Raw genomic sequence first — 121896 nt, forward strand, 5'->3', positions numbered from 1 at the left:
CTCTGGCCTAAGGTAAGCTTATCTGCCTCTTTGATGAGAATTACCGTGGCTGCTAGGGCCCGCAGGCATGGTGGCCAACCCGCTGCTAACGGGTCTAGTTTCTTTGAGAGGTAGGCGATGGGATGGAGCCATGGTCCAACTGTTTGGGCCAGCAGTCCTAAGGCTATTTTATCTTTGTCATGGACAAATAAGTGGAATGGCCTCTCAGCATCAGGTAACCCGAGGGCTGGGGCCTGTCCACGAGAGCTCTTGAGCTGCTGGAAGGCGTGTTCTTGATCTTCTGTCCATAGCATGGGGGACTTTTCTTGACCAGTTAGAGTCTCATATAAGGGCCGGACTATTGCCGAAAAGCCAGGAATCCAGATCCGGCAGAAGCTGGCAGCCCCGAGGAACTCACAGAGTGCTCTCCGGTTGGTGGGCCGAGGGAGGGAAGTGATGACTTTCTTCCGCTCGGTGCTGAGGGCCCGCTGTCCTTTGGAGATGACAAAGTCCAAGTATTGTACTTGTTTTCTGCAGAGCTGGGCTTTCTTCCAGGAGACTCTATACCCCATCTTGGCTAAGTGGGACAGGAGTGCCTGCGTCGCAGTTTGACACTTGGTTTCAGTGGCACAGGCTAAGATCCACATAATGTAATACAGTGTAGCGGTATTCTTCTCGAGGGAAGATGGCTAAATCTGAGGCTAGCACTTCTCCAAAGAGGGTTGGGGAGTTTTTGAAGCCCTGTGGGAGCCGAGTCCATGTCAGCTGGAGCTGCCGGCCGGTATCAGGTTCAGTCCATTCGAAGGTGAACAGTGATTGGCTCTGGGGCACCAACCGAATGCAGAAGAATGTATCTTTCAGGTCCAGGCAGGTGAACCATCCGGCCCCTGGGGGCAGCCGACTGAGGAGAGTATACGGATTTGGGACTACAGAGTGTAGGAAGACTGTGGCTTGGTTTACCACTCTCAAATCTTGTACTGACCAGAATTCTCCATTAGGCTTCCTTACCGGCAGGAGGGGCGTATTCCATGGCGACTGGCACTCTACGAGTATCCCTGCTGCTCTGAGATGGGCGAGGTGTTTTTGAATCCCTGCCCAAGCTTCCCTGGAGATGGTGTATTGGCGTAGCCATTGGGGTTGAGCTCCAGGTTTCAGTTCAACCAAAACTGGGGTCTTATGTTTTGCTAGCCCAGGCGGGTTATCTTCAGCCCAAACTTCTGGGAAATCGGCCCTGTAGGCTTCTGGGTTCTGTTCTACACTGCCGGTCCCATACAGCCTCCATTCTTCTTCCCTCGGGGTGGTGATAGACAGAATAACTCCCTCTGACGGGGCCTGCAGGGACATGGTGGCTTGGCCTGATGGTTCAAAGGAGATTTCTGCCCCTAACTTGGTAAGGAGGTCGCATCCCAGGAGCGGGATTGGGCAGTCTGGTAAGTAGAGGAACTCGTGCGACACAGTGTGTCCTCATTTACAAGTCCAAGCCTGGCAGAATGGTTGGCTCTTAGCTTAATCCCCGGTGGCTCCCATTATGGTGACTCTGCAGTGCCACTGGCATGGTGACTACCAAGTGTTCTGCTCCGGTATCTACCATAAAAGTCACTGTTTGGCCCCCTACATCTAAGTTAACTGTGGGCTTATGGGGGCCAAGTTCGAATGAGCCTGGTCCTCTTCGGTCCAACTTGATTCCCGCTAATCCGACGAAGTCGGGCTTTGGGCTGGTTGGGTTGGGACCACGGGGAGGCCGAGGCTGGAAGTGGAGTGTCTGGAAGTGGCAGGGCCGCGCCAGCCATTGGCCGTGGTGCGTAGGGAGGTGGTGGCAGCTCTTCGTCAGGGTCTCCCTGGTAAACAGTCTTCATCACGTCTTTCTGGGTGTGGCCTCGTGGGTTCCGTGCAACGAGGACCCTGGACTGTCCCTTACTATTGGAGCAGAACCGTACCCAAGGAGGAAGGGTTTGGGCTATTTCCAACCACAAGTCAATGTAAGGGAACTGGTCTGGATGTCCTGGGGTCTCGGTGACAACTATGTAGACTCGGCAAATAGTGGGGAGGTCGAGTGCCTTCTGAGGGCCATCCCACGACAAAACTTGGCCACTCCAGTTCACATAAAGTGCGGAGACATCCTGGGGTCATTTTGACCCTGTAGTTGCCTCCGAAACCCTTCCTGAAATTCTTTAACATGCAGTCTAGAACCGTGGGCTTCCCGTGACTCCCTCCCATGATGTTTGGTGTCATGTAGACAAGGGAAGGGTCTCAATCAGGCCCTGTGTCTGTGTCCCTCGCAGGAACTTTGGGCACGTCTTGGCTAGGGTGTGCCTGTATAAGCTCCGGGCCTGGTCGCACTCCGAGAGTGTGAATCACCGTTATGCCATACGATGCTACCACTGATCGCAGGTCGGGGCTCACTCGGGCTCCATAGCTGACAGGCCATGGATCCACACAGAATCCCTTTCGGGACCAAGCACACACACATTCATTCAGGGAGGAAAGACGCCCTCCCCCGGAACAGCCCTAACTAGCGTCTGAAGTGGGACTCAGCGGGAGGTGATCAGGCTTCCCTTTTGCCTTTAGGCAGGCCTAACTGTGTCCAGGCCCCGGGGTCTTACCATGTCCGATGTCCTGGTTCACTGTCCATCCAGTCTCTCTACTGGGGGTCCAGCTGGGAGTTGTGGGCCGGAGCCGGCGGGAGATCACTGGTCCCGGGCCTGCCGAAATCAGCAGGGCGCGCCTAGCGCCATCTCGGCTCTCCCTCCACCCTACGGCCCGCTCTTGCCCAAACCAGTGGCTCAAGGGGCCAGCGCGGTCGGGTTTCCCAGTAAGGGAACCAAGAATGTTACGGATACCAGGACCAGAAAGAACCCAAGCGGCACTCAGAGAGTTAGGACAGTCAGCTTTATTACGCCACTGGGGTCTCTCCCAAATACTGAGCCCCTAGCAAGGTTTTGAGCAGGTTTTTATGGGTTGGGGACTTCCTTGAGTCAGGGAAGGAGTAGGTGTCATCTGGTGATTGGCTGGGGGTGTGGCTTGGAGGGGCTTATGCGGAAGTGGGCTGGGGCTTAGGGACTTCTCGCTTCGCTCAGGCCACCATTTTAGGTTAGTTTCTCCATCACTGGAGTTCGTGGGCCCCAGGCAGATAGCAACTGTACTGGGTGTGCTCTGAGACTTTTTGTTGAGTAGCTCCAGGCTCAGCACTGGCACCACACCAGAATTTACATTAACCTGGTGACCACAACTGGTCCCACTCTGACTTCCTGAGACCCTGCTTCACCCAATTTGCACGACTGAACCTTAAAGGAGCCAGCAGGTGGCAGCAAGCCTCAGGGTGTCCCGGCTTTTTATGGAGCTACCCCAGGCCTGGTACTGGTGGCAGACATCCTCAGTTTGCAGTGTGGCCTCTTCCATACACCTCCAGGTTTAGAATAGACAGCAAACAACTGTGGATCATGTTGTAGTTCCTACCAGACAGTCCCCAGCTGGTCACAGGCAGTGAGTGACCTGGGCCTGTACCAGAGCCCGTCACAAGAGGCAGCAGAACTAACATACTTGGAAGTTGGCTTCAGACCACAGCAGAGCACCACCCAATTAGCCCTGTAAGCGGCACACACAAAGTGTGGTCTCAATAAACACCATAGCCCGCTGGGGCAAATCCCACTCAGTAAGCCCCCTCACAGCAGCCCATAATCTGTGGATGTGGCCAAACCCCACAGGCAATCAGCCTGAGGGCCAAGGCCACCCACTGATGTGCCAATAGCAATCAAGGCTCAACTATAGGGGGGGGCACACAGAACCCACACGAGTGACACTCCTGGAGCACCTGGAGCAGGTGACCAGGGGGACTGTGCCAGGGCCCCACAGGTCACCTAGTATATACAAGGCCACCCAGCCAAGACTGGGAGACAGAGCAAATCTACCTAATACATAGAAACAAACAGAGAGGCAACCAAAATGAGGAAACAAAGAAATATGTCCCAAATTAAAGAACAGAAGAAACCTCCAGGAAAAGAACTAAACAAGCCTAAAGTTAGTAGCAGGAACTACCAAGATCACAGTAGAAATAAATGAAATAGAGACCAGACACAAAATTTAAAAGATCAACAAACTGAAGGGGAGATGGATTTTGGACAGGAGTCCACCATCCTTACAGAATGCTGGCACTTTGAATAAACCTGCTCTTTTCACACAAACACACACACACACACACACACACACACACACACACACACACACCAACAAACTGAAGAGCCTTTTTTTTTTTAAACAAACACAAAATCGGCAAACCTTTAGCTAGACTAAGTAAAAAAGAAGACTCAAGTAAATAAAATCAGAAATGAAAAACAGAGATATTACAACTGACACCACAGAAAAACAAAGGATCATAGGAGACTACCATGAACAATTATACACTAACAAATTAGATAACTTAGAAGAAATTGATAAAGTCCTAGAAACATAGAACCTACCAAGACTGAATCATGAAGAAACAAAAAATCTAAACAGACTAATAATGAGTAAGGTGATTGAAACAGTAATCAAAAATCTCCCAACAAAGAAAAGCCCAGGCCAGATGGTCTCTCTGATGAATTCTACCAAACACTAAAGAAGAATTAAAGCCTATCCTTTCAAACTCTTCCAAAAAACTGAAGAGGAGGAAACACTCCCAACCTCATTTTACAAGGCCACTACATTTTACAAGGACACTACATAAAGGAAACTATAGGCAAATACCCCTAATGAATATAGATGCAAAAGTTCTCAACAAAATACTGGCAAACTGAATTCAACAGCACATTAAAAGGATCATACACCATAATCAAATAGGACATCCCTGTAATAGGAAAAAGGGAAATTAAGTAACAACTAGCACTCTCTCACACACACCTTCCCTAATTATTTTTTTAACTTATGATAGTCAGAGATGGTTGCTATTTCTTCCAACAAAGAATCATGTTTGATTCAATGAGGAAACCTTGATGAAATAACTTGAGGCAGCATAATGTAGCAGGCTCTGGCATCAACATGCACCCCAAGGTGTAAAGCAGAAACCTGGGAGTCACCTGTATCTTTTTTCTCCATCCATATTTAATCAACCACCTAATACTCTTTATCCTACTCCTTTCATATTCTCAATTCCACCCCTTCCCTTCATTCCCCTATCATTGCCTTTGATCAAGCTTTTGCCATTTTTCCATCTGATCCCGCCAATTCCGCTGCTCTCATGTGGAGCGCTCTTTCTAAAATCTAAATCTGCATAATACTTCTTCAATATCCCTGCAAAATGCTTCAATTAATTCTTCTTAAGAATAAAATCCAAACTCTCTTGTGTGGCATACAAGGCTGTTCACTATGTGGCACTTTCGGTCTCGTCGCTAGACATTCCCTATTGCACATAACCTATGTGCTCGGTACCTTGGATATTTCCTCATCTCTCAGGCCTGCTTTGATGAGAACCCATCTATGCTTACATGTAATATTCAGGAAATCTAGAACTACAAGTGGTTCGATGTGACAAGGAAGGAGATTGCAGGACACCATGCTCTCCAGACAGATAAGAGACTAGTATTGTCTTTTTTTTAAGGGACATTTTGTGAATGGAAGATGTGTCATAGTGACTAGATTATTATTCATTCTCATTTCTACCCCCAGTCCTAAATACTGTGCCAGACACTGATAACAACTAAACACTAGTCAAATGACAGGTTACTAGAAATCATGGAGATGACAGTGAATGATCGTATTCTCTGATCTACATACATTTCAACATTCTTCAATAATTTAAGTCAAAGTAAGTCATCTGTATGAGCTCAAATTACTAGTATAGTCATAAATTACAGACATATACATGAAGGTTATTTCTCGTTTTGCCAAAAGCAAAAAAATGTACCATATTTTTTAAAGCACCATATACAGATATCAACTAAATAGGCAATGTAATAGCAAATCCTTACACTCTAATAAAAAAATGAAAATGAAGTTAATATATGCAAATAATATTAATGATGAATATGAAATGAAACAATATTTTCTCATCAGGATGATATTGGGTAAAATGAAAGACATTTTATGGTATGAAGACATTTATTGCATAAGTTTTAACATCAGGATGAAGTCCAATATGTAATATAAAATCAGATGAAGTGTGATTAAACTAAAAGGCAAATACTTGAATTAGACATCATAAAGAAACTTCCATGCGGATGTAAGCTACAGCACTGGGAATATAGTCAATAAGATTGTAATAACTATGTATGGTGTCTGATGGGTACTAGACTTATTGGAGTGATCACTCCATAAGGTACATAAATGTCTAATCACTATGTTGTAGACCTGAAACTAATATAATAATTGTATGTCAACTGACACTGGAAGATAATTTTTTAAAAGAACCTTCTCATGAAAGATCATTACAGGAATGGATTACTGAGTATGTTATAGATTCTCACTGGATGGACAATTACCTGTCTAAGATGACTTAATTATGGTTCTGCCTAAAGGCATGAGGCTAAGTTGATGACTTCTACACTGGGATTTATCATTCTATTGAATAAAATATAAAACCTGCATAGTTTTAAATTTAAATTTATTATGAAACATATAATGGAATGCATCCATGTAAAGATCAGATTGTTGATTTACAGATGGGAAATCTATACCCTGGATTTTGTGGAATCCAGGTTCAATGCACTTTTTATAGAATATTTCTCTATAAAATGTCTGATATTAAAAGAATAATAAATTTGATAGTTCTTATCAATCTAGTACTTATTTCACTTAAGCTATACTACATTGTATTAACATACTCGTAGTATCACACAAATTATTTATGTTAGTCTTTTACACCCAAATATAAAATTATTAATTTAGAAATCTACCCTTTCCAATAAGGCGATGAGGGTACGTGGGATAAAATCAGAATTACCCATTACTCATTCCACTTATATAATTGTTTGATGCTGGCAAGTGTGTAATTATTTGCAAGTCAGTTTCAGAAGAAAAAAATTATTCATTAATCACTACATTGAAAATAAAGAGTCAAAGATGTACGTTTAAAAATTTGTTTTATGGGCACCTATTTACAGGCATTAAAATGCTAGCACAAATGGGTCTGTTTAACAATCATAAAAATGATTTATACACAGTTCATAGAAAGAGAGACTATACTACAAATCATTCAAAATCTTTCAACTAAGAAATAGTATTGTGGTATATTTTTTCCCAGTCATAATATGTGTTTTTACTTAATATGTAGTTTATTTTATATATGAATATAATATGTATATTTATATTCATAATATGTATTTTTAAACAAACATCACACAGGACATTTTCTTCACTTTGATATAATTTCAGATTTTGGTATAATTTCAGACTTACAGGAAAGTTGCAAAAATAATACAAAGAACTCCCATCTACCCTTCTCCCAGATTTCCTGAATGTTAACATTTGACTACACTTGCTTTATCCTTCCCTCTTCCTTTCTCTCATTCACTTTCTGTCTGAACCTTTTGAGAGTAACTTAGAGATATGATGCCCCTTTACACCTCAATAGTTCATTGTGTATTTCCTAAAAACAAGGAATTCTCTTGCAATAACCATAGTACAATGATCCAATCAGGAAATTAATATTGATACAATATACCATATCTAATCTTGTTCATGTTTTGCCAATTCTCTCAACAACATCCTTTATAACAAAAATAAGTCCTCGGTCATGCTTTGCTTTTAGTTATGTCTTTTCAATTTTCAGTCTTTCTTAGTGTTTCATGACATTGACATTTCTGAAGAATAAAGACCAGTTATTTTGTATAATGTCCCTTAATTTGGAGTTGCCTGATCTTTCCTCGTGATTAGGTTCAAGTTACGCTCTCTTGGCAAAAACAACATACGAGTGATAGATGATGTTATGTTTTCAGTATATCCTGTTAGGAGGCACACAATGTCAATCTGTCCGATTATTGGTGTTGACCATGAACAGAGTTTTGCATCCTATGTTTGCATTCACAATATAAAATTCCTCATGTCTTTCAAAATTCATGGAAACATCATTTCAGTGTCTATACAAATATTTCAATTATGGATATGTCATAATTTGTTAACTGATCATATTTCTGTTTCATGTATCATTGTATTGGTAACTAGAATTATACGACAATGGAGTTTAGTAGATGCCTCATGTTAATCGAAATACTTCTAGTGTTTTGCCATTAAGTATTTAATTGGCTGTTGATTTGCAATAAAGTTTTTCAAATTGTTAGAGAAATACTCTTTTTAGGTGTGATTAAAATCAAAAGAACCAAGAAATATCTGCTTCTGCTTATTCAATTAATTCATTCATTCATGACCATATACCTATAATGGCCTGCCCCCTATACATACATAGCACAGTGTGTGTGTGTGTGCGTGAGCTATATTTGTTGATGACGCTTTATTCTCTTACCCTCTGGAAATTGTCTCTTATTTATTCCTTTGAAACCTGCCATTCATAAACTGACCCCTCAGCTTCTCCTCAGAACAAATATATTTCATCAGCAATTTCAAGTTCTACCCTCTCCACGCTGGGCTCTGTCTAGCTGCTCACCTTGACAGAGAGGTGAAAGAAAAGGACTTGGTAACTATCTCTTTTTCTGCAGCAGACAACAATGCGTAGAAACTTGTACCTGAGGTTAAAGGTTCAGCAATTTCAAGAAAGTGCAGAGCAAAAGGACAAAACTCTTTTATTAAGTACAAAGCTCTTTTATCTTCTTTTGGACAGCTCTAAGAGTTTTGGGGAGTATAAGAGAGTTTTTGACACCCTCAGACCTACATAAATGATGTTCCACTAGAGTGCCTTCGAGAGCAGGGTTCCCTAGAAAACACCAAGCTGTTGTTGCATTATAGTAATTGCTACTAATCACAATTAAACTATGGAAGTGTTTGAAAGATTTATTTACATATGCTTATGTATGTAACCAGTGTACTGAAGAGTTTCAACTCGGGGTATAAATGTAAATCTTTTTTTTTTTTTTTTTTCTCATGGGCCCAACTGTGCTGTGTTGAATCTCTTCCTTTAACATACTGGACAAATTCTGTAACTTTCTGATTCCTTGTGAATGTTAAACATCTAGCCCTTTAAAAATTCCTGTTATACCCTTCAAACTTAAGTGTTTCATTTAGAAACACGCAATATTTGGGACACACTTACACTAAAAAATTACTCATTGTTTATCTGAAATTCAAATTTAATTGGGTATCCTGTATTTTATTTGTTAAATCTGGCAACCCTAATTTTAACTTCATTTCTTCTTCACCCGTGTCACTTCAGAGCAGGCCTGACCCAAAGCTGGAAGGACGTGGAGTGAGGAAGAGGTGTGGTCTGCTTGCTACTCTTCCCTTCTCACCTTTCTGGTCCTGCTCCCCTGCTGTGGGTGGTGGCAGGAAGGGTGAACAAGGAAAACCTCTCTTTCTCAAACTGGGTAAGGAAGTAGGTTGTCATTATCTCTCTGGTAAATGCTAACTGGTCAAGAATACTGTGCCAGTACACTTCCTCCAAGAAGTAGACGAGACAGAGTTAGATAATAACTCAATAAATAAGAGGTTTATTGAGGAGTAATACCTGTAAAAGATAAAGGATAGGGCGAGGGAAACAGAATCTGGCAGGGAGAACCTCAGACTGTCATGCAGATCTGAGGAAGTCTCAGCTAAGCAATAGGGAGCTCTGGAGCAAAGACTGCACATTAGAGGAGTCTTGTACTGGGCAGAAGTGCCCAGGTCTTAGTACACCTTCTGTGCTCTGTCAGTGAGGAAGGGGTGGGGTATCCAGGAAAGGCACAGACCCCAGCTCAAGTGCTGCAGTTCATCCTGAAGATGATGCAGCTGGAGGCTGCAGCTAACTGCACACCCTGCAGTGAAAAGCAGTTCTTTCTTGAATGCAGATCTGGACAGCTCACCATGATGCCGGCCACAGCATCTTCTGTGTGGCAGGTGTCCAGCTACCCTCCTGAGGCTACTGTATAGGTGGGGTGGTGGGGCCTTATCACAACTCAGCTACTGGTCTTGAGAGGTCTGCTCCCATCTCCCTCAGCCTCTTACTGTGGGGATACCTTCATCCAGAGGGTAGCTCTTTTAGACGAGTAGCTGCCTTCTGCAGCTCCCCATCCCTTGGGAAATGCTCACATCCTTGTCCTGATATCGGAAAGTGCAGGCTGCTCCATTGGTCCCTGTCTCTGTCTTTCCATTTGCTCAGATGGGCACAGGTGATATTTCAGGTGTGCTGTCTAAGCAGATGTGGCTATCTGGGATACCAAAATTCCAATCACCCCTTCTTGTAGGAACCCCCGTCAAAACAGTTTACAAGAGACCCACTATGCATCTCCCATTTTATTTGGCTTGCTATGAGTTAGGGAGGGACTCATGCTTTACCACAAACATTGCACTCCTCACCCGGCCCACAGCTCTCTTCTTCTATGGTGCTCAAGAGATCGCAGGTGTGCTTTCTTGAGTGAGTGACAAAGGAGTGGAGTTTGAGAACATGCTTCAGGATTGTATGTAACCGAGGTATAAAAACTGATATGAAAGTCCTTCTTTGTGCATATTGTAGCAGGAAAAAAAAAGAATTGAAAACCACTGCTATAGAGACAGGATATATAAATAGGCCAGAGAAAGAGATAAGATTCAGGATCTTAAGTACCCTCTTAAGCTTTGGGGGAACAAATAAATAAGCAACTAGAGTTAATCAGAATAGTGGTCATTTGTAATTTGCCTCCCAGCATTTATTATTCCTTTTCCAAGTCACACTAGGGTTACTGAGACAGCTTCATAGGTTATGTACTGCAGTACTCCAGGACGGGCACCAACCACATTGCAGACTGTGTGAACAGTGACCCTTGGAGTCGTGCAGGGTGCAGCCTGCACAGCACTCACAGTAGATCTGGCCACAGCCCTAATTTCACCCCGTCATAGTCAACATGACCTAATAGGATACTACCCTTGACCCTTGAGTTAGAGCACATGACCAGGCCTAAGGCCTCCATCCCCTGACTCCTGGGTAGTGGTGGGCACAGGAACTAAACTTGAACTAGTCCAATCAGAGTGCATCTCAGGACTCTTGATAGGAATATACATCCTTATGACATAATTTTCCAAATGAAAACCCTTTTTTTTTCACACTACCAGTACCTAAAGAAGACAGCAACTGTAAATTAAATGTGTCAGAATGAAGGACGTATGTTTTTCTTGAAGCAATGATGATGGTATCATTGTTAACTTAGTGAATCCCTTGTTTGGTCTCTCTCATGCCTACTGGATACCACTGAGATTGGGTCTGGTAAACATGGTCTTAGAAAAAACGTTTTCTCTAACCAAAATGGAGACTGAACTGTCATTGCCACAGTCCCTAAGTAACAAGTCAAGGCTAGAACAAATAGATCATAATGTGTCAGAGACAGTGAGTTCCCATCACTGCACATGATCAAACCCAGGCTGGGTGATTGCTTATAAAGTACGTAGTAGAGGGGACTCAAACATCCACAGGGAACATAGACTATTACGTTACCCAAGTGATGTCCTCAATGTGGTCTTTTCGTAGTAAAGATATTCAAACATATGCACACAAGCAGAAACACAATATTCTAAAAATGAAATAGATTGTGCTATCAATCTACTCCAAAATTTTTTTGGAAGCACAAGAATGTGAAGATTCTTTCCTTTGCAGGGAATCATTCAACTGAATTGTGATGCCAGTATGTCAAGATTATGAACCAGGTTCTTGGGTGGTTGTCTTTAATTTTGTTGAGATGGTCTACTTCTTTGTTGTGCATTATGTTATTTGTCTGTTACTAATTTTAAGTTTTATGACGCCTCCTCCCATATATTTTCCTCATGCAGCTATCTAAAAAGTACATACACAAGAGTGACTAACTTTTCTTCTCATTTATATCTTTTGATTCACCATTTACAGATTTATGGTTCATTGATTTTCACAGTTTGAAAATTAATGTTAAATCAATACTTTGTATAAATGTATTATTATTTTACTGTAAATTATTTGCAATAGATTGTTTGACTGATGTGGTGTAAAACTCTACTATATATAAATGAAAACATTAAGCAAGTTGAAGGCATAAAATCAGCTAGCACCCTAATATACAAGCTCATGAGTGAGAAACTATACAGCATTTTTATGTAGCATTTGGGAAAATGTGCAGCATGGAGATTTTGAGTATTAATTCTACAGCTATACTAAATCTAACATGTCAGCCTCTATCTACAACCCAGCCAGATTTAAAGTGCTAAGTTTTTGCTGCTGCACTGATTGCTGAATTATCCAAGATGGTGGTGTTCCAGGAAGCTTATCTTCATAAAGCAAGTACAGATCACAGCATTATACATGAAACATGTATATTTCCCATGTAGCAACAATATTTATTCAAATGTCTGTTTAAAATGAACTCAAAATGAATCATAGACCTAAATGTAAGAATTAAAACTATAAAATTCACAGAAGAAAATTGCTATAGACTGAATGTTTGTGTCCCCTCAAAATTCATGTTAAATCCCAACACCCAAAGTGATGGTATTGGAGGGGGAAACTTTGGGAAGTGACTAGGTCATGAAGGTGGGACCCTCATGAATGGGATTGGTGCCCTTATACAAGAAACCCCAGACAGCTTCCTTGCCCCTTCTGCCACATGAGGATACAGTGAGAGACAGCAGTATATGAACCAGAAAACAAGTCCTTACCAGACACTGCATCTGCCAGCGCCTTGATCTTGGACTTCCCAATCTCCAGAACGTGGAAAATTAATGTCTGTTGTTGATTACCCACCCATAAATATCTATTGTTGTCTATAGTATTTTGTTATAACAGCCCAAACAGATGAATTAAAAAATATAGCAGCAAATCTTTGTGCTCTTGGCTTAGGCAAAGTCTTCTTAGATATGACACCAAAATACAAGTGATAAAAGAAAAAATACATAAATCGGGCTTTATTGAAATTCAAAACTTTTATGCTTCAAAGAATACTATCAAGAAAGTAAAAGACAACTCAGAAAATGGGAAAAAATATTTGCAAATCATATACCTACAATGGATTTGTACCTAGAATATATAAAGAACACTAAAAACTCAATTAAAAAAAAAAGAAAGAATCCAATCCAATTTAAAATTAGGTAAAAGATCTGAATAGACACATCTCCCAAGAAGACATACAAATGAGCAATAAGCACATGAAAAAATGCTCAACATCACTGGCCATCAGGAAAATACAAATCAAAACCATAATAAGATACCATATCACATTCACTAGGGTGGCTATAATTAAAAAGACAGATATGTTGAAGACAATGTGGGGAAACTGGAGCCTTCATGCATTGCTGGTTTGGAAAACATTTAACAGTTCCTCAAAAGGTTAAACATATAGTTACCACATGACCCAGCTATTCTACTTCTAGACCTATTTCCAAGAGAAATGAAAATGTATGTCCATACACATGTTCATAGCAGCATTATTCATAATGGCCAAAAAGCAGAAACTATTCAAATGCCCATGAACTGATAACTGAATAAATAAAATGTGGTCTATTCATACATGGAATATGAGGTGTGATAAAAAAATACAGTGACTGTTTAAATTTTTTAAAAATGATTATAGTAGGGGCTGGCCCGGTGGCTCAGGCGGTTAGAGTTCCATGCTCCTAACTCCAAAGGCTCCTGGTTCGATTCCCACATGGGCCAGTGGGCCCTCAACCACAAGGTGTGCCAGTTCAATTCCTCGAGTCCCGCAAGGGATGGTGGGCTCTGCCCCCTGCAACTAAAATTGAACATGGCACCTTGAGCTGAGCTGCCGCTGAGCTCCGGGATGGCTCAGTTGGTTGGAGCATGGGCTCTCAACCACAAAGTTGCCAGTTCAATTCCTCAAGTCCTGCAAAGGATGGTGGACAACACCCCCTGCAACTAAAATTGAACATGGCACCTTGAGCTGAGCTGCCGCTGAGCTCCGGGATGGCTCAGTTGGTTGGAGCGCATCCTCTCAACTACAAGGTTGCTGGTTTCGACTCCCCCAAGGGATGGTGGGCTGTGCCCCCTGCAACTAGCAACTAGGCAACTGGACCTGGAGCTGAGCTGTGCCCTCCACAACTAAGATTGAAAGGACAACAACTTGACTTGGAAAAAAGTCCTGGAAGTACACACTGTTCCCCAATAAAAGTCCTGTTCCCCTTCCCCAATAAAATCTTTTTTTAAAAAATTATTATAGTAAAAGACACATTGCCATTAATTCCCCTCAAAATACTCCCCCTCGCTTCAAACACACTTATCCCATCGTTCTTGTCACTTTCTGAAGCAGTTCTGGAAGTCTTCTTTTGTGAGTGTCTTTAGTGGCGCTGTCATGGCTGTCTCGATGTTCTGAATCAATTCAAAATGTTTTCCTTTTATGGTCGTTTTGACTTTGGGGAAAAGCCAGAAGTTGCACAGTGCCAGATCCGATGTAAAAGGTGGTTGAGGACACACCATAATGTTTTTATTTGACAGAAATTGCCATACCAGAAGCGATGTGTGACATGGAGCATTGTCATGATGGAGGATGAAGTAAAGACACTCATGAAAGAGGACTTCCAGAACAGCTTCAGAAAGTGGCAAGAACGATGGGGTGTGTTCAAAGTGAGGGGCGCTATTTTGAGGGGGATTAATGGCAATTTGTCTTTAGTGTAATACATTTTTTTTATTTAAACATTCACTGTATATTTTGATCACCCTCGTATTATTAAACAATAAAAAAGAATGAAGTACTGACACATGCTACAACACAGATGAATGTTGAAAACATGCTAAGGAAAAGAAGCCAGTCACAAAAGATAACATTTTATGATGCCATTTCAGTCCATAGAGACAGAAAGATTACTGATTGCCTAAAGCTGGGGGATGGATGAAATTGGAGTGACTACTAATCGGTACGGGGTTTCTTTTGGGGGCGTTGATAATATGTTCTAAAATTGACTATGACAATGGTTGCACACCTCTGGGAACATACTAAAACTCACTAAATTATACACTCTAAATGGGTGAATTGTATGGTATATGATTTATACCTCAAAAAAACTGTTATATTCGAAAAACTGTTATGTGCCTGGCAATGTTCTAGGTGCTGCAAATGCAGTAGATGACATATGTCTTCCATTTTCGCCTCCCTAGAGGCTGACCTAACACTCTACATCAAAAGCGTGCTCATGCCTTGGTTGAGTTTGGCCAACAGGGAGCCCCGGCAGGAGAGCAAAGTGGGATCAGGATATTTATTCTTTTGGGTCCCTCACTGAGAGGGCAGCTTGGGCCTGCTGTATCTCTCCAGTGAAGGTCACTTACCTTCCAAGGCAGCCAATTTGCATACTATCTCTTTCAGGTTCTACCAACTACTACTATAACTATTCCTCTAGCCATTTTGGGTCGAAAGATGGTAACATCACAGCTGCTACCAGGTCCAGGATATTTCAGTAGTCTTTGTGGTTTCCTTATACTTGCATCTTTGTAAAAACCTCTTAATAAATAAATAACCATTTTGCAAATAGTTATTTACAAATAACCATTTCTGAAAATAACCTTTCTGGAATTATTTTGAGTGTGCCATCTGTTTTCTATTGAGATCTTTACTAAACCAGACAGACAAAACCCCTGTTATCTTAGAGCTTTCATTCCAATAGTCAAAGAAAATAAATAAATAAATAAATAAATAAATAAGAACATTCCAGGCAGAGGGAACAGAAATTGCAATGGTGCTGTTTCAGGCTGATGCATGGCATGTCTGCTGTGCACATAGAAAATTGTGACCTACATGGAATGACGCAATGGGGAGTAATAAGAAATGAAGCAGCAGAGTGGTGGACAGGGCCAGATCATATAAAGTCATGCATACTATTAATTTTTTATTTGCCTGATATACTTAACTAAATATAGACAAAACACAAATAAAAACACAACTTTTAGTATCTGTAATGTAATTTGTTGTTTGTATCCTTGATTTAAAAATCCCACGCTTTGTATTATAGGATTGTCAAGTACTTTCAAGGAATGGAAAAGGCTTAATTTCCAATTCATAAAAGACAAATAAATTCAGATAATCAAATATATAGCCATGTCTTTAACTGAACATAATTTTATATATATATATATGTATATATATATATATATATATATATATATATATATATGTCATTAAAATAGACAAATCAGAAAATGAGATTCATGATATACTTTCTTTCCCACCACCTAGCCCATTAAAGGAGAGATCTTTTTCATTCAGAGCCATGGGTTTTGTTTCATTTTTCACTTTGTTGTTGTTGTTTTTTAAGAGTTTATTATTTAAGGAAAAGAAACTCCTTTGAAAAAGTAGAAATGTGGAACTGGCCAAATTGTATGGGATGCCCTAATGAAGCAACTCTTCCTGTGACAATGGTAGTACTTACATTGAAGAAAATTTGCCTTTAAATTTTGCCATATTCCTACTAATATGGGGTGCTGCATCTACTTTTTTTAAACATTCTTTTATTATTATTATTATTATTATTATTATTAAACTTTTATTTATTTTTAGTGTGTTTTTCCAGGACCCATCAACTCCAAGTCAAGCAGTTGTTTCAATCTAGTTGTAGAGGGCACAGCTCACAGTGGCCCATGTGGGGATCGAACCGGCAACCTTGCTGTTAAGAGCACCACGCTCTAACCAACTGAGCTAACCGGCTGCTCCGGGTATCTACATTCTATATTCTCATCATAGCATCTCGCTAATACAATTTTTGTGGATGTTTATAGGCCTTCTCTCTGGAAAATCTGCAGGCTTCCTAGTAACTCTATGTTTATATGAAAGCCAAAGAACTAGGAACATAACAGAGATGGGGAAAAGACAGGATCGTATCCAAAGAAATCAGTTAAAAATCAGCTTTAAGTATAAATAAAGCACAATTAACATTTTGTGTAGCAAAAATTTATAAAAGTAAATATTCTAACTGTTTGTTCCTACATCTTATAAATAAATTATATCACGCCACGGCTAAAGATTTTAAATAGAGTTAACAGGATGAGTCAAAATTCTCCAGGATAAATTCACTGACAAGGAACTGCTGTACAATCTTTTTAAAAATCGTAATACCCAATGTATTTACTTTAAAGAATAGGTCATATAGAGTCACAACCGCTTCGGGCCTTAATTTTTCCAGCTGTAAAAATATAGTACTGGTTTTTGACTTCTTAAGTCTAATTCCTAGCCAACAAATGTTTATGCACTTGCAGTTTCTGACTGATTAGAGCGCCCTCATGTGTGTCTTTGTTGCAATGTTTTAGATATATGAAAATAATCTCAGCAGCCATACAATGATGTCTTTATTTTCCCATTTATAATACCTTTAAGTATCACTCAGTAAATTCTAAGGAGTGTGATAATCCTACTACAGTTCACTGTCAAACATTGCATATGCCAAATTTTATTCTAAAGTTATGAAGTTACTGTGCTGGTTTAAATTTTAATGAATTAAAGGTTTTTTCCCTTAAAATTCGTAAGTTTTTCATTATAATATTATTTTATTATTATTCCTGAAAGAAAACATGTAGCCAATTAAGTCGTTAATTATATGTGATAGCTTGTCAGTACCTTTTTAGGGGTGGATAACAGCTCAAGGGGCCAATTCTAACACAGTATTTCCAAATAAAAATTGACTTGTCTAAGTCATTGCAAAGAAATTTCTTCCCACTCAAAAAGGCTAGATTGGAAGGAACCAAAAAGAATCTCATTTTTTTGAAAATGACATAAAATAAAAATTCTCAAATGCAATCATATTTTAAACAGCATTTATCCAACAAATATTTATTGAGGACCCACACTATGTTTGCCAGGAATGAGATGTCAAACTGAAGGAAACCAAAACTACTAAAGTAAAGCAAAAAAGTACTGGGTTTTTTTCCTTCTATAAAATGACTTAGTAATAACTGCCTTACCCAAGAGAGTTGCTGTCAAGATCTAATAACATGACATATGTAACCACGTTTTCCAAAGAGAGAAATGTTATTAAAATGTTTACAAGAGAAACCTTGGTGATTTCAAAGACATAGTTTAGGGGTTGCTGTGTAAAATCCTTGAATGTGAGACTCTGCTCTAATTTTTTTTTTTTTAGTTAAAAATTTTCTTCAAATTGTCATGACAGGAGAGAAAACAGGAAGAAAGAATTATGTCTCCTAAGAAAAGAAGACTGAACAATTCTTCATTGCCTCTTACCCTCTTTTTCTTAGCAAGGTAAGGCATGGATTGGTTGGTGATGACACCAGTTAAGTCAAGAAGTCAGACTGGCTATACTAGACTAACCAGAATGGAGCAATGTTGCTACCCTGGCAGAAGCCAGAGTTTTCACCTTCCAAAAATCCCTGAAACCAAACACTAGCAATTCACGATATTCAAATGAAGGTAGCAAATGAGATGATTCTTAGTGACTCTGATTCTAGGCCCTGTGAAAAACTGAATATACTGTTTTGGTGTCCTCCCACCAATATCAACAGCCTCCCTTCCTACTGTCCTCTACCCATTCAGAATCTTCCACTGCACGCCCCCACAGTTCTCCAGGCCCCACAATTCTGTCTTCTCCATGCCCCAATTTAAATTCCCATGTTTTCATATACCCTATTGTTCAACTGTTTCCAACCTTTTAAAGTTTGATGACATACTCCCTCTGGTTTTTAAACTTATTATGTAAATTATTTAACATATCAAAAGTAGATAGTGTATAATTACTCCCCCACACACCCATTACCCAGCTTTAACTACTATCAACATATGGGGAACCGCAAGCAGTGTGACTTAGTTAAAACATAGCGCTAGAGTGGGCAGTGATTAGAGAATCAAACAAAATTTCTGAAATGAAAAATATTTGAAAGTACAAAATCAATGGAAAAATTAAGCAGCTGAATAATTCAGCTGAATAATTTGTGACCTAGAAGACAGCCCCAAAGAAATTACCTAGAATATAGCACAGAGACAAAGAAATGGAAAGGAGGAAAGACTATGGGTCATAGATGATAAAGTGCAAAGGTCCAATGTACATCTAAGGTTCCAGAAGGAGAAAGTGGAGGAGAGGCCATATTTGAAATATTATGACCGAGAATTTTCCGGAATAAATGAAACTCAAATTCTTAGTTTGAAGAAACTAAATAAAAATAAATCTACTTTGAGACACATCATAATGAAACTACAGAAAACCAAAGACAAGAAAAAGATCCTAAAACAGCTAGAGAGAAATACAGCTTACCTACCAAAGGAACAAATGAAAATGATAGGACATTTCTCAACAGCAACAGTGGGAGCCAAAAGATAGTGGAATAATATCTTTAAAGTCTGAGAGGAAAATAATTATCAACCTAGAATTATTTCCTTGCAAAACTACCTAAGGAAAGATCTTGAAATAATGATATTTTCAGAGAGAATATGGAAAATACCAGCAGCTAGGAAGTATCAAATACCCTAAAATTTCTAATGAGAAATTCTGAGGAACTGAAGTTTGTAAAAGTTGTGATAATTCATAGTCTGAGAACACAAAAGGCTACGGGGACAATGGCTCTAACCACAATTACCACCAACACCTCCTCAACCTTTACTCTCTGGAACATTCTGGTTACACTGGAGGTACATGGATCACTTTAGCAGATTTCAGGGAGGGGAACACTTCTGCTCCATCTCCTTGTGTTGCCAACCCAAAAGGCTTTCCTGGACTGCTCAACTCTTAGGAAGAGTGGTTAACACAATTGGTCAGAGTCAAGGCATTCATTGGGCCATATTTGCTTCTTATGCCTCACTCAGGTCTCTCTTCTTTTCTGCCTCTCACTGAGGCCTCCTCTGCAGGCTGTGCCATGTTAGTTCATGGAGAAGGGAGAAAAAGTTCAACATAACAGAATTCCACAGTGGGAGTCACTGGATTCTCATTCCTTGTATATAGCTCCCTCAATCTCTAACATCAAAGGGAGGAGGGGATGCAGCCTATAGATTAATACCATAAAAATACCTCAGAACTCATCTGTGTTCTCTAACATCAAAGTTCATCCTTACCCTAAGGTGAAGATTAGTTGCTGTCCATGGGAAAAGAACAAAAGGCTTCCCTGCCATAGCCAGACACATAAGAAATAACCTATCTTCTCTAGGTTCATTTCCCTTACCTCAAAATGGAAGAAAAACACTGAAGTCACAGGGACTTGAAGGTTAAACATCTTGGTGAAATCACCTAGCACTCTGAAGAGGCTAAATGTTTACTGTATTAGTATAGAAACAAGACAAATAGCAAAAACCAAATCTGGACACAGGCACACACTGAATTTAATATATGATAAAACCAGCATTCCAGATCAGTGGGAGAAAGATGGATTGTTCAATAAATGTAATGAGACAACTGGTTAGACTTTTTTTTAAAGCTGAATCATTACTTTCATTACTTTATGTCAAAATAAAGTTCACATGTATCAAAATTTAAAGACAAAATATGAAACCATAAAAGTACTAAGGGGAAAATGGATGAAAATTTTTATAATCTTGGAGTGGAAAAGGCCTTTTCAAGCATATGTTACTAAATTCAGAAGCTATAAAGGAAAATTTTTTCTAAATTTTGGCTACATAAAAATCAAACTTAGACCTTTTAAAAAAAACATAAATACTTTTAAAAGAGATACATACCATCATCTTGAATAGGAAGAATTAAAATTGTCGGATGCTAGTTCTTCCCAAATTCACATATAAATGCAATTCCAATCAGAATACATTGATTTTATATCAATAATGTATTGATTGAGACATTGTTTTACTGGACAATAATTTTAACATTCTATAGAAGAATAAATGAGAATACTCAAGAATATTTGGAAAAGGAAGACCAACAAAGGGAGATTTATCTTACCTTAATTAAACTTAAAATGAAGCTACAGTAAACAAAACAGTATGATATTGGCACAGGAATAGACAAATAGATCAGTAGAAAAAATAGAGTTCAGAAATTGATTAAACTATGTATTGGAATCTAACAAAGGACGACGATGGTTTTGTTTATTATACAGAGCTAGCATAGCTGGGTACAGTAGTCCACCCTTATCGTAATTTCATTTTCCCAGGTTTCAGTTATCTGAGGTCAACCGTGGTCTAACATATTAAATGGAAAATTCCAGAAATAAACAATTCATAAGTTTTAAATTGAACACCGTTCTGAGTAGCATGATGAAATCTCATGCCACCTCTCTCTGCCCACCAGGGATGTGAATTATCCCTTTAGCTAGCGTACCATGCTGCATACACCACCTGCCCATTAGTCACTTAGTAGCTGTCTTGGCTATCAGCAGATCAACTGTCTTGGTATCACAGTGGTTGTGTTCAAGTAACCATTATTTTACTTAATAATAGCCCCAAAGTACAGGAGTAGTGATGCTGGCTATTTGTGTATGCCAAAGAGAAGCCATAAAGTGCTTCCTTTAAGTGAAAAGGTATGTATGTATAGGAAAAAACATAGTGTGTGTGTATGTGTGTGTATACATACGTATGTAGGGTTTCGTATGTTCGATGGGTCTAGCATCCACTTAGGGTGTTGGAAAATATCCCCAGTGGATAACCTAGTTCTTATGGCAGATACTGCTAGTTGTCTTCCCAATTTCCATTCAGAACCCTGATCTTGTTTAGGACAGCAATGTGCCCAGTCAAAACTATTCACCTCCCTAGACTCTGTGAGCTCAATCAGACATAATTGAGCTAATGGGTAGAGCTTCCAGGAAAGCTATTGTTTTCTTGATAAAAAGGAATCTGCCTCTTGCCCTTCACCCTGACACCTTCTTCTTGACTGTAACATAAATGTGATACTTAAAGAATACAGAAATTATCTTGCATGAGAAACAAAATCATAATCTAAAGATTGTGAAACAGAATGGGAGGAGTCTGGATCCTTGATGGCTTGGTGGAGCCACCACACCAGTCCTGATCTTTTACTTCTATTCCTCATGCTACAGTAAAAAACAAAAACAAAAAAACCTATCTGTTTAAGGCATTATAGTAGGGATTCTATTATGTATAGCTGATTACAAATTGTGATCGATTCAGATTCTAACTCATATCATGTACAAAAATGGATTCCAAATGAATTACATATCTAAATATAAAATAATAAAAATATGGAGGTATAGAGAGGCCTTAATTAAAAGGAATCATAAAGGAAAGTGTTTGACTATATGAAAGCTAAATTTTTCTCTATGGTGAAAGCAAAAATAAAATCAAAAGAAACAGCAGACTAGAAAAATATTTATAACAAGTTACAGTCTCTAACATAAAAAGTTTTTACAGATTAATTAGAAACAAATGACCAATAGAAAAATAGAAAAGGGGATACAAATAGACAAGTTGCAGATGAGGAAATTCAAATGGTCAATAAAAATACGAAAAGATGCTGAGCCTCACTAGTCAAAAAAATGCAAATAAAAACAAGAGTAAAATAACATTTGTCACTAATTGGTAAAAATTATAAAGAGTGTTAATATCTGCTATTGGAAAGGACGAGTAAAGGAAATTCATATGTGCTGGTGTGAAAATAAGTTGCATCAACCAATTTGGAAAATATTTGAGCTAACAGTCTGTTTGGGGGAATCTACTCGTATTCTACAGAAATAAAAGCATCAACATGCAGATAAACACTCTGAGGACAATCCGTATTACTGTGGCTATCATAGACTGTTGTAATGACGGCCTTTGTTCACACCTCATGGTACGCTTTTCCCATTTGCAATGTGATTTGCTGTTGTTCCTCCTATGGAAATGTCAAGTCTATTTTTCTACCTCTTGAATCTTGGACTTGGCCATGTGACTTTCTTTGGCTAATGGGATGACACAAACATGACTTAAGCAGAAGCTTAAAAGAACAGCACTCTGGAGCTGGTTCGCTCTTGCTGCTAGAAACCCTTCCACCACATGTGAACACAAGCCCAGACCAGCCTCCTGGAGGATGAGAGATCATGTAGAGAAGGCCCTAGTTATCCCAGCAATCCTAGCCGAGGCCCCAGATACATAAGTGAGGCCATCCTAAACCATCCAGTCCCAGGTGAACTGGCACACACTAAAACTGACCAACTAGACCTCAGAATTGTGAGAAATAATGAATGTTTGTTCTTTTAAGCCCCTGCTTAGATGACCTGTTTCACAGCAAAATATAATTGATAAAGTAGTGAAACATACAAATAAAACAAGCTACGAAAAAAATGAATGTACCCCACCTGTGTCAGTACAATCTTTGCTCTGCACAATCGGACTCTTGACACAATAAACCATCCTCTCAAAAAAAAAAAAGAATGTAATCAATGGGGAACGGTGAATAAATTGTTTCACATTCCTACTGCAGACTGTTATGCAACTATTAAAGTGTTAGGATCTTCATCTGTTAGTTCAGGGCAGCATTGTCCAATAGAAATGTAACATGAGCCACATGTGTAACTTTAAGTTTTTAGTAGCTACATTAAAAACAGTACAAGGAAACAGATGAAATTAATTTTAATTATATATTTTGTTTAACCCAATATATCTAAAATACTATCATTGCAACATGTAATCAATAACAAATTATTTGTGAGATATTTTATATTCTCTTTTTTTGCACTAAGTCTTAGAAATCTGATGCGTATTTTACACTTACAGAACAATTAAGTTCAGACTAGCTACATTTCAAGTGCTCATTTAGCTACATGTGGCTAGTGACTACCATACTGGATGGCAAAGCTCTAGGGGACAGTCTACAATACAGATTCAAATGTATGATCCCCCCATGCACAACCCTTTCTTCTTTTTCAAGAAAAGCCATGTAAGTGTACATAAGCATGTAGAATGGGGTAGAAGGATGTAACCCAAGTTGTTAAAATTGTTTTGCCTGCTAGGCACTTGAGGTTAGGAAGAAAAGGAGATTATAGTTTTCTTTATATATTTTTGTATCAGTTAGCTTCATATAAAGGTATATTAATTTTTTAATTATTTTTGAAAGCTAATGTAAAAGCTAAAATAAAATAAATAAAATTAAAATAATAAGATAAAAAGGAGGACACATGAAAAGTTACTAACTGTGGTTACTTCTGGAGTCAGTATAAAGGAAGAATTTTACTTCTTCAAAACAGGTCTTTTTGGACTATTGCATTTCTTAAATTCTAACCACCAGTTACTTTTTTGCAATTTTAAAAAGTTACATTTTTATGTAAAATATTCATTTTAAATATGTAAGTCCACATATATTTATTAAGTGTCAACTCTGCTAGGCCCAGATTCATTAAGCCACAACGATATTTAACCAACAGAATGTGTGAAAAATATTTTTGAACATGGAAACTTTTTGGTATTCCTTCTTTTATTCTAAATAAGGCCAGTCTCCTGCTCCCAATTATTATTCCATCAGGGAATGAAATACAGCGGATCAGCTTGGCACTTAGAAACCTTATGTTGCTTAACAACCAAATATGCAATCTCTTAATCCCTTTCCCCCACTTCTGTACTGTCATTTTTTTGTGGGGGATAGAACATGAATATGCCAAACATCCTAAATCTTCTATCACCAGTTTATAGGACCCCTTTGGTATTATTTGCCTAGCAAATCTCCACTCCCATCCATATTGTTATTGTGAGAGCAACCATTACGCAAAATTAACCCTGCATCCCTGGCCACAATTCTGGAGGTAGGCATTTGACTCAAGCTGGGTGTGTCAGAGCACATCCAGGAATATGTGGACTTTGGACCCAAGAGTTGAGCCAGTCTCTCTCCAGTGGCTGCTGAGCTAGAAGTAAAAAATTCTGAAGCTATTGGCAGTCTTGTTCCCTTTGGGTAGAATAGGGAGGCAGAGACAGTCAATCTGCAGAGAAAGAAAGAAAAGAAAGTTGCCCAGAAAGGAAGAGAGATGGAAAAGGAGCTCTGATGACTTTTATACCTTTGGTGTCTATTTTTCCAGAAGTTGACCTATGTCTGGAGATATTTGCTACTTCATAGACCAGCATCATTGGCATCACCTGGGAGCTTGTTAGACATGCAGAATCTTGGGCTCCATCCCAAACTTACCTAAATCAGAATCTGCATTTTAACAAGATCCCCTGGTGATTGGGGTTATTCACATGCACATAAAAGTTTGAGAAGTCCTGCTGTAAAGGAAAAGAAAGTGATAAAGTTGGAGAGATCAGTAAGACTAGTTTGCTGTTTTAGTTTTCAATTCTAGTCCTTTGTAGTAAATGAACACAACTAGTGTGCATAATTTCTAGTATACAAGGTGTGACAATTAAGTTCGCAAACATGCCACCATGCGCTTATACTGGCAGCACTGTACATACAGCTCGGTAAGGTTTCATAACCTTGGTATGTCAGTGTCTCACAACTGTGTTCATGTCGACGTGTGGCGGTGTCTTGCTGAGTGGCGTTCATTATTGTTGTTGCATGTTTTTGTGTGCTGTTGCAAGAATGTCTGAGCTTGAATTACAGCAACAAACAAACATGAAATTTCGTGTTAAACTTAGCAAGAGTGGAAGTGAAATCAGGGACATGTTAGTCCAAGTTTATGGGGATAATGCCATGAAGAAAATGGCAGAGTACAAATGGATTAAACGTTTTTCTAAGTGGAGAGAATGTGTCACTGAAGAAGAGATGTCAGGGCAGCCAGTAACAAGCAGAATTGACAAAAACATTGCAAAAAATTCATCGAATTGTGTGTCAAAATCATCGGCTGACTTTGAGAAGCATAGCAGACCAAGTAAACATCAATAAAGAAACAGTTATGAAAATCTTAACTGAAAATCTTAGCATGAGAGAGATGTGTGCAAAAATGGTCCTGAAGGAGCACACCAATGAACAAAAGCAAAGGAGAGTCAAAGTTTGCCAAGATCTTTTGGAGAGGCAAGACAATGTTTTGGGCCGTGTTATCACTGGTGATGAAATATGGGTATACCAAGATGACCCTGAAACAATACATCAAAGTACACAATGGAAGTCAGCCAATTCTCCATGACCAAAAAAGTTCCATCAGTCCAAATCAAGAGTCAAAACAATGCTGCTAACCATTTTTGCTATCAGAGGGATTATTCATTATGAATTTGTACTAACTGGACAGAGTTAATCAAGTTTACTATTTGGAAGTGCTGAAAGGGCTGTGTGAAAAAGTTAGACGTAAACGACCTGAACTTTTTGCCAACAATTCATGGCTCTTGCATCACAACAATGTACCAGCTCACAAGGCACTGCCTGTAAAGGAGTTTTTAGCCAGTAAACAAATAACTGCATTGGAACACCCTCCCTACTCACCTGATCTGGCCCCCAATGACTTCTTTCTTTACCCAAGGATAAAGGAAATATTGAAAGGAAGACATTTTGATGACATTCAACCTATCAAGGGCAATATGGGGAGAGCTCTGATGGCCATTCCAGAAAGAGTTCCAAATTTGTTTTGAAGTGTGGACTAGGTGCTGGCGTCGGTGCACAGCTTCCCAAGGGGAGCACTTCATATTCAGCAATGAGGTATGTAGCAGTTTTTATAGGATGAGTTTGCGAACTTAATTGCCAGACTTCGTATGCTACTTAAAGACTCTGATAAAAGTATTTATTCAATCCAGGGAGCACTTCTACATTTATAAAGCTTCCAGATTATTACTATGACAATCATAACTTTAAGGTACACAAAATCCAATTATCTGAACTTTGTGGTGGTATAGCTAAATGGAAATTTATTTGTCAGCATGAGAATGGATAAATAAACTGTGGGGCATCCATACAATGGCTACTACTCAGCAATAAAAAGAAACTATTGATACACAATAGTATGAATGAATCACAAACAGTATGAAGGACTGAACAGTATTAATGAATATCAAAAACATTATGCTGAGGAAAAGAAGCCTTCATAAGAATACAAAGTTCTATAACAACTAAATCTATGGTGAAAAAATCAGAACAGTAATGGTTTGGGGCAAGGGTTAGGGACAGGAATTGACTGAGAAGGAACATACAGAACTTTCTGTGGTGATGAAAATATCGTTCTATATTGTGATAAGGGTTAGGGTTACACAGGTGAATGTATTTTTCAAAACTCACCAAATGTATATTCAAGATTTGTGCATTTCACTTTGTATTAAAAAGTTGTAAAAGTTGAGCCCTAGTTAACAACACATATGGTGAAGTGTTTAAATGTGAAGTGTACTGATATATGCAGTTTGCTTTGAAATGCACAATAAGATGGTTTGATGGATCGATGGACTAACTGGTTATGGTTAGGCATGGCTAGTTATATGATATAGCCAATATACCAAACGTTACCTGTAGCATATAGACCAGGTGGGGAGGAGTACATGGGTGTTTACTGCACAATTCTTTCAACTTATCTCTATATTTGAAATTTTTCATAATAAAATGCTGGGGGAGGAAAGAAAGTTGCAGAAAAACATAACATCATTGTAATTTCTTTTAAAAAACATAAAATGTTGTAGAGAACCTATTTGTATATGCACAGATAAAGATATGAAAGCTACACACAATGGCAGAAATTGTCAAGCTGATCCTAAAATTCATCTAAAAATGCAAGAGACCCAAAATAGTCAAGGCAGTTGGAGAACTGACATTTCCTGATTTCAAAACATACCACAAAGCTACAGCAATCAGGACAGTGTAGTGCTGGTATAAAAACAGACATGCAGATCAATAGAACAGAATTAGAACCCAGAAGTAAATCCTTACACTTATGGTCAACTGATTTTCAACAAAGATGTGAAGAAAATTCAATGGGAAAGAGATACACTTTCAATAAATTGGATTTCCACATGCAAAACAATTAATCTGGACTCCGATTTCACACTATATACAAAAGTTAACTCAAAATGGATCATCTTAGTAAGAGCTGAAATTATGAAACTCTTGGAAAACAAAAAGAAATTTTGTGACCTTGGGGTAAGGAATGGGTTCTTATATATGTAATTAAAAGCACAAGCAACGAAAGGAAAAAAATAGATAAATTGGACCTCATAAAAATAAAAAAAAATTTAGGTAGAAGAGGGTAAAGGGGGTCAAATATATGGTGATGGAAGGAGAACTGACTCTGGGTGGTGAGCACACAATGTGATATATAGATGATGTTATTATAGAAATGTACACTTGAAACCTATGTAATTTTACTATCTATTGTCACCCCCAATAAGTTTAATTAAAAAAAATAAATTTAAAATAAATTTTAATAAATAAAATATTTAGTGCTCCAAAAATACCATCAACAAAAACAATCTGCAGACTGAGAGAAAATATTTGCAAATTATAGACCTAATATGGAACCTGTATCCAGAATAGATAAAGAAGTCTTAAAGTCTTAAAGTCAATAAGAAGTCCAAAAAAAGCAACTGAAAAGACATTTCTCCAAAGACATACAAATGGCCAATAAGCACATGAAAAAATGCTCAACATAATTAGCCATCAGGGAAATGCAAATCCAAACCACAATGAGATACCACTTCACACTCACAAGGATGGCTACAATAAAAAAAAGACAGATAATAACAAGTGTTGGAGAGGATGTAAAGAAATTAGAACCCTCACACACGGCTGGTGGGAATGTAAAATGGTACAGCCACTTTGGATAATATTCTGACTGTTCCTCAAAAGATTAAAATAGAGTTACAATATGACCTAGCAATTCTACTCTACGTATACATTCAAGAAAAATGAAAACATACGTCTACATTAAAACTTAAACTTGAATGTTAATAGCATCATTGTTCCTAATTGTCAACAAATGCGAAACAACTCAAATGTCTATGAGCTGGTGAATCAATAAATAAATGTAGCACATCCATATAATGGAATATTATTGAGCAATAAAAAGAAATGAAGTACTGAAAAATGCTTCAACATGGATAAACCTTGAAAACATTATGCTAAGTGAAAGAAGCCAGTCACAAAAGGCCATATATTGTATGATTCCATATATACGAAATGTCCAGAATACGCAAATCCACAGAGACAGAAAGAAAGTTGATTAGTGGTTGTTACTGGGTAGGAGGATGGGGAAATGAAGAGTGACTATCAATGGGCACTGAGTTTCTTTTTGGAGTGAAGAAAATGTTGTAAATTTATAATGATGATGGTAACACAACTCTGAGAATACACTAAAACCCACTGAACTGTATCCTTTAAAAGGGTGACTTTTATGTTACGTGAATAACATCTCAATAAAGCTGTTATTAAAAACACATAGCGTTTGTTGTCTGCTACACAGAGGTGACTTTCAGACTTGTTCTGGTAGCAAAGCACAGGGTTGAGGACTGCAAGTGCAGTAACTGTGGCTAAAGAAACACCAGCAGTTTCTAATTTTATGCTGTCCTATATTTTGCTATGACTTTCATAGTTTTTGATAATGGTATATGAAAGGCCAAAACAGAAATGCCTTTTATATTTTATTACAAGAGCTAAACTGGGAAATAAACTCACCAATTGCTTTTTTAAAAAGGAAATGAGCTAAAAACAACATAGATGTAAGTGGAGCTTAAATAAACCGTTGCTCAGTAAGATGAATGTGTTCACAGGGGAGGGAAGAGTTTGATAGTAAAAACAGTTTAAAGTGTTACATTATTTTAAAAAGCATTTTGTTTCATTTACTGTCCATGGTCAAATATTTTAAAACAGATGGTGAATCTGTTGGATAGTAAAAAGAAATGAAATCTTGTTTCTAGTTTCCTATTCCTTCCAGTTTATCTCTTTATTGTAAATCATTTTCCATTGTGGGAGGATATTAAATTTAAATAAAATTGAAATGAAAAAAAGCACGTTGCTATGTTCATAAATTCATGTTTCTTAGCACTGCTACCACTTACAGCCATCTTGTGAAAAATATTTCAAATTAATCTATTCTTTCTGGATCTGAATAAATTGAGTTTCTTTTCTTGAGCAAACAGTTCTTTCTAGAAACCTATTTATAAAAAGAAATTTTAAAATTATATAATTATGATATAAGTGTAAATATTTAAAATAAATTTTAATACTCTTTAATGAGAAAAGACCTAGAAATGGTAAGCTTTTGAGGAATGGTATTAAATTTAATTTGTAAAGATAAATAACAACTAAGATATACAGTACTTAGCATGTTCATAGACTGTTCTAAATGCTATGTGTATATATGTATGTGTATATATATATATGCATACATGCATATGTGTAAGAATGTTTATGTGTGTGCATGTTGCGCACAATTATGTAAATAAAATAAAAATTCCTCACAACCACCCCATTAAGATCAGACAACCGAGGGGGGTGGGGGGTGGGAGATGAGGGTAAGGGGGATCGAATATATGGTGATGGAAGGAGAACTGACTCTGGGTGATGAACACACAATGGGATTTACAGATGATGTAACACAGAATTGTACACCTGAAATCTATGTAATTTTACTAACAATTGTCACCCCAATAAAATTAATAAAATAAAATAAATAAAAAAAAAAAAAAAAAAAAAGATCAGACAACCGAGACACAGCAAGGTTATACAATTCTTCCAAGCTGAATCCAGGGAGTTGGGCACCACAGCTCATGTTTTTCATAATTACTCTATGCACATACCAAGATATCTGAGGAAAACATTAAACAGCCATAGATCCTTCCTATCTGTTGTTCTGAACTGCCCTCCACAAAACACCAAGTGCTTCCTTTGGACATATGACACATCTAAAGTTCTTTGTAAAGTTCTTCTGTAAGAAAGGAGGGAAATAATTTCTGTTTTAGGACCCTCTTTGATCTATGACAAAACTGTCTAAATCTAATGAATCCAAACAAATTTTCAGTTTAAAGCACATTACAATCAAATGTAAATACATTTTTAAAAATGCATTGGGGATGCTACTGGGGGGTGACTAGGGCTGAAAGTGGAACCAGGAAGCCACCAAGGACCAGGAAGCAGAAAGACCAGCACCCAGGATCAGAGTGGCTGTCCGGGATGGAAGGGGAGGGGTCCCCTCTCACATGTGATGCCACCACAGTCCCCCATCCGCCTCCTGAACACGGTTCTGAGAATGTGCCAAGAGTCTTCCCAGCCTTGCCCAGATGGGCCTGTATATAGGGCCCATGTGTTATTAATAGTAAATAGAGATGTCTTCTACTTTTTGCTACTCCCTCCACACCCACTGTCCAGGCAGAGGGAGAAGTCCAAACAAAGCCCAAGCACCACAAATGGAAGTTGTAAAGTTGCCAAAAAATTCTTGTAAGGTTAATAAATCCATATATTTATTTTCAAGATGGCTAATATATGATAGAAATAAATTTTTATGTTAGAAATGTTATCCACTTTGATAATTTGGGAGTTTAGCTAAAATAGCAAAGGAAAACATATTTTAAGCTTATAAAGGTATTTGAACTTCATACATCTAATTATCTTGGAATAATTCCCAAAAGACATCTTTATTTGGGGGAAGAGATAAAAATTGCCTCCCTGTACACTGACTGTAGAACCAAACTGTTTCATGACATTTTTCCTAAAAGCATTCTTTTAAAAACACGTCCACCTGTGCCAACTTCAACTGATTGATAGTGAATGCTTGGAATTCTTTGTTAAGAAAGACTCTGAAGTTGAGTCCAGGCTGAAAAACAATAAGTTTGATATCAATTGTCAGTATCTGCCATACGTGTGGGCTGGTAGAGTGGTAGTACAAGTGCTATGTATTTACATTCCCTGAATTAATGGATACTATTTCTGTAAAAAAAATAAAAAATCTATTGTTGTGTATACCCACAGCTGAATGTGAAACTTAGAATATACATATGTCAACCCAATAAAGACCACTTTTAATAAAAATAATACCATCTCATTATGCCCCCAAATGAAAAACTAACACTTCAAATGTTTAGAGAATGAACTGCGGATCAACCACACCACATAATGGTGAAAGAAGGAAAAAACAAAAATTTGTGTTCAAAGGAAGCAACTTGAGGCCAAGATTTAAAGAAAGAGATATAACCAGGCAAGAGGAGAGGAATAAACATTCTATGAGGGAAAGAGGACAGGTACAGAGGAAAAGAAAAAGCAGTTTTTTTGTCTAGGGTAAAGAGTATTAAGAAAAATATCTGAAACTTGAAAATACTGGGGTCCTTTCAATTGAATGCTGGATATAATTTAGCAGACCCTCTGGGAATTATCTGATTATGAAGATGTGTGCATCTTAATTTGACTTTCTCTTGACTAGGCTATTTTACAACTTTACAGGGGTAGTCGTTAACTTGTAGATAACGGATAACAAAGCAACTGCTCTTCCTGTCAAAGAGCAATGCAAATGATTCCTGTCCATAGCAATACAAATACAAATCTCCTGGTAGAAATTTAATTGTTTCACATCTGGTAAAAAATACAACCCCAAATATTATGTCTCTTGCCTTGTAAGAATTTGCACCTACTAACAAATTTATTTCACCACTCCTTTCACTATATAAATTCTCTGTTCCTCAACTTCTTCTATGAACCAATCTTAGTATCTTATATTTTCTCTCATTAATGAATGAGAATTAAGTCTTTGAAATATTTTCCTTTTATATTTGAAGAGTCATGTTTTTAACTTTTTTTGATACGTATTTCTTTTTATTATTATTATTTTATTAATTTCAAGTGTACAAAGCAACATAATAGTTGGACATTTCCTTTCACAAAGTAATAACCCTCCTCCCCCAAGCTACTACCCCTCTGACATCTTATATAGCTGTTACAATACCATTGACTATATTCCTTATGCTATACACCACCTCCCATGACTGTGTGTGTGTATATATATATATATATATATATATATATATATATATATATACATATATATGTATATATATGTATATATATGTATATATATATATATATTTAATTATAGTTGACATGCAATATTATTCTACTTCAGCTTCAGGTGTACAGCGCATTGGTCAGGCATCTACACAATCTATGAAGGTGAAGGGATTTGAAAGTGCAAATTAGTAGACACAATATAGTCATGGGAATATGAAATACGGTATGGGAAATATAATCAATAATGTTTAAAGATTATGTACAGTGCCAGATGGGCACTGGACTTATCAAGGGGATCACTTCATAAACTTTGTTTTTAACTTTTGAAAATTACATTCTAGCAAGAGCTTGTGTAGGAAAGTAAAAATAAGGTAGATAAGCAGGAATACAAAGAGTTGTGTAACAGGAGGACAACAAAGGAGTACCACCATACAGTTAACAAATACCTACTCTGTTCTAGGATGACGAAATGGTGACTGAGGTTTTTACTAATTACTAAGGTTGGACTTGTGCCTATGTGGCTGACTGTGTAGGTGGGCCCTTTTCAAAAGCAATTTCTGTAAGGTTCATGAAGAGGTAGGAACTTGCTTATAAAGGAAAGCTAAAGAAGTGGGAAACCAGTAGAATAACAGTAATATGGAAGCCTAGGGAAGAAAGACTCCAGATGAGAACAAGCCATAGTATAGAATGCTGTAAAATGTCAAGTAAGATGAGGTCTGAAAAGTATCCATTCATTCATTTATTCAATAAATATTTACTGGCTACTTAGTATACGCCAAGAACTGTATTAGGCATGGGGATACAGTAATAAACAAAACCAAAATAGTCGTTGCTGACATTGAGTAGAGTGGAAGAGACAGACATTAAATAGCTAATTTAAGAAATAAGTGTTTAGAGATTCCAGTGCCAGCCAAGGAACAGTCCACTAAAGACTGTCTTTACTGCTGATTATAACTAAACACTTTGGATGAAAAGCAAAATGCAATTATCTGAGCACTTGGAAAAGTAAACAAAGGCAATATTAGAGAGAAAAGTCTAACTTGGAGAAGGGGTCCATACAGGAGTCAATTTGTGTGTGTGTGTGTGTGTGTGTGTGTGTGTGTGTGTGTGTGTGCGTGCGTGCATGTGTGTTACTTGAGGGTGGGTGCCCAGTGAAGCTGTGGCAGTGTTAGCACTGGCAGCTAAATCTCCTAGAGAAACCCCACTTTTGTAGACAGAGGAACTAAGAAAACGGGTCCCCGGGATTCAAAGAGTTGTGGAGGAGAAATCCCCACTTTTTTCTTCTCTCTTTCTCTCTTGCTATGACACAGGCAACTAAAACTCCTAGAGAAACTCCACCATCCTAGCTATAGGATAAAGGCAGGAAGTTAAGCAAAACCCCAGAGGAGAGAGCTGGAGAACTAGTTTTCCTAGTTTCATATACAAACCAGAATACCGCCAGAGCTCATTTCTGAGCTATACATACACAGAACACCCCAAAGCAGCACAGCAAAATCCTTGACAACTGAACAACAATATAAAGCAATGCACAAGTCTGAGACTAACCCCTAAGTAGCATGGATGTAGGACAGACCTAAAGCAACACAGCACAGGCTTTGAAAACTGTCCTGACATTGAAACCCATAGGGGAAAAAAGGCAAGAAGACCTTTCAGTCTCAATCCAATCAGGAAGATTGACTGCTGAAAACAACAATAAAAATCAATCTTCAAAGAATTTTAATAGGCCCCAAAGTATCACAAAATAATATTCAAAATATCTAGGAAAGGAAAGGGGTTCTTCCAATGGATATCAACATGTCCTACCTTAAGGTACCCCTCAAATTTCCAAAGTCATTTCCACAGAGCTGTGTCTCATATGGGCATCTCTGTAATAGGCCAGGTTTCCATTGTTCTTCATTGTCCATCATCCATGAGTTAGTAAAACACAAAATATAAAGGCTTTCATCATTATTCAATTCTTCCATCACTGCTAAGAAAATAGCATGTAATTCAGCCCACCTCACTGATTTATTTTTACCTTCTTTGATCAGTGTGGTGGCCTTTTACACAGGATGTCATCCAATTACCTTACAACCACCATCAATAAATCAAGCAGCTCTTTGTTGGTCAGTTGAGAGCAGTTTACAGGGCACTGTTCAAGTAATGACAGAATCTGGCAGGTCCTCACACAGCTTCAAAGTCAGTCCTAGGGGAAAAGAGGCTCCCTGCTTGTATGTACATCATATTTTCATTCCACAGGTAGCATGACCCTGTATAAACCTTTTCCATTTTATTACTCTTCTAGGCACTGCCCTCCCCAACAGTGCTTTCCCGATGTCATCCAAGACAGCATTTCAGGTGTCAAGATTATGTTATGTCCTTGAGTAATACGGACAGTTTTTTGTTTTTAATTTCTTTTTTCCCCCATTAGTTTCAGGTGAATAGGGGCAGTTTTAATTAATGCCTGAACAGCAAGCTAGTAATTGCCCCTCAAGTGGGAATTCTCTAGACCAAAGTACCAGTCGTCCATGCTAGGAGATGCTCACAGGCTTTTGAGATAAGCCCCAGTCTGTGCTCCACATACAGCTACTGCACAAGGAATTTGTCCACATAAGCACTCCAGCTTCTACTCTATACTGTTTGGACTCAGGCAAACTTATTGGTTCCCATTTAGCATGTCCAATTAATATTGCTTGAAGGGCAGATTTACATGCCTTGTGTTTTACAATACTACATAAGTGAAATGTTCCCCAGTCAGATCTAATGTTCATCGCCATAATACAATCAGGTAAAAGAGATGCAACCACATGACATAAAGCCTGTTCACACATACCAATTTGCCTCTAAATTTTCACGTTAATACCTATCAATCCTTACATTCCTAGCTATAGCCTCCGTTAGGACTTTATCAATAGGTTCCGGTTTTACAATACTAGCTAAGGGAAGCATTCCCCAGTCAGACAAATATTCATTCCCATAAAACTTTAAGATAAAGGAGACACAATTTCTTTACATCAAGTCTATGTAAACATTCCAATTTCTATAATCTTCAACTCTTACATTTCTATATTTCCTCAATCTGATTATAGTCCAAGTTACGGCTTCATAAATGGGTTTCCATACCATAGTGCATGGGGCTCTGTTGTAAAGGAGTCCCAGAATTTTTTCTGCCCTGGACCATTTTACCCACACAAGGGCATATAGCCTCGGGGGCTGGGCCAGATAAACCTGGCACCTTGGTAAATCTTTACCTTGATTAATCTACCTAACCATCACCCGAGGCAATTCTAGTTGGGTTTCTCATCATAATCTATGCCTTTTGGCTTTTTAAATTACCCCAAACTGGGGTAAATGGAGCAGACTTGTTTGGGGCCTTTTAACGTTGGGAGACTACCAAAGGGTCCCATTGGTCCACTCAACTTTGATAGTTCTGTATAAACATCTTTGTTTCAACACCATCAATGTCCACCACATTCATCCCATTTCTCAATAACCACCTAAAGACTTCCACTCTGCTGAGACAAGTCCCTTCCTTGACTCTTCCCTCTGTCTCTCCCCCATTTTCTTATCAATTACTTTAACTATCTTGGTTTGAGTAAGACCCATATTGGGAAGCTGAGACAGCAAACAGCTTCTCAGACTGTTGTTTGATTTTGCAGCTCTAAGTTGCATTTCCTCACGTATCTAGTAAGCCAATTCCTCAGGAGTAGGGTCTACCACGATTTCTAAATTCCATTAAAAATTGTTACCTTTAGTAACTGATTGAAGTGCAACTGCAGTTTCATTCCACGGGTGACTAAGGAGCCATCCAGGGATCAGACTTTCCTCATCCACCACCCTTTCATCTTTTCACAAACCACGTGTTTCCTTGAGCCAAGAACCATTTTAGCAAATCCCATTTCTCTGACATCAACTAAAGGAAAATTGTCTTTTGACACCAAGTGTGTGGGGTTTTTCCATCACACCAACTAATTTTCCAACTCTCTAGACACTAATTGGGTGACCTATAATTTAATTCAACTCCAGGTAGTTAGTGTCAACAGACTTGAGGGCTCAGTCCCACAAGATTGTCCTCAATCAAGTATCTGTCACAAGTAACAGGTCCCCAGAGTATGCACACTTTTTTGTCTGAGTTGGCTACAAAGTCAGAGATTCCCATAACCACCCCTTGAAGTTTGATAATTTGCTAGAATGGGTCATCAAACTCAGTGAAACATTTACTTACGTTAACTGGTTTCTTATAAAGGATATTGTAAAAGATACAGGTGAACGGCCAAAAGAAGAGGTACACAGGGTGAAATTTAAAAGGGTCCCATGTACAGCAGCATCTGCCCCCATGAAGCAAAGACTGAGAGAACTGAAAAGCTTAATAGACAAATTTATAATTATACTTGGAGACTTCAATACTTCTCTCAGCAATGGATAGAACAAGTAGAGAGAAAATCAGCAAAGACTGGGAAGACCGGAACAACACTATTAACCAACTTGACCTAGTAAAACATTTCTAGAACACTCTACCCAAACAGCAAACACTCTTTTCAAGTGCACCTAGAACATTTATCAAAACATATGATATTCTAAGTCATAATACAAATTTTAAATAATTGAAGTCATAAAAATTATGTTTTCTGAATACATCACAATCAAGTGAGAAACCAATAATAGATATCTGAAAAAGTCACAAATATTTGGAAGTTAAACAACCCATCTAAATAATCTATGGGTCTAAGAAGTCACAGGGAATTGTAAAATATTTTGAACTGAGTTAAAATAAAAATACAACATATCAAAATTTGTGAGAATCAATCAAAGCAGTGCTTAGAGGGAAATGTATAAAATCATATGCTTACGTTAGAAAAAAATAAAGATCTCAAATCAATGATCTAAACTTTCACCTTTAAAAACCAGATAAAGAAGAGCAAATTAAATCCAAAACAAACACAAAAAGGAAATAATAAAGAGGAGAAATCAATAAGATTAAACACAGAAAAATAATAGAGTAAAAGAAATAAAACCAAGGTAAGTAAAACCAAATTTTATTGAAAAATATCAATAAAACCTATAAACTTATAGCCATCCTGACCAAGGGAAAAAAGGACAAAAATTACCAAAATCAGGAATGAAAGAGGTAACATCGTCACAGACATTATAGATATTTAAAAGATAATAAAGGAGTATTACAAACAACTTTATGCCAATTCATTCATAGGCACAAACTATTCAAAGCTCACTCAAAAAGAAATATATCATCGGAATAATCTATTTAAAAATTAAAATTGCAGTTTAAAACCTTTCCCCAAAGAAAATTCTAGGCCAGATGGCTTCACCAAAACATTCTACCAAATCATAGAGTAAAAAGAAATATTAATTCCATACAATCTTTTCTGAAAATAGAAAAGAAGGAAACATCTCTGATTCAGGCTAGCATGACCCTGTTACCAAAGCCAGATAAAGACAGGAGAAGAAAAGCAATATCTTCCATAAACGTAAGTGAAAAAATCTACCACAAAATATTAGTAAATCAAAAGCAGCATATAAAAAAGATTATACGTTACAACTCAGCGGGGTTTATCCTGGAAATACAAGGCAGGTTCAACATTTAAAAATTAATTGACATAATTCACCATATTAACAGATAAAACTGCATGATTTCTCAATAAAGGCAGAAAAGCATTTTTAAAAATTCAATATCTATTAATGATAAGAAAAAAGAAACCTCAGTATAAAGCTAGGAAAAGAAGAGAACTTACCAAACCTGAAAAATGACATCTACAAACGAAAAAACTATAGCTTAATAGTGAAAGACAATGCTTTGTCCCTACAATAAGGAACAAGGTAAAGATGTCTACTCTCATCATGCCTAGTCAACATGCTACTGGCAGTTCTAGCCAACACAATATAGAAAGAAATAAAAGGCATACATATTTGAAAGGAAGAGACTGTCTCTATTTGGAGACAACATTATCTAAGTATAAAATACCAAGGAATCTACAACACAGCTCCAAAAACTGGTAAGAGAGAAATGGGTAATGTCATTCAAAGCCACAGCTTTTACTCCAAATTTTCTATCTCCAGATCTTTAGATCAAACTCTCAATTGGGTGTCTTCATCTCTATGTGCCAAGAACTCCTAAGACTTAGTAGTTCCAAAACTTAACTTGTTATCTCACCAAACTGGTCTTTAAAAAATATATTCCCCAGAGAGATCTCAACCAAGATGTCAAACCATCAACCGATGTCAGCTGTTACATGGGGACATGTTACATGTTAGCTGTTACATGTTGGAAGGAAGGAAGGAAGGAAGGAAGGAAGGAAGGAAGGAAGGAAGGAAGGAAGGAAGGAAGGGAAAGAAAGAAAGAAAGAAAGAAAGAAAGAAAGAAAGAAAGAAAGAAAGAAAGAAAGAAAGAAAGAAAGAAAGAAAGAAAGAAAGAAAGAAAGACAGCCATCAGTCAAGATGGCTGTGCTTGAGGCCAGCCTGGTGGCTCAGGCGGTTGGAGCTCCATGCTCCTAACTCCGAAGGCTGCCGGTTCGATTCCCACATGGGCCAGTGGGCTCTCAACCACAAGGTTGCCAGTTCGATTCCTCGACTTCCGCAAGGGATGATGGGCAGCACCCCCTGCAACTAAGATTGAACACTGCACCTTGAGCGATGCTGCCTCCTGGATGGCTCAGTTGGTTGGAGCGCGGACTCTCAACCACAAGGTTGCCAGTTCTAGTCCTCGAGTCCTACAAGGGATGGTGGGCAGCACCCCCTGCAACTAAGATTGAACATGGCACTGTGAGCTGAGCTGCCGCTGAGCTCCCAGATGGCTCAGTTGGTTGGAGTGTGTCCTCTCAACCACAAGGTTGCCGGTTTGATTCCCGTAAGGGATGGTGGGTTGCGCCTCCTGCAACTAGAAATGGCAACTGGACCTGGCGCTGACCTGTGCCCTCCACAACTAAGACTGAAAGGACAACTTGAAGCTGAACAGCACCCTCCACAACTAAAATTGAAAAGACAGCAACTTGACTTGGAAAAAAGTCCTGGAAGTACACACTGTTCCCCAATAAAGTCCTGTTCCCCTTCCCCAATAAAATCTTTAAAAAAAAAAAAAAAAGATCTTTGTGCTTACCTCCTGTCATGACCACATCAAAATTACAACTAAACTACAGAACAACCATCAATTGAGAATCACCTGAAGTCTAGCTATACCAAAATCCTACAACTAAGGACATACGGAAGAAGACACCTCAAGACTGGTAGAAGGAATGGAGATGCAGAACAAGCCAGTCCCACATCTGCATGTGACCATTAAAAATCAGAAGGGATATTTCGACTGCAGTGGTCCTCTCCAGAGAAGCAAGGGGTCATAGCCCCACACTAAGCTCCCCAGCCCAGTACAGTGGAGAGAAGTTCTCATAATTTCTGGCTGTGAAAACGAGCGGAGATTGTGGCTGAAAGAGAGGGCAACTGCAGTTCCAGGAGATTCTCTTACAGGGCCCGTGCAAAGACTTACTCACTGATGGACCCATATTCTGAGCTCCAGTGCTGGAGCAGCAGCTCAAAAGGAACATATAGAGAGGAACTGACTTGTCTGGCTTCAGGGCAAGACCTGGAGGGGCAGCTTTCTCCTAGATGGAGGAGCTGGCAGACGCCATTGTTTCTTTGTTGAGCCCTCCCCTATCCCAGGGTGCAGATGCAGGCAGCTGCCATATCTGATTCCCCATCAACCTGACTAATACTATTCATTTGGCCTGAGACCCCACCCCACCCAACTTATGGGCCCATTCATGCCACTTCCAGTGGCTTTTCCACATAAACAGTTCATGTTAGCTCATGCTCATGTTAGAGACTTTCCTAAAATCTCTCAAAGGTTCACAAAACTCAAACAAGCAGCATCTGGCTTTGGCATGTCCCGTACCTCTGGCTGAGCAGTCCTAAGCCAAGCACTAGTAACAGCTGACATCGGTTGATGGCTTGGCCTCTCAAGGCACCTCCAAGCCCGACACAAGTGGCAACAATCTGTGGATTGCTTTGTGGCTCATGCCAGGTAGCCCTGGGCAGGGCACAGGCTGCGGCTGAACTTGGCTGCAGTGAGGACCCTCCTAGGAGGCTCTGGGACTGGCATGCCCGGTGGCCAGCTTTGGACCCAGCCAGAGCATAACCCAGCTGCCTCTGGGGACGAACCACACAAATAGCACACTGAACAGGCACTAGAGCCCTGCTAAAGTGAATCACGCTCTGTAGAGTCAGCCCCTACAAAATAACTCCTCCACTGTAGTCACGGACAGTCCTCAGAATCAATCAGCTCATGGATTAATCCCTCTCACTGATGTGCAAATAGCAACCAAGGCTCAACTACAACAGGACAGCACACACACACACACCCACAAGGGATACACCTAGAGTACTTGATTCAAGTGACCAGGAAGACTGTGGCACTGAGCCCCACAGCACGCCTACTACATAAGGTCACTCTACTAAGATCGGGAGACAAAATAGCCTTACCTAATATATAGAAACAAACACAAGGAGGCAGCCAAAATGGGGAGACAAAGAAACGTGTTCCAAAAAAGTAGCAGTACAAAGGTCCAGAAACAGAACTAAACCAAATGGAGAAAAGCAATCTACCAGACGCAGAGTTTAAAACACTGGTTATAAGGATGCTCAATGAACTCAGAAAGAATTCAAGAAAGAGACAGGAAACATAAAAATGGCGATAGAAAACATAACAAAGAACCAGTCAGAAACACATAATACAATAACTGAACTGAAGAATACTTTAGAGGGAATCAACAGTAGATTAGATGAAGCAGAGGCTCAATAAGCCATTTAGAAACTAAGGTCGCTGAAAACACCCAAACAGAACAGCAAATAGAAAAAAGAATCTCCCAAAATGAGGATAGTTTAAGGAGCCTCTGGGATATTAAGCATACCAACACCCACATAATAGGGGTACCAGAAGAAAAAGAGAAAGAGAGCAAAAAACTGAAAATCTATTTGAAGACATAATGACAGCAAACTTCCTTAACCCGGTGAAGGACATAAATATATAAGCCCAGACAGCACAGAGAGTCCCAAACAAGATGAACCCAAAGAAGCCCACACCAAGACACATCATAATTAAAACGTCAAAGTTTAAAGACAAAGAAAGAGGGGAGGGGGTTCACACAGTGTGAGGGATATAAATGATAAACGTCTAAGTATTACTTTGTCTTGTGTACCTGAAACTAATAAAAAACAAACAAAAAAAAAAAAACAAAAAAGAAATCACAGCATCCACCCAGCCCAAGGTTGGACAATAGTATCCATAACTGGAAGTGATTGCCTGGCATGACGTGGCATGGAAGTTGGAGTCCCATCTAGGCTCTGCAGGAAGGACTGCTGTGATCCATTAGCAATGTCTGCCCTGAACAGCTGCAGGAACTCCAGGTCTTTAGGGCAGCTGCTGGGAAATGCCAATCCAAAAGGAATACTAAAACATCCCGGGGATAAACTGGTTAAATATAATTTGTCCTACTCCCACCAAAGCAGACAGCATCCTGAAATGAAAAATTTAAAGCCCATCTCTGCTGAGGCCCTTTGTAACTTTTTCATGCAGTCTCAGTGAGCTAAAATGCTCAATGTAAATATCTCATGATGTAGTGCCTTTTTCTCAGCAGAGTAAATTAATTTTGTTATATACATTTTTAGAGTGGACTAAAGAAACCTGAAGAGAGAACAAGAACACATGAGAAAAAAAAGGGGGGTGGGGAGTATTTCAGAGATTTTTTTCAGTGATTCTGCTTTGCCTTGTTGAAGTGAATTAACAAATACATTTTTTATTAATAATGAAAAAAAATAAAGACAAAGAAAGAATCTTAAAAGCAGAAAGAGAAAAGCATTTAGTTATCTACAAAGGAGCTCCCCTAAGACTGACAGCTGATTTCTCAACAGAAACTTTGCAAACCAGAAGGGATTGGCACAAAAATATTCAAAGTAATGAAAAGCAAGGATCTACAACCAAGAGTAGTACTCTACCCAGCAAAGCTATCATTTAAAATTGAAGGACAGACAAGAAAAAGCTAAAGGATTTCTCCAACATCAAACCAGTATTACAAGGAAGTTTAGAGTGACTTCTTTAAGATGAAATAAAAAATCAAAAATATGAATAATACAATGGTAATAATTACATGTCTATCAATAATTACTTTAAATGTAAATAGATTAAATGCTCCAATCAAAAACATAGGTGGCTAGGAGATACAAGATGGCGGAGTAAACACTAAGCCTGCTTTCTCCTATGAACAAATCAAAATCACAACTGAACTATAGAACAATCAGCCTGGAGAACCATCTGAAGTCTGGTTGAACAGAGGTTTTATAACTAATGATATAAAGAAGATGCCACATCGAGACTGGTAGGAGGGGTGGACACATGGAACTGGCTAACCCCAAACTTCCATGTAGTAGTTGAGAACCGGGAGGTATGTCTCGGCCACAGAGTATCCCCCCAAGAGGAGCGAGGGACCACAACCCTATACTGGCCCCACCAGCCCAGAGTACTGGTGCTGGGAAGAGGAGCCCCCATAACATCTGGCTGTGAAAAACAGTGAAGATTCTGACGATCCAAGTAGAACAGAAGGTGGTGAGAAACCCAGGCATCCTCTCATAGGGCCTACACACAGACTTTCTCACTCCCATGCTTTCACCTTGGGCTCCGGCACAGGGATGGTAACTTGGGGTGTGTTGGAGACATATGGGGGGCAGACTGAGATGTGTGGGTTCGGAATGGGGGCTGGAGGACAGCTGACATTTTCCCAGTGAGGGGTCTTACTCCAGTGCAGCTGTCAGGCAAGCACCGTCTTTCCTGTGTTGAATGCTCCCCCTACTCTTATGGCCAAATCTGAATCTGATTTGTCTGGTGAGCTCCTCAACTCTGCCCTGCAGACTTACTGAGACCCTATCCCACCCAAATCCCCTAACGCCAGAGGCACTTTCTCCAAGAGTGACCAGGCCCATCTGCATTGCACTCTTTCTTGAAAAACTATCAGAGTCCAACAGACCCCAGGTGGGCAGCAACTGGACTCAATGTGCTCTAAGACTTTTGCTGAGTCACTTCAGGGTCAGACTGACACCAAACCAGAATCTACATTAACCTGGTATCACAATTCTTCCCATTCTAGTGACTCCCTGAGACCCTGCCTCACCCAACTTGCATACTGCACGAGGCTTTATCAGTGACTGAACCTTAAGGGAGCTGACAGGGGGCAGCAGGTCTTGGGGTGTCCTGGCATTTTGTGGAGCTACCCCAGGCCTGGTACTGGTGGCAGACATCCTTGGTTCACAGTGTGGCCTCTTCCATGCACCTCCAGGGTTAGCACAGGCAGCAAAAAACTACAGATCACTTTGTAGCTCTTATCAGGTAGTCCCCGGCGGGTCACAGGCAGTGAGTGACCTGGGCTTGCACCAGAGCCCCTCACAAGAGGCCCCAGAACTAACATACTTGGAGTCTGGCTTCAGACCACAGCAGAGCACCACCCAATTAGTCCTACAAGCGGCACACACAAAGGGTGGTTTCAACAGGCACCAGAGTCTGATGGAGCATATCCCACTCAGTGGGGTAAGGCCCCTGACAGCAGCCCATAAGCTGTGGATGTGGAAAAACCCCACAGCCAATCAGCCTGAGGGTCGTCAGTCCCACCTATTGATGTGCCAATAGCAACCAAGGCTCATCTATAACAGGAAGGCACACAAAACCCACAGAATGGAAACTCCTGGAGCACCCGGTGCAGGTCACCAGGGAGACTGTGCCACTGGGCCCCACAGGTCACCTAATACATAAGGCCATCTGGCCAAGACTGAGGGATGTAGCAGATCTACCTGATGCATAGAAAGAAATAGAGAGGCATCCAAAATTAGGAAATAAAGAAATACATCCCAAATAAAAAATTAGGAGAAATCCCCTGAAAAAGAACTAAGCAAATCGAGGCTAGCAACCTACCAGGGTTCAAAATAATGGTTATAAGAATGCTCAAGGGGCCGGCCCGGTGGCTCAGGTGGTTAGAGCTCCATTCTCCTAACTCCGAAGGCTGCCAGTTCGATTCCCACATGGGCCAGTGGGCTCTCAACCACAAGGTTGTCGGTTCAACTCCTCGAGTCCCACAAGGGATGGCGGGCTCCGCCCCCAGCAACTAAGGTTGAACATGGCACCTTGAACTGAGCTGCTGCTGAGCTCCCGGATGGCTCAGTTGGTTGGAACGTGTCCTCTCAACCACAAGGTTGCCGGTTCAACTCCCACAGGGGATGGTGGGTTGAGCCCCCTGCAACTAGCAACTGGCAACTGGACCTGGAGCTGAGCTGCGACCTCCACAACTAAGACTGAAAGGACAACAACTTGACTTGGAAAAAAATCCTGGAAGTACACACTCTTCACCAATAAAGTCCTGTTCCCCTTCCCCAATAAAATCTTTTTAAAAAAAAAAGGAGAAACAAACTCATAGATACAGAGAACATTTTGATGGTTGCCAGACAGGAGGAGGGTCACACGGCGGTGAAAAAGGGGAAGGAATTAAGAAGTATAAATTGGTTGTTACAAATTAGTCATGGGATTTAGGGTACAGCATAAGGAATATAGTCAATAATATTATGATAACTATGTATGGTGTTACTAGATGGGCACTACATTTATTGGGGTGATGGACGGGAGGGGATTTGGAGGGCAGGGTGAAAAAGGTGAAGGGATTAAGAAGTACAAATTGGTAGTTACAAAATAGTCATGGGGATGTAAAGTACAGCATAGGGATTATAGTCAATAACAAGATAACAACTATGTATAGTGCCACATGGGTACTAGACTAGTCAGGGGGATCACTACTTAAATTATATAAATGTCTAACCACTATGCTGTACATTTAAATTAATATAATATTGAATGTCAGATGTAATTGAAGAAGGGGAGGGGAAGGTGAGGGGGAATAAGAGGTTCAAATTTCCATATATAAAACAAGTCAAGGCAATGTAATGTACAGCATAAGAAATATAGTAAATAATATTGTGATAGTGTAGTACAGTGTCAGATGGTTGCTGGACTTATCACGGTGATCATTCTTTAGGTATATAAATATTGAATAACTATTGCGCATACCTAAACTAATATAATATTGTGTATTTTAGTAAAAATATTTTTTAAATTGTATATATATATTAATATTCCCTATTGTCTTTGGTAATGCCACCAATTTACTTGTAGTAATATTTATAGTTTTCCAATATTGATTTATCCATCCCAAGGTATAAAATGGAGATTCATCTTAGACTTCCTCTTACCCACTCCACATCTGCTTGGTCATTTAGAGTTAACTTTTGTTATGAAACAAACTGCTCCAAATCTGGAGACTTAAAAACAAAATATTATTTCCTGTGATTCTGTGGGTTTAGTTGATTCTCCTGGTCTGAAACACCTCAGCTGAAACTGGATGGTCTAGGATGGCCTCACACATATGTTTGGGGCCTCAATTGGAACGCTGAGATGGTTGGGACAGCTGGGGCCTCTCTCCAAGTAGCTCCTCATCTTCTAGGAGGCCAGTCCTGATTTGATTACATGGTGCCAGAAGGGTTACCAGCAATAAGAGGGCAAGTCCCAGTGTGCAAACATTTTTCAAGCCTCTGCTAAATTACAATTGCTTTTACCCCAATGGCCAAAGCAAGTCATACAAGAGTCACCTGACTCACATATGAAAGTCACATGAGTTTCAGGGAGAGGACTACCCAAGTGTATGGATATAGGTAGGTTTGGAAAACTGGCTCAAGAAGGGGGCATAACTGCAACAATCTACCAGACTTAATCCTACTGATTCTATCTCTTTATAATCTCTCCAATCCCATTCTTCTTCTTGAATCCCATTTCACTGAGGTGTTGAAGACTTTTTCATCTCTTACCTCAAGTACTTGTAATAGTCTCCTAACTGAGCTTGCATTGCTGTAAGCTATCAGCATGTACATTTTCTGGAAAATACAAATCTGGTCATATAACTCTGCTGCTTAAAACTCAATAGCTTCCCTTTGACTATTAAACTATAGAATAAATTCCTAAATGAGACCCAAAAAATTATTTCATATTCTAGCCCCTACTTTCTTTTACTAGTCCCTCATATGCACCCTCCTCTTTCAGAAACAAACATGAAGTCCTTCAAAGGGCCATGGAATTTCAATACCACAACTTTACACATAATGTTGTTTCTATCTGGAATGTCCTATTACTGCTTGTGTCTTGACAAATTTCATCTTATTCTTCAAGATTCATCTCAAATACCACAAATTCAATGAAGCATTTCTTGCCTGAAACAGTTAAATGCTCCCACTTCTTGCTTTTCCATTGCATCTCACACAACTTTCAATTATAGTGTTTACTCGGACATAATTATTTGTTTGGAGACCTGTCTAACCACTATTTCACTGTGGGATGGGGACTGTGTCTTTTTTAATGTATATCTCTCCAAATTCTCATACAATTCTTGACATCTAGTAACTATACAGCAAATCCTTTTTTAAATTAATCAATTAAAGTGTCCATTTCCAACATTCTAGATGCCAGTGGAAAGAAAACTTATCAGGTAAGTCTCAAATCTTATCATCAATTCAGTACTCTTTACTTCTTCAAACGTTACTTTCAGTCAAGTTATTTGAATGGAATGCAGTACTAAGTGTACTAATAAACTTTCAATATGTACTAATATACCTTCAATGTGTTATGAATACATTAAAATGAGAATTTAAACATTACATTAAGGTGTATAAATATACTAAATTTACATATATACCAAATATGCTAAAATTATCAATGTACTAAAACATACTGAGGCTCTATTGCAACTGTAGCTGGATTATGTGAGATTGAGTCTCTTTTTTGTTTCCTGAATTCTCACACATTTTAATGTTTAAAGTAAAACACCCACGTGGCAGTTAGAATGGTAGATTATACACAAATAAATCTCCTTGAAAAGTTCACTTCAGTTGGCCCACAGCCTTTGCTATAGACCAAATGTTTGTGTCCCCCACAAAATTCACAGGTTGAAATCCTAACCTACAATATGATGGTATTAGGAAGTAGGGGTAGGTCATGAGGGTAGTGCCTTCATGAATGAGACGACCGATAGTATCTTTATAGATATTCCAAAGAGCTCCCTCCACTCTTTCACCATATGAGGACACAGCAAAACCACATTTGTCTATGAACTAGGAAGCAAGTACTCACCAGACACCGAATCTGCTGGTGCGTTGACTTCCCAGGCTCCTGAACTGTAAGAAATAAATTTGTTATTTTTAAGCCAGCGAGTCTATAGTATTGAAGCCCAAATGGACTAAGACTGCCTTACTGACCCACAAACCTAATTTGTTGGGAAGACTTACACTAGCCAAATTCATGGAGACTTATGAATTTTAAAAACCCAGTTATCTTACTCCACAGTGAGAAACAGATCTAATACCGGTGGTGTGGGGCCAGGGTGGGGGGCTTTCCAACCAAGGGAAGTGGTTTGGTAATAGAACTAATAATCTGATTTAAGCACAGTCTCAAAGTGGATAACCGAAGTTAAACTGTGGATTCAGCTTTAATGTAGGAGAAAATAAGGTACACACAATTTCATGGTTCGGGAGCCTCAAAGAGCCAGCAAGCTAACTTGGGCAAAGTTATTGTGAATGGTTTTAACTCAGGTAGTGACTAATAAAAAGACAAAGTAGCACACTTTTCACTAGATATTCAACTCATAACGTATGTATATGTACGCAAATTTATCCTCTCTAGTGAGGAAAGACTGAAGTCCTCACTCCTCGCCTAAGTTAACTAAGCCCATATGGCATGAAATATTTAATTTCAAGAATTGTACAGCGACTATCAAGTTATTTACTTAACGTGAATTTCTATAAACTAATGGTATAAAGCTTGGGGTTCAAAATGGAAAGGTTATTGGTTGTGGGGGATGGGAGAGACTCATGGACGACATTTATCATTTAAAGAATATTTTGGCGGGAGAGGAAAGAGGCAGGGTTTACTGTTTCTTTTGCGTAAGCTTTTTCTTAATAAGCCTTTTGTTTTAGAACGGATTTCGGTTAACAGAATTATAGTGAAGACAGTACAAAGTTCCCTATATCCCGTACAAGACAAGGTTTTTAAAATCTCACTTCTACTTCCATCCCCTACCTAAACTCTCCCTCACTTCTTTATGCTTCTGAACTCCCTTCAGCGTTTGACAGGGTCTAGTGCATATAGTGCAACTTTTGGACTGTAACGAAAACGCAGTTCTGCTCAAACTTCACCGCCCAGCCACAACTAGGGCAGGAGTTAAGCTCGCGAAACCCAACGCGGAAACCCTAACGCTGTCGCTCCGCCCGGCCCCACTTTTCCAGAGACGCGCAGAAACCCTTGCCAACGTGGCTCCTCCAACTCGGGTCACGGGAAGCGACCGCGAAGCGAGGCCGGGGAGATCCGGAGCCTCTAGAGGGGAGGTGCCCGGGACCCGTGCCCTGAATCCTGAGGAACGAGCCGGGGGCGGGACTAGGACAGTTCCCGACATCAGGCTCCTCCTTTGAGGGCAGGTTCTCGAAGTCAAAACATTTTTAACTTCAAAATGTCCAGACCGCTGAGACGTGTGGTGGATTACACATATAGACGCACATACGTGTCGGCGGTTTTGCTTACTGCTGACCTGTGCAGGCCGTCTCAGGCGCAGCCCACACCTCCCCACAGCCAATCCCCCCACGCGGTCTCGCGCCCCTCGGGCACCCACATCGCAGCCTGTCCCTCAACGCGTCGCGCAGGGGCGGACACGCGCGCGTGAGGACGTCCGGGGAGCGCGCGCGTCGCCGCCGCCGCCACCACCACCACCAGCACCAGCACCAGCACCACCATCGCCTCCGAGCTGGGCCGGAACTGCAGGTAGTGTGTTTTAGAGGTGATGGCCCTGACTGAGGGCCGAGAGGCCGCGTTTCCCGCTCCTTGTGCAATCACTGCCGCCGGCTCCGTCTGTTCATCGTCATGAGAGGTCAGGCCAGGGGGGCGCGGGCGGTGGCCGCCGAATGGGCTCTGGGGAGAATAACTGAAGCACTCGAAGCCCGAACGTGGGTGGAAAATTCTGTCCTGGGGATTCCGGAAGTGTTTTCGTTTACTTTTCTTCCTTCCTTTTTTCTTCCCCTTATTGCTCGTGCAGGCAGGAAAGTGCGAGGGTTCTATGTTTTGTTTTGTTTTGTTTTGATAGAAAAGACAGTTGCGCCCAACCTCGGTTTTCAGAGGTTTAACGAAGTAAGTAGTACCCGTGGCATCCGAGCATCGGTGAAAGCTTTTGGTGAAAGGTACTAAAAACCAAACCGCCGTACTGTAACTGAAAAAAAAAATAAAAAAAAATTCAAACCTAGAAATGAACTAGAATGACACAGAACTTCCCCTGACATTAACCCTAGCTTCCTCCTACAGAAAAGGCAGGCTGGGATAAGGCTCTGCGTTTTGTGAGCTGGGATTCCAACTATCGACGCCTGCCCACACTGGTCATTTAGGGATCCTTCCCTGCCAGTGTCCTCTTTCCTGCAACACACATGCACACACACCCACACACCCACCACGGTAGCATTTTTATTGGGCATACTGTATAACTATCCTTATTCAAACCAAAGAGGCACCTAGCAATTACGTGGTGACTCCCCAAGTCTCCCTATTAAAAGTATTTGGGTAATACTTTTTTTTTTGGGGGGGGGGGAGGTAATACTCTTGGTATTGATCACTGGAAGCCTTTTTAGTAACTTTGGGAAAGCTATTTCAGCATAAAACGAAATTTATAGGTCACCTAAGTGAAATGTTTATTAGTTCTCCATGATGATACTGAATAAGACATTAAGATTTAATTATTTTCCTAGCCTTTCCAAGCATTAAAACACATGATTCTTATGAAATGTAGAGATGAAACTGCTCCAGTTGGGCAGAGTGAATGTATTGAAGTATTCAAATGTGAATGAGTACTTGTACATTATTCCCATCTAATGGTCACCCATAGTTTGACTATTTTGCTGATTCCTTCTCTCATTAGAAAACTGGAGGCATTTGAAGCTCAACTCCTTTTGTAGAAGATGTTCCCTAAAGGATAGTTTGTGTAGGACAGCAGACCCTCTGCATTAAGTAAAGGAGGAGTCTAGTAACAACTGATATAGCCTGAACATAATTCATCTAGTATGATTATCAGCATCTCCTTTAGTGAATAAAAGATTGCTAGTGAGCAATATATTGCTTGTATTTAACTGTTCACATAGAATCTATTTTCTGCTCTTTGATTTTTAGGAGACAGAGCCCTGGAGCAAAGAAATCTGGATCACAAGAAATTATTCAAGGGTCATGCAAGCCAACTATAGCCAACTGCACAGTCCTCCAGGAGCTGCAGGCAGTGAAGATGCCTCAGCCTCCCAATGTGTCCATACAAGATTGACAGAAAGTTCTTGTCTTCATTCTGGAGATGTGCATATCCAGATAAACTCCATACCTAAAGAATGTGCTGAAAATCCAAGCTCCAGAAATATAAGGTCAGGGGTCCATAGCTGTACCCATGGATGTGTACATAGTCGCTCACGGATTCACTCCCACAACGAAGCAAGGCAGCCTGATGATACTGCCATGGAGTCTGGAGATCATAATAGTAGCTCCTTCTCAGAATTCCGATATCTCTTTAAGTGGCTGCAAAAAAGCCTTCCATATATTTTGATTCTGGGTGTCAAACTTGTTATGCAGCATATAACAGGTAGGTTATAATAAAATACTGAATTGTTTCATTGCTAAATTCAGTAAATTTTATTTTTTATTGGAAATCTAAACTATGTATTTCAGTTACTTATTTTCTGCTTTTAAGATTGTGTTTCCTTTAAATTCATTTCATTGTGTTGTTGTTTTTTTCTTTCAATTAATTGGAACTTATTTTCTAACAGGAATTTCTGTTGGAATTGGGCTGCTTACAACTTTTATGTATGCAAACAAAAGCATTGTAAATCAGGTTTTTCTAAGAGTAAGTATAACAAGCAACTAAAAATTACTAAATGTTTCTCTGTAGATTATATACTCATTTTTGAGAGAAATAGGAATTAAGAGTTTTCTTTGGCAAATTTAAATATATTGTAACATCCATGATACATTGTTATCTAAATGACCTGGAATAAATTATCTGTCCTAATGCTGAATTATTTCACCTTATTTTCATTGTATGTTGGGTTCCTGATAGAAAACGAAAAAAATAGGATTAAAAGGTTTAGAAAGCACTATTTGATCTGATTTGTCAAGCGCCTTCATGTTTTATTAGTTTAACTATAACAATATAATCATTAAAAACATTAGCTGTTTTAGTTGCACTGTAAAATTTAAAAGTTAAACAAAAGGTATATTGAGTAAATGGATATTGAGGTTTTTATCTCTCATAGTTAAAGAAAATTAAGGACAAGAAGTTTTTCCATAACTTATGAGTCCTATTCATATAAATTATTGGGAAAAGTAGAATTAGTTTATAAAATTTCACCTTCAAGCAACTTTAAAGAGCAGTATCTGTGTAAAGCATCATGCATTCTGACCTGGAAATTTGTAGTTAGAAGCTATCAAACCATAAAAATTTAATTCAGAGTTTAAAACTATTATAGTAAAACTTTTAATGAAATTAGTAATTAAAACTTTATTTTAAAAAACAAATCATATTAAATTCTTATGGAATGTCTGAGAATTTAAAAAGTATACTTATAAATCCTGATAACTTAAATGCATTTTTAAAAATTCTGTTTTGTCAGGCAAAAATAGGGAACTGCAGAAGTAAAGTTTACATTCGGGTGGGTCCTTTACGTCAGCTTGTAGATTTGGCTTTTTTGAAACATAGGTAATGTTTTTATACAATGAAGAAACATGTATTTTAAAATTTGTTTAAAAATGAGTTCTATTTTGTTCACTAAAGATATATAAAATAGTGTGGTGATGTACAATTTGACAGATATTCTATTATTTTTAATAAGATTAGTCATCTTAAAACATTCTAAGCTAATAAACTAGTCATTAAAGTACAATATTTAGTTTAATGATATTTAAAATTCTGGCATAATTCAAAGTAACAAATCGTAAAATTGTTTATTTTTCAGGAAAGGTGCTCAAAGATTCAGTGTGCTTGGTTACTGGTATTCTTAGCAGGATCTTCTGTTCTTTTATATTACACCTTTCATTCTCAGTCACTTTATTACAGGTAATTAGAGGTCCAAGTACACAATCACATTTTTTATGCAATCATGTATTCCATAGCACTTTGCATATATCTTACTTGTGTATATTTATTGTTAGAGTTCAATTTTTACCTATCCATCTCCTTCCAAGATTGTAAGCTCTGAGTGACTTATTCAGATTTGTATACCCAGTGCTTTGGCTCATAGCAGGTGCTCAATAAATATTTCTGACACTTAAATTTTTAATTACATAAATTAGTAGTTATTAAGTACTTTTAGGTTGTTGTTGGTAGTCTTTGTTTTTTGATTTTTATTATTTTTTGACAAATAAAAATATATACTTCAAAGTTGTACCACATGATGTTTTGATATAGGTATACATTGTGTGGTAAGAACACTTGATCTTTGTTTCTGGAAGTAAGGATAAGACTTGCTACAGGACAGTAGTTGATAAGTTTCCATGTTAGATAGAAGTGTTCTTAATTTTTGGCTTTAATCAGATAATTTTAAGTCTTGGTTTCAGTAGAGTTGGAGAGATATGGACAATCTGTGATACAGTTTGTAGGTGGAGCCAGTACCACTCAGATTGGATTGGGAGTTGGTTGAGAAAATGGCAGATATCTAAAATTAGTGAATTTTTCAGATTATAGGCTAAAAAAGGTATCAACCATGACAAGCTAGGAAGACTGTCCTTTTTTCTATTCTATGGAGGAAAGATTTGAAATTAAAACATTTTAAAAGTCTCTTTAAAATAAGCAAAATGATCTTCCATTTTGTTTATGTGAACTCTTAACATTTTCCAAATTCATACATTTACACATCAAATTAAAATATTCAGTAGCAAATTAAAAACCCCTATGAATTCTTTATTATTGTATGTTGTTCTGGTAAGTTTTGATGTTTTTCTCTTGGTAGCTTAATTTTTTTAAATCCTGCTTTGGACCATTCAAGCTTCTGGGAAGTACTTTGGATTGTTGGAATTACAGACTTCATTCTGAAATTCCTCTTCATGGGCTTAAAATGCCTTATTTTATTGGTGCCTTCTTTCATCATGCCTTTTAAATCCAAGGTAAGAAACTAACATGTTTTATTGGAACGATGTTAACAAACCACGTTAATTCTATTTAGTCTTCATTTAAATAATTCCTTCATTTATAATTTTTCACTTTGCTAAATAACCTAATTTTAATTATCTATGTTATCTCAGACTGGCAACCATTTCCTCAGACTTGAACCTAAATATTAATCTATTCCAATAAAATCAGAATTATATTTGCTTCAGAATCACCTAAAAATCAGTCCCCACATCATACGTGGAAAAGTATTATTTAGATTTGAACTTCTGCTCTCCTTCAGGGCATTATCAATTCATAATTGATAACTGTATGCTATTATTCAGTGTTTTTACCATATTCAATAAAAACTAATACAAATTTTTCTAATCAGTAAAAACATACATAAGTTTTACTTGTATACATAAAACATTTTCACTGTCATTCTTTAAAAATTATTCGAAAACAAACCACTCAGTGATTATGTGAGAACCAGGTTGAGGTTGTGTCTTAACAACTGTCATGGAGATGAATTTTATAGGTATCTGTGATTGTGCCATATTCTCATGATGTTCAGTCCAATATGAAGTGTTTGTGATATGTATATAAGAAGCTTGGGTAGCTTAATTTGTTATATTTTTCCTCCCTTTTTAGGGTTACTGGTATATGCTTTTAGAAGAATTATGTCAGTATTACCGAACTTTTGTTCCCATACCAGTTTGGTTTCGTTACCTTATAAGCTATGGGGACTTTGGTAATGTAACTAGATGGAGTCTTGGGATATTGCTGGCTTTACTCTACCTCATACTAAAAGTAGGTAACATTATAAATCTTGTCATTGCATAATGACTCATACAATGATTACAGAGTTTACATACTACTTTTCTCTTTAACTTTTAGTTTATCGTCATATCACTAGTTTGAAGTAATAGTAGGTTCTGTATCTACTTAGAAATGGAGAAGTGGAAATACATATCTTTACCTTAATCCAGTGGTTCTCAAATTTTCTTGGCAGAGTGGACTTCCACATATAGCATGGATTTTCTAAACCAGGGGGACAGGGTGAATAGAACATACCCATCTGCAACAGTAGCATCTGTCATACACATAATTCTCAAACTAGTGGGGTATCTTATCCTGTTTCCTCTATGCCTGCTTCCCTGAACTTAATTACTTTATGAAACTTTAAAATCTAATTATGTTAAAAACATGTGAACCAGGTAGAATTGCCTTGTCTGTTACATAGTTAACTTTCTATTTGTCTTGACCAAATTGTAATTCTGGGTATTCATACATACTTTTTTTGGTTAAGAGTGGCTGAAATCTATAAATTGAGTAAAATATTCCATAATTGGATTTTAAATATATTTAGATTGAAATGATTAGCTGTGCTATGCAATGAGCATTAATTTAATATCTGTATTTGATATTATGGGACTTAAGCTTTGATCTCTGGGGTTAGCAGATAAAGCTCTTTGAATTAATGAATTACCTCTTATTTATTTCCTCTTTTAGCTTTTGGACTTTTTTGGACATCTAAGAACTTTCAGACGGGTTTTGCAAATGTTTTTTATACGACCCGTAAGTATTTTTTAATCTGTTAAGAGGAAACACTTTTAACCTTTTTTTCTTCATTATAAGAATTTAACTCAGCAGTTTTACTAGTGTGGATTTCATAATTACATTTTGTGGGGTTTTTTTTCCTAGTACTTTGGCACTTGGGGCTATGAGAATGATTTAGGAGTTTTATCTGTGATCAATTTCTTGACCTACACATTAACAGCCACCTGATAGTTAATGCAGTGCTTATGTATTTGAATGTGCCTCTTACCCCTTAAAATCACTTGACAGTCTTAAGGTTTTATAAACATTCCCTTAAAAATCTTGTCATGAACTTTTGTTCTTCCTTTTTTAATCCACAGATGGTGGCTTTGTGTAGTTACATTAACTCCTTATTCAGCTTCTATGAAAGCACTTCCACTGTAATTCATTGTGTATATGGAAAAGTTCATTACCAAAATAATGACCCTTGAAATTTTCTTACTGGAAAAATTTCCCCACCAATGCTCAATTCTGTGTTCACAATTAAGTTCACAGCATGGAATTTAACAATAAATTGAGACTCCAATGTCAATTATAAACTTACGTTATTCTACTGATGTTACAAATTGCAGAGAAAGGATGTCATAGGCTCATTTGCTATTTACCGTATCTTTCCGTGTATAATGTGCTCCCACGTATAATGCGCGCACCCACGTTTTTGGCCCCAACTTTCAGGGAAAAAATCTTTAGTTTTAATTTTTTAATTCAAATGTTTATTTGTTTACATTTAGGTACTTGTTTTTTTGTATTATAAAGGAATTGTAGCACTTATTTTTTAACATGTTATGGTACAAGAAATTTTATGTAACAAATAATTACAAAACACAAGGACACAAGGTACAAGAAATTTTATGTACCATTAACAAATGTATGATATTTATGCATCCTATAAGGCCAAGAACTCGTTGTCGCTTACAAGTTCGTCATAAGTTAACAATACCTAGTATCATATTCCAGGGTATTATTTTGCATATGGATATCATTATTGATTTCTAGAGTTACACTTTTAACTCATACGCATAAATAAAAGAATTAAAAACATTTATATAGATATGGAGTTAGTACTGCCCATGTATAATGCGCATCCTTATTTTTCCCTCACAAATTTGGGCAAAAAAGTGCACATTACACACGGCAAAATACGGTAGTAGCCTCAAAGGTTCTCAGTACTTAGATATGGTCACCAGATTTCAGAGTTTGAGCCTCAGTTTTGCAGTCAATTCATTACTTGAACAATTATTTGGTTGGGACTCGGGATCTGATTTAAAAGAATGCCAATCTAGTCAAGTATGTTGGGGAGAAAAAAGCATTATATCTACAAAGTAGACCACACTAACTGGCCAAGGCACCCTTTCCCTAAAATAAAGTTAGTAATGTAGTAACAAGTTTTGCTACATACTATTCAGAGTTGTTTATTTAGACAAGACACAATATAATTGAGAGTTCAGCTTTGATCAAGTTTATTCATTATGTATCAGCCATTTTACCATAATTTAGTAAGGCTTATGTTGCAATAGTTTGATATTCCTTCTCTGTGAGGCACAGAGAAACAATCAGTCATTGATACTCTGATTTATCCCTGAGTCACTCATGTTACTTAACTTTGCCAGGGAAATGGCAATCGCCACCAAGATAAACCTTCAGTTGAAGGGAGTCTGCAAAATGCCAGTCAAGAGTGCTATTTTAAAAGCTTGTCAGCACAACTATTTGCAGTATACTCTGCTAAATGAGAGTTTACTGAAGGGGAATTGGAACTAAGGTCATCATCCATCTGTAACTTGAAAAAATCTTAGTTTTTAAAATTTTTATCCTTTTTGAGTGTGTTTGATTTTGTTAACCCTCAATATTTAGTACAATTTCATACAAGTTAGGTCATAGCTTCAGGTTCTTGAATCAAGTCATGCCTTGCTCTCATTACCATGTTCTCACTTCTCTTCAGCCACCTTTTCCCAGTCATTTCTACAGAAAGCTGATCTCATTTGTAATATTTTGTCACATCTAGTAAGTAACTAAATTCTGCTGAATTGTGAGGAAGTTATTAAGATCTTGAAGAAATCAGAAACATTTTTAACACCTTAGAAGAAAAGGAAATTCAAAGAATTGTATTGTTCAGCCAGTTAATTTTGACAGTATCTCTACCTAAGTGACATTTTGCAATTACAGTTTTTATAAAATTTTATTCTTTCCTGAACTAAATGCTCTTTTGTGATAACTGATAATTAAAATTATTTTTAGACTTAGTGGCAGGACTTTGTTTGGTGGTCCCCACACCTTCACATTGAATTCACCTGCAGAGCTTTCAAAAATTACAGATTCCTGTTGTCACATCCCAGTATGTCTGGACCTATTGAATCAATCTCCAGCATGGAGCACAGAAATCTATTTTTAAAGCAATATCTCCACGAGTTATATTCAGTCAGCCAAGCTCTGGATTGACTTTTTTGAACCACTGCCATAAATAAGTGGGCTCAATTTGGCAATACAGGGTCACCTGATACATTAATATAGACTTAATTATAGTTCAGATTACTTAATCTCTTAAGCCAGTATTGAATCAGTGAATTTAGAGCACTGTCATTTTTGGGGAATCCAGTGAATCTAAAAATCTTTCAAGATTCTATTATGTATTAATGAGTTCACTTTGATTCAGTCCATCAAGACGTGGTTCTGCATACATAGTTGAGCTTTGAAATGTTTGTATCCTTTGGGAGAGTTTTCAAATGCCTACCGTGTTTCCCCAAAAAGAAGACCTACCTGGACCATCAGATCTAATGCGTCTTTTGGAGCAAAAATTAATATACGACCCGGTCTTATTTCACTATAAGACCAGATATAATTAATGTAATATAATATAATACCAGGTCTTACATTAATTTTTGCTCCAAAAGATGCATTAGAGCTGATGGTCCGGCTAGGTCTTCTTTTCGGGGAAACAGGGTAGTTCCAGAGAGATTTGAGAAATACAGCATCACCTCCATACTGGAAGAACAGGAAAGAAATTTGTAGATAAACAAAACTTCTTATCTTCACAGAGTTACGGAGTGACTGCCAGCAAGAGACAGTGTTCAGATGTGGATGATATTTGTTCAATATGTCAAGCTGAATTTCAAAAGCCAATTCTTCTCATCTGTCAGGTAATTATATTTTTGAGCAACTTAAATACAACACTTTTCTGTCATTTGCAAATCTCACCTATTATAAGGAAAAAAAAAAACCGACAGTGTTTAACAGAAAGTATTCAAGGCACATACTAGTAATTTGTGATTAGGGGTTTGGTAGATATGCTAAATCTTGCTCCTTATGTTCTAATGGTTTTCATGCAGAGAAGTGTTTATGAAGGGGAAAAATAATTCAAATGGCAAACTAGTTACCAATGTGATTGGAAAACAGGCTATTTTTAATAACTGGATACTAGTCTTTTAGAATATCAGCATTTGTTACTGAATTGTGTAAGGCCCTTTCCTATACTTTATGGCAGAGGATGAATCATTATACTTGATCTTCAAGTTATCACCTAGGGATAGCTTACGTTTGATTAAAAGTGATTAAATGGATAGTACATTCAAAAGAACTAGGCTCTGCCCCTAAGACCATTGCGTTCTTGAATGTCATCCTCTCTCATTTTCTCATTTGTAAAACGAAGGGATTAGTGCTCTCCAAAATCCCTTTCAGCTCTGAAGAGTATGATTGTTTACAAAGTGATGAATTTAAAATGAAAATGTTATCAAGAATAAAATGTAGTTCTTAATTCTCTTACAGCATATATTTTGTGAAGAGTGCATTACCTTATGGTTTAACAGAGAGAAAACATGTCCACTGTGCAGAACTGTGATTTCAGACCATATAAACAAATGGAAAGATGGAGCTACTTCATCACACCTTCAAATATATTAAGTTGTATAAACTATTAAGGCCACAAAACACTGATTGTATTTGGTTACAGTGAGTATTGATAAAGACATTAGAATGGATTTTCAGGGCTAGAAGAAAATGTTTCCAAATAGTTTTAGAATATTGTCATAAGACTTAAAATATTAAATGAAAGAACCCTATGTTTTAAAAAATATGTAAGTAATGTTCAACCTGATGCATATGAACATTTATTCTATCCTAATTATTTGACAGGTGATTGCAGTGTTAAATTGTGTGTTTTCTTGTTAATGTTACCAAAACAGCAATTGGATAACTAGAATGAGTAGATCTTAGAGGAACTCAGGTATTCTTTCCTGACAATGTTTCCAGACTAAAGAATATTTTTCATGTTTTAAGATACACATTATCTGAAAGTAGAATTTTCTTTAGCTTGACTTTTATAATTCCCATTCTAAAAATTCTTAAAATTTTCATAAAATTTGTATTTTTAAATGAAAGTTCTAAATGCTATATTTTACCTATAACAATCAGATTTTCTAAGTGAAGATTAACTGAGGATGATATATTTTAATACTGTGTTCTTCTCTGTAGTATTATTAGTAATCAGTGAGAATAGATGATTTAAATTCATTTTGTTTATGAACCTCATACATACAATCCTGCCATCAACTTTAATGTTCATGCTCTTGCTTCCTGTATAGTGCCATGTACTGTCTTGAAGTAACTATTAAAATAATTGATACAGATAATAACTGGCTTCACTGATGATTTGAATAGTGTAACAAGACAAACTCAAATCTTAGAAAATAATTCCCCTTACATAACTAGTCTTCTCCAGAAATTTTGAATCACCATTACTTAGGAGATTAAAGCATGCACCCAGAGGCAACCTAAAGCCTTAGTGTGGTTTGTTGGCCTCTGAGTATTTGTGCACTGTGGTGGGAAAGGGAATGAGGCACTTTCCCCTTGAAACCTCTAAGGGGGAACCAAGATCTATAACAGAAGTCTGAAGCGTTGCTTATATCTAAGTTTGGAGTACAGGGCCTCTACCCATTTTCTCTATTATCATCTATCAGTTTGTATACAAGGAAGACATAGTGGGAAGAAGTAGGAGGTAGAGGTAGAAAACAAACTTGTAGTGTTGATAAGACAAAGGCTAAACCAGCATATAGATTAGTAAGGAGAATGACCAACCAGCTACAGGTTAAGTCACTTTCATGCCTATATGGTCCCCAAATTGGAATTAGAATGTTAGAAAGCCTGTAACTTTTTTCCTCAGGTAAGTACTGCCAGGTTGTAAGTATACCTGTTTCTGTTCATTCAGTGATGATGTATTTAACTGTTATCTACTTGGAGAACCATTGCAAATATTGAAACAAGCTTATCTGGCCTTGTGTCACCTTCCTGACTTTGTGGTAAAGCTAATAGTTGTTATTTAGGTATACAGCAAGGGACAGGTGAGAAAGGCAATTTGGGACTCGAATTTGGGTATGAAAGACAGATGAACTGACTTCTTGTGAAAAACACAAGAACAGCATCTTACTACATGGGTTGTAATACCCACTTATTATATCTACTTACCCTATGGCTATAGGGTTAGCTTTGATTCTTAATATGATTTAATAACAAAGGAAGTCACTGGGGGATAGTGGTGTTTTTTGGGTTTTTTTAAATGAACAAGGAAGCAGTTCATATATAAATTTAATGCGGGAAAATGTAATAGAAGAGCCATGCCATCCAATAACAATGCTGATGAACTGGAAACATTACTTCTATTCCTTCACCTCAAAAACAGGAACAGGGGCTCAAAAACCCATTTATTCTCTGTATATCACACCTGAAAGACTGTTTCATCAGCACTAAGAGTTGCTACTATGTTTTATTAAAAAAAGTCAAGTCAATTTGAGAACTTCTATAGAGAAATCATCTTGGCAAGTGTGATAGAACTGCCTCATAAATAAGAAGTGGCCTATACAAAACTTTACCCATCTTACGCTAGACATGAGATGTCATCAAACAATACGGTGAGTGTTTAAATAAAATTATTACAGTAAAAGACACATTGCCATTAATCTCCCTCAAAATATTCCCCCTTGTTTCAAACACTTATTCCATCGTTCTTGCCACTTTCCGAAGCAGTTCTCAAAGTCCTCTTTCATGAGTGTCTTCAGTTGCACTGTTATGGCTGCCTCAATGTCCTGAATCCTTTTGACTTTCAGGAAGAGCCAGACATCACATGGTGCCAGATCCAGTGAATAAGGTGAATGAGGACACACTGTAATGTTTTTGATAGAAATTGCCATACACCAGAAGCCATGTGTGACATGGAGCCTTTCCGTTGTGATCACAAAATACGGTGAATGCTGCTGAGTGCTATCCAACAGAAAGGCAGGGATCTTCAATATGGGAAGCAGCATGTTGAACCTTAGTATCTGTGTGACAAGTTTCAGCTTGTTTGGTACAGTCAGTCAGGTGTGATCTATGATTGAGAGGTGTGTTGTAAAGTGTGCCGTAAATCATCCTCCATCATGACAATGCTCTGTCACACATCACTTCTGGTATACGGCAATTTCTGTCAAATAAAAATATTAGTGTGTCCTCATCCACCTTATTCACCAGCTCTGGTACCGTACACCTTCTAGCTCTTCCCGAAAGTCAAAATGATTCAGGACATCAGCAACCACAACAGCGCAACTAAAGACTCATGAAAGAGGACTTCCAGAACTGCTTCAGAAAGTGGCAAGAACGATGGGATAAGTGCGTTTGAAGTGAGGGAGAGTAGTTTGAAAGGGGTTAATGGCAATGTGTCTTTTACTGTAATAATTTTACTTAAACATTAACCATATTTTTTTAATCACATCTCCTGTAGTGAGACATTACTTGAAAATCTGCATATAACTTTTGACTCTACAGTTGGCCCTTCACATCTGCAGATATGTATTTATTGAAAAAAATTCTGTGCATAAGTGGACAAATGCAGTTCAAACCTATTTTCTTCAAGGATCAACCGTAGTTTATTAAATATGAGAACCTGAACACAACTGGCATGTTAATGAAAAAAATTATTGAAACCATTTGTGCATCTGATAGTTATCTCTTCCTATCTAATAAAAAAAAATCACTTCTATGTTCATTCAAATTTGCATTTAATTTCTATTTACAGTCATTCAATCCGAAATCAAATACTTAATACAGTAAACTAAATACAAGATGAAAAGCAGAAAAGGTGTTACCCTCATAGCACTCCTAATAAGGCAGCTGAAGAATTTATTTACTCTGATAGACGCAAAGCCAACTTGGGATAGGAAAAAAATAATAAAGAGCAAACAAACACAATGAACCCATCTTTCAGATGTACTTCAGATAATCCACTGAGATAATACTTGTGTTGCATTGGTAAATTAAGAATCACACAAGAAAAGTTTTATATCAATCAGCAATAGATCATAGGTCATGGTGCGACAAATTCTTTTATGATTGCTTTGTCTGGCTTACTAGTGTCTGCTCCTATGAAAGAAGGTAAATGTTTGGACATTGATGTTTTTATTTAAGAAGTTACCCATTTTCAAAGCCTCAAAATCCATTCTTCATAAATTCAACATTTCTCATGGGAATAATCTTAGATCTAGCCCTTGTAAGCTAGGAACCATATGACTAGTAACCAAAATAGTTAAGTTCTATATTAAATATAAAATCCAAGGCTCAGTACATCAATACTATTGAAGATACATCTTGTTTATAATCATTTATTACTTAATGAATGTTGAATTTATGGAGCATAATACATGCATTCTTCCCCCCACCCCCATTATCTTCTATCTCAAAAAATAGTATGGAAAAAATCCTTGAAGGATTCAAACTAGTTAACACCATAAAGGGGAAAAAGAAATAACAATTTTCCTAAAAATCTGGTTCAAGTTCAATAATTAATACTTTACATTGTTAATCACAGCTGGTTTATAAATCCCAGTTTATTCTGTAATGCTACAAACCTTATAAAATCAAAATTAGTAAAACTTCAGTTCTCAGTGATTATATTTTAATTAAAAAAACAGCATGTATATAAAATAAAAAAATATCCTGTAATAGCTGATTTTAAAGAAAATAATCAAGTGATGAAAGAAAAGCACTTAATCTCTTTTATACACTTACCTGGAAGAAGCATAAAGAACCCTCTTAGGAACTCAAGACTAGTAATATTGACATCATATATTTTAAACTATGCTTGGATTTTTACAAATAAATATAGGGTAAGCCATATTGCATAGGTGTGTGCTTTCTGTCTGTGACACTACAGTGGCACTTGACATGTTTTCACAGTCATAGTAGGAATATCCATTTATGAAACACAATTTCTCAATAAACTTGCCACAGCATAGGAAGTTAATTTCACTTAATGTTAAGTTTGAAAACCTGTATTTGCCTGGATGGTAGATGTGCAATTAATGCTTTTTATGCAGGAAAGTTGCAGTGTTTGCCACTATTGCTGGCAGTGCTAATTATGAAAATGGTTTAACTGGGGTGGTTATAGCCAGCCAATTACAGTGCAAATGTTAGCAAATAGGACTGAGGAGGAATATTTTGGTGTAAAAATTTTGCTGGAATTTGGTCAGGCAGTCAACACTACAGTTAGTAAACACATTTGAAAACAAGTATTAGAATAGCACAAGCCATTTACAGTCTGAAATAAAGCCTATATATATATATCACCATAGCTTTTCGGGGTCTGTTTTATTCAGACACCATAAACTGTCAGAGAACAAAGATCTGTACTTTAAATACAATTTTTGCAGTTATTTTAGCTTCTCATTTACAAAGTTCTCAGTAGGCTGCTGCAATAATGGGATAGGGGGTGAGAGGGAATGATTAAAAAAAAGTTTTCTGTCCAAAAATGAACTGTTATCAATTCTTTCATTATTGCCACAATTGAAATGGTATATTTCCAATCATTTTTCAGGATTCTGTTTTTGCTTAGTGTCATAGGATTTCATCTCATCTTACTTGAATTGCCATTTAAATAAGCAAAGCTTTGCTCTTTTCTGACTGACTTCAACATGCATAAAGAATTTTATGGCTTGGATCCTATGGCTCAGAAAGGTTTGGAGAACACAGCAAGCAGCATTTATTTAAAAAAATCATAGGGTTGCCAAATACTACAAACTGACTGCACACTCAGACTGAAGACATTAGAAAAGACAAAGAGCTGATAAGACTCAACTGCAGCTGCATGATCATCTATTATACCAGTATGCACTGAAATACATTTGTATAAAGCTCTGCAGATATTATACCTTTTCACCAGCTAAAGTCATGGAAATGCTCTCTTTAAGGCAGGAAGTATTTACGAAAGGTAAAGTTACCTTTATTTTTATTCTTTGTACCTGTAAATCACTTATGTAGATTTTTGTTACAATTTCAAAAACATAGTGTCTTGTTAACATGTTTCCTAAATTAAGCCACTAAGTTTTCTTATTCACTGTGGAAGACATTCATCAAAAGGCCATCAAATATTGTTACAATCAAAAAATGTAGCCCCAATATAGGAGAAAAAAACCTTTTTCCTTTTAAAACTTGAAGGAAATGTAAGGAAGGTAGGTAGCAAAAACAGTAAAAAGAAGTAAAACCTAAAACCTTAGCAATTTGCTGTGAAGAGATTAGATAGAGAGTGGAACATGGCAACACCCTCCTCCCCTGGATCTCCCTAACTCCCTCAATTTGCCGCCCTCAGTATGCATTTTATCCTGACTCTCTTCAGTCCTTCTTCAGCCACACGCTGAACACATTTGGCGTCTTGAACCAAATACTGGTATAAGAACAGGTGGTGATATTTTTCCAGTGCAATGCAGGCCCAGTACAAGGATGAAATGTAGGACATACAACTTATGCCCATTCCAAGGCTTCCAGTTAAGCTTAGCACATAGCAGTACTGCAAATAGAAATGATTAAATAGATTTTTTTTCCAGACAGGTATTACAGACAGGTATTGCAACTGGGTTACTGAAAATAAACCCCAGGTCTACCCCAATCCCTCAAACGAGCCACAGCTGTGGTTAACAATGATTCATTTGCATTTTTATTATTTCACCAAGAGAAGAAACAGAAGTTGTCTGACTTTCTTCATACCAACCAATAATTTCGCATTTTAAAGTTTGGGATGTTTTCCATAATGAGCTGAATCAAAAATCTATTTGAAAAATATATATTTATATAAAAAAAAGATTCAGGTTGTTTGCAAGTAAAACATCAATTGGTAAGTTTCTTTTGTCTTTGATTTCATGTTGCTGGAAAGTTTGACCAAGCTTGCATGCTAATTTGTCCTTAGTTGCAAGTTTTACAGGCAATTTCATACTTTGCCTAATGAAAGGATAACTCTTCTTCGACACAATCAGAGCTCAACAGTGATTCAGAAGCAACATCCTACCCTAATACTGTCAGTTTTGAGCCATCGACATGAAAATCCTTGATAAGGTTGAGAAGATGTCGCTAGGAATCAATTAATTGATGTGCCTAAGAGTTCTGCAATACTATTTTGCTTAAGTTTTTCTTTTTTTTTTTTTTTTGCACCATTGATTGATTTTTAAAAATCTGTCTTTATTTTTCCTCCGTCCAAAGTGTTCTGTGTAATGACACTGACTCTTCAAGACTGTCATTTTGAGTCCTCTTGTTTCACGCTGCAGGATGCTCACAAATCCTCTCCCCACTTTTTTTTGCCTTAAGTTAATTAAAAGCATTGCTCCGTCATAGATTCATACGCAGGTGCTCTGGTCGTTTGGATATCATGGGAAAAGCTTGTTTTTTGTATGGCCCGGAGTTCGGCTGTCGTATTGGAAGTGGGGCTGAAGCTTCCCCACTCATTGTCACATCCATCTGCTCTATTCCACTTGTTTCCATTGGGTATTCCACAGGCGTCTGAGGATTTGCTGTGCTGGCTGAAGCACCTCTTCCCCAGAAATCCCCAGGAGAAAATTTGACTGGGCTTTAAGACAAGGAAAATCTATCATTCATTTGTCTCTAAGATTATTTCAACAAGAAATATTTCCCTTACATTTAAAGGGAATGAGGTAACATGCCATTTATTTTGATTTCCGTTTATCTTGTGTGAATTAACACAAAAGCAAAAGTTGAGCCATCTCTCTCCTCTAGCCTAATTGCTAGTTTCCTAACTGCGCTCTCTCTCTAACCTCTATTCTTGCACGCATAAAATCCTCAAAGATACTTAATTAAAAAAAAAAAAAAAAATCAGTTTACTTCCCCACTACAAAATCAGTTATCTCCCCTACTTAAAACAGCTTCCGATTATATTTAAAATATTTCTCCAAACCTTTGCCGTTCTAGTCCTTATTCACCACACTTTAGGAACATTGAGCTCCCTTTCATTTCCAAGAAAAGGCCAAGTTTTTTCCTCCCTTAAGGCTTTTGCACGAGCTATTCTTATACCTGTAACACCCCTGTACTTTCGTTTTTTTGTATGGCTCACTCTTTCTCTTCACTCTTAAATATCACATCACCAGGAAGGCCTGTCTAACCACCATGAATAGCAGCCCCCTTGTTACTCTTTACTCTCCACCACCACACTGTTTTTTTCCATATAGCAGTTGGCACTACTTGCAATTACATCTTTTTTGCATTTCTTTCTTTGTTTATTGTGACTCCCTCTCACTCGGTTGTAAGCATCACCAGGACAAGGACAATTCCTATGCGAATCATGTGTCCCCAGCACGCAGCACAGCCCCTGGTACACAATAAATGTTGAGTCACTGGGTAAAGAAGACATTTGCCAACGTAGCAGCTTACTTTTAGGAGGGAAGGTAAACTCGATAGCATAGTATCATAGATTAGTCACAGACTAGTCACTTGCAATATTAAGAAGGTATAGATGCTGTGCTTATGTCAATCAAAGAGAATATGATGACAGATCTTTCATTTATGTAACTTGGCATAAATTTCTTAAGCAGGCTCTTCTGGTTTAAAATAAATAAATAAATAATAAAGTCTAAATACCTGACAGGTGTTCGTGGGCTGCCAATAAATCTTCGAGGTGATCGGATTTTTGGTTCAAAGGAAAACTTTTCTTTCACACTTTCAAGTACAGATGGAGCCACATATGTAAAACCCTGAAAGATAGTAACAGTGGACTATAGAAGGGCACTGTGTCATATACACCAAGAAAATGTGGTTGTTCGGTCTCTGACACACCAGCACAATCATGCAAGCCTAAAATCACTAATCTCTATGCTCTCCCATCAACGCGAGCTCATTTCACACCTGTTAACTTCTTTCCAGCTATTTCTTGAGGCACAGACCTCAAGAGAGAATGTTATTGCGCTCAGACCTGCAAATAAAATTTCACTCTATTAAAAGTAGGAAAAAAACAGGTAAATGTAGGCTCCAGTATTAAAAAGTTAAATACCAAGATAAATGCAAAGAAAATTCTGGTGTTTCTAGCCATATGCAGATAAGCAACTAAGATTATGACCTGCCGTTTCTCATTATTGGGGCAAAGTAAAATAGAATTCTGTAACCTAGCACATGTGATTTTTCTGGTTTATACCAATGATTGGATAGATTTGGTATTTTCTTGATGAAGAAGTGTCAGAATTGTGAAAACCCTCAATTGCAATAGGCAATATGCAGTTTTGTTAGCTTTAGTTCTTTCTTGGACGTAGCTATTAGGCTACCAGCTGTCATCTCTTGCAGTCGATGTTCATTTCTTTAACAATCAGTCCTCCACCTTTCTCCCTTTCTATTTATTATTCTAGCCTATGAGTAGGCATTATGAGTTACAATAAAGAGACTCAATAAGGCTCTGGGAGAAGTCCTAAAGAGTGAGGTGCAATTCTGCACAGCATATGCTTTATGACAGCTACACGTAGACTTTCAGAAGCCATTTCCCCACATGTTCTTGTGGGCTAAAGCTGTAACTACCAAGAAGACCAGATTGTGCCTTAATCATCTTTGAATTTCTTTTAATTCTGTGAGAAGAAGTTAAATATTTACTGAGCTAAAGTTGCTACGACCCCAAGCTCCAGGTAAGTGGATGTAACTATTTTTTATTAATTTTTAAAGAGATCCACTTTATGTATAGAATTCTGGCTACAACCTAACAAATGAATTGTTCTTTAGGTAGCCAATTGAATTAATTATGAACAGCTCAACAATAATTTGACAATGAAAGCTTAGCTACATAACTTTTGCCACCACAATTTTGGATTTCTTTTTAGCTAGGTAAGATGTTTCTAGACTGTTTTTTATGGTGGAAAAAAATTGTTAAACTAGTTGAAATTCTGCAATGCCCAAATGAGGACAAGGTCTATATGTTAAATTAATGGTCTAAATTCTACATCAGTAGAAAACAAAATTCCACATCATAAGAGAAAAAAATAAAGCAATGCCAGAATTAAAATGAATAATGCCTATTTCCCTAACTGAACATGAGAGATTTTACTAAGGAGGATACAAGGACTTGGTATCATGTAGTTATAAACTTTACGATGTGCATTCATCTTTCATCTCATGTCATTCAAAATACTGTAAAGTTTTATTTTGCGTATATGCTCTATTCTTATATCACCATATAATCATACATTTATAGTTTTTTCTATTCAATGTTTACTCAAAACCATACTGTACCACAGTGATTTAGGAGTAATTTTGACCCTACATAATTTTTGCATTCCTTGCTAACTTGAGAACTTACCCTCCACCCCAAAATATACAACATTGCTTTCTGTTATACTGTGAGCAGTATGAAAAAAAGTTTGAGAATTAAGTTAGTGACAAATCTAGTGAACTCAGAAATAGAGGAAAAAAAAGAAACAACTTCCAAATGATTACTTTCCCCATATTCCATTCTCTCTAGAGGTAGTCCAAAAACAAATGACAAAGGAAACAAAAGTTACAAAATGAGGTAGATGTTCATGTGACACATAAGTATAGTAATAAAATAAACATAAGAATACTTGTGCAAAATAATATGCAATGATGGTCATCAGATATAAATCTATCATTTCTGTTGATCAAAATCTAAGTTTTGCTTTTCTGAGGAAACAAGGTATAAATCAATACAGATACTTATATGTTGAGGATTAATTTATTAATCATCATATGTGAATAATTTGATGTCAAATATTCATAATTAACAGGCTAAAAATCCCCTACAGACTTATGTTAATAGTACCAAAATCTATAGCTCTTTCCGGACTAAAATAGTTACAGTGAGTTGTTTTCCTACTGCTATGTGGCTTTCAATTGAGATGCTGAGCCAAACATCATCTTAAGTCAGTGATCCATCCAAACAAAGGAATCATTCACTCTGAAGAATCATACACTCCTACTGTAATTGCTAAAATGGAATGTTGAATTATGAGAATTTTTTAACATCAGTCAGTTACAAGAGAATAACTTAGGAACAAAAAAAGCCCCTCAGGTTATCTACATGAAACTGCAAAGCAAGCAAATTGAATTTTCTTATTCAAAATGGCTTTTCTTATTGAAAAGGACCCATCTTCATACTTCAATTTCCCACGGCTAAATAGAAATTCGTTCACTTACCAGAAAGACCTGGTTGGCACTTTCACTGAGAGTTGAGTCATCTGGGCTGTCAACAGGTGTCTGACGTGTAAACTTTGAATCAAACTGACTCACGTCCTCTTCAGATTGCTTTATAAAAAAAATGATTACAAAATGAAGATTGTTTATATTATACATATCAAATGCATTACATGAATCAGACAAGACTCTAGGATACAGCTCTTTCACAGGGTTTGACTGTAGTATCAGACTAGTCTTAGCAGGCACAGACTGAGGAATAAATACACATGGAAAGTATGAAATTACAACATCAAATTTTAAACATGTATCAAAATAGATTTTAGTACACAGTTATCATTCCTATTAAAAATCTGAGTATTAATCTTCTCCTCTCACAAAGCCTCAGTGTGCCCAGTCCACTGACTAAATCCCTTTTTAGAGATAATTTGATCAGTTGGCCACTGAAGGTGTGTAGTAAACCTGAAAAACTACTGAAGCAGAGTTTTAAACACAAAACACATTTTTGCTCTAATTAAAGTTTCTTCCCATAACTTACTTCATTCCTTTAGAATTCTCAAGGAGCAAAAATAATATTCTACTTTGCAAGAGTATATTATCTTGTGAAAGAATATTTTTTGCCTAAATCGAACCACCAGATCTGTTCAATTCCTTCTCTCTGGTGCATCACACTAAGTGGTTGTGTCAAAAGAATTCAGGAACCAATATAATTAAGCACAAAGTGTCCAAAAATGGGAAATGCTGAACACCAATGAAAAGAAACTGCAGTGGACTGAAACACAAATGTGTTTAAAGGCATGAGTTCACAATTATACTAAAAAAAAAAAAAAATCACGTAATTCATCGATCAATTTTAGAAGTTATAGAAAAGTAATTCATTATTTTGAAATTTAGGAAAGAAACAAACATATCCTGCTTTTCCTGTATGAACTGTACCTCAGGTAACCAAACAACTGATGTAAAGTTTCTCTTTATGGAAGAATTCCAGCTAATAAGTAATGAACAATAGTATTAGAATAAGATAATTTTATAAACCCCTAATGAAATCCTAGAACTATGCCAGTTTCTCAAACTCAGCACTACTGACATTTTGGGCCTGATAATTCTTGTAGGGGACTGTCTTGTGCATTACAGGATATTTAGCAGCATCTCTGGCCTCTACTCCTAGGTACCAGTAGCACCATCTTCCCAAGTTGTGACAGCTTATCTCCAGACATTGCCACATTGACCCTGGCTGAGAACCACTGGTATAGGCAATGACCAGTGACCACTAACATCACTAAAAGAAATACAAATACACATTATGTCTCTTGATCAAAACATACGACACCAAAAGTTGAATCAGATCAAGCATCGAAATCTAACCACCAGTTTTTGGAAATACAGGGAGCAGAAGAACATGGTCAATGACACCACAGGGTTAAAATCAGCAAAATCAAAATGTGAGAAACCCTGCAGGACAAATGGTTAAATTTTTTCAGTAAGTCCATCCTCAGGGGAGGAACTGAGGAGATAGCTATAGATGGAAACAGACCCAAGAGACATTGTAACAAAAACTGTATAGGCCTTGATTGAATCCATATTGAAACCAGCCAATAGAAAAAAAAAGAAACAAGAAAATCGTCAGCTTTTTAACTGTGATGATAGCATGGTGGTTATGTTCATGTTTAAACAAGATGACCTGGTAATTTTTAAAGCTGGGCAGTTGGTACCTGAGGGTTAATTATCCTCCTTACAATTATATATGTTGAAATTTTAAAGCAAGTCACCTTGTGCTTCAAGGACCAAATCATCATCATCGTTATCTTCTTTCCCTCTACTTTCATCCCAAGAAACAGAAAAAGAAACTATATTTTCTCAAATTCTGAGGTAGGAGAAAGACAAGAACTAACAAAATAACTCATTTACTCATAAACATACTGTTATAGTCTGAAATGTGTCGCCCCAGTATTGTGTCCCTTCATATGTTGTGGTTCTAACTCCCAGTAACTCAGAATGCAAACTTATTTGGAATGAGGGTCATTGCAGATGTAACTAGTTAAGAGGTCATAGTGGAGTAGGGAGGATCCCAATTCATGGTGACTGGTGTCCTCCTGAAAAGGGCAGATTTGGACACAGACCAGCACACAGGGAGAATGCCACGTGAAATGAAGGCAGAATCAGGGTGATGAGCCTACAAGCCAAGGAACACCAAGGACTGCCAGCAAACCACCAGAAGCTAGTGGAGTGGCGTGGAACAGTCTCCTTCACAAAAGGAACCAACTCTGCCAATACCTTGATCTGGGACCGCTATCCTCCACAACTGTGACACAATAAATTTCTGTGGTTTAAGCCACCTAGGTACTTTGTGGCTGCAACTCTAGCAAACATATATTCTGTAGTTTGAAGAAAAAAAATCCCAGAAAATCAAATATAAATTAGGGTTGAATTAAGCAAAAGAAAGCAAAAAAATAAAAAAAATAAAATAAAAAATAAATAAATAAAGTCCTAAGTACTTGAAATATTTGTCTTAGGCAAGCAACCTAAAAATAATTAATATGGTCATCAATTGCTGTCAGTAGTTCTTGAAAAGACTACAGGATAAAGATTCTGTAAAGAAGAGAGGATAGACCAAAGTTTACTGAACACTTTGTTATTTCTAACTTCTCTTAGATTATCTTACTCTAAAAAAGTACCAGGTCCCTCAAATTATACACTTTCATGTATACATACCAACAGAGGTTTAAAAGGGGGCTCCACCTTCCGAGCCAGCAGTTCTTCCCAGTTAATATGTCTGAAGAATGGATGAGCCTAGAAAAAAAGAGCAGGAAGAAAAGTCAAGGGGAATAGACTTCACTGGATTGACAACTGCCTGTTTGAAGTCACCAATCATAAAATAAGCTATACTTATAAGTAACTATGTACAACCGTCACAAATACATAAAATTAGCATCATCTTCCCCTCAAACTACCAAACATGCCAATCCCTACTTGAACTTCTCCAGCATCCCCAGGACCAGCTCCAAGACGAGAAGCAGCATTTCTTTTCAGCAGCTTTAGGAGGGAAGAAAAACACTAATGAATTTTAGTCATATTTATTCTTTTTTCTTTATAGCATTTGCTTGTCTATTTTGCATTGGGAAATATGATTTATTAATAACTACTACATATTGTTTGGGAATAAGAAAATAAAATCTTTGAACAAACAAATTTGTACTTTCCCTACAAAAACCGCAGGTGCTTTTGTTCAGTATCTGTGTATGATTCTTTATTCAAAATGTTATGTTCAATTCTATGTAAATCCTAGTAGTTGAGTACCTATTTAAGAACCCTACCTTTTTAAGCAGATCTCTGGCTTCTTGTGTGAGGTAGGGAGGCAAATTGAGTTTACATTTGAGGATTTTGTCAATTGTTTTCTTTCTATTCTCCCCAGTGAACGGGGGCTAAGAGTAGAAGAGAGTGAGAAAAATTAGCATATAAATAACAGAATTATCCATTTCCTGAATTAGTTAGTTATGCATAGAGATCAGAAATGTATGTTGTGATATGGGGGCTGCTAAAAAACCTATAACTTTTAAACAACAGGAAAGAGGAAATAGCAATCCTGGGAGGAACTCAGTTTCTACCATTAAATTTTGAGATAATGGGCGAGCCATGTTGATTTTAAGCTTCATTTTCTCCATTTATAAATTAAAAGCAGTAGCTATTTTACATCTATTTCACAGGACTGCCATGACATAGATCATTTAAATAGAAATGTTTTTAAAAAAATACAGAGCCCCGCATTACTACTAATAAAGCATTTTTAGTGCTTAATATTAAAAAATAACTCCATGGGTAAAACTATCAGGAAGCACAGGAAAGGTCTCTTGCTATATTGTGATTTGGCAACACTCAGCACATAATACATGCAGCTTTTAACTGTGCACCTACTGCTCCAGTCAGCATGTCATACATTAATGCTCCCAAACTCCACCAATCCACAGCACGATTGTGGCCGCTTCTCATCAAGATTTCAGGGGCCCTACAATAATAAAAATAATATGCCTAAAAAATTCATCCATTTGCATATCATCTGAATTAGACCTTTAGAAACAAAATACGAAGCCAAATGATGCTACAGAAACTGTAGCATACTATTACTTAAACCAGGTCAAAGTTAGCTATTACCCCCACACCAATTAGATTTCTTTCAACATGCAGCTCACATGTATTCTATGGTTCCACAAAATGTGTGTGTGACTGTTCCGTCATGAATAGATTCTTTGCAGAGTCCAAAGTCTGTTAGTTTCACATGACCTACAATGAAAGATTACAGCATGGTTATTCTGAGAATTCTAGGTATGTGCAGTGTTTGAACATATCATATGAGACAATCCATCCTTCCATTTAACTGTTCCTGTCTTTTTCTTTTTTTGTGTGAAGATATCAAGAACTAGTGAGGTGCCATCCATAAAAATAGAATGTTAACTTTCTAATGTTAGGGCAGAGTCATCTTTTGCCGCTGATATTATCTATCTGGTAAAGGGAAAATAGAGAAAAGAGTGAAACAGCATATCTAAAGCTCCAGCTTTACCTATACGTATACCATCCTGAGAAAGTAAATCCTGGGAAAACTTGATGAAGTTTGGTTTAAGTACACAGACCCTAATAAAGATATTCTGCACCTTTTAAACAAAGGTGTGACACTACTTCAAATATATAGCTTTTACCACAGTGAACTGTGACTTAACAGTTCTTTCTAAAATGGTCTCAGAAAGTCACTATGATAAATTACCTTATTCTGCCAATGCTACTAGTTCAGAAAAAGAAATGAAATTACTACATGGCATGAGACCATCATCTCTGATCCAGAAAAGTGAAAAACTCACCACTTTACACAAAGAACATTCAGTTCAGGTTAAGCTGTCCTGAACTGTCATTAGCTATCCACTGGTTCAACAACCCCAGGGATCCTACTACATATTGCAGGTTTATTTCAGAAAAAAGAAAAGGCTATGCGACCTGTTGATTCAAATGTAAATGAGTGCTTTACTGACATGTTGATTCAAATGTAAATGAGTACTTTACTGACACAGAAGAAATGAGTTTATTTTCACAGAACCACCTGACACACTCAAGTTTATGAATCAAAGAAGTTAACTAGTCACTTCTCTATTCTATCCTTTGCCTTATAATTCAGAATCAGAATCCATGTTTGGGGGAATGGATGCAGAATTAGGAGGGAGGCAAATTCATATATTCCCTTTATGTACTTGGGTAAGTATAGCATTTCTCCTTAAAAGAAAGGGAGGGGGCTGGGGGGAAAGCACAATTTGAAACAATTATAAAAGCATCTGTTGTCCATACACCATTTTCTCCCCAAGAATTTAAAACTGTTAACTACCTCATGTACTATTTTGTAGACATCTAAGGATTAGCAGCTGCCTCCAGCTGCTACCCCAGGTACCCACTTTGGCTGGTTGCTCCTTTGGGGTATGAGTGAACTGCCAAGTCTGCCCAGCCTAGATTACTCTCGTATAAACTGAACTGTGTGTAGCAGCATGCAATTAAAATCAAGGCCCACTTCGCTGTACCTACAGCTATATAGAATATTAGTCTGTCTGATTTTCATGTCTGTTGTCACAAATAAACAGCAATAAACTGATGCCTACTAAACATTTATTTCCAAGACTACATCAAATATTCTAATCCTGTCCTTTTTCTATAGCATCAATAAAAATTATCATAAAAGTATTGCTTCTAATATTTATATATTTTCATCATTAAAGACAACTCAACCTGTAAAGATTCACTTTCCAACTTAAGGAATAACCCAAAATTTGTGTTTGTACTGGCTTTATGCAAGGATTTCTAGAGTGACAAGCTATAAAACGTAAGGATTAAATCAAAAAAGGTAGCTGATTGGCCAGTTATTCTCAAATCCCTTTAATCTCATCAACCATAAATACCTAAATACTTAAATCTAAGTATCATGGTGCCATAAATTCTGAGGGAGGAATTTATAATAATAGACACATGAACATGGGGCTTTAAAAATGACCATGACCTGCGTGGGAGGATTTTAAGATGATTATTTACTATAGAATTGTTTACAGTATATCTCCACCTTGGTGATTAAGCATGATATTCTCCGGCTTCAGGTCTCTGTAGATGATCCCCTTTTGATGTAAATGCCCCAAAGCCATGGAGATTTCTGCCAAGTAAAAGCTGGAAACAAAAGTGATTTAATAAAATTAAAAAGAGTAATCTACTCAAAGCAGTTTATGTATGGAGCAAAATACCCTGGAAGAAATAAACATGCACCAAAGACCAAATTAGTGGCGGGGGCAGTGTGAGGGTCGGTATGGGGGGAAAAGATAGCATAGGATGCTGCCAAAAGGCATGGAGACATTTATGTTTCACTCATTTAGTGAAACTATATGTTTTATTTCATCATTAGAACATATTCCTAAAATTGCAAAGAAGTCCAGAATATGCCAAACTGTTACTGGTCATGTTTTGTTCAGTCAGTGTAGAAATTGGGCCAGTAGTCATTCAGATCAAAACAAATTTCTCCCACCCACCCCCAATTTTAAAATCCCATAGAATAAAAATTTTGCTATTCTCAGAGAGCAAATCTTAGTTTTCAAAAGATACCTTATAACCTGACCCTTTGAAGCCCACTCATCCCTTACTTAACACAGCTGCATATTATATACAGCTCATGCCCACGGTATCTGCCCTCCCTCTTGCCAGCCAGCCCACAACTATAAACTGTGTGACACTCAAATTTATCTACCTCAAAAGAATAAAGGGCTGAGTCAACCCTGTCTGGATTCGAAAAGCACAAGGCACTGCAATACTGGCTGCATAACAAGGTTGCAATCCTGCAGATTACTCCAGAATGGAGAGGGTGTGTCCTAGAGGGCTGAGGCAGTTTCACAGCCAGCACGACCACAAACACAGCCTCCAACAGGGCTCAGAGAGCCTCCTCCAAAAAAGGGCACTTCATCCCTAAGGCTCTTAAATGCAGCTTCTGTGTTAGAAAAGGCCTGAAATTAAACAATGGAATGCAGTTTGGTAATTAAGGTAGAAAAAACATTTAGTGTTTTCTATTCAATTCATGTGTAGGATAAACTGATTTATTGTTACCCAATACTGTTATCTCACAAAAGGATGCGTATATTTTTAATCTGAAGCAGATGCCATCTGAAGAAATAAAAGGTAGATCCCATCCTAGCCATAGACCCAATCCATAGATGATGTGCACAGGCTGATCACCTCCCTAAGACTGCACCTTGGAACTGGAAAGTCGAAAAAGAGATGATTGCTGATACTTTCCATTGTTCCCACATAAAGTTTCACTGGAATATCATACTCACCCACAGCCAAGGAAGGCAGTTTACCAATTCAAGGAAAGAAAACCCCAGTGAAAATGATTCTGCTAGGAACTGGTGTGAATGAAGAGCGTTCCACCCAAGGCCTGGGGGCAAAGGAATGATGTGACCTCCGATAGCTGCCCAGTCCCAAAGCTGCTTCTCCCCCATTAAATCCTAAGTGACTGATTGGCTCCATACCAATTTACTGAATCATCTGACTGCTCACAGTGGGACTAAGACTTTGCTTTAATTATATGAATCATTACCTGAATCCATGCAACCACAAAAATTTCACTTACCAGGCTGTATCTTCCATAAATATTCCCTCTCTTTCTAACTGCATAAATAATTCTCCTCCTGTAAAGAAAAAGACATTAGAAATGAAACAATCTTTATTTCCAACCCATTTCTAATGAGAGGGTTTGTGCTTTCCTTTTAACCATAATTAAAAGACATCAGCCCATTTAACAATAGAAAACAGATCTTAAAAACCATAGGGTTTAAAACCAAATCCTCAGGATTCTATTTTTAGTAGTGTTCTTATTATGTGAAATACACAAGTTTTGGAACTCTGGGCTTTACATCTATAAACCTCAAAACATTTATAGATTCCAGAACTGAGTTAAAAAAAAAAATCATGATTAAACCTTCTCTAACATTTTACCTGTAAGTAGAAAAATGTTAGTATATAATTATATATTTAATTAAAACCACCCTTGGAAATCAGTGAATGTCCATATTCTCATAACTCTTAAACTTGGATGAACCCGGCAGCAGCCTTGTAAAAAGCATGACATGATTTGAGTATCAAAATAAATGATAATAAAGGGTTATATCCCACTGAATAATCTTAGAATCCATGAGTCCACAGTGATATAAATCAATGAATAGATAAATTAATTTTTAAAATGAAGAAGAGAAAGCTCTTCATTACAGCTGAATGCCAAATAATAAATGAAGAAAGCATGATGGAATAAGAAAAATCACTTGGCGACCACCATAATAAATTGTTTCAGGCAAGAATCAATGGATGCTAAAACCGTATGTGAAAGCTTAATGAGAGATATTTAAATAATCTCAAAATATCTCAAGAGACTTAATTATAATGGGAAAAACCTCACCAGGTAAAAAGACACCACCTTATACATGTGATCAAAGTTAATATCACAGTATGAGACAAAGGAAACAATGTCACTTCACTGGTCCTCCCAAAAATGCATAACCTGAATCTAATCCCAAGGAAACAGCAGATAAACCCAAACTGATGCATTCTACAAAATAACTGGCCTGTCCTCTTCAAAAATGTCAAGGTCATGAAAGACAAAGAAAGACTGAGGAACTGTTCCAGATTAAAGAAAACTAAGGAGATATTGTATCAGTGTTAATTTCCTATTTTTAATAAGTTTAGTATAGTTATGTAAGATATTGTCATTGATTTAAGAAAACATAGACTACAGTATTTAGGGGTATAGGGAAATCATGTCTGCAACACTCTTACACAGTTCAGAAAAAAATTATGTATATATGTATTCATGTGTGTATATACACAATATATACACACATACATATATAGAGAGAGAGAAAGAGAAGGATGAAACAAAAAAATAATGGTAAAATGGTAACACTTGGAGAATCTAGGTGAAGGATATGTGGGAACTGTTTGTACTATACTTGCAACTTTTTAATATAAATCGGAAATTAAGTCAAAATAAAGTTACAAGAAAAAAATGGCAAGTCACAAAGAAGTTACTAAATTCTGCAGCTTTCTGTTCCATGTTATAGGCTACTGGGAAATCTGTTTTTCAGAAAAATCAAGTATGTTTTCTGGAAATAGACACCTGTGATCTAGAAATGATATAAGGAACAACTAGTTCCTAGGAGGTGGTAAATCCTGGAAAATGTGGGTGATTTCTAACACAAACTGCATAATCTAGCTATTGATAGATACATGAAACCAAAAGAGTCTTCTGTTTAAAGATACATCCCAAAAATACTCAATATCTTAAACGATACTCTCAAATAAGTTTCCCATTTCAGTTTACAAAGAAATACTTCAATGGTTTATTTGAATTATAGTATCTTACCCAAGTGGAGTCAATTTGATGGCTCTGTATCAATTAGGTGTTTGTTATTTAGTTAAGTAATTGATTATATAGGGATTAAATTTTACGGATGTGGGAAAAAAACTTAACCTTTAAAGTTTCCTTCATAGTTGTCTGCAAAAAGAAACACTCAGTTACATCTGAATTCCTTATGTCAATGTATTTGTCAATTTTAAGAACTATTTAAGCACACTGGGAAAAAGCATTTTTCCATTGGAAAAGAATGTTTTGACCCTGTTTCTGGAGCAAATGCAAATAATTACACCAAACTCTGTGTACTGACCGCTGAGATACTCAAGGATGAGGTAGAGTTTTCCACCGGTCTGAAAGGCATAAATTAAATCCACAATGAAGGGATGCTTTACTTCCTCCAGAATATTCCGTTCTGCTTTTGTATGAGCTGTATCTTTAGCATTTCTTACTATCATTGCCTAAAGGAAAAGAGATGATCTATAAGAACAAAATAGTAGACATTTTTATTCTATAGAAACTGGAAAATCTAATTTGTGCTTTTCTTTCCAATATTAAATTATTAATCATTAGTTCACACTAGAAATTGAGATGGGGTAAATGGAAGACATTTACTACTCTGCACTGTTTGGATTTTTTGCAGTGAACATATAAATAAAAACCTAAAGATACTTTTTAAAAATGTAAATAGATGAGTTTATTCATATATTCATTAACTGTTGAATATCTACCATGCTCCGGGCTCTGTAACAAGAAAGCAGAATTAACAGGAGTCTCCAGCCCAGAAGAGCCCAGAAAGTCTCATGAAAGAGAGAGAAGTCAGTGGAGGTAAGCATAAGGTGCTGGGGGTGAACGGGGGAACTGCATCTGACCTGGCGATACCTAAGCTGTACCATGGAAAGTTATCAAGATTAAATGTGGAGGACATAGAAAAGCATCCCCAGTGCAAAAGAGGCTTGACAGGACATGTCTAGGGATTCTTCAAGTAGTTCAGTATGGTTAGAAGTGGTTAGAGATTAGGCTAAAGATGTAGGTAGGGGCCTGGAAATGGAAGGCTTGGGCATCTAAGCAAAGGTGTTTGAATCTTATTTTAGAGGCAGAGGAGCAATGTTGAGGTAAGGGAAATGAGTAACACTTGGCTTTAAGAAAGACAGTTCTAGTAACAATGTGGAGTTCTAGAGAAAAAAATGAGACTAATTAGGAGGCCAGTACAGTAAACCAAACAAGAAGACCTGTAACTAATAAAATGAAGGTAAAGGAAAAGATAAAGAAAGGGTAACGGTACATCATTAGCATTTGCTGAGTAACGAGATGTGAGAAAAAAATAATATCATGGTTTCTGTTTAAGTAATAGGCTAGATAATGGAGTGATTCAATAATGGGGAATGGAAGCGAAGAAAAATGATGCATTGTTTTGGACATGGTGAGTCTAAGTTCTATGATTAAGTACTGGTGCATCTCCAGCAACATGAAGAAAAGCATATGCACAAGGTTATTAGCTACAATATTATTTGTGGAAGTGAAACATTAGAAACAACCTAAATGTCCATGCATAGGATCTTGGCTGAAAACCTATGGACTAGCTACACAATGTATAAAAAAGGTCTACAAAGAATGAGGAACATCTCTATGAAAGCAAGGTACAAAAAAGAGCATATATGGCACAACAGTATACAGTGTATGCCACCTTTTGTTTAAGAAAGGAGAAATAAGAATACACATATGTAGCTGCTTATATCTGCAATAATAAACACAAGTGAGATAAACCAAAGCTAACATCAGTGGAAAGGTAAGAAAGGGAACGAGATATACTTTCTGAGTAAAACTTCAATGGTTTTATCATTCAATTTTTTTTTTTGCCTAAATACAGTATTACTGTGATTATAAAATGAAGATCTTGAATTGTAAACCACGTTAATGTTTTATACATTCCAAAAATAAAATTAAATCAACAAGGATGGGGGAGAGAAATAAAACTGAATACAACAGAAATATATATATTTAATTGAATGTTACACTGATAATTTTACCAACAGGAAAAAAACATATTTAAATAACTTTACACTGTACACTCTTAGTAGGTTTGTAGCTGCTAGTAGTATTGGTATTCTCAAACTATTATGCATACACTGTACAACTGAGCAAATGAGTAAATTTATCAATGTTATCAGGCTTCTCACTAGAAAAATGGAAATGCAAATATGGATTGAACGAAGAAGAACCCTATGGAACTGGACTGGAATTAGGGATAACTATATGAAGCCATGATTTAAAACAAAAACAAACTTCCTAGCTCTGTCCGCTGAAAGAGCCAGAAACAATGACACTCTAGTAGCAAGGAGCATAGCTGACACCCGTATCTTGATTTCTATAGCAAAAGAAACCAGGCTTCCTTGGAGAAATGGGTGGTTCTGGGTCAGGGTCAGGAAAGTGCAGAGTGAACCTGGAGCATGCTCTATTGTACCAGAAAGTAAGGAAGTGCTCAAAACCCGACAGGGGTATGATAAAAGGACACAGAAGTCATCTTAGCAGAGGTCTCTGTACTATTCACTACAGGGATCACTGTACTATTCTTGCAACTCTTCGGAAAGTTTGAAAATTTTCAAAGATATTATTTTTTAACTACTCAGGAGTTTGAATTTTTTTAAATAAGTAATTTTGAGAAAGTCTGAGAAGTGAGGGACTAAGAGATAAGATGAAAAATTAGTAAAGCAGAATCATAGAAGTCAAGGAAGCAGTGTTTCAAAATGCTGTGATCAATAGCTTCAACGCAACAGAGAGGTAAATTTAGGATAAATAAATAAAGGATAAATAAAGACCATTGGAGTCAGCAATTAGGAGAGTGGTGGTGACCTAGGGGACAAGTGTTTCATTGAAACAGTAGTCATTATGTCAAAATATAGTGAGTGAGAAAAAAGAATAAAACATGACTTTTCAAGAAATTCGATTATAAATGGCATAGAGGGTAAAAGCGACAGAGAGACCTTGAGTGAAGGAAGGATTTGTTTTGCTAAATAAGACAAAGACATGAATATATTTTAATTAAAAAAAAAAAAAAAAAAAGCCAGGACAGAGGATGGAAAAGAGAAAGAGAAGTGACAGAGAAAAGACCCTGAAGAGGCAGAAAGGGATGCGATTCAAAACCTAATGAGAGGGTTTAGCCTTGGAAAGAAGGAGGAACACTATGACTATAGAGAAGGGAGTAAAGACTGGGGAAGACGCAGATTAACAGAGTACTGGGATAGGGATCAGAACAGGAAGTCAAAGAGAATCACATCTGACAGCCTCAAACAAGGAAGAGAGGCAGTCTGCTAAAAGGAGTAGAGGGAGTGACAGTAAAGGCTCTGACAGTTGTAGAGAACGGAAGGAGTTGTCTAGGGACAAGTTGGAAAAATGGCTGGTGAGTACTGAGGGTCCAAGTAAGTTGGGGACTATGAATTTGTTCCAGCAGCAATCTACAAGTTTGTGCAATTTCTGCAAGTAATGCTCACTCAGTAGCTGAAATACAGGGGGAAAAAAAGCATTAACAACTAAACTGATTAAGATGAGGACTTTCATTAGCAGTGGGGTTAGCAAGTACTGAAGTGGCATATCATGATGAGGCTGAATTCAAAATAAAGTAAAATAAGAAAAGGGCTAAGAACTTGAGGAAAAAAACAGAAAAGTCAAAGGACTAAAGGGTTTAGGGTCAAAGACCAGGCATTATGGGAATAAAGAAGTGAGAAAGTTATTTTTCTATTTTAGCCCAATATTTCAGAGGTGGAGGATACAGCCATGGGGGCTGGTGAAAAGGAAAGGAGGACAAAGCTGATGGAACTGAAATCATCAAGGAATTAGAAAGCTAGACTACTGATTAGCTATGGAATACAAAGACAGTGAAGACATCCAGGGAAACAAGACTTGGGAGTGGGGGAAATAAAAAAGATTATTTTTTACTAAATAAAAAGGCGAGAGAGTGGTATATGCTTAAACCTCAAAGTAGAAAGGGTTTTGACCACAGGGTAGAAAAAGCAATTTTAAAAATAAGCTTATCAGTTCTTCCCTTGAATCGTACAGTAAGCAGAGTGAGAGGCAAAGACCACACTTGTTTCAAATGCTAAATCCTAGTATCTAGCATAATGCCTGCCACATTGCAGGTTCTCACTTGGTTCAGCAAAAGAAGGAATGAAAGAAGTATGACCCATCTGTGAGCTACAACCCTTTGACCAAAGGTTCTAAAATTTACAGTGCGGGCCAAACTAATGCCATGGGCAATAGTAATTTGCTTCCAGAGTACATTTTTTTGCAACTGATAGGGTAGAGAGATACTTGTTAGAAATAGTCTTTTCCTCAACATTCCACTATGAGCAAATACCCAAATGGGACCATTCCCATAAGGAGTAAACAAACCCAGGACAACTGATAAATCCAGACAGACTGTCCAGATACAAACAATTCATTTAAGAAAAGGGGACACCTGGTTCTACTCTGATTTCATCTTCAAGGCTGGAAAGAGGTATATTTTTACCTCATAGGTAAGGAGGGTTAGTACTCTCTGCTTCTAGGACAAAAACATCAGAAGGAAGAAACTCAAAGGGAACAAACAGTCATCTTACCTAAGGATTTAGGAATTAAAACCCTGGACTAAATACTAGCAACCTCTTTACTTTCATTATTTTTGCTGTGAGTTTTTTTTCAGGGACAGCAAGAAAAGAATGGGACAGTATCTGATTCTCTAGTCAGGGTTTTGGGGAAAGAACAATCCTTAAAGTGGGAAGAAGTGGTAACTAAATAAAAGGAGAGGCAAGCAAGCTAGGTCTTAGATGCATGGGTCCAAAAAGGAGGCCTGACATTTAGCAGTAATTAAGTCTATGGATTTCCCAATACACCAGACCCACCCACCAACAGTGGAAAAAAACAACACCTTCTTCTTTTCATTATAGATGCCTGTGCCAGGAACATACTTCACTCAATATACAATTATGACTCATTATAGTCAGCCCTGATTGTCAGGCATAAATAAGCAACATATCAAAAGGAACAGACTACTTTAAGAATCTTGATCAGTACTTCTTTCAACATTTCTAGAATAGCATTATTATAGTGTCTCCAATTCTATATTTAACACATGGTTTACAAATTAAAAATCATTAATCTCAAATGATTCCAGTGGAAAAGCCAGATAGCAGATTAATCCTGACTTGCTGATATTTGATGTTTAGAATGCCTAAATTGATGTTCAGAGTGATATTCAGAATACCTAAGTTGCTTCTTTAAAACAATCACCAATAAAGTGTGGCCATAGTATTTGTTCCTAAGCTTTTAAATTAAGAAGTTATTTAAACTTCTTAAGTGAAAATCAAGGACCAAAGTATTACAGACCCCATGATTTTTTAAAAGTCATTTGATTATCTTTTAATATAGTTTTCTACTAATACTTGTTTTAAGATAGTGTGATCTTTTTAGAAATCAATCCTAAACAAAGACAAGAAACCAAACAGACATAATCCATCTTCAATAAAACTAGGAAGCATGCATAACTCCACACTTCAGAAAGCAAGGACAGAATGGGGATAAAGCAATAGCATATGACTCACAGTGGGGTATGATCAAAACTAAGTGCCTGCAAAGAGGAATAACTCAAAAGAAGTTGATTCCATCTACAGAACCCTAGCTGAGTTCAAAAATTAGAGGCAAAATAAAAAGAAAGAAAGGGGAAAAATTTAGTCATCAGGATTGCAGAAGGCACAAGGTGGAGGACTAAAAATGGAGGTTATCTAAGTCTGTATAAGGCACATACACACTAGTAAGGTTCCCATTCTCACACTAACCAGCCAGGGAACTACCACTGGGAGACATGTACTCTCCTGAAGAAAAAAATACAGAGTGAGAGCTCAGATACAGAGTGTAGGACTAAAGTAAACAGACTTCAGTGAAAGTCTGTGTTGAAAGTCTCCTCTCTCATCTAGCTCCAGAACGCTTTTCCAGGCAAAGCAACAGAGGATCTTTCTCAGCACCAGCTTATACACACCAGAAAAAAGACCTATACACTGATATCTGGAGGTTCTCAGGCAATTGCCAGGTAACCACATGACTACCCTACACACATGAAATTTCTGATCAGGTTTTCAGAGTTCCACTCTTAAATATGTCAATGAAGTACATCAGAAATCTAAAGAAGGCCTCTGACATGGAAGAAAATGACTAAATCAAAGTCAAAGAAAATAGGAACTTAGAAGAGACACAATGCATGGAACAACAGAACATTTCAAAGAATTATAATTAAAACCCTCAGAGGGACAAGAAAAGGTACTGTATTTCTAAAATAGGTTGCTATAAAGAGAGAAAAACAAAAAGAGCTCTGGGGAACCACAAATATGATATCTAAATAAAATCAGTAAAGGGATTAGAAAACAAATTTCTAGAAAAATTTTAGAAAGTAAACAAAAAGACAAGAAAGTGGACAAATGGAAATGAAGAAAAATAGATGATCAGCCCAGGATGTCCAACATCCAATTAACTGCAATTTCAAGACAAGAAAATAGTAGAGGGATAAATTATCAGAGATTATAAGAAAATTTCCTAGAGCGGAAGGACTGAAACTTTTAAGATTGAAAGAGTAAAAATAAACAAAATAATGAGAACCAAAGCAAGACACATCACTGTAAAAATTTAGAACATCAGAAATAAAAAGAAAATTTTAAATATCTTCCAAGAAATACAGATCTATAAAAGACTAGGAATCAGAATGGCAAGGGACTTCTCAACAGAAACACTCAAAGCTAGATGAAAATGGAGCAAATTCATGAGAGACAATTATTTTCAATTTCCAAATCTCACCCAATCAAATAAGAAAGAAGGTGTAAGGAAATTTTCACATATGCAATATTTCAAAAAAATTTTACCTTCATGCATCCTTTCTCAGGAAGCCATTAGTAGATGATCACCAAAACACGGGAACAAGGACATAAACTAAGAAAAAGGAAGATATGGGATCCAGGAAACAATGGATACAACAGTGAAGGAGCCAAGAGGATACCAAGGATTGTGGTAATGACAGCTATGCCTGCAGAGCTATCAGTACAGAAGGTTCCTATAGGATGTCTCTAGAAAAGTAAATGAACTGATCAATTATCTAGTAAGTGGGAACAAAGAACATTGGCCTGAAAAGTATTTTACAGAGTTGTTGGAAAGTATGGGAAGACAATAGTAGATTTAATGAAAACAAAGCAAAATGCAAAGATTGGAAAAAGGGAGGAAGGAGTAAAAGAGAGTAAAATACAAAGTCAATGCATAATTCTAAAACTGCTGAATTAAGTGATAGCAGAATGTTCTTATTACTTAGAAACATGGAGACCAAGAGCTAAAAGAGTTCCCTCAGAGGAGAGTTGAAAGAGCACTCCTTTCCACCCTCATGAAACAGAAATAAAATAGGAATAATAATAATCAACATACCTCACATTCTAATCACATTCATAACTGTGTCAGAAACACATTTTTTTTAAACTAAAATTTTAGGCCAAAATGTGATTTTATAGCAATTGAAAAAATAGCTTGAGGGGGAAAGAGGAGGCAAGGAATCACCTTTTTAAGCACCTTCATGGCAAATATTTTCCCAGTATTTGCTCCTGTTACTTTTCGTACTTGAAAAACCTGTATAAAAAATAAAAGTGTGTGTTATTAAAGGCTGCACTATGCTAATCTCACTTCTTTAATTAACAAATGACACAGTAGTTTATATTCTTATAAAAACTAGTACCAAGAAGGGCTGTGTGCAAAAATGAGGGGTTAAAAGAGTAGACTATATTAAAGATTTAGTAGTGAAATGTTACACAACACGGGGACTTTCCTATTTGGTCTGCTGACATCTGGTGGCAAAGTTGGGCAATGACCGTCTAACGATGAGCACTCAGTGTTACTTTATACACAAAATCCAAGTTTGCTTAGAAAAAGCTATAATCAGGGTTCCTAGAAGCATACCAATATTTTACAATATTATAAAATATTTCACAAATTTCTTCCAAGGATGCCACTGTTCCTGCTTCACATAAAACTGTTTACTAATAGTTGACAGGAATTACCATTTAACTACCCTTAAAATGACTAGCTATAAAACATTTTCATGCAACAGCTAATATATTGGGAGACTCAAAGTGCATGTGTTACACATTCAAGATGATTAGAACATATAAGAATGTGTCCTTAAGCCTAAGAATAAACTACAAATATCATGCTTTGCAAAAATTAACACTAAACAAAAGGATAAATAGTTCTCAAATTTAATCCTAACTAAAATGTTATCCAAATTCTGTCTTTTCATAGAGAACGGCTAGGTGTAAATTTTCTTGGGCAGAACACACAAAGATGAGATCTTCAATTAGAAAGCCTTGGGCAAAACTATGAAACTAAGACATTCTATTCATTTTTCTTCTCCCCTCTTATATTCTTCAACTTCCCTAACTCGATTGTACTAGGTACTGCAAGTAAAAAAAAAGCCAACTCAGATTAAGGTCTCACTAACAGATAATGTGCTATGTCTCCTGAAAATAAGGAGTAGTTTGTTTGTTTTTTAAGAGGATACCTATAGAGGGTACCATTTAACCAAAGGAAGAAATGAATGCTCTAATAACAGACTCTGCCTAACACAGTTGTCTATTTATTTATTCAACAAATATTGACTGAGTGTCTATTATGTGTCAGGCTTTTACGGATATGGTGGTAGGAAGAGAATTACAGGGTAAGTGATCATATCCTTTATAGACAGCTAGCAAACAGATTGAAGAGGAATGCTGAAACCAGGGTATAAAAATCAATCTACCCAAGACAGACAACGGCTCTCATTTCAAAAGTACTTCCTACCTTTCCATAGCCCCCTTTACCAAGTACCCGAAGTAGTTCAAAACATTCTGGTCTGATTTTTTCTGGCCCTCTGTTCACACTAGTTTCTGAGATTTCAAATTTCTCACAATGTTCCATGCCACTGGGGAGAAAAGCAAAACCAAAAGTAAATTTGCAAAAAGTTAAATTACTTTCAACATATTATTAGAAAGAGGAGAAAGAGGAATGTAATCCAATTTAGTATAAGGAAAAAAGTACATGATAGTAAATTTAGTAGTACCTGTTCTCTAAGTAAACTAATGATTCAATGACATGGCAGGTTAAGATTAGGGTGGCTTTATAAATTGTTTACTTATCTGATCGTTTATATAATTTGTTATTGATTATTTATTTTTGTAAGCATCACATACTTCCAAACTAAGATAAATTAGAACTTTATGAAGTTGACAAAGGAAAAAAGTCTTCAGTTATTCAAATTTAGTCCATTCACAATGTCTACAAGATTAGGTATTATCCAGCCTCGTCCTTCAACAAAAACCCTGGAAGCTATCTAAAAACATCCAATTAGTACAAGTCTTTATGCTACAAAAATTCTTGCTAACAAAATATATTCACACATCCTTCTGTATCTGCTATGAGCTTGATTTGAAGACTCCAAAAAGGGTGGCAATTTTGTCTGTCACTTAAATGCTTTCTATATGTGATCTTCTCAGTCTCCCCCCAACCCAAGGGCTGGAATACAGAGCAGATTCATCACCATACTCACCTAATGGATCTTGCCTAAAATGTCAAGATTGTACAAACCTGTTTGAATGGCATATTATAAACACACCAAGAACCACTTTAACTTTTGGGGACATTTCTAAAATTTTTATTTTTCAGTAAAAGAAGGTGGTTCTCTACGTTAAACTAGTAAAAATTCCTAACCCACTCAGATTCATAATCAGTATACTCTGAATTTGAATGAATATCTTTTTCTCAAAATCCATACATGATTGCTGGGTATGTTATTATGTTGGTACCAAACTCAATAAACCAAATCTCTATATATGACTAGATATTTAACAACAGGTTATTGGAGTCACATGATGGCTATGAACTGGAGCTGATAACCTCCTTTTAAGAAAGACAGCACAATGAAATCTTTTCATATAAACTTACAGTTCATATGGTCCAACTCCCCCATGGTCCATGCTTTCATTTAACTGACCCTGAAAAATATGTTAAAGTTTTTAAGATAAATAATCTCATAAATACAAAATAAAAATGTTTAATGCTTCACCCCATTACTAAAGAATAAGTGAAATAAACCAGATTAAAAATTCTCTATACTTTAATAACAGGCAAATGTCATGATAAACAAAATAAGGTACACAAAAAAATACTATGGGGATTTCACTTTTAATTTTATATGACAACTAAACTACCAACGCTGCTCATCAACGATCTACAAATAAAACCAGGTGATTTTTCCTTTAAAAATTACATTTATTCAAAAAATATATTTTGTATATTATGACACTGAAGGTACTATAATATATTCTAAGTATGACTTACTAAATCCGATGATTTATATAAAGTATTATTCTGACACACAAGACTAACATAATACTATAAGCCTTATGTAATTACAACCTAACTAAGCCTGAGGTAATGACAACCAGTCCAAGATATTGTAGTGTATAATGTGGTTGATCAAAGAAAAATAATAAACAAACGCTCTCAAATTGTTGGGAGTCATGTTGGTCAAGCATTTATTCTGTCCATAGTATAAATGGATGCAAAATTTAACCTTCTACACACCAGCAATGAACAATTCAAAATGAAATTAACTCCATTCACAACAGTATCAATAAGAATACTTAGAAAAAATTTAACAAATACAAAACTAGTACACTTGATAACTATAAAATATTGCTGAAAGAAATTAAAGAAGAGCTAAAAGACATTCCATGTTCATGGATCAGATGACTTAATATTAAGATGGCAATACTAACCAAACTGGTCTACAGATTCAACTCAATCCTATCCAAATCCCAGGTTCCTTTCTTGTAGAAATTGACAAGCTGATCCTAAAATTCACACAGAAAAGCAAGGGACCCATAATAGCAAAAACAATCTTGAAAAAGGAGAACAAAGTTAGTTGAGGACACTTTCTAATTTCAAAATGTACTACAAAGCAGTAGCAATCAAGATAGTATGGTATTGGCATAGCACAGATATACATATAATCAATTTAACAGAACTGAGAAGCCAGAAATTAATCCTTACACTTACAGTCAACTGATTTTTTGACAAAGCCAAGAAAATTCAATGGAAAAGAAAATAATCAAATAATCTTTCAACAAATGGTGCTGGGACAACTAGATATCCACATACAAAAAAATTACTTTGGATGGACCCTTACTTCACCACACACAAAAATAAATCACAGACCTAAATATAAGAGTTAAAATATAAAATTTTTAGAAGAAACCTAGGAGAGAGTAAATCTTCATGATCTTCAGGTAGACAAACATTTCTTAAGACATATCACCCAAGGTACAAACGACTTAAGGGAAAAAAATCAATAAGTTGAACTTATTCAAAATTTAAAACTCTTGTACTTCAAAAGACACCATCAAGAAAGTGAAAAGACAACCAAAGAATACAAATATATAAAGAACTTCTACAAGTCAATAACAAAAATACAGGTAACACAATTTTTAAAAAATGGGTTGGGATCTAAATAGGTATAGCTCCAGAGGATATACAAATGGCCAGTAAGCACATGAAAAGATGTTTAACATCATTAGCCATTATGAAAATGCAAACCAAAATCACACCAAGATACTACTTCATACCCACTGGGATAGCTGTAATTAAAAAAAACAGAAAAATAACAAGTTTGGCAAGAATGTACATAAATTGTAACCCTCATACACTGCAGACAGGAATGTAAAATGGCACAACCACTTTGGAAAACAGTTTCTCCAAAAATTTAAACAGACTTATGATCCAGCAAATCTACTCTAAGGTATCTACCCAAGAGAAATGAAAATACGAGTATATGTTCCACAAAGATGGGGGCACAAATCGTCACAGCAGCATTATTCACAACAGCCAAAAACTGGAAACAATTCAAACAAATATCAACTGGTGAACTCATCAACTGTGGTGATCCATACAGTAAAATACCATTTGGCCATAAAAAGGAATAAAGAACTGATACATTCTGCAACACAGATGATCCTCCAGAACATATGTTAAGTGAAAGAAGCCAGACATAAAAGGCCACATATTGTATGATTCCATTTACATGGAATGTCCAGAAACTGCAAGTGTATAGAGATGGAAAGTAGACTAGTGGCTGCCTAGGGCTAAGGGTGGCAATGAGGAATGATTGTAAATGGGCCCAAAGTTTCTTTTTAGGGTGACAGAAATGTTCTAAAATTAAATTGTGGTGATGGCTGTACAACTTTATAAATATACTAAAAGTCACTGAATTGTAAAAATAATAGTAACTTGGCAGCAAAAATTGTTATATTAATATTTAAAAATATAGCTTTAAAATGATTATTGTTGAATATAGTCTGATTATGAACTTTCAACTTATACAAAAGAATATCGCTAATTGAAAATAGGCTCTATAAAATTAGAATTTTTAAAGTTTTTACTGAAAATTTTAGAATAATTCAAAAAATATGTAAGTGAACACATCTTTCAAAGGGACCAGTACACAGTCAAGATACATAAAGAAAACTGATACTATTCTTCTGAATATTCAACTGCCCAAAACAAGTTTTTAGTCATAACTTGCTCAAGGTGTGAGCAAGTTAAGACGACATCTAACACCAGAGATGTTCGTATTAGATTGAAGCTTAAGGATGGGGCAGTATCAAGGGAAAAAAATTCTCAGTTTCACCTTGATACAGTTTCTTGGGGGTGGTATAGCGGTGATTATGGCTAAAGGTTTTATTGTCTCTGATATTTCATAAAATCACCTATGAGCCATCACTTTAAAGACAAACGACTAACTTCTCTCAGCTATAATAAAACTGGTATTATATAATTGTTGTTTCTTTAATGTTAGTTTCATTTAATTCTAAATTAAAGGCTACAAAGTACTTAACACTGAACCACAACTTTGAAGCTACCTAGAAATATATGCCCCATGGCTGTGTTTCACTTCCAGAGCCGACCAGGCCTATGTTACCGCCTGCATCTGTGTTTATAACTTCCTACTGTAACCTTCTAGAGAAGAAGCATTTGAGGCACAATTCTTTTCTGCTACTCAAAGTCACTTTTAGAAAAGTATCACACCAGAAGCAATAAACTAACATTATGTAATACATACTGACAACTCTTTTTCACAGGAATCTCTTTTTTTCAGATTTTTTTGGTTGCCTTAAACTTAATGTACCAACCAATACTTTTTTTGTATGCCACTATGGCTGACAAAGTGGAATTCTGCTCATCTAAGGTACAAGATACAGTGTTTCAAACTAACCCACCAGAATGAATATTTGCAGAGTTTTAAACTAAAATTGTTTATAAATTTAAGTTAATGTGCCTCAAATCCCAATAAAAGAGCACATTTTATTAAAAAAATTAAATAAATTGTTACAGAATGGGTGAAATACTCTTAATCCAAATACTCACTAAATCTTATACCCACTTGCCTGTCTGTTCACAGACATTTCCTTATAAGATTAAGTAATTCAGATGAATTGGGAAAAAGGTAAATCTGCCCAAAATCTTGGGCTATTTCAAAATGCTTTTTGGTAAGTATTTAAGCACTGATAATGAGATTTTTTTCTGCAACTCTTCATAATCATGAATATTTGGATACATACTGTCTATATAGCACTTTGTTTTTCAGAGCACCAAAATTTTTTATACTTTTCGCTCAATAAAAATTTGATACCCCAATCTAAAACTCACGCAGTAAGCTCGCAACTATTTCAAATTTTGAATTAGTAGAGTAAAAATTGAGGATTTTTAATATTGCATTTCAATTTTCTATTACTCTTTTAACATGTCTCCACAGAAAGCAGAGGTTTCCAACATTTTCAAAATCTAATGAAAATCTCTAGAAAAAAACTTTCCCTTAGTTTCAACTCACTGTCCCCAAATTATACCATCACCAGTGAAAACAAAAACCCAAAAAAGATCCCCCAAAACACACACACACACACACACACACACACACACCCCTCTTATCCATTGGTTTTCAATAGTCCTCTGAGGTATTCAATCAGGGTCTTTTTTTGTAGTTAAGTAGCAGACATTCAACTTTAAATTACTCTCATCTTTTACTCACTGAAGAATTAACTATGCTATGTAAATACATATTACTTACTAATACAGATTGACTCAGTGTAGGCATATATCTCCAAATAGGACCAATGATTTAATTAGAAGAAAAAAAAAAGATACAAAGCTCTAATAGTGCAGCCCTTCTAGTATAACTACATTTATTAAGTCTCTAGGCATAGAGGAGAGTAAACTTGAATGATTGGTTCCTTGGCAATGCGTAGCACTGACAAGCTTTATTCCCAAGAACTAGCTAACTGCTTAATATGCCATGATATTTTGGAGTACTGCATACACTTTATCTAATGCAATCATCATTTTACAGAGAAAAAAAGTGTCAGAGATTAAGCAATTTGTTCTAGGTCACATTGTCAGTGAGCACAGCTAGAAGGATCTGAATTCACTTTGACACACCACGAAAAGGTACACTATGAACAAGACTAATAAATGCAATGAAAAAGCTGTACAGTGAAGCTTGTTGAATTGAGTCACAAGACACTACCACCAGTTACCTGTGTGGCCTTGGGCAATCATCTCTCTGGCCTATGCCTCAGTTTCCTTTCTATAAAACGAAGAAGGGAGGCTACTCTGATATGTACCAATGTTTTAAAAAGTTTGTGTTAAACTAAAGATTATAAATTCACAAGCAGCCAGAATATTACTTATATAATTATAAATTCACAAAAGCCCGATTTTCCAAAAATCTAAACTTCTCTCATTTTTTCTGAATGTTACAATTTTATTTTAGAGGAACCTGGATGTCATTTAATCTCCTTGGGTGGCCAGCCCAATCCCACTCCAACTCTTTTCCACCTTGAGGCACCTTAGAATAACACACTCAAAAGAAACATTTTTAACTCCAAAAGCATTGCTAAAATATAATATAATTTGACGCAAGCTCTTCCTCAAAATCCTCTTTAATTACCTTTGCTCTTTCCCCAAAGTTCCTCTCCCTAGAATAGTGGCCACATTTCTTTCTTTCCTATTTCCATCAATTTTTCTGGCCTCCTCTTCCACACCCTCTCACAATCCTATTTGCTTGTACCCAGCAAAACAAATGTCCAGGAGTAGACCCAAACCCTACGAGGCTCCAATTCATAACAGGAATCTTAATACAGTATTTTACTTCCAACTCCTTTAACTTCTCCTGATGAACCCATGGCCTGGAAATTCTATCAGTTCACCTAATGAAGATTTTATAAAGCATCCTTCCTATCAAGTTTTCTTCCCTGCCCTGTTTCAAAGCCACTGCCATATGGAGCCAATATAATTGATGAGAGGATTATATATGTAATGAAAGTAATCCCATTTTGTTTCCAATTGTAATTAGTGTATCACATGTTCAATTAAGAGGCAAACTGGAATTCCATATGCAAACATATTAAAAAATACACATCTCAATACCCACCTTCCAAACTGAGTAATTTTGATTTAGACTCATTTGATTATGAAAAGAACAACTATTTTAGCCCAGTTAGTTTCTTAAAGTTTTCAAAGTTCTGTATACATAGCATCTCAATCTTTTGTCAACAAGCAGGGCACAACTTACTTGCCAGAGGAAGAAAAATGAGTGAGGGGAAAGAAAGGGAAGCCCCTTATGTAGTAAGAACAAACATCTTACATCAGTCATCAACCCATGTGTACTCATCTGGACAATGGAATTTAGACTCTAAATTACCATGAGATTATACATGATCAATTGCCCAGAATTAGTTATTTTGTATAACAACACCATTCTTTAACTTAGGTGTAATTTGTGTTTTTTCAATAAATTTATCTTGAAATACGAGTGATATTCCATAAAAAATAACAAGCTACTAAGACAGCAAAGGTGAAACCAAGCTATGCATTAGGAAAAACAATTCTAAATTTAGCACCCTAAATTACAGCAAGAAAAGCCCTCACACCACCATTCACAAGTCTCCGTTCAAGCAATTTATTTTTGGCAAGCCAAATCACAGCTGTCAACGCTGGTTTTTTTCCACCCCAAAATTACAGAAAGTATTTTGAAAAAATGTAGACATCTTCAACTGGGGAAAATGTAAGTTACAAACACCGTGTGTCGTTATAAATGCGTTTTTTAAAAAGTCACACGGAAGGGGGTTAAAAAAAAAAAGCAAACAAACAAACCCTGGAAGATGCAGCAGAGCCCCCTTGCTCCCGAAATAAAACTCCTGGTGGCTGTAACAGCAGAGGCAGCGCTACTCCCGACAGAAGTTTTCAGCTGTCACTTCTAACAGCTGAGCGCTTCCTAGGAGAGAAGCGACAGGCCGAGAAGAGAGGTGGTTGTGGGAGGTCTGAAGATTTAATGCTTGAAATCTTACACTCGGAGGGAAACCCTTCCGCACTTCACCTGCACTTACGGGACACCCAGCAAGCGCAGTCCCCCTCCCCCAACACACGCTACACCACTCACGGCCCGCCACACTCAAGTCGAACAGCTGGAGAAATCGACCACGCGCCCTTTTTCGTTCGCTCCACAGACTGCTCCGGGCTGCGCTGATCTAGAGCTAGGGGCGCGACCTGCACCTGCGAGCCCCGCAGCGGCCTCACACCTAGGGCCAGGTCCGCCCCGCCCGCTCCCCTGCCTCGGGCCGCGCGGCGCTTCAGCTCCTCCTGGAGACTACTCGCGCCCCCTGGGTCTCTGCGCCCTCGGACGCGCCCGACTTCCAGGGCCCGCGCCGCCGCCCCAGCCCTGTCACCTCGGGCCCCCCGGGACCTCGGGCCTCACCCCCTCCTCCAGCTCATCCTCAGAGCCCGCGTCCTCTGGCTGGTCCAGGTCTATGTCAAACACTCCTGCCATGTCCTCAGCTTCCCTGTCTCGGAAGTCCGGCGCTGGGTAAAAGCCGTCCCGCCTCCGTCGTCGCCTCATGGGCCCGGACCAGCCGCAGCCACTGCCGCCGCTGCCGCCATCACCGGCTGCTTAGGCTCAGTGCGTCTGCGCCTAGGCCTTAGACTTGCTCCTCAAATTCAGCGCTAGAGCATGCGTACAGGGTTCTTTGAAGCCGAACTGTGGGCAATGAACATGCGTAGAACTATCCCCAAGAGCCAGGTACGGGCAGAAACATGCGCAGAACCCCAGCCGAAGCCTCTCTTGGAATCTAGACCATGCGCATTGTCAGCTAAAGCTTTTGATGGACAGTGAGCATGCGTAACGTGTCTGAAGTTGATAAATTGAAATTGAACATGCGTAATTAACCTTTCTGAATAGGAAAAAAAAAAAAAAAGCCCACAAAACTCTTCGTTTGTGGAACATGCGCATTCGTTTTCCATAGCTTTTTGGGTGTTGAAAGTGAGCATGCGCATGATGGTCCTCTGAAGTTTGAACAGGATAGAAACGGCTGGTCCTGGGGCTGTCAGTGAGTGGGCTTGATGGGGAACTCCTAGGGTTGGTGGGGAAAGGGAGTCTTGGGTTTGCTATTTACTAGTTCAGTAGCCTTGCGAAAGTCACATAACCTTTCAGAACCTCAGTTTCCTGATCTATAAAATGAGAATAATGGTACCTAGTTTGCAGGGTTGTTTGAAAATTGTAACTGCAGAGTGTGACTCACAAGCCACTGCTCTTTTCGCTGCTACATAGACCTGGTGTGAGGCGTTCACCAAAACTTGTTTCTTTTCATTGTTAAAAAATAATGAAGACCTGCTCTAATGTTTCATCTGGTCCAGTTTTTTCAAGCTTCATCTTCCTTGCTGTCCTACCTGAGCTAAACACAAAGTCTTTCTTATAAGTGCTACTGTAGTTACCAGGCCAGAAAAGTGATTGGTGAAGAAAGTCATGTTAAGTACATGTACTAACTTCTGAACTAACTTCTGCATTCTGTGTGTTCCTATGGTGGGAAGTGTATTTATTCCTTCAACTAGCATTCATCTTGTTTTGTTTAAATGTATACATAGGAATATAGTGACTAGACATCAGATTTTGGAAACTATTGAGCTGTGTGTGAATGGATTTGGGTACAGTAAATCCCAAATCCCAAAACCATATGGAGAAAGAGAATAATTTCCTCGAATGATTGGCATCTTAGACAACATAGCTATTTCACCTATAAAACCATATACATATATGGCATTTTAAAATTATATATGTTTTATTGATGTATATTAACATATAGCATTTTATTCTTTATGTATTAGTAATGTAGTTCTCAATGCCTATCTTTTTTCTATTACAGGTTCCTCACTTTTTTGAGGAAATAGGCCTAGTTTGTCAGGCCTCAGCATGTCAATAGTAACAGTGCAACTTGGTCAGTGTGGCAATCAGATTGGTTTTGAAGTGTTTGATGCTTTATTTAGTGACTCACACTGTCCCCAGGGACTCTGCTCTAAAAGAGAGAATGAAGCATATCAAGCGTCTTGCAAAGAAAGATTCTTCAGTGAGGAGGAAAATGGAGGTATGTGTGGTCCACAGTCCTCTCTTTGACTCTGACATAACCAACCACTTCAAGGCCAGGCCATCCACGTGGTGTCTGAACCCCATCCCTTCCCATCTTACTAGGGAATGACTTTGCTCTTGACTCTTTGTTTCTATGTTAACAACATTTGCCCCTACCATGGCATCTTCCCCTCAGCACAACAGCATGCTCAGTCCTTGCCAATCTAAAAACAAACAAAACGTATCTCTTGTCTGTAGCTTTTTTCTTCTCTTACCTCTTTGCTTCTCATCTAAGATTCTCAAAAGAGAACCCTCTTTAACCAACTATAATCCTGCTTCTGCCCTTCACTTCTAAAGCTGCTCTGAGAAAAGTTCCCAAGGATCTCCTAATTACCAGATCCAATGACTGTTTTTGTTTTAATTCACTTAACTTTTCTACTGGATTTGATAACATTAACTATAAAACTCCTTACTGTCTGAAGTTTTCTTCTCCAGTGGTTGCACCGCAGGCTCTCCTCTGTCCTGATTTGTATAGTTCTCTCTAGGCAATTTCCATTACTTTCCTAAGTGCTACATCTATTACACTGGTGACTCTCAAATCTCTAGCCTAGCTTCTCTTCCAAGCTGCCAACTGATTAGTGGACATACTCACCTGCATCTCCCATGTGTACCTCAAACTCAACATCTCCATACCCAAGATCATTCATTATCTTTCCTTTAAAACTTGGGTTCCTACTCCACACATAACATCAGACATCTGCTTAATTTACTTCCTCCATATCTCTTGAAATTCTTCTTGCCTTTCCATCTTCACTGTCATGGACTTAGTTCTGGCTCTTGTTTTCTCTCACCTGGATTGTTTCAAGACAGTCCTTCTGAGTTTCCCTGCCTACACTCTTGTGTCTATCATAGCTATCCTCCACACTGCTGTATTAAAATTTTTTTTAAAAAATCTGACTTTTCCTCCCCTGCTTGAACATTTTCAGTGGTTTCACATTACCTAAAAGATAAATTTCAAGCTTTGATTGCATACAAGGACTCTCAAGATCTGAGCCCTGCCTGCTTTCCATCTCCATCCATCACTTCTACCCCCTCCTTCTCCATCTTTTGCTTCAACAATCCTAAACTGCTTGTGTGCCCTGGGTATTTTGTACCTCTGAATATGCTATTTTATCAGTGTAGATTCGTCATGGGTCATATCACCTGATATAGTGATTAAGCGTCGATGTCTTTCATTTCTCCCACTAGTCCTTCTAGGGCTGGATGGATGTTGTCTTCATCTCTGTGTTCCCCGCACAGTACATGTCATTATATAAGAACGCAACAGATGTTTGTAGACCTGACCCAGTGATTATTTTAGCCCACACTGATTCATCCTGCTTAGCAGAATGCTAGGCATTCTGAACCATCTGTACATACCTGCTGCTGCCCACCTCAATTTCTAAACAGTGTGGCAGATCTTTGTATCCTCAACCTTTGGGGGTTTTTTTGTACTTAGGAGTTTATGCTCTGGGTTAACCCAAATAAGACTGTGAAATAGTTTTCTTTTTTTTCCCCCTCTCTAGTTCCAATTGCTCGAGCTGTACTTGTTGACATGGAACCTAAAGTTATCAATCAAACATTACTAAAGGCTGCCCAGTCTGGCCGATGGAAATATGGCCAGCATTCAGGCTTCTGTCAAAAACAAGGTTCTGGAAACAACTGGGCATATGGGTAAGAATAATTCATGATGATTTTCAGTTTAGGTACAGCTACATAGTCAATTAATAAATAGTGTAGTTACAAGTAAAAAGTTGATATACTGAGCAAAGAATCTTTAAATTGCTATTTTAAAATTTAGGGTGTGACTTCACTCAAAAGAAATTCTATCTTACGTATGCATATGCTTCAGGTCCAAATAATGATGAAACCAAGGATCTCTTGCAGTAGGGTTTTCCACTTCTTCGCAGTCGTTCTGCCAACTAACTTATTATCAATATAATATCTTTATCTGGCAGGTATTCCAGCTAGCAGGGGATACAGCAGGGCAGTAGTATTTCCTGGGTTCTTTGGAAAATTTCAGTGCCTAGGGCTCAATTCGAGAAATTCTGATTTAATTGGTTTGACATGAAGCCTGGATGTTGGGGTTTTTCAAAGCTTCCTTAGGTGATTGTAATGTGCAGCAAATTTGAAGAACCACTGTTTAAGGAGTATTGTTAAGAACACCGAATATTATATTGTACCATAAACTTACAGAACTACCTGATAATTGAAGTCTACAGCTAAAGGAGTGACCTATAAAAGAGAATTTCTGTACCCAGTAAATTTACTCTCTTAACAGTCCTATCCACCTGTTAAATATCTTTAACTTGTGTATTTTAAATTTTGTGCCTTTCATGAGAGTTAGTTCACTTCCATAGGTTTAAAAAGCCTTCTCTATTCTGCATTGCATCTCTCTGGTGAAATTGAAAGGTGTTTGTATTTGTTCCTTTTGCACTGCATAGTTACTCTGTTCATGGACCCAGGCATGAAGAATCTATAATGAACCTAATCCAGAAGGAAGCGGAGAAATGTGACTCTTTGAGTGGTTTTTTCATCATAATGAGTATGGCTGGGGGTACAGGATCAGGACTAGGAGCCTTTGTTACACAGAATTTACAGGATCAGTACTCCAGCTCTTTGAAAATGAATCAGATTATATGGCCTTATGGAACTGGTGAGGTATGAACTGAATTTTTTATATTTTGTATTCCTTGCCGTTGAAATCAACGTAGGTAAAAAACTGATCTGACCCTTTCTTTGGAAATGGTAAGTTACTGTGTCAGGAGTGATTATACAATATGGTAGTTGCGTGAACAATTCATTTAAGTTTGCTTTAACTTTTCCAAACTAATGAAGTGTCCCTGTTTTTAAAATTTTCAAAGAAGACAATTGTACATTTTCTCTTAGGAATCCATTCCTGAGTTAATCCTTCTGTCTATAGTATGTAAAGCAGGGACCTTGACTTCATGTTGTGGGGCATCATGCCATTGCCAACCTTCAAAGAATTTTTCATTTCTCTCCATTACAAGGAAATTTCTATATAGGCCCATTTCTTGTTGACCAGCCTAGTAGGAGAAATAATAAAACAGAGGTGAGATAAGTCACTATTGTAAATTATGTAGGAAGAAAGTATGATAGTAATGGTCACCGTTTCTTGAACCCTTAGTATATACAAGGCACTGTTCTAAGTGCTTTCCTTGCATTCTGTCATTAACCTTCACAACTCTAGGAAGCAGGTATAAGTATTATTCCCATTTTACAAATGAGGAAACTGAGGCATAGATAGATTAAATAATTTGTTCAAGAGCATACAGCTAGACAGTGACAGAGCCAGGATTTGATCCCAGGCAGGATGCCCTTAATATCGAACCTCTTAATTGCTTTTCTTATTTCCGACCTTTTTCTCTCCAGGTTATTGTTCAGAACTACAACTCCATTTTGACTCTTTCTCACTTGTACCGATCTTCAGACGCCCTCCTTGTTCATGAGAATGATGCTGTTCATAAGATCTGTGCAAAACTGATGAATATCAAGCACATCTCCTTTAGTGATATAAATCAAGTCCTCGCCCATCAGCTGGGAAGTGTGTTCCAGCCTACTTATTCTGCGGAAGGCTCATTTCACTACAGAAGAAACCCATTAGGTATTTGTCCTTCTGTATTTTATCTGTAGGAAAGTCTTATGTTCTGAATGCCTCAAAGTTATTCTTCATTGGCTCCTCCCCTCTGCCTGAAGATACACTCAGGTCTCCCTCACCTCAAAAACCTTTTTTAAAGAGCTCCTTAGCGCTTTGAAAAGTTTTGAGAAGTTACTAAATTTCTCAAAAAAGTGGTGAATACCCACTTAACTCCATTCTTCAGGATCCTCTCCTTTTTTTTTTTTTTTTTTACAAAAACTTTGAGATATAATTCACATATCCTACAATCCACCCATTTAAAGTGTTTTGTGTTTTTTTTTAAATATTCACAAAGTTGTACAACCATCATTTTAATCACTCATAAAGAAACCCATCGTTGGTTTTTCAGCTTATTTGGCAAGTGATACCTTATCAATTCAAATCATCTAGATGTAAATGACTCCATTATCTGTATCCCCCAGTTCTAATCTCTTCCAGATAGTTACCTGTCCCAGTTTTCTCAGTTGCCTTCTGCTTTTTCAAATTTAGCATATTCTGAATGGATTCATCATTTGTTTCCCTTCTTCTCTCCCTGCCGCGTCCCTCAATTCCTATCACCTGATTTCTCCCACTGTCTTCATATCTCATCAGTATGGTCAGACCTGTAGGTGCCACCTGTGCCATCTGCATTCTTCCCCTAATTCCATATCTTTCTACACTGGCTCAGGGTATCAGTATCTCTCAACTAACATTGCATACGAATACAAGGCAAACAAGCCTCTTTCTAGTCTCCTTCTATTTTGTGGCATAAAAAAAGATGCTTATATCTCCCGTGTTCCCCCAAAACTAAGACCTAGCTGGACAATCAGCTCTAATGAGTCTTTTGGAGCAAAAATTAATATAAGACCCGATCTTATAGTAAAATAAGACCGGGTATAATATAATATAATACAATATAATATAATACCAGGTATATAACATAACATAATATAATATAATAATATAATACCAGGTCTTATATTAATTTCTGCTCCAAAAGACGCATTAGAGCTGACTGTCCGAGTAGGTCTTATTTTCGGGGAAACACGGTATAAGGACATTCCTGTCTTAAGGTGGTCCTAATCCTGCTTTCCTTCCTGTTACCTGCCTCTTCTCCCTGCAGTCCATCTCGCACACTGATCCCAAATGAGCCTCCCCAATGTTCAGATCTAATCCTTATACTCTCACACTCATTCCATGGCTCACGTATTATCTGCCAGATTTGTCAGAACTCCTTATCCTGTCATCCACATTATGCCCTGAACCCTAACTTTCTAGTGTCATTACCGATTGCCTCCTCTGCGTGGCTCCCACCTACTTTTCATCCTACCTCCACTGTTTTTTTCCAATCTGTACTTTCCTGCCCTGGTCCCTTTGCTTTGTATTCCTTCTTCTTAGAAATTGCTTCCTCCTTTCCTTCGTCACCTCTTTTGAAACCTTATTCATCCTTCAGGGTCCAATTCACGGGATATTTTTTCCATAAAGCTTTCCTACTGAGGCCTTTACCTAAAGTAACCCTCTTTTCTCTGAACTCCTGTGGTATTCTGTATCTCTTTTCTGTGTTTTTTTTTTGTTTTGTTTTTTGCCTTTATTATTTCTTTAAGTGTGTTTGCGTATCTTTAAAAATAATACACTCACACACATTTAAGGAGTACAAAAGAATATGCAATCAAAGGTGAGTCTCCCTCCCACCCTTTCCCAGATGCTACCACTGTAACTAGCACCGTTGTATTTCTTTAGAGAGGGATTCTGTCATTTGCATGTTTTGTAGTCCCCACTACTTTGCAGCTTTTTTTGGAGACATGTGTCTTGTTAATGTCTGCACTCCCCACAGTACTTACCATATTGCACATCTGTTCATTCAACTAATATTAATTAACTTCCAGCTCTGTGCCAGGCACTATGCTAAATGTTGGGGATCCAGTGGGGAGCCACTGCAGACACTGTGTTCACTGTGAAAGAGAGACATTAAACAAATAATTACACTAAGAATGTATACCTAAAAACTGAGTCAGATGCTCTGAAGGAAAGGAGTACAGTTCTAAGAAAATGTGTCATGAAAGAACCAGATTTAGGCTGAAGAGGCAGAGAAGGCTGCCCTGAGGACATAGCACTTGAGCCAAGAAGAGATGGATGAGGACTTGGAGTTGGCTAAGCAAAGGGCAGGAGAAGGGAATAGCATGTACAGAGGGTCTAGCATGTGCAAGGGCCCTATGGCTGAAGGAAGCATAGCTTATCAAGAGCAGAGGGAAACCTGTGCTCCAAATACAGGTTTCTAAAGATAGGCATATTCCTGTCTACAGGAATTACTATACCTGTGTTCTTCTGTAGAAGATTTTATGTTAACAGATTCTGATTATCATTTAACTAGATAAAATAAATACAAGATCTAGGAAAAATTTCTAAAGGAATATTTAGGGAACACAGAATGACAATTAAAAAAACATTAACGCTCATGCTTACCTTGTTTTCCTGGGGTTTAGCTAAACATTGCATTCATATTTCCAGTTACTTAGCTCATAAATTCTTGTTTCCTTTTTGGCAAAGTTTGGATTCTCCCTCATGCTAAAATAGGTGCCAAAATGAAGCAAATGCGATGTCTATAATAGACATTGTCTCTGAAATTTTATTTACATTTAAAAATTTAAGTAGTTCTGCTCTAGGAGGAGAAAACACCCAAAGACCATCAAATCATAGTTGTGTATAGGCCAACAGGAACAATGTGGAATGAAAAAATTTAGTTAAGATTTTTTTTTTTTTTCTTTACAGGAGACTTAATGGAGAATTTAGTTCCCCATCCTGAATTCAAGATGCTGGGTATTCGTAACATTCCTCAGATGTCTGAGAACTCACTGGCATATAGCACGTTTACTTGGGCTGGCCTCCTCAAGCATTTGAGACAGATGCTTATTTCTAATGCAAAAATGGAAGAAGGTAAAGGGTATTTTAAAAATATGTAGCCCACAAGCTGGGAAAAATGCCTGTACTGGAGTTCTCAATATAAACTGGCTTGGGCCAGTTGAAATAATGGTCCCTTCTTCTGGCCACGGAAGCTCCAGCAAAAACTCACCAGGACATCCCAGTGCTTCTTAATCATTTCACAGTATCCTTTCCCCCAAAAAAAATTTCAGATGAGTGTGACATATATTTTTATTTTTATTAAAGTAATATATGAACACAGTTTTAAAAAATCAAGTAGTCAAAATTCACTTAAGTATATACCTAAATCTGTTTTAATTTTTATGGATTTGTATCCATAATATTTACAGATTTTATTTATATACAATCTGTTATATGTATATTACATCTCAATTTTTTAGAAAAGTCAAGTAGTTGTCCTTCATGAATTTATAATGAGGAAAAGAGCAGTCCCCTGTCCTACGCTTCCCCATTGCCCAACTGATGCCCTGCTTTCAATGTTTTCAGCTGTTTTCTTCTGGAATTTGCCTCCAACTTCTAAATATCTTGCTTTACTATTATTTGTTTTATTTTCCAGGTTTAGATATTATCAATTGCCTTCCTAAGGTGAAAATTAAGTATTGAATCTTCTTATCCCCCCCCCCCCCCCCACATACACAACACACACACACACACACTCTTTTGGGTTAGATCAGTTTTCAGTGTTTGAATTACTTATGCTATGTGACTATTTTTCACAGCTGAACCATGTACTATATATACAGATTATGTTTTATTTCATGTACATTTTATATTTTCCTCCTAGAGTTGTTAATTATATTTATTTGGTCAATATTCTATGTACCTATCATTAATCTATCCCTAAACTTTTCCCTAAAAACGAATCCCTTCTCAACATGTTCAAACCCAGCAAGTAATTTCATACTCTATCTGCTTGGAGCTATCCCTCCAGGAGAACTTGGTCCTCCTGTTCCAGGCAGCACTGGTTGCTCTCCTGGCTTGATAAGCAACCAGCACTGGCAGGCCTGCTTCATTCTGTATTCTATCCCATTTCCTAGGTGTTATGTCTTCCTTTTTCCCAGTTTATATTATTAATTAATCCCGGTTTATATTATTAATAATTGTATTATTAATAGATCTATTTATATTATTAATAGATCTTACCCTCCAGGAGCTTCCTAAGGAAGAGTACAGGGAAGGTAAAAATTTTAAGGCTGCAAATGTCTTTATTCTGCCCTTTCATCACGTTGACAGTTTGACCAGGTACAGGATTTGAGGTTGGAAATCATTTTTACTTACTATTTTGAAGGCATTGCTCTATGATCTTCCAGCTTCCAGTGTTACTGTGGAGAAGTCCTGTGTCAATCTGATTCATAATCCTCTTTTGTTCTCTCTCGAATCTTTTAGGATTTTTCTCTTTGTCTCTAGCATTCTGGAATTCCTTAGTGTGGATCTTTTGTTTATCTCAGTAAGCTTTATGAGGGCAGGGGTTTTTATCTATTTTGTTTACTGCTATATCTTCAGAGCCTGGAACAGAGACAGCGGGTGTGGTGTCACTGAAGCCAGAGCCTCAGGGGTTTAGCCTTTCCTGAGCACAAGCTTAGGGTGGAGGGGTGCACTCCTCCTGCCGCAGGGAGTAGGAAGGGTCTGGGGCCCTCCTGCTTCTCATACAGATTTTTAGCTAATCTTCCTGTGTCTTCCTCTTTCGGAAGTGCCTGCTGCTTCCAGGGCCTCCACAGAAGGTGGACAGAAGTTTCAGCTTTCCCTGGTCACTAAGTTGCTAACCACTGGTTCATTTGCTTTCCACCTTCCAAATTTTGTTGCCGTTATCTCCTCCGGTTCCCTTTTTAAAAATCCCTCTATTGTCTCGTTATTGAGATCTGGGGAGAGAGTGATAATAAACTGGTATGTTCGGTCTGTCATATTGAACTAGAAATCACTACTTTATACTATCTTTGTAGCATGTTTTACCACGAATTACAATAACAGGTTTCAATGCTCTGAAGGTAGATTCACTTGTAATACCTTATTTTTACAATTTTAGATGATAGTGCCTGAGGTTTGGAGATAAGTAGATAGTTCCCATGTTATAGTAATGCTTCACCAATTTTTTGGCCACAGTACATACCTGTTTTTCTAGCGACACCTGTTAACTTCTCAAGGAACACAATGTTCCTCAGGGTAGTATAAGGCATGCCGCACTGAGCTCTCTTAGGTCAATAAACCACAGTCTGCTTAGTCATTTTACCCTGTGGGACTTTAGGGGGTTAATATTTTCAGTTACAGATAGAGCTTTGAACATACAAATTTTTATATATGTATATGAATATACGAAATCTGACAATTACGTTCGAGAACTTGTTGCAACAATGTTGCTCATCTTTTTTGATATCAGAGGGATCGTTCATTATTAATTTGTACCAACTGAGCAAATAGTGAACCATGTTTACTATTTGAAAGTGCTGAAAGGCTGCCTGAAAAAATTAGACCTGAACTTTTCGCCAACAATTCATGGCTCTTGCATCACAAAAATGCACCAGCTTACACGGTATTGTCTGTGAGGGAGTTTTTAGCCAGTAAACAAATAACTGTATTGGCACACCCTCCCTACTCACCTCAGTGACTTCTTTCTTTACCCGAAGATAAAGGAAATATTGAAAGGAAGACATTTAAATGACATCAGGACATCAAAGGTAATGCAGGGACAGCTCTGATGGCCATTCCAGAAAAAGAGTTCCAAAATGGTTTTGAAGGGTGCATAACTTCCTAAGGGGAATACTTCAAAGGTGACCATAATGATATTCAGCAATGAGGTATATAGCACTTTTTCTAGGATGAGTTCGCGAACTTAATTGTCAGACCTTGATACATCACTAACCAGGTTGAAGAACATAGTTTTAAAAGTCTTCAAATGTTATCAGGCTGCTCTATCTGAAATTTGACCCGATTAATATCACCATCAGCAGTGTAGTACCTGTTTCCACATGTCCTAACAGCAGGAGGAATGAGTGATCCAAGAGGGAGCCAGGTAGAAATTACAATGTCTTTTATGACCTAGCTTTGGAAGTCACACAGCATCATTTCTGGCACTATCCTGTGTGGGAGGGGACCACACAAGGGCCTGAATACCAGGAGGCAAGGGTCACTGGATTCACCTTGGAGGCTGACTTCCACTCTGCCCTCTGTCCCCTAATGAATCATGTCCTCCCATATGCAGAATATATTTAACCCCTCCCAAGGACCCCAAAAGCTATATCCCATTAGTACATCAGTCTAAAGTCCAGAATTCTGTCATCTAAAAGCAGGTCTGGGTGTGAATTTATACTTCCCAGGTGATATTTCTTGGGTATAGCTCTTTGAGTACAGTTCTTCCCCCCCCCCCAACAGACCATGGTAGATCAAGCACAGGATAACTGGTGGACACTCTCTTTCAAAAATAGGTAAATGGAAGGCACACAGGAGTCATTGGTCCATAATCATTCATCAGGGCACATGCTGGCAGTTTCTTGATTAAAATGTAAGTCCTGGGAATAATTTTCCATGGCTTTTCGCTTGCCCGTCTGAACCAAGCTAAATTATCATTTTACTTGTTTATTTATTTTTGTTTTATTTAAAACGTTTTATTTTTAAATTTTATTAGTTGATTTATTTTTGCTAGTTTGAATTAATTTATGCATGTGAGAACTAGAGAGAGCCAGAGTTCTGAGGGTGGTCTATAAACAGACATTTTAAAAATAAAATTAGCATCACATAATATGTATTTTCTGTTCTATAACTTTTTTTTCAGTGTAATGATCTTTTTTGGCCTCCTTTCCAATTCAGTACATTTAGACTGCCTTCTAAATGCCTTCCTCTATTTAATAGCTACATAGTTTTCTACTCTATGTGCCCTAATTTATTATATGCACATAGAGAATCAAGAAATTTTACAAAGCTGGTTGTTAAAACTGTTAGCCCATAACCTTCCTCAATTTTCTCCTTCCCAGAGGAAACCATTTTTCAAAATTCTTTTGCTGGATCTGTTACTGTTTTTATCTATTCATTGTCATTTATTGGTTTTTCAATTATTTATATATTTCCTAAATACTGTTTTATCTATTCATTGGGTTAAAGCAACATCCAGCTTTTCATGATCAAGACCAAGTAAATGCTACTCACAGCTGAGCCACATGGTATCCTGTGATTACTTTTCCTTTCCTGTATAATTTTTAAAAACTTTCTTTGGAGTTAATAATTGCTTTGTTTTCTTGGTTGCTTAGTTTTTCTGTGTACTGTCAATTATTCAACCTTAAGTGTTTTTCTACTTGTCTAAATTCTTTCTTGATATTCAAGTATTGCATCAGTTTCATCTTCTGTAAGAAATCTCTCCTAGAGTCTTCTGACATGCTTCAAGGTGGAGCCTTTGCTCTCTTCAGCGAGTGTGCGTTATGATGTCATCCTGGATATTCTTTTTGCCTGTCTCCTGTGTTGGATATTCTGCTCGAAGGGTTTAGAAGAAGACCCAGTGATCTGGGGGAAAAGGAGGGAGGGGTCATGGTTTTCCTGGTTTTCACTTGATCTCTCTGGTTTCAGTATGTACCTGCCCTTAACTCTGCCTAGTGTTCTCCAGACCAGAGACGCTCAATCATATCTTCTCCAGAAAATAAACCTTTGGTTTCCTGCTAGGCTAGGGAAGAGACAGTCATCGTGATAAACAGACAAGTTTAGCAGCATTCCTTAAGCAGGAGTCAAAGGTAGATGTGCTCTACATGATAGCAAAGCCAGCTTAAGAGCCAGTAACTTAGTGTTTTCACGGATTCCCTTACAGAATGCTCTATCACCAGTGTTCTGAAGGCACAGAGAATAATGATGTGTGAAAACATGGACGTCATTAATGCTGGGTCAAAAAGTGATAAAGTCAATGAATGTGAAAACATTTTAAGAAAACTTTAACCAATATATTTAGTTATATGTTATATATATATATTATGTGTGTGTGTGTGTATATATATATATATATATATATATATGTTAATAAAATGCATGCTCAAGAATGGTATATGATTTTTTAAAATCTAAACCAAATTTACTCTAAAAGAACTCTTTCAATAAGTATAACATTTGATAAGTGAATAATTTAATTGACAATATTTTCGTCATAATATTATCTTTGATGGAGGGAAATATATTATGGATTTATATCCATTTTGTTGCATGAATTGCAAATACTTATATCTATCATTTTTCTTTTGTACATTTTTCACCATATGGAAGTTTTACATTTTTATGTGAGCAACTCCATAAATCTTCTATCAATTCTGAGCCTTGCCTACCCCAAAGATATAAAAATATTCTCTATTACTTCCCAGTATTTTTTATAGTTTTAATATTTAAATTTTAACCCATCTGGGATTTATTTTTATTTTTGATAATGCCCTTTTTGTTACCTGCTTCCTCTACCATTTCAAATTTTATTTGCTTATCGTTTCCTTTTTTATTTTTCGAACATCAGTTTTTCAAGGGCCCAACGTTAGATCGGCTTCATTTCTTTTTCCGTTTGAATTTTTTTTTTTTAAGATTTTTTTTTTTTTTATTGGGGAAGGGGAACAGGACTTTATTGGGGCACAGTGAGTACTTCCAGGACTTTTTATTTTTTTTCCAGGTCAAGTTGTTGTCCTTTCAATCTTAGTTGTGGAGGGTGCCGTTCAGCTTCAAGTTGTCCTTTCAGTCTTAGTTGTGGAGGGCGCAGCTCAGCTCCAGGTCCAGTTGCCGTTGCTAGTTTCAGGGAGCGCAGCCCACCATCCCTTGCAGGATTTGAGGAGTTGAACCAGCAACCTTGTGGTTGAGAGCCCACTGGCCCATGTGGGAATCTAACCGGCAGCCTTCGGAGTTAGGAGCACGGAGCTCCAACCGTCTGAATCACCGGGCCGGCCCCTCGTATTGAAATTTTTAGATGGAGTTAATTACCTTTATTTCTGAGTAATCTAGAAGGATGAATTATTTCATAATATAGCTTTGACAGCATGTCATACTTTTTAATGGTTTTAGTGAGATATAATTCATATACCATATACTTCACCTGTAAGAGTACAATTCAGTGATTTTTTTTTTTTAGTAAATTTTACAGAGTTGTGCAACCATTATCATAATCCGTTTTAGAACATTTCCACCACTCCAAAAAAGTTCTTTTGCCCGTTTGCATTCAATCCCCATTTTTATACCTCTCCCCAAGCAACCGCTGATGTTTTTGTCTCTATAGATTTGCCTATTTTGGACATTTCATTTTAAATGGAATTTTACACTATATAGTCTTTTGTGTCAGACTTCTTTCACTTAACATAATGCTTTTGAGATTTATCCACATTGTAGCATATATCAGTAGTTCAATCCTTTGTATTGCTGAATAGTATTCCATTGAATGGATATGGCACATTTTGTTTGTATGTCCAACAGTTGAAGGACATTTAGATTGTGTTCTGTTTTTACTTTGTGGCTGTTATGAATAATGCCACTGTGAACGTTCATGGACATGTTTTCAGTCTCTTCGGTATATACCTAGGAGAGGCACTGCTAGGTTGATGGATAAATCCGTTCAACTTTTAAAAAACTGCTAAACTCTTTTCCAAAGTGGCTGCACCATTTTCCATTCCCACAAGTAGGTTAAGAGGGTCTCAGTTTTTCCACATCCTTGCCCACATCTGATACTGTCTTTTGGATCATAACCATTTTAATAGGTGTGCAGGGGTGTCTCCTTGTGGTTTCAGTTTGCATTTTCCTAATGACAGGGCTGTTGAATATATTTTCATGTACATATTAGGCATTTGTTAATCTTCTTTGGTGAAATTTCTACTCAAATATCTTTCCAAGTTTTAAATTGGCTTGTTTGCCTTATTGAATTCAGCTTGCCAAAATTTTTGATTTGTTGCATTTGATTTTGCTGAAAATCAATCTGTTACTGCACACTGAATTTTACCCTAGCCTATGTGTAATTTAAGAGTATTTTCTTAATATTTCCACATGACTAGGTCATTTGCAGTCCTATTTGGGTTTTGTGTTTCTACATCCCGTGACATTTTTGTATGTCTTTTGTTTGTTTATAATGGCAGATAGAGTGAAGTTCACCCTTTTTTGGTATATAGTTCTGTAAATTCTGACAAATACAGTGTGTAACCACTACAACAATTGAGATAGAGTATTTCCATCATCCCAGAAAGTTCCCTCATACCGCTTAGTGGGCAGTTTCTTCCCTCTACCCCTAACCCCTAACAACTACTGATCTGAATTTTGTTCCTATGCTTTTGCCTTTTCCAGAATGTCCTATAATTAGAATCATGCAGTATATAATGTTTTGAGTCCAGCTTGTTTCACTCAGCGTGCTTTTGAGATTTATCCATGCCGTTACGTGTATCAGGAGTTAAGTTTCTTTTTACTGTGGAGTAGAATTCTATCATATGTACCTACCACCATCCTTTAATATTCACTGAAGAATATTTCATGCCTTTCTCAGGAATGAGTAGTTTGGATCACTTTAGGTTAACCAGATAATAATTTTGAAACTTTTTCAGAAAAAACTTTATCAAATATAAATTTATATAAAATATACATACTGTAATATATTATTCTTTTCTTGTTCAAAGCCCTTTATAATGTCTCTTGCTTTTTTTTCTTTCTTTTGGTAGGTATTGATTGGCAGGTACGGCCTCCTTTATCAGGACTTCCTAATCTTGGTAAAACGTCTCTCAACAAGGAGCTTCATTTTAACACTTCCATTGCTAACTTACTCATTCTTCGTGGGAAAGATGTGCACAGTGCAGATCTGGGTAAGCAGAAGTTAAGGTGAAAATTAAGATGTACATTTTGGACATATATATGGTACACATGGTAAAAAAAAAAGTCCCTGAATTTATTCTTAGACAAAGGAAAATAATTATGTGTTACAGTAGCAAAAATGTAACATTATCATGTGACTGAACACCAAAATAGAAGTGGTTTAAATAAGATACAAGTTTAATTCTTTCTTCCTGAATCTGATGGCTCTGTTGTCCTTACCTTGTGGGTTCCTCCTTTTGGTCCAAGACATGTATTGGAGCTTCAGCTATCAAATCACCTAGGAATGAACAAAGAAGGGCATACTTCCTCCTCCCAGAGTCACATACCACATAGTGTTTATATCTCTTTGACTGGAAGTGAATCATGTGCCACACCTAACTGCAAGGGTCTCCATGAATCCAGTTAAAATTGGGTTTTCTGTTACTAAAGAAGGGGAGAACAGGTATTGTGGGACTAGTGTTCTCTGTGCCAAGCATTTTGTTACAAAACTTTCAGGATATTGAAAGAGCAATATTCTTATTGGCAAGTTTCTAGATTTATATGATCCTTATTGGGTGATTTTAGCAGTATCAAATTGGCTATAAGGAAAACCAAACAGTCTAGTCCTTGTAATACCCCTTAGTTAAAAATCTAATAACAATTAAAAAGAGATCATTTCAAGTCAATCAGATAGTGAACTATCTTCGTAATCTTCACTTTAGTTTGTTTTTTCATTTTAGATTTTCGAATAAAAGGATATGTAATCTAACTTCTAAAAATGTACCCACAGCAAATGACACAGATGCATAGAGGTGTTCTTGCAAAGATATTCACTGCAGTATCTTTCACATTAACAAAAATGTGGAAACAACCTAAATGCCCAAACAGTAGGAAATGTGTTAAATAAATTATGGTATATTCATATAAGCAGCCTTTAAATATGAGTGATATTTACTGACATGGAAAAGTGGTTCACAACATATTGGTGAATGAAAAATGCGGACTACAGAAGAGCGTGTGTGTAAAATTATATACACAAGTGGGTCGGTGAAATGTTCATGGTTGTTTTCTGCCTGGTGGCGTTTCATCTGTTCAGCTGACTTTTACATTTTCTTTGTAATACTTTTCTGAATGGTGTGAATTATTACTTTTTTTAAATGATAAATGTGAATCATTTATCCAAAAAATAATATAAAGCTAGTTTTAAAAGGCAAAACAAAAGATTATTGGTAAAATGGATAAGAAAATATTTACTGTTTCCAAAATCAATGATTTATGCTGTAGACAATGGCTTATGTTGTTTTACTCCAGGGGGATTTAAAGATCCAGCTCTCTATACTTCCTGGTTAGCGCCTGATAATGCTTTCAATGTGTGGAAAACCCAGCGAGCCTTTAGCAAATACGAGAAGTCTGCAGCGTTGGTCAGCAATAGCCAGTTCTTAGTAAAACCACTTGATGTGATTGTGGGCAAAGCATGGAATATGTTTGCTTCAAAGTAAGTAAAAGATAAATGTACAAATCTTTCTAACCTGGGGCAGATAACATAATGTTAAAAATACAAGGCAGGATTTGGAGTGTCTTCCTCCGTTTGGGCTGCTGTGACAAAAATAGCGTAGACTGGGGAGCTTATGAAGAACAGAAATTTTTTCTCATAGTTCTGGAGACTGGGAAGATGAAGGTGCTGGCAGATACAATGTCTGGTGAACACCCGCTTCCTGGTTCATAGGTGGTGTCTTTTCTCTGTCCTCAAATGGCAGAACTGGGCAAAAGAGCTTTCAAGGTCCTCTTTTATAAGGCACTAGTTCCATTCACAAGGGCTCTACCCTCAGGACCTAATCACCTCCTAAAGGCCTCACTTCCTAATACCATTCCCTTGGGGTTAGGATTTCAACATACGAATTTAGGGGGACCCAAACATTAAATCCACAGCATAGAGTAAGCATGGCTACCACTTCGTAGGTGTGAAACTTTAGGCATGTTACCTCAGGCTTCATTTCCTTGTTTGTATTATACAACGGGTACAGACCAAGAGGCTCCGTGGTGAGGATTACATGAGATAATCATGTAAAAACACCTAGTACAGTGGCTGACTAGTAAATACTTAATAATTGTTTGGTATTATTGTTGTTGCCTAAATGAGTAGTTTCTAAATGAAATGAAACCCAAGTAGAAATTTCATTATAAGGCAGGGACAATAAGCTAGTTCGCCAAAATAAGATCCTTGGAAGAATGGAAGAGATCCTGATCTTGCTCAGTAAGAAATACTGCAAGTTCACCTCCACTTGATAGTAAGAAATGTCCACTTGGTACAAAGAAATGTGTCACCAGGTTTCCTGACCACTGCCATAATTACTGAATGTCAAAGCAAACTTCCTCAAATGATTGGACCAGGCTTCTGGTTAGCTAGGATTCCTATCCCCCCTGCCCCCCGCCCCCCCTCCATCGTGCACATGGCCATTCCATAACCCCCACTCCTCAGGACTGCGAACTCTGTCCTTTCCTGGTATCCTTCTCTTCCCACTCTCATTAAATGGTGGCAACCATTATTACAGCAAGCTAATTCATGTCGCCCTTGCTATTCATTCTAGTATTTCTCCTGTGTCAGAACCTTTTGGAGGGTAGAGTTATTAGGAGGAGCTGGCGTAGCTTCAAATCAAGTATTGTCTGAAAAACACTTGGGCGGCTTCACTTCATTCCTAGAGCTGGATTAATGTGTTTCTGCAGTGTCAATCCTACATAAAACTTCTCAGGCACTTTTTTTGAGTTTATATGAAATGCAGCCATCGCCTGTAGGGTGATGACTATGTGCTGGGTAGACAACCCAATGGGAACCTGCTTCTGTTTCCTATGTGCTGCTTATTGCCACTGGCTTGGACACTGAGAAGACGGGGGGCCTACATACACTTTGAAAGTTTGCTAATCTTTGGAGCAAACATTGAAGCAGATGTAAGCCTTGAAAGAGATTCTGCCATCTTCAAATGTTCATACGCTAGCCGAGATCTATTTATTGTTTGATTTTTGAAGAGTTCTTCATTTGCCTGAAATTTTTTTATTTTACATTTTCTGTTTCTTTTACCAGAGCCTACATTCATCAGTATACAAAATTTGGAATTGAAGAAGAGGACTTTTTGGACAGTTTCACATTATTAGAACAGGTTGTTGCCAGTTACTGCAATCTCTGATCTTGAACAAAGGGGAAAAAGTACCTTACGTCATTTTTGGACAAAAATATTTTCAATACTGCTTTCTCTGTAAGGTTTCAAATACCAGTCTTTTAAAAGCAACAAAGTAAAATGTTGATTCCTTCTACATACTATGCCCACAGAACAGGTGGAAAACCTTTTAAATGGAGAATAGCATGTTTTCTGTGAAAACATCTACTTGGTATTTTAGTTTGTAAGTGAAAAACTGGGTGCTTCTATAAAGAATTGTGGAGACTTGGCTGACATGTTGAAACTCTGGAACCATCCAAAAAATGGATTATTCTGTTTTGTCCCTATGTTCCTAACTCTTCCCTCTTTATTCCAAAAATGATTCAGTTCACTAAATATGAACTAAACTTTCACAGCACAATTTTAAGCTGAGAAATTACAATTCTATCTTTAAATGCATTCGTCTTTGAAATGAATGCTGCGAACCACAAGAGGGAGCTGTTGTTAATGCTACAGTGAGTGACCATCTATTTTGAATATTTTATTCTGTAACAGGTAAGATTTCCCACTTTAAGCAAGTATTTAAAAATAAATGTTAGTATTTTGTTAATAAATGTATAGGTATTTAGCTGATGTGGAAGATGGTTCTACGCTTTCCAATAAAAGGGGTAAGAGCTTTCACCAAAATCACTAAGTTGAGAAAATTATCACCAAGGAACTACTGTGCTTGATGAAATTGGCATATACAGATGTGGGTTTCACTCAGAAGGACAAAACACACTTGGAAACTGGCAACTGAGTTGGAGGGGAATGGTGTATTTCAATAAAACACATCACATGCAATGTATTAACAAATGTAAAATGGGAAACAAATAGGAACATTTACCCTTTCTGCCAAATCTACCAGTGGTGACTTATTTTTATTTGGAACAATGACAGTTCACAGCTTCACTGGTTCTTCCTTTTCTTTCCATATGGAAATGATTACCTTTTTGCTGTTTTTCTTATCAACTGTTGCTATGATTTAAAATACTGACCATATCTTATTTCTAAAGAATGTTAAAAGTGGTCTGTTCAGCTAAAAGGCACGCCCCGCTACTGCATTTTGTTAACCCAAGTGTACTTGAAAATAATTAGATCACAATTTTTACAAAATAAAGTTAAAAATAATTGTTTAGCATTGAAGAGATCCAAAAGCTAAATAAAGCATTTTCCCAGACTAAACCAGAATTAATTAAGATGATTTCCCAGACTAAACCCGATTAATTAAGTGAATGATCTCACTAGGGGTTAAGCTGATTCTGAGGAAACTTGCTAAAAGTTAAGCTTAAACAAAGTCGTGAGTTGAAATCATTTTGTATTTGAGAAAGGTACCCTGAAGTACCTTGGGGACAAGTATATTTCTAATTTGGCAACTCATGGAGTCAATGGCAGGTGAATGTTAAAAGTAAACCCCAGTTAGACAGAGCTCTGGGTCCATTCACTTACATGAGTTGACCCTTTTTATGATCCACAATTGCATTATTTGATGTGTGGATACCTAAATATTTGCAAAGTTGTTTTTTTTTTGGGGGGGAGGGTAAGCAGGTTTATTAAAAATGCTGGTATTCTGGGAGGATGGAGGACTCCTGTCCAAAGGCCATTCTCCCTGCAAACTTGTTTTTAACATTTACATGGAAAACTTTTTCTTGCTAATCTGAAATAATACAAATTTTTCCTATTAGAGTTTGGATTTTACCTAAAAAATTAACATAAAGAAGCTGATTCCAAACTTGAAGATAAGGGGTGGCACTGGAAATGTACTTTGTTGCACAAAATGGCTAATCAGCCAGGACAAAATTCAAATCATAACTTCCTGGGCATACAGAAGCTTCGAACATGTCATTTCTTAGATTACTGTATAACTGGAGTCCTGTTTGCACTCAGATATTATCCCACGGAGCCAGGATGCATCCCCATAGGCAGTGAGTACAGTGTAATTCAAATTGTTTTCTATTTTGAACCCTTTTCACTCTCCCCCATTTGTGTTTGTTTTAAAAGCTCTTTAAACTGTAAAACCTCTTCCTTCCCAATTATTTCCTCTTGCTTTGGGTGCTCCCCACCGAATACCATCAGTCAAGTTGGCAACGTATTTCTCCTTTATTTAACCCGTCACTTAGAACTCATTAAGTGTGCCCACAATTCCCTGTTCTCAGTCAGTTCACTCATTCAACCATTATCTTCTATTCAGTGCCAGGCACTCCACATAGTCTAAATGAAGAAGCTTCCGATTTTCTTTGGACGTCTGGTGCTACAATTCTAGCTTCCTCCTTATTGCTTATTATCTTGCCCATGTGCATATCCAGCTTTTTTACAGGAAGGATGTGGTACATGGGAAGAATAATGAGCCGGGAGCTTCAGTCTAGTCTTTAAATTTGCTGGGAAAGTTTCCTCACTGGCTCTGCAGCATCCACTCTGCAGGGTACATACCAGTGATTCTTCTCCTGACCACCACGTTTATCACACTTGAATTCCTGTCCAAAATTTTTAACAACATGCTCCATATGTTCCTACCCCATTATTCTCGCCCCATGAGCTCAAGGTTTGGCAGTCAACCCTTCCGTCCTCGTCTATCTACCTAGCTACCAAATATGGCTTTACCCACAAACTCGTCATTTTTGGCAACTGATTGGTTATTTAAGAGATATTTACTCATCTGTATCAATCACAGTTTCCCATGAGTTTTAGGAATGTGAGCTAAAAAAAAAATGTTTTTACTTTTTAACTAAATCATTTCCTATTCCTGTACTCTTGAAATGTCTCAGACGATACAGTGTCAGCCTTATTAATCAATGGAATTCCATTTGCACTAGCATGAATGCTTGCACAAATTAAGATTAAATAATGTAAATATTTCACGTTTCTGGGGAACACAGTGTGGGGTCAGTGTTGGAGAAGATATGGCATTTAAGGATGAAGAGAGAAAAGAGAGAAAATCCAAATCATTTAGACTCTAGGGAGCCAGTGAGGCAGAAAGAGATAAAAAGGAGAGTAAGGGAGCTGATGATCGCTTAGAAGCATTTCCAAACAAGACTTGATGGGTTTTGAATTATGGACTTTACCCAATGATGAAAAATCTGATCGCTTACAATAGTTTAAAAGTAAACAGTAAGTTAAATTACATGTCAGCAAATTCCATCTTACCTCAATTTATCTCCATTGCCAATGATGGATATTCCTATGGCGCTCTTGTCCTATTTGAATTTAATTATTTACATGGTGAGTACACAAAAATTCAAAGGTTCTGTATCTGTGCTATCCAAGGTGGTAGTCATTAGCCACGTGCAAAATATTAAATTTTGCAGACAATATGAATAAAAGAATGTAAATACTAATATTTTGAATTAATTGTTGAAATGATATTTTGGACATATTAGGTTAAATAAATTATTCAAATTGGTATACCTGTTTCTTTTTAAATTTTAAAATGTGGCCACTAAAATTTTTTAAAATTAGATATATGGCTTGCATTATATTTCTATTGGATAGGGTTATTCCAGACATTTCAGGAGCAAAGTCCTAAGAACTGCAGAAACGAGTGGAACAAAGCTTTTCCTTACTAGGTGAGAGAGGTCATAGGAACATGATAGTGAGAATCATGACATAAGGCAAAAGATGGGTGTTTCCGTTTTGAAAAAATAAAAAGGCTGTTGCTTACGCTTGGCTCATGTGAACAGAATGAAAGAGGCAGGATGTGAGCTTAATTCAACAAACAGCCATTGAACACCTGCAAGGAAAAACACTGTGTTGGGATAGGGAGATTTAAAAAATGAGTTAAACCTGGCCTCTGTCCTTAAGTTCACAATTTTGTATATTCTTGGCTACACAGCATCTGCCTGGCTCATGGTAGAGATACCACATTTACTGAACAGATTAAAATAAATGTCCAAACACTGTAGAAGAGATGTAAAGCTGCAAAACTACAGGGACACAGTGAAGCCCTTTAAAGCTTCCATACATGCAACAGATCTCACAACTACTACATGTAACTAAGGACCTGGAAATAGAATTAAGACTACTTTGTCTCTGAAGCCAACTTACATACGTAAAAGCCACTTAAGACAATATAAATTCACACAGTATATTAAGAGAATGAAGAACTGCCTTTGTTTGAATTCTTTGCCTAACATCTAAATTCCTTGTTCTGGAACTCCAAGCCTTCTGATGTCTGGCCACTCCCCGTCTCCCACTGTTCCCTTTATGTGTGCTATAGTAGCAGAAGCGGACAGAAAAGGCCATTACGGAATACGCACAGATTTGTCTCTATGGTAATGGTAATTTTGTTCAGTAAGGACAGGGACAGAAGAGTCTATCACTGACCTGAAGATACAGATGAGAGGCAGCCCCCAGTTATCCTGCCTGCCCGGTTTGCCCCCACTGCCAGGCCCCTAGGACCAAAAACAGGAGGCTCAGAGCAGTTTTTGAGCAGGACTGAAAAGACACACAGATATCATAGCAATTTCTTTGGGGGAGTATCCTTCTCAGATTTCCTTCTTTTTTTACATTATGCCTTTCTTTTGCTCGCATTTGTAAAACAAAGCCTTAAAAAAACCAAGGGAAGACAAATGATTTTTAAAAGGATGTTAAGGGCCGGCCCGATGGCTCAGGCGGTTAGAGCTCCATGCTCCTAACTCCAAAGTTCTGCCGGTTCGATTCCCACATGGGCCAGTGGGCTCTCAACCACAAGGTTGCCGGTTCAATTCCTTGAGTCCCGCAAGGGATGGTGGGCTCTGCCCCCTGCAGCTGGGATTGGGCACGGCACCTTGAGCTGAGCTGCCTCCCGGATGGCTCAGTTGTTTGGAGCACGGGCTCTCAACCACAAGGTTGCCAGTTCAATTCCTCAAGTCTCACAAGGGATGGTGGGCTCTGCCCCCTGCAACTAGCAATGGCAACTGGACCTGGAGCTGAGCTGCGCCCTCCACAACTAAGATTGAAAGGACAACAACTTGACTTGGAAAAGTCCTGGAAGTACACACTGTTCCCCAATAAAGTCCTGTTCCCATTCCCCAATAAAACCTTAAAAAAAAAAAAAAAAAAAAAAAGATGTTAACACTTAGAGACAGTTTTTAAAGAATGGAGGAATAAGTCAGATGAATCAGAAGGCAGTACAAGGGGTGGAAGGAGCAAGCAGCATCACTGTTTATAAACTATCACATCATGTGTAGGGACTACAGGATGCTGCAGGGTCATTCAGGGCCAGAGTTTGAGGAACGGAGAAATGAAAGACTAAGTTTGTTCTCCTATTGTCTCAACATGCTCTTCTGATCAACACTGCCTACTGCAGAAAAGACTAGTGAATATCACATGCACACACCTACACACACACAGTCTGTGAGCAGCCTAAAGCCTAAAAAAGTGTATGAAGTAGGAAAGCTTTTGTGTATAACACAACTTTTTACTTCCTCCTTGCACAAACCAGGGATGTCATTTATGCTGACAGATTCTTTAGGTTTGAAGAAAATGCAGAACACCTGAAGACTTCTTTGATCTCTACATTTCTCTAAAAGCACTATTTTTCAGCTTCCCTTTTTCCCCCCTATATCTGAAATTGTACAAAGCATTCCCACACACATGCTTTTATCAGACAGGCATCCCATGGTGTCAGATTCCACCGGAAAGCCAGGTATAGTGATACCCCAATTCTCACAGGCTTCGAAAACTGTACACCCACCTGAGAATGGATAGTCAAGTTTTGTACTTCTCTTCCTCACCAAAGGATTATTACACAAGTAAATCTCTTTTTTCTGAACTCTGGTGCTCCTGGTGAGTGGTATAATTGTGGTCATATGTCATTTATTCTGAACGCCTATCCAGCCAAATTCAGTAAGGGTAACTCATTTACTGCAACATGTAAACAACCCCAGCACCAGAGTGGCCAAATGGAAAGCTGCCTTGACCACATGCGCTAGAAGGTGTAATAACTCTGTGATTCGGCCTTTTGGCTTGGCATGGCGAGCTGGGAGGATGCCCTCATACTTACTTGGGAATACTTGTGACATCTGGGTTCTAGGTGGCTGCCACTGCTGTCTAGGCTAGCACTGGAATCTTGGACTCTAGTAGAAATACACAGGAAATCACATTGCCAAACTTTTCTCCTTATAAAGACAATCTATCCAGGAATTACCATCCTCCCAGTTCTCACAGGGAGGAGCCACGGGCTTAGTAAGCAGGATACAACTGGGAAAAGGAAATTTAAAGCAGTTTCCTGTGGCCCCAAGGTCCAGTCACAGTGCCATCTCTTCAAGAATAGTGCTACATAACCATTTAAGGCTTAGATGATCATTTATGGGAAAGTACAGAGGACATAATTAGAGAGTTCTCTAGAGAAGTCCAGTTTCTCCTCTGACAGGGAGAGGTTACAGAGTGGTCTAATGGACAGCATATTCACTGGGGGCCTGGGGTTCGGGAAACCTGAGGTACAGACCAATTAGCCCCACCAGTGGATT

General features: G+C 37.5%; 3 protein-coding genes and 1 long non-coding RNA gene across 15 annotated transcripts; 2 read left to right on the forward strand and 2 right to left on the reverse strand.

Moving 5' to 3' along the window:
* Positions 1-49399: 49399 nt before the first annotated feature.
* On the reverse strand, positions 49400-96474 carry RPS6KB1 (ribosomal protein S6 kinase B1). Of its 4 annotated transcripts, none has more exons than XM_074320399.2 (15): positions 96236-96474; positions 89371-89420; positions 88231-88351; positions 86956-87024; positions 79706-79853; positions 77620-77677; positions 76069-76169; positions 74168-74258; positions 73893-73983; positions 73295-73402; positions 72951-73013; positions 72693-72770; positions 69984-70091; positions 67434-67546; positions 49400-50057 (listed from the first exon to the last, which is right to left on the reverse strand). In XM_074320399.2, the coding sequence occupies exons 1-15, from the start codon at positions 96374-96376 to the stop codon at positions 49400-49402; spliced, it is 1998 nt and encodes a 665-aa protein (XP_074176500.2). In that variant the 5' UTR covers positions 96377-96474. The 4 variants fall into 4 exon arrangements, with proteins under 4 accessions (XP_074176500.2, XP_088658235.1, XP_019591918.1 ...); XM_088802109.1 differs by lacking the exon at positions 96236-96474 and adding an exon at positions 95635-95755; XM_019736359.3 differs by lacking the exon at positions 49400-50057 and adding an exon at positions 65971-66408 and having other exon boundaries at positions 96236-96463.
* RNFT1 (ring finger protein, transmembrane 1) lies at positions 49481-60181 on the forward strand. Of its 7 annotated transcripts, none has more exons than XM_019736365.2 (10): positions 49547-49615; positions 49935-50028; positions 51005-51458; positions 51643-51719; positions 52828-52928; positions 53821-53974; positions 54612-54770; positions 55473-55538; positions 58592-58693; positions 59319-60181. In XM_019736365.2, the coding sequence occupies exons 3-10, from the start codon at positions 51059-51061 to the stop codon at positions 59451-59453; spliced, it is 1194 nt and encodes a 397-aa protein (XP_019591924.1). In that variant the 5' UTR covers positions 49547-49615; positions 49935-50028; positions 51005-51058; the 3' UTR covers positions 59454-60181. The 7 variants fall into 7 exon arrangements, with proteins under 7 accessions (XP_019591922.1, XP_088658237.1, XP_019591924.1 ...); XM_088802110.1 differs by having other exon boundaries at positions 49583-49721; XM_019736363.2 differs by lacking the exon at positions 49935-50028 and having other exon boundaries at positions 49481-49615.
* A 250-nt stretch (positions 96475-96724) lies between the features above and the next one.
* Positions 96725-115574, forward strand: TUBD1 (tubulin delta 1). 3 transcript variants are annotated; one of them, XM_074320402.2, is made up of 9 exons: positions 96725-96859; positions 97677-97895; positions 99442-99589; positions 100360-100576; positions 101309-101540; positions 104322-104486; positions 112130-112270; positions 113571-113754; positions 115339-115574. In XM_074320402.2, the coding sequence occupies exons 2-9, from the start codon at positions 97724-97726 to the stop codon at positions 115439-115441; spliced, it is 1362 nt and encodes a 453-aa protein (XP_074176503.1). In that variant the 5' UTR covers positions 96725-96859; positions 97677-97723; the 3' UTR covers positions 115442-115574. The 3 variants fall into 3 exon arrangements, with proteins under 3 accessions (XP_074176503.1, XP_019591960.2, XP_019591963.2); XM_019736401.3 differs by having other exon boundaries at positions 96727-96863; XM_019736404.3 differs by lacking the exons at positions 97677-97895; positions 99442-99589; positions 100360-100576 and having other exon boundaries at positions 96737-96863.
* On the reverse strand, positions 112133-121546 carry LOC109449787 (uncharacterized). The gene is made up of 5 exons (XR_002137752.2): positions 121431-121546; positions 119109-119177; positions 118595-118644; positions 112500-112557; positions 112133-112266 (listed from the first exon to the last, which is right to left on the reverse strand). It is a non-coding gene; the product is annotated as an uncharacterized LOC109449787 (long non-coding RNA).
* Positions 121547-121896: the final 350 nt, after the last annotated feature.

The sequence above is a fragment of the Rhinolophus sinicus genome, chromosome 12 (assembly GCF_057876585.1).
Source record: "Rhinolophus sinicus isolate RSI-liver-muscle chromosome 12, RSI-T2T, whole genome shotgun sequence".
Lineage (NCBI taxonomy): Eukaryota > Metazoa > Chordata > Mammalia > Chiroptera > Rhinolophidae > Rhinolophus > Rhinolophus sinicus.

Excerpts from the sequence above, each read along its gene's own strand:
- TUBD1 (XM_074320402.2), top strand. The coding sequence starts at position 97,724 with ATGTCAATAGTAACAGTGCAACTTGGTCAGTGTGGCAATCAGATTGGT. Across the intron at positions 99,590-100,359 it reads GGAAACAACTGGGCATATGG|TTACTCTGTTCATGGACCCA; the intron begins GTAAGAATAATT and ends TGCACTGCATAG. Across the intron at positions 100,577-101,308 it reads GGCCTTATGGAACTGGTGAG|GTTATTGTTCAGAACTACAA; the intron begins GTATGAACTGAA and ends TTTTCTCTCCAG.
- RNFT1 (XM_019736363.2), top strand. The coding sequence starts at position 51,059 with ATGCAAGCCAACTATAGCCAACTGCACAGTCCTCCAGGAGCTGCAGGC. Across the intron at positions 52,929-53,820 it reads TCTCAGTCACTTTATTACAG|CTTAATTTTTTTAAATCCTG; the intron begins GTAATTAGAGGT and ends TTCTCTTGGTAG. Across the intron at positions 58,694-59,318 it reads CAATTCTTCTCATCTGTCAG|CATATATTTTGTGAAGAGTG; the intron begins GTAATTATATTT and ends ATTCTCTTACAG.
- RPS6KB1 (XM_074320399.2), bottom strand. The coding sequence starts at position 96,376 with ATGAGGCGACGACGGAGGCGGGACGGCTTTTACCCAGCGCCGGACTTC. Across the intron at positions 87,025-88,230 it reads GTAAAGGGGGCTATGGAAAG|GTTTTTCAAGTACGAAAAGT; the intron begins GTAGGAAGTACT and ends TTTTTTATACAG. Across the intron at positions 50,058-67,433 it reads AGCCCACGAACACCTGTCAG|TTACAGTACGGCGGTTTGGT; the intron begins GTATTTAGACTT and ends TTTTTTTTTCAG.